At 40.0% G+C, this 117,974-nt stretch overlaps 2 protein-coding genes across 3 annotated transcripts; both read left to right on the top strand.

Annotated features, from left to right (window-relative positions):
- Positions 1-19,837: 19,837 nt before the first annotated feature.
- Positions 19,838-60,282, top strand: VPS4B (vacuolar protein sorting 4 homolog B). 2 transcript variants are annotated; one of them, XM_003121699.6, is made up of 11 exons: positions 19,838-20,065; positions 36,682-36,793; positions 37,975-38,131; positions 41,573-41,640; positions 44,883-45,002; positions 48,591-48,747; positions 49,080-49,228; positions 49,737-49,818; positions 51,054-51,273; positions 54,135-54,275; positions 55,937-60,282. In XM_003121699.6, exons 1-11 carry the CDS (start codon positions 20,039-20,041, stop codon positions 56,036-56,038), a joined length of 1,335 nt encoding a protein of 444 aa, XP_003121747.3. In that variant the 5' UTR covers positions 19,838-20,038; the 3' UTR covers positions 56,039-60,282. The 2 variants fall into 2 exon arrangements, with proteins under 2 accessions (XP_003121747.3, XP_084874570.1); XM_085018444.1 differs by lacking the exon at positions 54,135-54,275.
- A 15,084-nt stretch (positions 60,283-75,366) lies between these two features.
- On the top strand, positions 75,367-116,645 carry KDSR (3-ketodihydrosphingosine reductase). Its single transcript, XM_001925913.7, has 10 exons — positions 75,367-75,638; positions 80,846-80,935; positions 83,401-83,457; positions 88,821-88,886; positions 89,077-89,172; positions 96,347-96,538; positions 102,760-102,843; positions 106,596-106,679; positions 109,762-109,863; positions 112,241-116,645. Exons 1-10 carry the CDS (start codon positions 75,531-75,533, stop codon positions 112,358-112,360), a joined length of 999 nt encoding a protein of 332 aa, XP_001925948.1. The 5' UTR covers positions 75,367-75,530; the 3' UTR covers positions 112,361-116,645.
- Positions 116,646-117,974: the final 1,329 nt, after the last annotated feature.

Raw genomic sequence — 117,974 nt, forward strand, 5'->3', positions numbered from 1 at the left:
AATATATACATTTATATATACATATGTGTGTGTGTGTTCATTGAATTAGTCAAGAAAATCCCTTTACTGGAATTTCCTGTTTTGTGCAGTGGGTTAAGGATCTGGCATTGCCACAACTGTGGCTCAGGTCACAACTGCAACTCAGGATCCATCCTGGCTAGGGAACTTCCACATGTCATGGGTGCAGCCAAAAAAAAAAAAAAAAAAAAAAAAAAGATGACTGACTGTCTCTTTAGCCAATTGATCATGCAGCAAATTGGCTTTCATCAAGTTGACCTGAAGCCCCTATTCTGGTCAAGGGGAATGCCTTGTTCCCTGAATTAACCATTTATTTTCCTCCTTTTATCCCATTTCTTTCCATACCCCAGTAATATTTCATTTCCTCTCCTTCCATCAGTGATCACCTACTCATCTTTAAGGGCTGGCTCAGGTGAAAGACCTTCTTTCTGCAGTTCCTGGGCCAACAGTCCTCCCCTCTCTCTCCCCACCAGAAACAGAAGTTATTATCCCTCCACACATCTTCAGCCAGCATTCTGCATAAGACGATACAAGGAGTAGTTGTCCTCCTGTAGTCCACAGTTGATGTATCATTACCTTCAGGAAATGCTGGTTCAGTTTTTACAAGCTACCCCTGGGGGTGAACTAGGTATTTTTAAGGTACTCTTTCAGTTCACGAAATATTGTCTGATACATCTCCCAAAACACTGGGAGTAGACCTAAGGCATTCCTAGAACCACAGAGCAAAAGCCAGAAAGAATAATCTCCAATACAGGATGCACAGAGCCCAAATGGGTTCACTGATTAATTCTACCACATATCTCAGAAAGAAATTATACCAGTTTTCTACAGTCTCTTCCAGGAGATAGAAGCAGGAGTACTTTCTAACTCATTCTAGAAGGGGAGTGTTACCCTAACACTAAATCCGTAGAAAGACATAACAAGAAAAGAAAACTACAAACCAATTTCTCACAAAGCTAAAGATAGTCTTACCATACAATATAGCAATCATGCTCTTTGGTATTTATCCAAAAGAGTTGAAAACTTATGTCCACACAAAAACCTACATGTGGAGGTTTATAGCGACTTTATTCACGATAGCCAAAACTTGGAAGCCACCAGGATGTTCTTTAGTAGATAAGTGGGTAAATAAACTGTGGTATATCTGGATAATGGAATAGTATTCAATGCTAAAAAGAAACAAGCTATCAAGCCATTCGAAGACAAAAAGAACACTTAACAGCATATTAATATGTGAAAGAAGCCAATCTGAAACAGAAAGGGGAACATCCCTCAAATGTCTTTTCTAAGACCTTAGAAAAGTTCTCACTTTAATAATTAAGCATTAATTACTTTAATATTAGTAATAAGCCAAATAATTCCATTGTTTTTTTTTTTATTGAATGGAAGATTCTTTAAATTCTATATAGTGCTTTACAATTTTTTTTTTTTTTTAGGGCTTATGGAAGTTCCCAGGCTAGGGGTCGAATCAGAGCTGCAGATGACAGCCTACACCACAGCCACAGCAATGCCAGATCCGAGCAGTGTTTGTAACCCATACCACAGTTTACAGCAATGCTGGATCCTCAACCAACTGAGCAAGGCCAGGGATCGAACCCGTATCCTCATGGATACCAGTTGGATTCGTTTCCACTGAGCCACAACAGGAACTCCAGTGCTTTATAATTTTCAGAATTTTCACACACATGGTTTCATATAATCCCATAATAACCCCTTTTTTTCATCCCCTACCCTGATGTAACCCCCTCCTCCTTTTCGTCTCTCCACTGGTAACACCTAGTTTGTTCTCTATGTCTGTGAGTCTGCTTCTTTTTTGTTATATTCACTACTGTTGCATTTTTTCCTTGATTTTATTTTTTATTTTTTGTCTTTTAGGGCTGCACCCAAAGCATGTGGAAGTTCCCAGCCAGGGAGTCAAATCAGAGCTACAGCTGCCGGCCTATGCCACAGGCACAGCAACACAGGATCCGAGACACGCCTGTGACCTACACCACCGTTCAGGGCTGGATCCTTAACCCACTGAACAAGGCCAGGGATCGAACCTGCATCCTCATAGGTGCCGTGTTGCTGTGGCTTGATGTGTAGTCACTATTCACACGAGTGAATACTATAAAGTTTTTTTTTTTTAAGTTTTTTTTGAGAAGTCTCTATAATGTTTTCCACAGTAGCTGCACCAATTCACATTCTCACTAAAGAGTTCCCTTGTTTCCACATCCTCACCAACAATTGTTATTTGTGGTCTTTTCAATAATAGCCATTCTGACAAGTGTGTTAGCAGCTCCACTGATTTTGACTTCACCACTTTGAAACTTATTCTCACGTATATATGGTACTGTGATTTGTATTTGCTTAAAAGTTAAAAATAATTTTTTGTATTTACAATATATTAATATATGAGGGAAGACTACAAAAAGTCTACCTTTTCATTTAGTTGACTAGTAACTATAGGTATTTTAGTGCATTATATATAATATTTTAAATATCAAATTGTTTCAAGTATTCTATAACTCAGAATTTTCCCTATCCAAACTCAGCTTTTTCTGAATAATTCTAAACCAGTGAGGATTTGGTCCTCTCTTTCTCCAAATCTTCCTTCCTCTCTCTCACCCAGGTCAAAGCTACCTCCTCTGCTGCTCCCATAAAACATCTAAGGGAACTCATTTATTTCCTCATAAGACAAGATATTTGGCTTTAGAATACAAATGTGATTGAGCAGGTTCTCTGCCCAGGGACTGGGCACCATTCCCAGTGGGGTTTTTTCCAGTAAAGTATTGCCCCATCAAGCCCCTACAAGAGAATTCCAGATTCCAATTTCTAGGAATGAATGTATTTCTGTTACACATTAAAAAAACATTTCATCGAGGCATGAGGCAGACCCTGTCTTCATTGAATCTTGGCTCAACACAATTAATTCACACTGTGAAGAATCTTCAAAAGTGAGTTAATTGTGTTGAGGGCAGAGAAAGAATTCAGGGGTACATTTTGAAAAAGGATCATATTTCAGGTCCCCAGCATCCCCAGGAAAGAGAATCCTGAACTATACCCTTGAGAAAGGAATGCTGAGTACACAGATCCATCATGACATTCACTCTACCTTAGCGATAAATTTTTACATGGTGATAAGAAATAATGCATGTATGTGTTCATTTCCAGAGACATATTTACATCTCAAGGAACTAGAAGCAGAGCAATGTGTTTCCCTGAGGACTCTAACTTTCCATCAGCCTCAGTCATGGCCCCATGAGTTCACTGCCAATGAGTGACATCATTGCTGCCCCATTCAGACAGCACATTTTGAAGAGACATTCACTCAACATGACCCACCCAGACATATTGTGTGTGTGAGAGAGAGAGAGAGTGAAAAAGAGATAATATCTCTATAAGCTTTTAATTTATTGCATTTTAAAATGTCTAGGCATTTACTGGGGATTAAAAAGAAATTAACCTTTAATGCCCAAGAAAATATAAGCAATCTGTTTCCAACCACAACACTTTTTAAATTGAATAAAGGGGAAAAAAAGAGAAAAAGAAGAAACAAACTTTTAGAACCATGGTATAAGTGGCTCATAAACATAGGTTAAAATTCTGTCCACTCTGAATTCCTCCATCCCTGCTTACCATGACACTTCTGATTCAGTTCCTCTCAACTCCAATACCTGCCATCATTGATGGCGCAAGCCTCTGCCCCTATTCCTTCCCAGGCTCACTTCTTTGTCCTGACTGGCTCTAGTGCTCTTCAAGACCCATTTCACTCTTTCCATCACCCTAAAGAATCTCTGTTCTGTTAAGAACATAGCCCACTATGAGCTGCACAAGAGGTAAACTGAGAGCAGCAATGCAGCCTGAGGAAGAACAGAAACTCTTAGAGAAGGACTAGGAAATGGGAAAAGTAAGCATTCATGGTAGGGTGGATGGGAAGAAGCTAAATCTTCACCTTCCTGGGTGAAAAATCAAAACTTAATGACTAAAGCTGGAAAATCCAAAAAGTAGAAAGTAGAAATACACTCATGCTCTGCAGAGAACTGTAAGTAAATCCTAAAATGACCAGTTAAAGATGTGAAAGAGGGGGCCTCTCAAAATAAGGAAAATGGAGGGAAGGCAGGGGGTGTGTGAAGCATTCCATAACAAACCATACAAAACCTGGGTATCACTGGCAAATCCAAAACCTAACAAAAAGAGGCAAAACATTCATTGAGATCTTACTTTGAAAGCTACATACCATCCATCAAATGGAGATATATTGTTAAGTAATCACCTATTGTTGGAGTTCCCATTGTGGCTCAGCAGTTAACAAACCCGACTAGTATTCATGAGGACCTGGGTTAGATCCTTGGCCTTGCTCAGTGGGTTAAGGATCTGGCGTTGCTGTGGCTGTGGTGTAGGACCTCTAGCCTGGGAACTTCCATATGTCAGTGGGTGCGTCCTTAAAAAGACAATCAATCAATCAATCAACTAAAAAAAAAGTCACCTATTGTTGAATAACTTGTTTCCGTTTTTCCGTAATAGCATAAAGCATGGTGAACAGCTTCATCTGGGCATCTGGATCTGCATCTCTGACCACCTTCGTAGAATGGATTCCCATTCTGGGGCAGAAGGAAGTGGACTCTGCTGGAAAAGCCAGGCCCTTCCACCATAACCCACAGCTCCCACCAAAAATGCCCTTGAGGACAAAGACCTTCAGAATCAATAGTAAACTTAATTAGTTTAATTATATACTTACTTTATTTTATTTATTTTCTCTTTAGAGCCACACCTGCAGCATATGGAAGTTCCCAGGCTAAGGGTCAAATCAGAACTGTGGCTGCTGGCCTACGCCACAGTCACAGCAATGTGGGATCTGAGCCATGTCTGCAACCTACACCACAGCTCGCAGCAACTCAGGATCCTTAACCCACTGAGCAAGGGATCGAATCTGTGTCTTCGTGGATACTAGTTGGGTTCGTTACCATTGAGCCATGAGGGGAACTCCTATATACTTATTTTAATTAGTTAAATTAATACTTTAATTCATTAGTTTACTTTTATGTATGTAGCTTATGTTTAACAAGCCCATCCAACCTCTGACCCCATAAGAAGGGGAAAGGAAAGCCTGCCAAGAATGAGCTAGACAGTCTCAAGGCTAATCCTCTGGGCTGTAGATGCAGCTCAACCTCTGAGGGCCACAGCCATCCTGAGAGCCCACAGAGAGGGGAAGAGGAAAAGCCATTAACGACTGTCCAACAGGAGCTCAAATGTTCACCTTATGCTTAGGTTATTCTCCTGCTACTATTCCCATAGGTATAACCCCTGATTCAGTTCTGAATGTTTGAAATCTCTGGGAACATAATGTCAGACCACTATCCAGAACCCTTGCACAAACTATCACCAATAATGATGCAAAGGAAACTTGAAGCATTAGGCTCTTTGGGGCCAATTTATTAAGGTTTGATTGTCCTTTCCTAAACAGGTTTTGGACATACTGTGAAATGCTACCCTGAGATGTGGACTGTAAATTATGAAACAGCTAATATCATATATCTTGTGTTCCATTCTTTGCTGTTGGAGTTTCCCTGGTCCTATGCTAATTAACAACCACCAGCGCTGTGGGGCTACCGAGCACCAGAAATGTGGCTAGTCCCAACTGGGGTGTACTTACAAGTGGAAAGTACATCCCAATTTCTAAGACCTTAGTGCAAAAAAAATATAAGACATCTCATTAACTTTCTATATGGATTACATGCTGAAGTGATAATATTTTGGATATATCACTTCTTTTTTAATGTGGCCACTAGAAAGTTTAAAATTAAAGTATATATACTTTAATTAAAAATGTGTGTGTGTATATACACATACATATATATATAACTGGGTCACTACACTGTAAATCAACTATACCCTAGTAAAAAATATAAAATTTAAAAAAATAAAATGAATACATGGCTCACACTTGTAGCTTTTGCAATATTTTCTACTCAACAGTGTATTCTCCAGGCACGCATTTTTCATTTTAATCCAGAGATGAAGGCCTTCATTTCCTTCACAGCTGGTTTCCTAATTTGTGCCTTTTCTTATTCCTGCCCTGCGGCTACTGCCTCTGACAATTTTCAAGGGGGTTACAACAAAAAATAAACTACTTTCTTTTGAATCCCTGTTACAGCAGCGTGGGTGGGGAGCTAGTTTCTATGAAGAGCCAGTAGAGGGACCTCTTACCACACTTAGGACTGGAAAACTAGGAAACCGAACTGTTGAGAATACCATTATATTAACAGATTGTTAATTGAGTAACAGACTGGTTGAACTAAGAAAATTAATGCATTCATATTGAGTGGAAAATTTTCTTTAAAATTTTCAGATGGATCTGCCATTGGGGAACTGCTTCAATAGCCAAAAAATAATTTTAAAGAATAATAATATTTGAACTCCTTTTATTCTTTTCCTAAAACTCTTTGAATTGCAATCTTAAAAATAATTTGAATTCCTTTGGACCTCTAGATACGAATGAGTAAAATTCTTAAATTTCTTGATGTAACTATTTTATCTATAAAGGAGCTTTATCTATGTCATTTGTATAAAATATTTACAACAAAAGTGTGACTTGGTGTCAATATTTAATGTCCTGCCATAATTAATGTCCTTAATGGCAGTTACTCTTCTGAAGCTAATTGTCCCTGGATTCTGCGTCCCCTTGAAACCCTTTGGTAATGTTTGGATAATAAATTACTTTAATTTGATACTGCCACTACTCAGAGTTCCTGCTGGCAAACAAGAAAAACTGACTTTGTCTAATTTAAACTAAGGAGAGAGAACTGGTGAAAGGATATTGTTCAAGAATTCAGCAGGAACCAAAGGAGGCCAGAAAGGCCTCCCCTCCCCCACAGTGGAGTGGGGTAGGGGGGACCACTCATTCTACTTCTACTGCCAGTTATGGAGTCTCACCTCCTCCAATTTGCGTCACTTGCTCAGGATTCAAAAAGTCACACAGGAACCCCCAAGCTGAGGTTGTAAGTTATGTGCTCTGTCCACCAAGGCCACTGTCCTCCTCCACCTCCCTCCCTCCCTCCCCCGGCCACAATGAAGAGCAGGGCCCTGCCTCCCTCTTCTCCCTGGGCAATCTGGGTGTTGTGTATTAAATGGTACCCTCCAAAAATAGATATTTTCAAGTCCCAACCTCCAGTAGCCATAAATGTGATCTTATTTGGAACTGAGGTCTTTACAAATGTAATCAAATTAAGATGAGGTACACAAGGAAAAAAAAATAACTATGTGTGGTGATGGATGTTAACCATACTTATCGTGATGATCCTTTGCAATATACAAACATAAAATCATTATGTTCTACACCTGGAACTAATATAATGTTATGCATCAACTATATCTCCATTTTTAAAAATTAAGATAAAGTCATCCAGGATTACAGTGGCCCCTAATTTACACCTTCAGTGATCACTATTGCTCCAAACAAGATGAAGGGAAGTGGTGAGGGTGGCAGAAACCTAAGTGCTGTTCTCTGTTTCGCTATGAGGAAGAGGAAGCTTGGGACAGCACCCAGATGTGGCCAAAATGTAGAAGCACAGAGCAGTGGACGTGTGACATACCAGGGATGGTGGAGAGAAAGAGGATCCTGAAAAGAATGATGACAAAAAATGCCAAGGTGAGAAGCAGTTTTATCAGGTCCATTTTGCAGCCCTTTAAGTTAATTTAGAGCCTACCAGAGTGAGTCTAAATCTTTGTGGAAACCATGGGCATTAAGTGCTAGAATTAACTGTAAAATCCTAGTAAAAGGTATTACAGAAGTAACATCCAATACCTTTGTAAAGTAGGAGTCCATTAGTAAGTTTTCCTAAAACTTCATACCTGATCACCATCTCCATTACAAAAGGTAGCATTATGCCACGTCTGCCACCAAGCTGCCTGAGAAACTGTAGATTGTTATGAAATCTGTTTATTTTCCCAAAGGAATAATGCTACACTTTGGCATCAAGTGGTTCATGGAGATGAAAATAAAAAGCACCACCATTTATTGAATGTCCACAATGGGCTAGACATTGTAGTTCATTATCTCTTGCCTCTAGAGAAACCTTGTAAAGTAGGAATTATTAGTCCAGCTTTAAAGATAAGAAAAATAGGTTTCAGGGTGGTTAAGTGCCTGTCCTGGGGTCTTTGATTTAATGTTATACCACAATGTCTCAGCAATCTGGCATAAAAGCAAAGAAGCATCACTCAAGCACCCACAGTAATTTCAAGTAATATAATAATCATGCTACCCTTTGAGGAATTGGTTTAAAGCAACAAGATATTTTAGAGAAGATTTGTCACATTCTCTTCACGCATAATAAGCAAACTAAAAACAACAGAAGTTACTAACGACTTTCCTAAGACCTAAAAGCAATGGAGTGACAAAGCTGAGTACAGACCTGGGGTCTTCTGATTAAATCATGCTGAGGTTCATCCAAACCCCTCTCTTAACCAAGAAAGACCACAAATCTGTTGAGTGAGTCAGGATTAGATCCTAGGACGTCAGGACCTCAGGTCCAGAGAGAGAGCTCTTTCTACTGCCCTCCAGTGTGCAGACGCTACACAGTAAAATCACATCTCTGTTGGCATTTCTCAAACATATTTGTGCCGTTATACCCATTACTTAGACAATCAAAATGCTGGCCTTTTTCATTCAGAAAATCTAGAAGGAGCTTGGAGGGCTAGATGCCTTTCATATAATAGTCAACCCAGTTTAGATTTGTTGATTGACACACTGTCCACTTGGATCAATTACATGATACTTTATACTCTGGTATCTTTGAAGAGAGCCAATTTTTAAATAAGTTAATGTCTCTATCTCTCTCCAAGGTATATATTTCCCCTGAATTTACCATTTAGGGGCTCTTATAATATCCCTTTTCTGGAATTTCTCACTGGCACAATAAAACCACTTTATTGGGGGGTATTCCTTGCCTTGATAGGGGTATATTTTTCCTCTTTTAAGAGGAAACCTGAGTCTATTGCTTCTATAAAGTCCCACCATTTTAAAAACATTTCCTAAAACATGAAGAATGAAAGCTAAACGTTTCAGTCTTTTCACATCTTTATTTGTAATTTCCCCTAGTTTGTCATCTCTTTTGATAGTCTTTTAACAACCTGTAAATACCGGATCTTAACAATATATGAAAGACACTTGTCATTAATACTACAATTTGCTGCTTTCTCCTACGATTTTATGGACCTAAGCTGTCCCACTGTAAATCTATTATAAAATTGCTTTTCAGACAGCTACTAGTTGTCATTCACATGTTAGGATGTTTTTTACAGGATAACCATTTGACCCTATGCTTTGTTTCGTTAGATTGGGTAGGAGGAAGAACCCTCCAGGGGTACCAGGGATGGAGGATGGAATTTTCCAAAGAAGAACACAGCCATTTTGCGACTTAAAAAATATTGGCCAGGAGTTGCTCTTGGGAGTAGTTTATCTGGCATAGAATAGCTTATTTTCCTAGCATGACCTTAGGATATAATTTGGTAATGAAAGCATTAAGCAACCTTGAGCTTTAATACAGTGAAATTAAATAATTGAATTGGCTGTGGTTTTTAACCTATGCTGACTCTTCCAAGGTGGAATTTGGCCAAGATTATGAATAAACACTTAGTTTTCAAGACTTCCATTTTGTAATTAGAATTTGAATAATGTGAAAGGACAATTCCTTCAGTAGCACAGAGTGTTTTTATATGAAAAAATGTAAATTCCTTGTTGCATCTGAAATTCCCTCTCTAGGGGCAATTCAGAGCCACCCTTTTCTATGAGCATTGCAATCAGCATTTCTTACCATATGTTTTGTTTGTGTTTGTTTTGTTTTTTCTTTTTAGGATTCCACCTGCTGCATATGGAAATTCCCAGGCTAGGGGTCAAATTGGAACTGCAGCTAAGGCCTATACCGCAGCCACTGCAACACCAGATCTGAGCCACATTTGCAAACTATACCTCAGCTTTTGGCCATGCTGGATCCTAAACCCACTGATCAAGGCCAGGGATCAAACCCAAATCCTCACAGAGACAATGTTGGGCCCTTAACTTGCTGAGCCACAGTGGGAACTCCATCTCACCACTTGTTTTTAACTCATAAGGTGTACATTGCATTTATCATTCATTTCGCCCCACGAAGACTGCTTTCTGTTTGTAACTGCTCTTTTCCCACTGTATTAGAAGTTTTGGGGAGAAAGAGCCATGCTTGACTTCTCATTTGGATTCATTTAAACATCAGATTCAGGTCTGCCTACCTAATAGGAGCTCAGTCAGTACCAGTTGGTTGAGTGATTGAAAAGTAGTATTGGTTGACTTGACCCAATTAGATATGTCATCAATTCTATTGTCTCAAAGTCGCAGGGTTTACATCTATTTACACATATAAATAGAAATTCCATCCCACGTGCTCTGATTTCAAAGACAAACATAATCACAAATAGAGTAGAAAGAGGGAGTAATAAATGTCTCATCTAGTTAAGATATTGACCTCGAAGCACACTGAAAGTGCAGCTTCCAATAAGACATTTTTTAGCTTTGGCAATCCTTGACTTTTCATCTCACCACTGAAATGCATCCTTTTAAAATCTGTTTTTAAATACTGATAAATCACAAGGAGGGAGGTTGTCAGCTGATTTTCAGTCTTCAAGTGGTCAGACTGGCCTTTTACTCAGGGGTCCCCAATACTGCATCCATACCCCTCTCTACCCAGAGTATTACCATCATCCATTTCTCAGAAAGTTACCCTTATGTCAATTACTAAATGTTAGCTGGTAATTAAATCATGACACTTCTGCATGAAAACGCAACCAACTTTTTTTTCTGATACAATGATATCTCTTTGAAAACGTCTGCAGATGTTAAGTATATGCACTTTGAAAAGAAAGCTGAAAACAAAGCTTAAGGTCTCAACAGATTTGCTTAAAATTAATAATAATGAGCTTCTAAAAGAGTGAAGAAAGCATGACACTGTTTTCAGAAGGAAAAAAAAAAAAAAAACACTGCTAAACAGACATCATATTCAAGCCCTCTCCTGTAAAACACATAATTGTTACTCTTATAGTGAATTCAGTTTACCTCTGCTTAATCTTGCTGTAGAATTGACTTAATTTGGCAATCAAATGGGACAATGAATTCTTGGGAAAATGTTGGTTTAGATAACAAAGAGCAAGATTCCTTTGCTAATCAAGACAGTCATTAGCTTGATGATGGCATTGTTGCTGTTTGGGAGATTGTGCTGTCCAGTGCTGGGTGTTCTTCTGAAATGGAACCTAAATTCTCCTAAACCCTTCTCCTGAAACTAGTCCATGAGAATAAATGGTGGTTGGGAGTTCCTGTTATGGCTCAGCAGACTAAGAACCAGACTTGTATCCATGAGGATGTGGGTTCGATCCCTGGACTCACTCAGTGGGTTAAGGAGCTGTGGTGTAGGTCTCAGATGCAGCTCAGATCCCATGCTGCTGTGGCTGTGGCATAGGCTGGCAGCTGCAGCTCCAATATGATCCCTAACCTGCGAACTTCCATATGCCACAGGTGTGACACTAAAAAAAAAAAATTGAAATAAAATAACCTACCATAGGTTAATTAAAACAAAACAAAGTAAATGGTGGTTAACTTTTGAATAAAAAAAATGATTGCACCCCAGCAATCTCACCCAGGTCTGCATTTATTTGGTGGTAGCAATCTTGGGAGATTTTGCCTGCTCAAAAGACAACAGGAACAGGGAGTTCCCACTGTGGCACAGCAGAAACAAATCCAACTAGTATCCATGAGGTTGCGGGTTTGATCCCTGGTCCAGCTCAGTGGATTGAGGATCTGGCGTTGCTGTGAGCTGTGATGTAGGTCGAAGATACAGCTCAGATCCTGTATTGCCATGGCTTTGGCATAGGCCTAAAGCTGCAGCTCTGATTTGACCCTAGCCTGGGAACTTCCATATGCCCTGGGTGGGGCCCTTAAAAAACAAACAAACAAAAAAAAGTCATTCTGGAGAAGGAGCTTTCAGTGGACAACAGGAGCTTGCATGCCTAAACCAATTTTGCTGCTAGAAAATGTATTGGGTCAGCATATTTCTAAAGGTCCAGAGAAATGGTTCCTCTTTCTAAACCAAATGCTTCCATCCCATATAGTTCTCCAAGGCAGCAATATTTCATGACTTTTTTTTATAAGCATCTGACATTAGTCACTCCCTTTTTTTTTTTAAATGAGGTATAGTTGATTTACAATATTATGTTAAAGTGTACAACATAGTGATTCAAAATTTTTATAGGTTATACTCCACTTAAAGTTATTATAAAACATTGGCTATATTCCCTGTGCTATACAATATATCCTTGTAGTTTATTTTACACATGGTAATCTGTACCTTTTAATCCCTTTCCCCTATCCTCTACCTTCCCTTTCCCCACAAATAACCTCTAGTTTGTTCTCTATATTCCTGAGTCTGTTTCTGTTTTATTATATTAACTTGTTTGTTTTATTTTTTAGATTACATATATAAATGATAAAATACATCATTTTTCTTTGTCAGTCACTCCATTTTTCTAATTATCTGGGTTTTTTTGCTATCTTAATGAATGTAATACTTGCTAGAGTCCTGTAAAACATAGAGAACCAACAGAAATTTTATGTAACATTTATAATACAAAATCTTACATATTTCTCGTATGTTAAAACAGAATATTAAGTTTTCCTATCTCCTTTATAGAGATACCTTGTAAAACATTACTGTGGTCAACATACTCCAAGGAATCCCTAGTGAGTCCTACGCTTGTATAATCCCCTCCCTTGAGTACAGACAGAACCTGTGATGTACTTTAAACCAACAGCATATGGCAAAGGTGAAGGGATTTTCATATGTAAAAAAATTATTATTAGAAGGTCTCTAATAAGCTGACTTGAAGTTAAGCAAAGAGAAAATTATCCTGGGTGAGTCTGATCTAACCAGGAAAGCCCTTTAAAAGCGGGTCTGAGCCTTCCCTGAAGTCAGAGACTTGAAGCAGAAGGCGCTCTGGTGTGTGTGTTCCTGGCTTTGATGAAGTGAGCTATCATGAATTCCATAGACACAAGGAAATGAATTTTGCCAGCAACTTCAGAGGCTTGAAAGTGTAGATCCTTCCCTAGCTGAGCTTCCGGATGAGAACACAACCCAGTTTTTACCTTAATTTCAGCCTTATGAGACCCGGAGCAGAAAAACCAGCTAGGACATGCCTGGATTTCTGACCTACAGAGAATATGAGATAATAAAAATGTTGTTTCAAGCTGCTGAGTTTGTGATAATTTATAACACAACAATAAAAAACTTATATAATAACATTTGAAATGGTTATTTACAAAACACTAATAACCTTTCCTTTAAAGTCAGGAAAAAGACAAGGACGGCTACTCCTGACATGTTCATCATATGGGAAAGAGGAAAAGATATCACTGCTTGCAGACATTTTCGTTGTTTACCTAGAAACTCCAAGAGAATATATTGATAATCTATTGAAAACACTTGTCTGGCAAATTAACCTACATATATACTCCCATAATTTCCTACATATAAACTGTAACCAGTTAAAAAATATGAGAAGAAACCATACTACTTATGATAGCAACAATAGCACTATAAAATACTAGAAATAAGCCCCAAAGAAATGGTCAGGAACTATATGAAGTGAAAAACGAAACTTTCCTAAGAAGCATACAGGAAAGACTCAAAAAAGACATCGCATATTTTTGAAACCTCAAGGAAATTCAATGTTTTAAAGATATCCATCTGTCTTAAACTAATCTATCAATTTAATTACAAAATCAAAAAGCTTTTGCATGATAATGTGAGAAAAAAGAATCTATACGTGTATGTGTAACTGGGTCACCATGCTGTACAGTAGAAAATTGACAGAACACTGTAAACCAGCCATAATGGAAAAAAATAAAAATCTTTATACAAAACAAACAAAAATCAATAAGATTTTTAGGTGGACCTTGACAAAATAACAATAAAGTTAACATGGAAAAGTAAATATGAGAAAATCTTAACTAACGATCAAATTATTGATAGCTAACATTTTGTAGGGGTTAAACACATTCTAAGCACAGTTCTGCCATATGACTATCTCATTTAATTTCCCCATTAGGCAGAGAGTATTATTATCCCCATTGTACAAATGCAGAAATATCATCTTAGATTAAGTAATTGCCTGATGCAGGTTGGAGTCAAGATTTGAACCAAGTCTTCTGGCATCAGAGTCTGAGCCCTTAGCTAATTTTCCATTCTGCTTAGAGTGACTCAAGCAGGCAGGCAGTTCCACAAAATACTGAATTATAAAGCTACTGTCATAAAAGTTTTGCTGGCATAAGAATAGGAATTTTTTTAAATCAAGATTTCAGACAAAAACTCCTTGTGAGAAAATGGTATAGAATAAAGGTGGTCATTCAAATGAGCGTAGAAAAAATGGATATTAAATAAATAACACTGGAACAATTGACCACCCGTTTGGAATAAATAAAAGTAAAACAAAATTAGATCGTGAGCTTAGTTATTACACCAAAATAAATTCCAGAGAGATCAAAGATCCAAATGAAACACTGAAACCTCGAAGGTATGCAAAGAACACACAGGCGTACCGTGGTTTCAGATAACCTAGTAGTGGGTAAGGTTTTCCTAAACATAATAAAAAGAAAAGAATGATAAATGTGACTATGTTGAAATTTATGTCCTCCTACAAAAAAAAAAAAAAAGTAACTTAAAAAACAAAATGGGAAAATAGTTGTAGCACAACACAAGATGAAATTCCTTAATATACAAGATTTTGATCTTTAATGAATCAATGAGAAAGATGAAAAGATGAACACTACAATAGAAAATTAAATGAAGAGTTTGAATAGAAGTTCAACACAAACATGAAATTTAATTTTGTCTTGCTTTGTTTTTTAGAGCTGCACCCACAGCCTATGGAAGTTCCCAGGCTAGGGGTCAAATCAGAGCTGCAGCTGCTGGACTCACCACAGCCACAGAAACACAGGATCCCATCCGCATCTGTGACCTACACCACAGCTCATAGCAGTGCTCAATTCTTAATCCACTGAGCAAGGCCAAGAATCAAACCTGCATCCTCATGAATACTAGTAGGGTTCGTTTCCTTTGAGCCATGATGGGAACTCCATGAAATAAAAATTTTTAAAGATACCTTATTGAGGAGAATTTTAAACATACAGAAAAGCAGAGAGATTGGTTCAATAAGCACCACGAACTCATTCCTAGCTACAATAGTCAACAAGCTATCTCTTGCTTCATTCATAACACACATACACACACACACACATGCACACACACTCTTAACCTACCCACTCCTACACTGCATTGTTATGAGGCAAGTCATTTTATCTGTAAATATATCAGAGATATCTAAGGCTATAAAGTGCTATATTTCCTAGTCTATTGGCAAAGATCCATTAAGTGGAATTCGAAGGAGGAAGAAAACTGAAAAAATAACTCATACTTGATACTCTCTGAAAGAGAAAAGGGGTTCTGTGAAAAGATCAAATATTTTCCACCTTCTTTCAACAAATAGAACACTATCTGCCAAAAGTCGCTTGAATACTGAATCCAGAACAAGAGCCAACGAGATATTCTTGGAGAAAATGTTCAGGAAAAGACTTGGGTTGAGCAGGAACAGAGAAAGGTGTTTTAAATCCACTCTATAATATGTACATTATTTGTGTTATAAGTACCTGCAGATGATGGCTTTAGCTTGCAAACTGGTTTGTTTTTTTTTTTTTTTTTTTGGCAGTAGGCGGGGGTGGGGTGTCCTGTGCCAGCAGTGTGAGGAAGTTCCCAGGCCAGGAATTGAACCACAGCCACAGCAGTGACAATGCCAGATCCTTAGCAGTTAGACTACCAGGGAATTCCAGCTTGCAAACTTCTTGAGGGCAGGCACCTCCTGGCTGCCTCAATCCACACACCCACCCTCATGAGGCTGACTGACATTGATGAGTTAGTTCCCAAACCCAGTCATCTGTCCGGAACTTTCTGTAGTTTCATATGAATAAAATGAACAGCAATAAATGGAGAAGGGCTGGGCCTCCAGGGTGACCAGCACCCTCAGAAAGATATGCTGTCTGATATGGAGAACAGGTTTCTTACCAGAGAACCCTGGTGAGTCACTTCCTGCACATGATCAGCCCTTGTCAGTGTTCTGCCTTCCTTACAGCTGTGTCCCAGGTCAGGGAGGGAGCTGGTGACTTAACAAGACCTGGCTCCTGGGTGGACACAGTGCCTGTCTCACTCATGCTGCCAGGCCTTCAATATTATATGTTTCCTTGAAAATGGCCTGAGGGAGATGGATGATCCTAGAGGGGCTGAATGTGAGACCCTGTGGAAAGATGAAACCACTGATGCCACCTACTGGCCAACTGATCTCCCCAAACTCCAAAGATCATTTACAAGGTTTGTTCAACAAACCTTGGCTATTTAAACCTGTACTGTGTGTACATGCGGTGAGTGAGGGTGTGGGGCAGGGGGAGGAGGTTTAGAAAAAGGAAAATGCCATAAAAACACAAATTGAGTGTTTTTTTATTTTTATTTTTTTAAAAAAAACTTCCACAAAACGCCTAACCAGAGTTTTTCAAAAATGTCAGAGTTCCTGTGTGGCTCATCATGTAAAGGATCCAGCATTGTCACTGCAGTAGCTGAGTCTCTTGCAGTTGGTGAAAGTTTTTCAGTCTTTTCTTGTTTTTCATGACTTTGACTTTTTTTGGTTTGGGGGTTTTGTTTTGTTTTGTTTTTTGGCTGCACCTGGAGCAGGTGTGTATATATACACACACACACACATATATATATCCTATTTATTTTATGCATGTATAAGGTAAAAAGTTTCTGTTCTACTAGAAGGTAAGCTCCCAAAGAACAGGAATTTTTTTATACTTAAAGTTTTTATTTTAAATTTTAAACCTATTGCTCACATTCCATTGAAGAGAAAAGATTTCTGCCATTACTAGGGACACTGGCTATAAAGACACAAACATTCTGTTCATTAGCCAAGAATGTTGTGTTAGAACCCTATGCATTAGAAGAGAGGAAATAAGAACAACAAAAGGCTATGATTTTTAAAGAAATGTTTTATTTTAAAATAATATTTACAAGAGTTGCAAAGACATAAAGAATTCTTGTATACTCTTTTTTTCTTGTTTGGCTGCCCCACCACAAATGGAGTTCCTCTGCCAGGGAGCAGATTTGAGCTGCAATTGTGACCTATGCTGCAGCTGTAGCAATGCCAGATCCTTAACCTGCTGTGCCAGCTGGGGATCGAACCAGTGTCCCAGCACTCTGAAGATGCTGCCGATCCTGTTGGGCCACAGGGAGAATGTCAAGAATTCCTATATACTTCCCACTGAACATCCCCTACTGCCAAAATCTTAAATAACCATGGCATATTTATCAAAACTAAGAAATCGGCATCAGTATAATACTATTAGCTAAAATACAGACTTTATTCAGATTTCATCAATTTTCCACTCTTTTTCTGTTCCCGGATGCTGTCCAAGATCCCATATTGCATTTAGTTGTCAGCCTCTTGAGTATCTTGCAGTTGGTGATAAGATTTTCAGTCTTTTCTTGTTTTTCATGAGTTTGAAATTTTTTGGTTTGAGGGTTTTGTTTTGTTTTGTTTTTTGGCTGCACCTGGAGTAGGTGTAAGTTCCCGGGCCAGGGACTGAACCTGTGCCACAACAGTGACCTCAGCCACTGCAGTGACAATGCTGGATCCTTTACATGATGAGCCGCACAGGAACTCTTTGACATTTTTTAAAAATTCTGGTTAGGCATTTTGTAGAAGTTTTATTTATTTATTTATTTTTTAAAAAAACACTCAATTTGTGTTTTTATGGCATTTTCTCATGATGAAATGTAGGTTAAGAACTTTCTAAAATACCACAGATGATACTCTTCTCATTGCATATTTGAGGGCAGGGTACATGATATCAACATGATTTATTTCTGTATTGGTGATAAAAGAGGAATGTTTGATTATTTGGTTCATATCCAGCATCTAAAGTACCCTGGCATATGGTATTACTCAATAAATAACTCAATGAATTCTCTTTTCATCATTACATGTCTATTTCTCCCACTAAATTGTAAACTCCTAAATGGCAAGGACCATATCTTATTCATCTTCAAAGTTTCCTAATACCTAGTGGACTTTTGTTTAGTGGGTGTTCAGTAAAACTTTAGAGATTGAATTGAAAGGTAAATTGGAGTCTGGTTGTACCTTCAGGCAAAAGCAAGTCTAAAAGTCACTAAGGAACCAGAGAGTTATTTTAAGCAGCTCAGTTTAATAGTTTAACTTTCATTTAGTGTCTACAATGTGCTCACATTCTAAGGGCTGGAGTCCTTACATTATTTTACCAGTAACTGAAAGGGGACAGAGGAGTGAGAAGAAGCATTGGTAGATGCAGGCAGAGGGCTTTATCTTTGAACCTGGATGACAGAGATTTGGTGATATCCTTCTGAGAAGGCAAGACAGAGAAGGAAGTATGAGGTATAATTAATTTGGCTTTCAATGTGTTGAATTTGTCTTGTGGGGAAACTATACAGTTTTTGGAGATCTCTGGGAGTGAACTGTTAAATACTGGGCAGAACACACCCTGGCCTGGAGATTGACATTGGAAGCCATTTCTATCCTGTTGTTATCTGGAGCCCAGGAAACGGTAAGAGGAGCAGAGATTGAGTAGTATGAAAGAGGATGCCGCACTCTTGAGGAAATTCTACCCTTAGGAATTAAGAATGGTAGAAAGTGAAGAGGATAGAGAAAGGACACTAGGACACTATGCAGAAGAGATTTCAATAACCGGGTAGTGACAATACCAATAAAAAGCAGGAGGGGGGTTCCCTGGTGGCCTAGCAGTGAGGATTCAGCCTAGTCACTGCTGCAGCTCAGGTTCCTGCCACCAGGGAGGTCAAAAAAGGGGGTGGGGGAGGGAAGTACTTCATTTAGGAGACGCCAGGTGATTAGAAAGGATTAGGAAGCTAAACTAAGAAAGGATGAAGAAAAACAGGACTGTGGCTGCAAACAACAGAAAAAAGGGTCTTTAGTTCTGCCAATAATCCCCGACTTCTGTGATCACATATAAAGCACTTAACCTCTCAGGCCATTAACTTTCCTTGTAACAATAACTGGAATAAGTAATATCTGATAAGAGTTGGGTGCAGCAGCCTGCATCCCCATTGGACTACCATAATGCCTTTGAAGACAGCAGCCATACATAACTTTTACTAAAGTTCTCCGGGCCTCCTAGAGCCTTGACAATGACCGTTGGGGAAATGTTCGTTGGATAAACTGTAAAGCGTGAGCAGTAACAAGTTCCAACGCATACTCAGACCTTCCCGCTCGCTTATCCCTGTGCAATGCGCCTAACCATGCAGCGCCAGCATTCTTCACAACCCGGAGTTAGGCACTGTAATTCCCCCCATTTTACATAAGAGTAAGTGTTAAGGGGCCCAAAGTCCCCAACCAAGACTGGATCACTTTTTTCATACAGCATCCACAGCCCGACAGAGCGCGCTCCATGACCTGGAGTGAAAGGAGCCAGAGCTAATAACAGCATTAGACATCAGGAAAAGGAAGAACACCGAAGGATTCTCAGCCCCCAGAGAGCCCCTCAGCCCCAGGCCGGAGTCTCAGTGCGTCTGCGCGCTGGCTGACTTCCGCCAGGCCTCGGGTAGGCTTCAGGGACCTCTCTCCCGGTCTCGCGAGGCCTGGGACTGAGGCAAGACCCGGATGGCTCGGGACAGGGTGGTGCGCATGTTGATGACGAAAGCGGAAGTTCTAAGGCCGGAGGTGGGAGTTCAGGATTGCGGAAGTTTTGTAAGGAGGGTCGGGCGGCTTTGAGATCGCGGTGCTGTTTTCAAATAAGTTGCGGAAAGGAGGCCGCTGTTGGGGGTTTGAGAGCAGCCAGCCTACGCACGTTTAGGGGTAACTCCGGGCCTGACTCGGCGTTGCTGCTGTTGTCTTCTGCCTCCCTTCCTCTTCGGGGAATCGCCTTTCCGCCATGGCATCCACCTCGCCCAACCTCCAGGTATCACTTTTCTCCCTCCCCCTGGAGAGCCAAAGCCGAGGGGGGCGCGGGGCGTAGGGTGTGGGGTGAAGTTAGGGGGCAAGGAGGAGAGAGGAAGCGGCCGCGCCCCTCTGGCCTGACGGAGGAGGGCTGTGCCGGCGTCGGGCGGCAGGTGGGCAGGTCAGGCCCTTTCTGCCAGCTTCCGGGGTCTCCCAAGCCCAGTGATTTTGTGGGAGTCTTGATTTTCATTAAGTTTTTTTTTTTGTTTGGGGGGGGGGCGAAGTGGCTTTTTTTTTTTTCCTTTGAAAGCCAGCCGAGTTTAAACTGAACTGGGCACAGATTTGAACGAGAGGCGCAGAAGCTCCAATCAGTGTAAGGGAGAAAGGAAAGATTGTAATGTATCCAAAGCACCGACTGCTCTGGATTAGTTGAAAGTAGGGTGGTCCGACTTCTCTCCTAGTTTCTCAAGTTTGTATAGGAAAACCTTTCTTTTCGAGAGCTGTCAGGTGAATAGAAACGTGCAAACAGGCTCGAATTTAGAGGAATCGGTGAATTCATTGAGTTCCGCATTCATGTGCACTCACAGCTCCCAAAATGTAGTATATAAGATCAGAGAATATTCTTAAACTCTTTTGTGACTTCACCTTCCCATCCCTACCATAGTGAGCTCCGTGTTTGGTAAATAAATCCTGTAATTTTAAGATTTTAGACTTGTTAGATCTCTGTGGAATGGGGTTCACTGAGATGAGAATTTTGTTGTTGTCGTTGTTGCTTTTTAGGGCCGCACGCGCGACATATAGACGTTCCCAGGCTAGGGGTGGAATCGGAGCTACAGCTGCGCGCCTATGCCACAGCAACACCGGATCCAAGCCGTGTTTGCGACCTACACCACAGCTCACCACAGCGCCGGATGCCCTACCCACTGAGCGAGGCAGGCATCGAACCCTGATTTTTGTGGATACTAGCTGGATTCGTTTCCGCTGAGCCAGCAGGAGAACTCCCAGATGAGAAATTTTTGAGACAGTCACCAAAAAGAGGGTTGGGGTGCTTGTTTGGGACTTTTATCTTGAAAATCGACCAAAAATATTATAAAAATGTTTTATGTCTTTTGAAGTGCCCATCTTGCCTTTATCCTTACTGGTTTGTGAACAGTTAACTGCATAGTTTCATTCCATCATCTTTTTAAAAAAAAAAAAAAACTTTTTCTTTTGAAGTATAGTTTATTTACAATGTCATATTAGTTTCAGGTGTTCGGCATAGTAATTCAGTATTTTTACAGATTACACTCCATTAAAAGTTATTATAAGATAATGGCTGTAATTTCCTGTGCTATATACAATATATCCTTGTTGCTCATCTATTTTATACATAATCCACCATCTTTTCATTTGTCAAGACTGCGTGTGATTTGGGCATTCTGCAATGCAATTTTCATCTCTTTACTCATTTTTTTTTTTTGCTAGATTTGCAGTTTCGTTCTATAATCAGTTGTATCATATTTGAATTGGACTGTAGATGTTCTTCAGCGAATCAGCTCAAGATAGACCCATGTTAAAGGCATAGTTGCTAGTGTTAAACAGGGAGCTATAATGAGTTATAATTTTATCAGTTGTTGGGTCACAAGTGGGCTTTCTCATTCAACCTTTTCAGCCTTCTAATGTAGGAAATTTGGATGAAGAATATTCAGATAATAACTTTCTCACCGACCAAGGCTTGTGTAACTCTTCAGGGATAAGTGAGAAATGTTCCACAGAGGAGGTGATGTGAGCTTAAAGTGAAAGGTACTGACACTAATTGTCTGCCCAGTGTTTGATGTGATCTCATTTAGTCCTCAAAACAACTCTTCATTGTGATTATTATTCCACTTTCACAATATAATACACCAAGGCTTATTAAGGTTATGATTTACATGAAGACATACAGTTAATTGGTGTTGAAGATAATTTCGAATCCAGGTCCGTCTGCTTATAAGTGTGTGGTTTTTTCACTATAAAGTCACACCTTCTTAGACAAGAAAGTAGAATGCATTCCAGGCAGAGAAAAACAGCAAATGCCTCAGTCTAGAAGTGTAATAAACCTTGAAAGGGTTGAGAGAAATTGCAATGAATGCAGTATGCCTACAATTCAAAGTTTACTCAGTCCTGAATATGTTTTGAGTGTCTACTATGCCATGCATTTTGCTAAGTGGAAATTTGGAGGAAGCAAAGGTTAGGCTGCCAGGGATGGGGGGAGGGCTTTGCAGCTGGAGAACCATGACTGTGCTAAGTCTTGGAGAAGCTGGAGTTTTACAGGGAGACGGGGATAGGGTATTTCAGGTGGAGAGCCCTCGATAGACAAAGGCATGAAGTCTGAGCTATCCAAATTGTCCCAGTAGTTTGGTGTGACAGAAACAGTGTGTGTCAGGTACGAGGTTCAGCATAGGTAGGTCACATCATGAGGAGTGGTGCGTGCCATACAAAGATGATTGGTCCCCGTTCTGCTGTAGATGGGGCGTCAGAAGGCAGTGAGCTCAGGTTTTTGTTTGAGACCAAAACCATCATGTGTGTACAGGGGACAGGTTGACAGGTAAAGCAAGCGTGGAAGCAGGGAAACCAGCAAGGAGGCAGGATTCTGTGTGATGGGAGATGGTGAGGGCCAAAGTAGCACAGTACCTATTAGAATAAAGAATTGATCAGGAGTTCCCCGGTGGCTCAGCACTTTAAAGATCTGGTGTTGTCACTGCGATAGCTCTCATTACTGCTGTGATGTGGGTTCCATCCCTGGCCAGGGAACTTCTGTATGCTGTGAGTGCTGCAAAAGGGAAAAAAAGGATCAATCAGAGACAAATTGAAGAGGAAGAATAGTTAGGCCTGGATCTGTGTTTAGAAAGTGAGAGAGGAGCAGGAGGAGTTTTCTCCCAGCTTCCTTGATTGAGTTAGTGGGTGAGAATTGATTCTGGGATTACAAGAAGAGGGGGCATATTTGGGGCCAGGGTGATCCTGAACTTTTTGGGTTTGATATGCTTGTGGGGACAATCAAGCAGAAATGTCCTTTTTGCAGTTGAGTAGGTATATGTAGGACTCAGGCTGGACTGGAGATGATGATATCGGAGTTATTAGCACACAGACTGTAACAGAAGTGTGGGCATCGTGGAGAGTTTATAAAATGAGGAAAAACAAAGAGCAAGGTAAAAACCCAGTGGAATGTCAGCCTATAAGGAGAGAGAAAAGGGAGCCTGAAAAAGAATCATGACAGAGCCAAAAGTAAAACCTGGATAGGATGGTGCCTTGACAGCCAAAGGGAGAGGCTGTGTCAGGTGTGTCTTACAGAACTAAATGCTTACCTAGTTAGCCATAACTAAGGGAGAGGTTTAGCAGTCAGGAAGCAGGAAGCGTGGCCATGGGAAGAATCAGGAAACCAAGATGAACTTGGGGTTCTCTTTGGGCCTTTGCTGTGGAGATAAAGAGGTAAGTGAGATGTTAGCTACAGGGGGAACCTTGGAACTGGGGAGAGCTGATGTGCTTGTGTTGGTGTTTTGTAGCTATGAGTCTAAGGTAGAATTTACATACATTTTTATGCTGAGGAATGCCCCCGCTCCCAAGTCAGAAAGGTTAGGTTGGGGAGAACAGTTGAGTTGATAAAATTGAGGGGAGTCAATGTCAGCAGGAAGGTAGCGATATGAGCTCCAGAGCACATGCTGTGGGAGGAGAAAGAGGGGGAATTAGCCTTGAAAGACAGAGGCTAGGACATCTTTCCCCCTGTGGTAGGTAGTTCTGGAATTTTGCCCACTTTCCCAGCGTTTTCTAGCATGGACATGTCATGATCTCCTAATCTGGAAAGGACAGTCCCAGATGTTCCCCAACCTTTGTGCTTCCATCCTGGCTGATCCTGGGGTAGTAGATTCAGTCTTGTGCTAGCCTCTGTGCTAGACACTGGACTATAGAACAGCCACTTCAACAGACATGACTGCTATCCTCATGGAACTTACATTCTAGTGGGAGAGGACAGGCCAAAACAAAACTCACTTGCACAGAAACAAGCCACTGGAAGGATTTTTAAACAGAAGAATGATGTGTTTTAAAATTTAATAAACTTGGGGGAGTCATCAGCCTAAATATAATCATCTTCAATCGTTGAAAGCAGCTCACACAGGGATGGAGCCAACAGAAGCCCCCACCCAAACCCTGAGGAACCCTAATATTTCAGTGTCAGGCACAGAGGAAGAATCAGCAAAGGAGACTGAGCAGGAATTAGCAGAGAGGTAGGAGGAAAATGGGAAAAGTGGTGCTTGGGAGCTCCGAAGAGGGCCGTGTTCCAGAAGAGAGTGATGCTTTTGTGGATTATTGTTGAGAGGTCAAGATGGAGATGGAGCTGGCCTTTGGATTCATCACGGAGAACCTTGATATGAGCATTTTAATTGATAAGATAAGGGTCAGAAGCACAGATTGGCAGCTGAAGGGTAAGTAGGAAAAAAAGGAACTGGAAAGAGAAGAGGCTGCTCTGGTGAAATTTGGGTTCTAAAGTTAGCCGAGAACAGAACCAAGCTAAAGGGTCTTTTGTGTCAGGAATTTCTAAAGGAGGGCTACTTGCGTGCTGGCAGAAATGCCTAGTGGAGAGGAGTTGTTAGAGATGGCAGAGGTGGATGTCCCTGTTCTTGGAGTGCCCCTGCATATTTAAAGAGTTAGCCAGTAAATGAGCACATAGGGGACTAAGGATAAACATGTGATGGGATAAGGTGAGGTGCAGGGGTGAGAGGAGAGCTGAAAGCAGGGAAGGGGTGCAGCCTTTGAAATAGGGGTTAGGGAGGGGCTCTCTGAGGACTTGGCATTTGAACTGTGACTGAAAAGGAGATGCATCCCTATGGGGAAGAGGAGGGATCCTGGTGCACAGGCTGCCTGAGTGAAGGACAAGTAAAAGGTTTCAGGTGAGATGCAGAGCCAGGGCACAGCTGCATCATGATCTGGCATTGGTGATATATTGTCTGCAATGGGAGGCCTTCACTGCCGCTGTGTGGATTTGAGCACCAAGTGTGGAAGCAGACTAACCATTTAGAGGAGGCTAGGCAGTAGGTTTGACAGTGTCACAGTGGACTGAGCTAAAATGGTAGCAATGAAGATGGTCAGGATTATATTCTGAAAGGATAATTGGCACTCTCAAACCAGGCAGCACACAGTTAATTTGTTTCAGATGAAAAGCACTAACAGAAATGAGGGTGAAGGGGGCATTCAGCAGGGGAGAAAACATGCAGATCCTCAAATCATCATCTTTGATTAAAGGTATAACATGTGCTGTCCAGTATGGTAGCTACTTGTGCCAATTTAAATATTACTTAGATAAAATTTAAAAGTCACTCTTCAGTCACGGTAGCCCAGAGTTTCAAAGCCCTGTGTGGCTGGTGGCTCCCATATTGGACAATGCAAATAAAGACATCTCTCTTCAGAGAAAGGCTGCTTTAAAGTCCTGGTGCATATGTGGAGCTAGATTATTAAATACTGAATATAAGGTTTTTCTTTTGATGAATATCATTCTGGTTCCTAAAAGAGGCTGGCTGCCAATGAGAGGAATATATAGCTGAAGGGTGAGTAGGACAGCAATTCAAAATAGTATGAGAAGAAAATTATAGCCAGAAAAAGAACTTAACTTCTGCAACTTCTGCTGTGTGGCTTAGCCACTGATGCATTTTTATGTGACCAGGTGCTGTAACTCTGCCCTTTGTATCCTGCTGAGTTTACCAAACTTGCAGATTTGGCTTTAAGTTCAGGCTTTTTAAACTGTGAAACATTTTATCAATTCTAAAACACCATTTTTCTTCCCTCCTGCTACAGCAGATGGAAGGCAAATTCTTTACTTTTTTCCCATCTCTATGCAATCTAGGAGTAACTGCTTCAAAATATGATAATTCTTAACATTTGATTAGTTTGGGGGTTATTTGAATAATTCCTTATATGTAGCTTATTTTTAATATAGTGTTAATGATCATTTTTTTCTCCTGGCTCTTATTTCTGTTGTACTGAGTAAAGTTTTACTGCCTAAATTAATCCAAGTGGAATGTTTTAATAAACCATTCTTTTTCTTTATTAATATTAAAGATAGTTTTTTAAATGAAAAGTTTATTTTGAGATAAACATAGATTCACATGCAGTTGTGAGAAATAATACCAAGAGAGCCTGTATACTTTTCATCCAGTTGCCTCCAATGGCAACTTCTTGTAAAACTATAGTACAATGTCACAACCTGGATGGTGACATTGATACATTCTACAGTCTTACTCACATTTTCCCAGTTACTCAAGTCTTCTTTGCATGCGGGCGCGCACACACACACGAGTGAATTGTTGTGTCAGATGAATTAATTCTTATGTCCCCCACCACAGTTATAACACAGGAGAGTTATCCACATGCGCGCGCACACACACACGAGTGAATTGTTGTGTCAGATGAATTAATTCCTATGACCCCCACCACAGGAGAGTTACCCAGAAGGATTCCCCCTTGTTGCCCTTTTATAGTCACAGTCACCTCTTTCTCTTCCCCCACATCCCTGTCTTCTGACAGTGCTAAACTGTTCTTCATGTCTGGTTTTGTCATTTTGAGAAGGTTGTATGAATAGAATAATACAACATGTGACCTTTCGGCATTGGTTCTTTTTACTTAGCATTATTCCCTCAAGATTTATCCAAGTCGTGTGTATCAATAGCATGTTCCTTTTTCTTACTCCCAGTAAGTAGTAGTACTCCCTGCTGTAGGGTGTACTGCAGTTTAACCATGCAGCATTTGAAGGACATCTGGAATGTTCAAGTACATGTTTTGTCTGAACATAGTCTTCACTTCTCTGGGATAAATGCCCAAGAGTGCAGTGCTGACTCAAGGTAGTTGCAGGTTTAGATTTGTAAAAAAGCAAACTGATTTCCCGGAGTGGCTGTACCATTTTACCTCCTACCAACAACATGTAAGTGGTCCATTTCTCTGTATCCTCACCAGCATTTGGCACTGTCACTATTTTTAATTTTAGCCATCTGATACACGTTTAGTGATAGCTCACTGTGGTTTTAATTTACATTTCCCTAATGGCTAGTGATGTTGAACATCTTTTCATATGCTTATTTGCCATCTGTATTTCCTCTTTGGTGAAATGTGTGTGTCTTTAGCTTAATTTTCTACAATTTTTTAAACTTGAGTTTTGAGAATTCTTTTCTGTCTTTTTTTTTTTTTTTTTGAGAATCCTTTCTGTATTCTAAACATTAGTCCTTTCTTAAATATGTGGTTTGCAAACATTTTTCCTAGTCTGTATCTTGTCTTTTCATCCTTAAATTTGATGAGGTCCAACTTATCATTTTTTTTCTTTTTTTTTCCTTTGAGGTATAATTGATATATAACATTATGTTCATTTCAGATGTCGGACGTGATTAGCCATTTGTATAAATTGTGAGGTGATAACAATAAATCTAGTTAACATCTGTCACTGTACATATTTACAATTTTTTTTCTTGAATGAGAACTTTTAAGATTTACTTAACAATCTTAGTTTGACTTAATTTACTTTAGAAACTTTCAAAAATACACAGTACAGTATTATTAATTGTAGTTACCATGCTCTATGTTACATTTCATGACATAGTTTATAAATGGACGTTTGTACCTTTGGACCCATTTACCCATTTTGTTCATCTCCTGCCTCTGGCAGCCACTAGTCTGTTCTCTGTGTATGAGCTCGTTTTTTTGTTTTTTGAGTCCACGTATAAGTGGGGTCATATGCTATTTGTCTTTCTCAGCCTGACTTATTTCTTTTAGCATAATGCCCTCAAGTTCCGAGCATGTTTTTGCCAGTGGCACAATTTCCATATGTGTGTGTGTGTGTGTGTGTGTGTGTATTTTTTGGCTTTTTTTGGACTGCACCCATGGCATATGGAAGTTCCAGGCTGGGGGTCGAAACAAAGCTACAGATGCCTGCCTACACTACAGCCACAGCAATGCAGGAGCTGAGCTCTGTCTGCTACCTATACCACAGCTGACGACCTATACCACAGATCATGGCCATGCCAGATCCTGACACACTGAGAGAGGCCAGGGATCAAACCCACATTCTCATGGATTCTAGTTGGATTCGTTTCCACTGTGTCACAGTGGGAATTCCCTCCACATATATATTCTTTATCCATTCATTCTTGGTGGACACTTAGGTTGTTTCCATATCTTGGCTATTGTAAATAATGCTGCAGTGAACATGGGGTTGCATGTATCTTTTCAAGTTAATATTTTCATTTGTTTTAGATAAAAACCCATGAGTGGAATTGCAGAATCATATGATAGTTCTATTTTTAATTTTTTGAGGAACCTTCATACTATTTTTATAGTAGCTGCACCAATTTATACCTCCACCGACAGTGTACAAGGTTTCCTGTTCTCCACATCCTGACCAAAACTTGTTATTTCTTTTCTTTTTTTTCTTTCCTTTTTTATTTTTTATTTTTTAAATCTCATCTGTAGTTGTATAATGATCATCACAATCCAATTTCACAGGATTTCCATCCCACAGCCCAAGCACTTCCCCCCACCCCCCAAACTGTCTCCTCCAGAGACCATAAGTTTCTCAATGTCTGTGAGTCAGCATCTGTTCTGCAAAGAAGTTCAGTCTGTCCTTTTTTCAGATTCCACATGTCAGTGAAAGCATTTGATGTTGGTGTCTCATTGTATCGCTGACTTCACTTAGCATGATCATTTCTAGGTCCATCCATGTTGCTAAAAATGCTAGTATTTCATTCTTTTTAATGGCTGAGTATATTCCATTGTGTATATGTACCACATCTTTTTGATCCACTCCTCTGTTGATGAACATTTAAGTTGTTTCCATGTCTTAACTATTGAAAATAGTGCAATGAACGTCAGAGTACATGTGTCTTTGCGAGTCGTTTTCTCTGGGTAGATGCCCAGGAGTGGGATTGCTGGATCAAATGGTAGTTCTATTTTTAGTTTTCTGAGGCATCTCCATCCTGTTTTCCACAGTGGTTGCACCAATTTACAATCCCACCAACAGTGTGATAGGGTTCCTTTTTCTCCACACCCTCTCCAGCACTTATTGTTTGTAGACTTTTGGATGATGGCCATTCTGGCTGGTGTAAGGTGGTACCTCATAGTGGTTTTGATGTGCATTTCTCTAATAATGAGTGATGTTGAATATCTTTTCATGTGTTTTTTGGCCATCTGTATGTCTTCTTTGGAGAACTGTCTGTTTAGATCTTCTGCCCATTTTTTGATTGGGGTTGGTTGTTATTTTGGTATGAAGCTGCAGAAGGTGTTTATAAATTTTGGAGATTAATCCCTTGTCAGTTGATTCATTTGCAAAGATTTTCTCCCATTCTGTGGGTTGTATTTTTGTTTTGTTTAGGGTTTCCTTTGCTGTGCAGAAACTTTTAAGTGTGATTAGGTCCCATTTGTTTATTTTTGTTTTTATTGTCATTAAGAGGTAGATCTGAGAAGATGTTGCTGTTGTTTATGTCAGAGAGTGTTTGGCCTATGTTTTCCTCTAAGAGTTTTGTAGTGTCTGATCTTATATCTAGGTCTTTCATCCATTTTGAGTTTATTTTTGTGTATGGTGTTAGGGAGTGTTCTAATTTCATTCTTTTACATGTGGCTATCCAGTTTTCCCAGCACCACTTATTGAACAAGCTGTCTTTTCTCCATTGTATATTCTTGCCTCCTTTGTCATAGTCATAGATTAGTTGGCTGTAGGTGCATGGGTTTAATTCTGGGCTTTCTATCCTGTTCCACTGATCTATATTTCTGTCTTTGTGCCAATACCATATAGTTTTGATGATTATTGCTTTGTAGCATAGTCTGAAGTCTGGGAGCCTGATTCCTCCAGCTCCATTTTTCTTTTTCAGGATGTCTTTGGCTATTCTGGGTCTTTTGTGCTTCCAAACAAACTTTAAAATATTTTGTTAGAGTTCTGTGAAAAATGTCCTTGGTAATTTGATAGGGATTGCATTGAATCTGTGTATTGCCTTAGGTAGTATAGTCATTTTGATAATGTTAACTTTTCCAATCCACAAGCATGGTATATCTTTCCATCTATTTGTGTAATCTTTGATTTCTTTCATCAGTGTCTTATAGTTTTCAGAGTACAGGTCTTTTGTCTCTTTAGGTAGGTTTACTCCTAGGTATGTTATTCTTTTGGATGTGATGGTAAACGGGATTGCTTCCCTAATTTCTCTTTCTGATCTTTCATTATTAGTGTATAGAAATGCCGTCGATTTCTGTGTATTAATTTTGTATCCTGTGACTTTGCCAAATTCATGGATGAGCTCTAACAGTTTTCTGGTAGAGTCTTTTAGGAGTCTCTAGGTATAGTATCATGTCATCCACAAATAGTGATAGTTTTACTTCCTCCTTTCCAATTTGGATGCCTTTTATCTCTTTTACTTCTCTGATTGCTGTGGCTAGGACTTCCAAAACTATGTTGAAGAGTAGTGGTGAGAGCAGACATCCTTGTCTTATTCCTGACCTCAGCGGGAATTCTTTCAGCTTTTCACCATTGAGAATGATGTTTGCTGTGGGTTTGTCATATATGGCCTTTATGATGTTGAGGTAGGTTCCCTCTATGCCCACTTTCTGAAGGGTTTTTTCATCAGAAATGGGTGTTGGGTTTTGTCAGAGGTTTTTTCTGCATCTATTGAGAGGATCATATGGTTTTTATTCTTCAGTTTGTTAATGTGGTGTATCACACTGTTGGATTTGCGGATATTCCAGAACCCTTGCAACCCTGGGATAAATCCCACTTGATCATGATGTACAATCCTTTTAATGTATTGTTGGATACAGTTTGCTAGTATTTTGTTGAGGATTTTTGCATCGATGTTCATCAGTGAAATTGACCTGTAATTTTCTTTTTTTTGTGTGTGATATCTTTGTCTGGTTTTGGTATCAGGGTGATGGTGGCCTCATAGAATGAGTTTGGGAGTATCCCTTCCTCTGCAATTTTTTGAAATAGTTTCAGAAGTAGCGGTGTTAGCTCTTCTCTAAATGTTTGATAGAATTCACCTGTGAAGCCATCTGGTCCTGGACTTTTGTTTGTTGGAAGTTTTTTAATCAGTTTCAATTTCAGTTCTTGTGATGGGTCCATTCATCTTTTCTATTTCATCTTGGTTTAGTCTTAGAAGATTGTACTTTTCTAAGAATTTGTCCATTTCTTCTAGGTTTTCCGTTTTCTTGGCTTATAGTTGCATCTAGTAGTCTCTTATGATCCTTTGTATTTCTGTGATGTCTGTTGTTACTTCTTTTTCATTTCTAATTTTATTGATTTGAGTCCTCTCTCTTTTTTGCTTGATAAGTCTGGCTAAGGGTTTATCAATTTTGTTGATCTTTTCAAAGAACCAGCTTTTCATTTCATTAATCTTTTCTATGGTTTTCTTTGTTTCTATTTCATTGATTTCTGCTCTGATCTTTATGATTTCTTTCCTTCTACTAACTTTAGGTCTTGTCTTTTCTCTCTCGAGCTGCTTTAGATGTAAAGTTAGCTTGTTTATTTGAGCTTTTTCTTGTTTCCTGAGGTGAGCTCGTATTGCTATAAACTTTCCTCTTAGAACGGCTTTTGCTGTATCCCATAGGTTTTGGAGTGTCATATCTTTGTTGTCATTTGCTTCTAGGTATTTTTTAATTTCCTCTTTGATTTCTTCAGTGATCCATTTGATGTTGAGTAGCATGTTGTTTAGTCTCCATGTGTTTGTGTTTTTTACAGTTTTTTTTTTCTTGTTGTTGATTTCCAGTCATATAGCATTGTGGTCGGAAAAGATGCTTGATATGATTTCAGTTTTCTTAAAGTTACCAAGGTTGGATTTGTAGCCCAGGATGTGATCAATCTTAGAGAATGTTCCATGTGCACTTGAGATTATGTATTCTGTTGCTTTTGGTTGGAATGTCTTATAAATATCTATTAAGTCCACTGGTTTAATGCATCATTCAGGGCCTCCTGTTTTTCCTTATTGATTTTCTGTCTGCATGATCTGTCCATTGCTGCAAGTGGGGTGTTCAAGGCCCCTACTATGATTGTGTTATTGTCGATTTGTCCTTTTAAGGTTGTTAGCAGTTGCCTTATATATTGTAGTGAACCTATGTTGGGTGCGTAGATATTTAAAATTGTTATATCTTCTTCTTGGATTGATCCTTTGATCATTATGTAATGACCTTTTTTGTCCCTTAAAATATTCTTCATTTTAAAGTCTATTTTGTCTGAGATGAGTATTGCTGCTCCAGCTTTCTTTTGATTCCCATTTGTATGAAATATTTTCTTTCATCCTCTCACTTTCAATTTGTATGTGTCCCTAGAAGTGAAGTGGGTCTTTTGAAGACAGCATATGTATGAATCTTGTTTTTGTATCCCTTCAGCCAGTCTGTGTCTTATGGTTGGGGCATTTAGTACATTAACATTTAAGGTAATTATTGATATGTATGTTCTTATTGCCGTTTTATTAATTGCTTTGGATTTGTTTTTGTTGCTCTTTTTTCTTCCCTTCTTTTCTTGTTCTCTCCTCTTCTGGTGTGATGACTATCTTTAGTGTTGTATTTGAGTTGATTTTTCTTTGTGTATCAATTGCAGATTTTTGGTTTGCAGTTATTCTGAAGTTTTGATAATAAGAGTCTATATATATATGAGATTGTTTGAAGTTGTTGTTCTCTTAATTGCAAGTTCATCTCCAGTGTTCTGCATTTGTACCCACCTCTTCTCATGATTCGGATTTTGGTGGTATAATTGTGCATGGATGATTTCATGTCTTTATATATACCTCTACTGGTGAGCCTTATCATTTGCGGTATTTTTGTTTCCTGTTGCTGTCTTTTCTTTCCTGACTAGAGTTTCCTTTGGTATTTGATGTAAGGCTGGTTTAGTGTTGCTGAATTCTCTTAGCTTTTGCTTATCTGTGAAGGTTTTGATTTCTCCTTCAAATCTGAATGAGAGCCTTGCTGGGTAGAGTAATCTTGGTTGGAGGTTTTTTCCTTTCATCACGTTAAGTGTATCATGCCACTCCCTTCCAGCCTGCAGAGTTTCTGCTGAAAAATCTGCTGATAACCTTATTGGGGTTCCCTTGTATGCTATTTGTTTCTTTTCCCTAGCTGCTTTCAGTGTTTTCTCTTTGTCTTTAATTTTGGTCAGTTTGATTAATATGTGTCTCAATGTATTCCTCCTTGGGTTTATTTTATATGGTACTTGTTGTGCTTCCTGGATTTGAGTGATTGATTCCTTTCCCATGTTAGGGAAATTTTCGGCTATTATCTCTTGGAATATCTTTTTCTGTCCCCTTCTCTCTCTCTTCTCCTTCTGGCACGCCTATAATACGGATGTTGATGTGTTTAATGTTGCCCCAGAGTTCCCTGAGACTCTCTTCATTTGTTTTCAATCTTTTTTCTCTTTTCTGTTTTGCTTTCAAAATTTCTACTAATCTGTCCTCCACCTTGCTTATTCATTTTTCTGCCTCCTGTATTCTGCTGTTAGCTGCTTCTAGTGCATTTCTTATTTCTGTTATTGTATTTTGCATCTCTTCTTGTTTAAGTTTTATATCTTGTATCTCTTTGGTCAGTGTTTCCTGTAAATTATTCATCTTTGCCTCCAGTTTGTGTCCAATGTCTTGCATCATCTTCAGCATCAACAGTCTAAAGTCTTTTTCCTGGAGGCTGAGAATCTCATCACTTAGCTGATTTTCTGGGGTTTTTTCTTTCTCCCTCATCTGAGTTACAGTTCTCTGTCTTTTCATTTTTATAGGTTTTTGGTGTGGTGACCTTTTTACAGATAATAGAGTTGTAGCTTCTCTCACTTCTGGTGTCTGCCCCCCTTGTGGCTGAAGTTGGTATGGGGGCTTGCTGTAGGCTTCCTGATGGGAGGGGCTGATGCCTGCCCACTGGTAGGTGGAGCTGATTCTAATCCCTCTGATGGGTGGGGCTTAGAGGCGGCTGTGTGCCTGAGGGGTCTTTAGGTAGCCTATTTACTGAGGGGTGGGGCTGTGATCCCACCTGGATTGCTGTTTGCCCTGGGGCGTCTCAGTGCTGATTTTTGAGGAGGCAGCTGCTGAATATTCCTGAGAGCTTTGCTTCCAATGGCCTTCCCCACAACAAGCCACATTCACCCCTATTTTCCCAGGATGTCCTCCAAGAACTGCAGTCAGGTTTGACCCAGATTCCTATGGAGACTTTGCTTTGCCCTGGGACCCAGTGCACGTGAAAGTTTGTGTGCACCTTTTAAGAATGTGGTCTCCATTTCCCCCAGTCCCGTGGAGCTCTTGCACACAAGCTCCACTGGCCTTCAATGCCAGATGCTCCAGGGGCTCTTTCTCCCAGTGCCAGATCCCCACACGTGGGAGTTTGATGTGGGGCTCAGATCTCTCGCTCCTGTAGATGAGTCTCTGTGAACCAGTTAGTTTTCAGTCTGTGGAGCTTCCCACCCGGGAAGTATGGGGTTGTTTATATCACATAATCGCCCCTCCTACCTCTTGATGTGGCCTCCTCTTTGTCTTCTGGAGTAGGATATCTTTTTGAAGGTTTCTGGTCCATTTGGGTGGAGATTGTTCAGTCTTTAGTTGTGAATTTTGTTGTTTTTAGGAGAGAAGTTGAGCTCCAGTCCTTCTATTCCACCATCTTCTCTTTTCTTAATAATAGCCATTCTGACAGGTGCAAGATGATGTTGCTAGGTGGTATGTTATTGTTGGTTTGATCTGCATGGCCCTGATGATTAGTAATGTTGAACAACTTTTCATGTACCATTGGCCTTCTGTATGTCTTCTTGGGAAATATGTTTATTCATATCCTCTGTCCATTTTTTGATTAGATTGTTTGGGGTTGTTTTTGTTTGTTTGTTTTTTGTTTTGTTTTTGCTATTGAGGTGTATGAGTTTTTAAATGTTTTTTGGATATTAACGTTATCAAATACATATGATTTGCAAGTATTTTCTCCCATTAAGTTGCCTTTGCATTCTGCTGATTATTTTCTTAGCTGTGCAGAAGCTTTCTTGTTTGATGTAGCACACTTGTTTACTTTTGCATTTGTTGCCTTTGCTTTTGGTTTCAAATCTAAAAAATACCACCTAGACCATTGTTAAGGAACTTACCACCTATATTTTCTTCTAGGAGTTCTGTGGTTTCAGGTCTTATGCTCAAAATTAGTCTATTTTGAGTTAATTTTTGTGTATAGTATGAGATGGTGATCCATTTTCATTTGACTGTCCAGTTTTCCCAGCACCATTTATTGAAGAGACTGTCCTTTTCCCATTGTGTATTCTTTGCTCCTTTGTAGTAAATTAGTTGACCACGTATGTGTGGATTTATTTTGGGACTCTCTCTTATATTGTGCTTTTGGTGTCTACCCCTAGATGGTAAAGTTACTCTTTGTTTTTTCTGACGATTTTATAGTTTTACATTTTATATTTAAGTTCATGTTCCATTTCGAGTTAATTTTTATATAAATTACAAGGTTTGGTTTGATATGTTTTCCTTCTCTTTTTTTGCTTACTGGTGTCCAGTTGTTCTAGAACCATTTCTTTGTGCCATTTACTTGCTTTTCTATCTTTGTCAAAATTTATTTGGATGTATTTGCATGGATCTATTTCTGGGAGTTGGGTTTTTTAAAATACTGTAAAAGTTGCCCATATTCGTTATGAACATTTTTAGAAGATATGAAAAATAGAAAATGAAAAAAATTAAGTCTTATCAAAGATAAGCTCTTTTGAATTTCCTTCCCATCATTTTTTTTTTTCCTTTTTATGGCTGCACCTGCAGCATATGGAAGTTCCCAGGCTAGGGGTTGAATCAGAGCTGCAGCTGCAGGCTTACGCCACATCCATAGCAACACTAGATTCAAGCCGCGGGATCCTTAACTCACCGAACGAGGCCAGGGATTGGGAACATGCATTCTCACGAATACTACCTCAGGTTCTTAACCCACTGAGCTTCAATGGAAACTCCTTCCCATCTTTTTTCTATGCTTTTTAATTTATTTGCCATTGTTTCAAATACTTGATTTCATGCTACATATAAAAATTATATTGTGCTTTTTACAACTTCCATTGTAATACTTTTTCCCATGTTATTACAAATATTTCATAATATTACTCTAACAGTTCTATAATATTGTGTTTCAGGCTGTGTTTTTTGTTTTTTGTTTTTTTTAAGACCTCTCTGGTTACTATAGTTGCTCAATAAACCTTTTAATAATTACCAGGTTAAAAGATTTGGGTGTTTTTCAAATTCTTGATATTTTATTGCACCATTGTTTCTGAAGGGATTTTACCATACTTACATTTTACTATTGTTATATGCTTTAGACATAACAACATTTGATTTTTGAGAATTTCCATAAATGCTTTAACTCGATTTTGCATATTATTTGATTATTCCTTACTAGCTCTAAGCCTGACTTTTATTGAGTGAAAAATTATGAGAATCTTAGTAATTGGTACTAGATACAGTCATGTTCAGATGGCATTTACCCATATAACAAATGTAATTTGCATATATATATAAATAGTTATGCTTTATAATAAAATGCAATTGTGATTAGAAAGAAAAAATTGTTTTAAGGCTGCTTTTATTTTTAAGGAAAACTTTCAGTGTGATTATTTTTTTTGAGCTTATGCTCTGCTTTGATTTTGATGGTGTGGTTTTGCCTGTCTTCAAACAGAAAGCGATAGATCTTGCTAGCAAAGCAGCCCAAGAAGACAAAGCTGGGAACTATGAGGAAGCCCTTCAATTCTACCAACATGCTGTGCAGTATTTTCTCCATATAATTAAATGTAAGGTCATAGTTTTTATTATTATTTAAGTATATGAAAAGAATGGATTGTTCTATTTCATTTATAAAAATTGAAATACAGTGCCAGAAAATTCTAAGTCATCAATTTGCAAAAAATTCCCACTAGCTCGTTCGTTAGTAGTTTTTAAGTACTCAGCTAACAAATGTGCACTGCTATCATAATTATTACTGGGTACACCAAAACATATTAAAATGCCATATAGTCAATGGAAATATGTTTTCATTTTACTGATAATGTACCCAGATTATGTAATCTGGACCTATTCATTTTCTGAAAATCGCTTTGAAAATAATCTGTTTTTAAAATAGGTTGGGAGACATTGGTGTATTTTCCAAATCTGTATTGAATGTTTCCCACCTGCCAAGCACTGTTCTAGGCACTGGCAGCAGCAGTAAGGAAGAAATGGATGAAGCCCCCTGCCTTCCTGGATCTTAAACTTAGCGCTGAACATTTGTGAAAAAAGACATTAACAAAGTATCTTTCTGTCAAACTAGTTATTTTGAAATAAAAACTTTAGCAGTTGGATAATTTAGGATTTTATTTTGAGCTTCCTCATTTATTTTTGTTTTGAGGTTTTTCTGTCAAATGAAAGTGAAGTTAAGAATGACTCGTGACTTATGAGATAGGTGGGGGCAAGTCACATGCATGGCATATATTGCTGAATTCTCCAGTTGAAACAGGCCCCTCAGGGGCCTTTATCTAGCAAAATTACTGTATCAGTGGTACTCATAATATGTGGGATTTCTGTCACTTTTCCTACTCTTAAGTAAAGCTTGTTAATGGAAATGGTTACTATTGCTTTATTTCCATTTGTCTTACACTTGGTTTTGTATGAGACAGGCAGCTTTCAGCTGTGCACAGAATGTAAAGGAAGAGTATGAAACCCACAGAATATTAAATAATTTCTTCTTATTTAACATTAACCGAAAATATCATAGTGTCTTGCTCAGAACTCTTTCTAACTCTCACTCAACGCTGGCCTCCAACCCTGCTGGAGGAAGGGATAGAAAAAAATGATAATTGTTGGTTATGATGAGCCAGACATGATCTTTTTTCTCGCCCCTAAGATAGATTTTCCTTGTTTCAAAAGTATTTCTAGGAGTTTAAACCTATCTATAAAGAATACTAACAGAAAAATGTCTCTCATTTCACTTCAATAGATGAAGCACAGGGTGATAAAGCCAAGCAAAATATCAGGGCAAAGTGTACAGAATATCTCGACAGAGCAGAAAAACTAAAAGAGTACCTGAAAAAGAAAGAAAGCAAACCACAGAAGCCAGTGAAAGAGGGACAACCAAGTCCAGCTGATGAGAAGGGGTATGTATTTGAGTGGGTGGGATTGTGTTGTATTGAATTATAAGATAAAATGAAATTTAATTTGTGAAGTAAATATCTTTTGTTTAAACGAGATGTTGACAAATGGTGCCTCACAGCCAAATCTGACTTGCTGTCTGTTTTTGTAACTAAAGTTTTCTGGAACACAGCCTCCCTTCCTTTACCTGTTGTCTGTGGCTGTTTTTGTGTAGTACTAGCAAAGCTGAGTAGTTGTGATAAGAGACCGTATGGCTCACAAAGCCTAAAATATTTACTGTCTGGTTCTTTACAGAAAAAGTTTTCGGGCCCCTAGTTTCCCAGGCTTAAGGGATTATATACCTCACATCACATTGCTCTCCTTGACTGCCTGGTAATAGGAGGAAAAAACCCTTGGTAGATTGGTACTCAGTTCTTTACTCTCTGGCCATCATGTGATATGAAGTTTAAAATTATAAAATGATCTGTGAATTGAATCTTTGACTAGTAGTATTGACTCTTCGTCAGTAGTAAGCACATGGACAAAATGAAAAATAACTAGTAAATGTAAAAAAATTTTGGATATCTTATGTAAAGTTTTTGATGTGGATTTCCATCAGATTTATTTTATCATTGTAAAGAAAGTAATACATAATTTATAAACATCAAAACGCATTTCTTTTTTTACTTTTTTTTTTTTTTAGGCCCGCACCTGCAGCATAGGGAAGTCCCCAGGCTAGGGGTCAAATCGGAGCTGTAGCTGCTGGCCATAGCCACAGCAACATCGGATCTGAGCCGTGTCCTTGACCTACACCACAGCTCATGGCAACGCTGGATCCTTAATCCACTGAGCAAGTGGATACTAGTCAGATTTGTTTCCATCCTTATGGATACTAGTCAGATTTGTTTCCACTTTGCCACAACAGGAACTCCCTCAAAACTCATTTTTGAAATGTCTTCCTAGATGGGGAGAATATCACTTATAAGTGCTGAATTAATGTATTCAACACCTAATGTATGCACGCTAGATTCTGTGCTGAGCAGTGGGAACACATTCTACCCAGAACCTCTGATCTTTCTGTTAATTGGTGCCGAAAGTGGTTCTAGGTGACAACATACTCTTAAGAAAACAAGACTCTGGTGGAATTATTTGGTCTTGTTGGATATGAAGGCAGGAAGTTCTGGTTAGCTTGAGAGCATGTGATACTCATAGTTCATGGTAAGCAGTGATACTTAGATAATTCATTACGGTCAGCAGGCATAGAGTGTCTTGAAGACAGTGCTTCAGGGCTTTTGGCTACTGCCACAGGCCATTTTAAGAATGAGAGTTTACAGTCTACTTCAAACTGCATGGGAAAGTTTGAAGAAACTTAAAAAGTTCAAGGTTTTATATTCTCTGTTGAAGACATGGCCAGGGAACCGAGGAGATCCTGTGACACCCTAAAAAAATTCCATCTTCTTAGAACTCTAGCATTGGCATGACAAAAATTAGACCCCAGCTGATCTCACAGCTTATTGAATTTCAAAATAGGTTGAACTTCACTGGGTTTCTTTTGTGAAGGTTGTGGCCTCTGTTGTAAGACTGGGACTCCAAAGTTGAAATGAAACATTGGGAAGGATCTGTTGACCTCGATTGCCTGGACCCCCAGATCTCCCTGAGATCCTTGCAGCAGAAACGTCCTCTCCCCTGAGATCTCCCTGAGATCCTTGCAGCAGAAACGTCCTCTCCCCTGTAAGACCCTGTAGTGAACCCCTGAGATGTCTTCCTGATAGAGGAGTACCAGTTCTTCTGTACTGGATGTCAGGACCCCGTTTAAGCTGAAATGCTGTAAAGCAGAGAAGTAATTACCTCCTGCTATCGGATGAACAAAATAAAGATACTCAGAGACACAATTCATAGCACTGGTGGCTTGATGCCGAGATGCTGAGCGTGATTCCCTGGAAGGAGCCTGGTGGTGCCACTCTCACTGCTCATGATGAGCACTGCCCCTATAGGGATTGCGGTAAAACGAACGCTAAGTGCTATTTTCATTTTTTTGCCTTTCTTTGTAAAAGCAATAATTGTCTTCAGATATCTTTCAGTTAGTGAAAACAAGTACTAATGCAAGTTTTTTTGTAAAAGCGAAGTAGCATAAAACAGACGTTGGGAAAGCAGGGGATGCCCATAATGCCATCCCCTGCAGAATTCGAGAGCCAGGGAGTCAAGGTTGGATTCTGTTTGGCTGGGAGAGATTCCCCCTTCACCAGGGTAGTTCCAGCAGGGACCCCACTGCTGCCAGCTCCCTGGGCCAGCTTCCCATGTCAGGGAGGGGGCAGTAGGAGCTGCCACAGTGCCCTTAGCAAAGCCAGCACTTTTACCTATAGGTGCATCTCCTCTCTTGCAACCCTCATTTCAGTTGATTGTTTCTACCTTCTGGGAGGACTTTGGTCTTATGTGGAGCCCTAGCTGCAGAGGAGCCTAGGAAGAGCACCTTTTTAATAAATACAGTCTTTATTGTACAAGAAAGCATGTGGTAGAAGGAGGCTGGAGTCAGTCTTTAAGGTGAATCGGTTTGCAGTCTCCACCTCACCCGTAAATAACCCCACCATCCTGTGATAATCCCATTTTGAGATAAAGCCTGTGAAGCTTTTTATTCCCCTTTATGTCTTATGTGTGAAAAATAATGTGCCATATTTTTTGCTTGATTACCTTTTAACTCAATGTCTTATCGTTAACATCTTTCCAATAAACTATTTCTACAACATCATTTTTAAAAGATTGCAGTGTATTCTATCATATGCTAATCCTCATAAGTGAACATTCGTTATTTCTAATTTTTCTGCTATTGCAATATGGGGGACACATATGGGCATGATTATCCTTGAAGTCTAATCCTTGAATTCATTTTAAAGTATTTCCTCAGAGTAAATCCCTAGATATGAAATGTCTGGGTTGATCTACTTGTTCTTTGGGTTTCGGTTCATTTTCCATCAGAAGTTTTATCCATCCTTTGGAACCCCCAAGCTGAGAGTTATGGACCTTTGTTCCTCAAATAGTTAATATTCTAGGTTTTTTCCTCCTAGTTATGGCTTCTTGTTCTAATATATAGTTTACCTTCCTGATGTTTTTTTAATTGTTTACAATTACACTTCTGTCATTCATCTTATCTTTTGTGGGATGAGGTATGGGTCGTGCATTTATGAATTAATACATACATAGGTATGTCATGGGAATTTGGAGCTAGTTCCTGACTTCATTCTGGTCTTTTTATCCTTTTCCTGTTCATGATTCCATATTGATGGATAATATGCCTGCTTACTATTTTGTTTAACATATTCTTTAAAGTAATAAAATAAACTTAAATTTTAATGTGAATGTCTTACATTGCCACTTAAATTACAGATATTTCAGGTTAATCTTTCCTTCATTTTTGCCGTATTTTGATAGCAATGAGTGATCATTTGAATATATTAAATTCTTTTTATTAGGAATGACAGTGATGGGGAAGGAGAATCTGATGATCCTGAAAAAAAGAAACTACAGAATCAACTTCAAGGTTGCTTTAGATTTCATTTTTAAATTTACTATCTTATTTTTAAAACTCATGGTGAATTGTCTATTTGAATTGGTTCTTTTTCCCCCCTGTATTTAAACGAGGTTCAAGAACTGGCTTTGGTTCCCAGTGGTCTCATAGTGGCTTTGTTGAGACCATTTTTATAAAATTTGCTCTGTAGAATCTCTAATGGATGGGGTTTTTTCCATGAAGTAAAAATATTGTTTCATTTTATATCTGCCTTTCATATTATTTGTCCCCTTTAGAGAGGGTAACACTTATACTATTGGCACACTATAAAATCTGATGGTATCAAAATTTCCTGTCAGAGGAACAGAATGAATTAGGACTCACACTCGGCTTTTCTTGCTATTGCTGCAGCTTATTCATTAATGGTTTATTTCATGTTTCCTCCTTGCTCTTCCTCATCTGCTTGTCCTTTTTCAGCACTCCCATTTACATTTGATCTCTTTCTGCTTCCAGTTTTTTACCTACGAAAGCCCTTTGTTTCTCTTCTACTGTAGTAAAGTGGCATGATGGAGAGGGCTTAGACTGTAGCTCAGTTAAGATCTGGATTTCACTCCAGGGTCTGCTGCTTAAACCTGTATAATCTGGGCAAGTTCTCTAACCTCTCAGAGTCTGAAATCCTCAACTCTAAAATGGAAATGAAGAGTACTTTCCTTTCTGGGCTACTAAAAGATTAATAACAGTGTAAAAACTGCCTAATATTGTATCTGACAAATTCTAGGGACTCAGTAAATAGTAGTTTTGTGTATTTAAAAAGGCATCCAGTTAATGATGCCTTCTTTAGTTACTGAGATTTGATTGTTCTTTGATATGTTAGCTAATGAATTTTCAAGTTTATTTTATGCTCAACTATTGGTAATACACATTTTTTTTCATATGAATCTTGCTGAATAGAATGCATAACTGGGAAGGATATCCATTATATAGGCTGAGCTTTATTTAGTGAATGGTGGACATACCTAGCATGGCCAGACTTTAACCTTGCTATTCTAGTCTCTTGGTTTTGGTAATATTTCTGTCTTACCAACCCCACTGGTATGTATAGAGGAATACTATAAGGAAAGTATTTTGAAAACACTACAGTGAATGAGGGTGTTTTTATATGCCAAGAACTTCAGTGGTAGCTCTGGCCCGAGGGCAATAACTGAGTTTCCACTGCCTCAAGCTGTATGGGCATGCTTTGTCCTCACTAGGGTGACCTAGTGATCTGTGCTAAGGGGCTTTATTTTACTGGTAAGACAAAAAGCTTTTTTCTGTCTGTTCTTTTGGTTTCGTTCTCTCTGTCTCGTTCTGCCCAACTGAAGTAAAAATTGGGTTGTATCTTTAATTTTGAAAAAGCTACAACCCAGTCTTTAATAAGGAATTTTTTTTACAATTTCCTATTGGTGTTGATAAAGCTCAGAGATATATAAAAATACATGCTTAAAACATTTAAGTGAGGAAATTTATTTGGAATTACAGGATGAAATGCAATATGGAAGGACCCCTAGTTTTTTATAGATCTGAGTTCTTTTTTCTCATCTTTTAGTTTCATGGTTTGCTGATGGATTTTAATTGTATAATATCCTTTTTTGAATCTTTCCTCCTTTTTTCCCTAAATAGTTTCCTAAATCTTCTACTTCTGTTTAAGGTTACAACATTAAGTATAAAATATTTGGTTATTAAAATTAAAGTTTATAATTTGAATTTTCTGTTAACTTTGATATTCAGTGACTCTGAGGTAAAATTACATATTAGAATAATAAATAGTATAATCTAAGACTGGCTAGATTTATATAATTGGGCACAATCAGATTGTTTGGCTTTTATTTTCTTATAATCCCTCTCTTTTAATTTTATAAATCATTAATGTCTAATAGTATTACTTCAGTCTAAATAGTCTTTTATCACTGAACATTACAAAGTCACCTAGTTTAAACTTTATAGAGAAAAGTATTAGTTAAACTGTGAAAATAAATTATGACATACTTAGAAAATTTGTAATAAATGTTTTAGTTGACCAGATATTGCTTAAATGTTAAATTACTTTCATTTAACTGACACAAAATTCTATCAGATGATGTAATATTTTTCTCATATAGCATTACTAATCTGAATGGAACAGAGAAAAGAAAAAGTGAGTTGGCTTTTTTTCTTAATTTATACTTAGTCTGAACTTTGCAAAAAGTGTTCATGGTTTCATTTCATTTTAACGTCTAGCTAAAGATTTATCTAAGTTGCAGAGTATAAGCATTCTTAGAATAATGGATAGATGATCTTTCAAGACAAGAAATACCCATAAAACTAACGTCATAGGTAATCAATTGTTGGTGTAAGTGGAAGCGTTATACTTAAAACAGTTACACATCACCTTAGAGTAGGCTATTTAGTAGTTTGTAGTAGAGCAGTTTCTATATACTGAAAAACTGGAAAAGCTTTTGATAAAAGATAGCTAAAAAGTTTTGCCAGTAAGCTATAGTAAAAGAAAAAAGAGTCTTTGAGGAACTCTTACTGCAGCAGTTCGCCATGGCTTTTTAATATGTTGTGTTCAAAAACTAAGTCACTTAAATGACTTGATTAATGTACAAAAACTGTAAAGTGGTCTGTTTAGAAGCCAAATAGAAAATCTGGCAAATCTCAGGAAAGTATTGCAAGTCTATGAGAGTATACTTTCTCCTCTCCATCATCCCCTCCTTTCCTCACCCATCCCTTCCCTTGTCCCTTCTTTTGCCCATCCATCTCTCTGCCTATCTTCGGTTATTTAAAGTTGTTAAGTATGTTTTCTTTTATGGCTCCCTTCTATCTGTCCATCCATTTATCTTCCTGTCTATCTTCAGTTAAAAGTTGTTAAGTATATTTTCTTTTGTGGTTATGGAGAACATTAGATCACTGTTTCTTTTGATTAAAAGGAGAAATAAGAGATATTCCAGAATAGTGTAGTCAAACATTATAACTATTTTATGTAATGTTTGGTGCTTTTCCAAACACTCTAATATTCATCACATCATTTGATCTTTACACTAACCTGTCTTAGTTTGGACAGGTGGTATAATTTTATTTCACAATGAGGAAGTGAAATAGAAAAGTTAAGTGCCTTTACCCTAGACTATTTAGCTACCCACCTCAGCTCCTGGCTGCTCCTCACTACTCCCTAACAACTCCTTCCTCATCACACTCTTTCAGATGTATGTTTTTAATACATAGAACTTTTAATTTAAAGATGATTTAATTTTTTGTAGGTGCCATTGTTATAGAACGACCAAATGTGAAATGGAGTGATGTTGCTGGTCTTGAAGGAGCCAAAGAAGCACTGAAAGAGGCTATTATATTGCCTATTAAGTTTCCTCATCTCTTTACGGGTGAGATGAGTTTTAAATGACTTTTTTATGGTTTTTAAAAAATGCATTTATGACTGAGGTAAAGTACTGTGAATTTTTGTCATTACATAATGAGTTACTTTCTCAGATTCTGTTAAAAGGCCATGATAAATCTTTACACAAAGAGATTTATTTCATATACGTATACATATTTTTTCCCCAAATTCCCAATCCATCCCCCTCCCCTTTGGCAACCACAAGTCTGTTCTCCATGTCCATGATTTTCTTTTCTATGGAAAGGTCCATTTGTGCTGTATATTAGATTCCAGACGTAAGTGGTGTCATATGGTATTTGTTTTTCTCTTTCTGACTTACTTCCCTTAGTATGAGAGTCTCTAGTTCCAACCATGTTGCTGCAAATGGCATTGTTTTGTTCTTTTTATGGCTGAGTAGTATTCCATTGTGTGTATATACCACATCTTCATAACCCATTCATCTGTTGATGGACGTTTAGGTTGTTTCCATGTCTTGGCTATTGTGAATAGTGCTGCATTGAACATGCAGGTGCATGTATCTTTTTCAAGGAAAGTTTGTCCAGATATATGCCCAAGAGTGGAATTTCTGGGTTACATGGTAGTTCTATGTATAGTTTTCTAAGGTACCCCCATACTATATATATAGCAAAAACAACCTAAATGTCAAGCAGTAGGGCCCACATGCAGCAGAATATTATGCACTCATTAGAATATAGTGTACCATCTCCATTAAGAAATTTAGATCTAGGAGTTCCTGTTGTTGTGCATCGGAAACAAATCTGACTAGGAACGATGAGGTTGTGGGTTCATTCTCTGGCCTCGCTCAGCTCAGTGGGTTAAGGATCTGGTGTTGCCACAAGCTGTGGTATAGGTCGCAGATGCAGCTTGGAGCCTGCGTTGCTACAGCTGTGGTGTAGGCCAGTAGTAGCTGTAGCTCCAGTTTGACCCCTGGCCTGGGAACCTGCATATGCCATGGGTGTGCCCTAAAAAGCAAAAAAAAAAAAAAAAAAGAAATTTAGATCTGCATTCTAATTGACATGGAAGACTGTCCACCTACCTGTATGGTAAAGATCAAAAATCAGGTTACACAATATATATTGTATGACTCCACGTTGTTAAATAAACATGTGTGCTGAGAAATAGGTGTAGACGGATTGACATAAAAAACTTGAAATGTCGAAGAGATGAGATTATCGGTGATTTTTTACTTTCATCTGAATTTTTTTACAGTGGACGTGAGCTAGTTTTATAAGAGTATTTCCATTTCTTAAGTTTCATATGAAGTGTATGTCCTGTAGTAGCTCAGTATCACTGCAAGGAGAATGTTGCCAATCCACCATCTGGATATAGTTGAAGTTACAGTACCAATAGTAGGTGATTTGTCTGTGCTAAGCCATTCCTTCACATTCTCCTTGTGTTATATAGCCTTGAGGTATGGCTATACCCACAGTCTAACAGTGAAACAGAGGTTTTTCCTTTTAAAAACAAGCTGGTTTATATGGAGAGCAAATCTGTGATATTGGCCTCAAACTGAACAGGTCCAGACAGTGATGTCGTATAGAGCAGTGATGAAAAGCAAGAACTCGTGGGCCACCTGTTGTCCACCTAGATTCAAGGTATGGCTTACAACCTTACTTCAGGAATATTAAACTAACATTGTAGAATTTGGTATCATAATCCTGTAAAGGTATAAAAATATGGTTGAATTCATTTTATGTTATGTTACTTATACTAGCGTTTCTCAAACATGAGTCTTACCTGTATCATCTTAATGAATTTTTCTATATATGTATACCATTGTTTTTTAAATATTTTTCCTTTAAGTTTCTCCCCCCCCCCCTTTTTTTTCCTTGCCTGCACCTGTGGTGCGTGAAAGTTCCTGGGTCAGGGATTGACTCCAAGCCACAGATGTGACCTATATCACAGCTACAGCAACACCAGGTCCTTAATCTACTGCGCATGAAACCCACCCCGCTGCAATGCCAGATCTTTAACCCACTGCACCACAGTGGGTACCTCTCCAAGTCACTTTTAGAGCAGGCTTTTTGTTAAAGTGTAACCTAAATATACAGAGACATGCAGGAATCCATAAGGGTTCAGCTTTATAAATTATCAAAGTACATCTGTGTAATCATCAGCTGTATAAAAAAGATATTGCTAGTAACCTAGAAACCCTCTCTACCTTTTTCCTCCCCAGAGATAATCACTCTTTTGACTTCTAATGCTGTAGATTGTTTTGCCCATATTTGAATTTCTTTCTTTTTTTTTTTTTTTTTTTTTGTCTTTTTAGGGCCACACCTACAGTATATGGACGTTCCCAGGCTAGGGGTCAAATGGGAGCTGTAGCTGTCAGCCTACGCCAGAGCCACAGCAATGTGGGATCCAAACTTTGTCTACAACCTACAACACAGCTCACTTATACCACAGCTTATGGCAACGCCAGATCCTTAACCCACTGAGTAAGGCCAGGGATTGAACCTGCATCCTCGGGGATACTAGTCGGGTTCGTTAACCACTAAGGCATGATGAGAACTCCCCCATATTTGAATTTTTAAATCATCTCAGTTGTTAACTTCTTTCTATCTCTATAAATAGAAAGTATTTGTATTACCAACTAAAAGCACTTCATCTGCCACCAGTGCTAATTGTGGCACACTTGGGGGAACACTGATTTATAATTACAAACATTTAAAATAGGCAAATAGAATTCAAGTAAAATTAGATGCTTTCATAACAATAAACATACCAGTATTTAGTTTTGCCGTCAGTCATCTGCATAATCATTCTCTTGCAAATACCATATGTCCATCCACAATTTACACCTAATAGTTTTTTTCATATGTATTTGATATTTTATTGCCAGTTGTACCCCAGCCTGGTTTATAATTTATTAGCAAAACTGAGATAAAAAGGGTTGATTTGTTTACTTGTCACATTTTGGTGAAACTACGTTTTAGGGTAGAGTCCCCTTATTGTTACCCAGCCATTGGAATGGGAATATGCCACCTATGATAGAAACCTCTTTCCTTATGGATCAGGAATTGAGTAGAAAGAACTTCATGAGTCATCCAAACTGATAGTTTTCCTCCTCCAAAGGTCATAAATATTTAAAAGAAAGTATTTCTAGCTACCCTTTCTCTGTGGATATAATTTTTCCTACAGTGTTCTGATTGTTTTGTTTTTTTTCCTTTCTCTTACATATTCTTATATTGAGCAGTGCACATAGTAGATTTTAACTGAGTTATTTTCCTCCCAATAGACTGTAAGGCCTTAGAGGGCAGGTATCCTTCTGTATTCTTAGCTCCCTGTCTATATGTTGTGGTTTCAATACATAGTGGTAGAATGAGTGAGCAAGCAAATGAACTTCCTATTAGAAGGATTATAGGTACATAATCATACTTTTGGCAAAGTGGTCTCCAGTAAAAGCAAATAAAATACATTTAAGACATAAGGTCGATGTATTTAAGTTTTGTTTTATTCTACTGATAACTTTAGAGTGGAAACCTCTTCATGGTATTCTTCACTATGGATATATATGGTAACTGAAATTAACAATCTTAAAATTCTCATATTATTTTCCTAATGCACATTTTAGGCAAGAGAACACCTTGGCGAGGAATCTTGTTATTTGGGCCACCTGGTACAGGAAAATCCTATTTAGCCAAAGCTGTAGCAACAGAAGCAAACAACTCAACATTTTTCTCAGTATCTTCCTCTGACCTTGTTTCTAAGTGGCTAGGTGAAAGTGAAAAGTAAGTAGTAAATTGATTTTTTTTTTTTTTTTTTTACTTTCCCTAGTGGTCATTATATCAGTCTATAAAATAATAGTTTTTTAATATAATAAACACTTTAAAAAATGCTGTTATACAGGTGGTATTCATTTCTCTGTCAAATCAGTCCCTAGTTTAAAATTTATTCATATAAATTATCCAGATGTGGTAATCTCATTTTCCAGATCAAAATGTGATGGGGCTTTTTAATCTCTAGAGTTCCTATAATACTGGTATATTGTTTTGTTTTAGTTTTATTCATTGTCATGTGTCATTTCCTTTTTAGAAATTGAAAGCTTTTAATTTATTTTTAGGCTAGTTAAGAACTTATTTCAACTTGCCAGAGAGAATAAACCTTCCATTATCTTCATCGATGAAATTGATTCTCTGTGTGGTTCAAGAAGTGAAAATGAAAGTGAAGCTGCACGTAGAATTAAAACAGAGTTCCTAGTTCAAATGCAAGGTAGTGTTACTGATTTTCTAGTAGTTTCTCTTTATTGTATAACCATTGCTATAACAATAATGGAAAAAAATTCAAACAGAACTCAACCATTCTTAACAGGCCAGGTGTTTCATTATGCTCTGTTTTATTCTGATCCATATGCATACATAATTTTTAACCAGTTGTAATCATCTCACTGGTATAGTGAAGAGATTCCTAAATTCACAAACCAGAAACAATATCAATAAAGGAAATATGTAAACTACAAATTAAATCTTTCAAGAAATATTTTGGAAAGAATATTAACAGTATTTTCCACGGGTGAGAATTTTCTATTCTTAGGAATATTTGTGTCATATTCTAGTAATATTAAATTTGGTTTGTTAAATACAGTTTTTTTTCCAGAAAGAAACACTTTAAGATGAGGTATTTTAATATTGAAGCACCATATTCATGAGAGAACATATTGACAAGGTTTAAAGATAGCTGAAATGACAAATGATTTAAAATGTTACCTTTTTTATTGTAGGGGTTGGTGTGGACAATGATGGAATTTTGGTTCTGGGAGCAACAAATATACCCTGGGTTTTGGATTCTGCCATTAGGCGAAGGTATAATGTCACAGTAAATACCTCTTTCTAATTACAATATAATAAGTGAATATTAATTCCCATTCTGTCTAGTGAGGAGGCATTCTGATGACCTCAGAATGTTTTTTAATATGCCCAAACCCTGTTGACCCTGCCTTGGGGAGAGAGTAAGCATTTGTTTGTTTGCCTGCTGTGTTGAAGATCCAAGATTTATACCAACCAGACTCTTTCACATTGAAAAGTATGTTACCTAATGCTTCCTTAGGTGCTAATTAAGCTTAGTATGTGCACTGATGCTTTAGAAATTTACAAATAATGTTTGATAGATAGTCGGTATTTCATTTAAAATTTTAGCAAAATGACATACAACTTAACATACGCTTAGCAAGATATATTTTTGGTTAAAAAAAATATGTCCATAATTTTTAAACTCAGTGTGAAACTTGAGCTACAGGGAAGGTATACAGGCTCATTACTGCTTCACAGTTCCCTATTCCATTCATTTAATTGTACATGGTAAAAATGAAACACTTCAGATTTTGCTGCTTTTATCCCATTCATGTGATGGTTTGCCAGAATGTTAAATAACCATCCAGTATCAAGCAAGGAAATGTGCCTGTTATTTTTTAAAAATGGCCTAATTCTGAACGTATATCTAGAGACCCTGGAAACTTTAAAAATTCTTCTTACTGCCACAGGGAATAATTACCTAGAAGAGAAAACATCTTCACAGACCCTGTAAATTGTCCCTCATTGCTTCCCCCGATCTCCAAATACTGAAATTCCAAGAAGGCAAGCAAAATTATAAGATTTTGAGTAATTTTACTATTTTGAATTTAGAGAATTATTTTGTCATCTCAATTGTCGTATTTTTAATCATATTAGTCCCTTGGTCAGGAGTTCAGAGTATCATTCTATGGGAAACTATAATCCTGTATGACATGTCATGTCATGAATTCCACACATCTAAACACTCTGGCCAGAATAACCCAGAAATCATGTGGAAAAGACTAAAGCCCTCCAAACTGGTTCCCTGGCTATTTTGGTTATTTGTTTGTTGTGTTCTGGATATTTTCTCTTTATTAACCTAAATATACATGTTTAACTCTAACAGATATGGGCCCACTTAATTTATTCAGCTTAACTTTGTATAAATGAGAATGTCTGTATCCTGTTTTCTTCTTGAAAAAGCATTTTTAATAGAAATTAAATATTACATAGTAAAATTCTTGATGTAATTTTCCTTCCATTTTAAGATTTGAGAAACGAATTTATATCCCTTTGCCTGAGGCCCACACCCGAACAGCAATGTTTAAACTTCACTTAGGGACCACGCAGAACAATCTAACAGAAGCAGACTTCTGGGATCTTGGAAAGAAAACTGAAGGTTATTCAGGGGCTGACATAAGCATCATTGTGCGTGATGCTCTTATGCAGCCGGTTAGGAAAGTACAGTCAGCTACTCATTTTAAAAAGGTAAGAAACTTTTACCAACCTTTTCATATGTTTTTAATATCAAGTTTTGAGACCACCATTGACTTGTCTTTGAAGAATTTTAGGAAGGTTTCAGTTTTGTATAATAAATAAGTGGATTTACATAGTAGATATGTTTCCATTTCATTGAAAATAAGTTCTCCAAAGTGTTTTAAAACATGATTTTTTTGAAGTATATATTATTTTGATAAGTATAGAAACTCAGATATATGGTTATCTCTGATTATACTAGAGTATCCTCAAGCAGAATTTGGTATGTTTACAGCTCATTAACAAAGTGAAAATAAAAAATAAAAAAAGCTAATCTTGTTTAAATAGTCATGTGCCCAGCACTGTGTTTGCTCCACTGTCTTCCTGTTTCATTTGGTCTTTACAGAAGCTCTGCAAGAGGTGTGTATAGCCACCTGTTGATGGTTAGTCTGAGACTGATGTTAACATGATTAAACTGGAACTTGAATGTTTTTAACAGTTTGCCAGGGTACAGCTGGAGAGGAGCAGAGGTGTGATTTTTTTTTTTTTCTATAGGTAAAGTGTACTTTAGAGTCTGAAGACTATAGGTAAAGTGTACTTTAGAGTCTGAAGACTGGATGACTCTGCTCTCCTGCCCCTCCCATGCACTGTTTTGTGTCTGCACGAATGACTTGAGTGTATGTGGGTAGAGAGAGAATTTTGTAAAAAGGCTGTGGTCTTGGGATATCCAATTTAAGTAGCAGTAGACTAGGTAATTTGGACCAACCCTTTTGCTGAGGACAACAGTCTCCAATATACTCAGGAACATAGATGTGAAAATTCTGAAAAGCTATTAGCAAACATAATCCATCAGTATATGACAAATTAATATATCATGACTGATATACATATGCAGGTCTATTACATACCACTGTAAAGTAAGTTGTGTCTTTTTTTTTTTAATGGTGAGCTTGAATTAAAACCTGAATTTGAAGCCTGACTCCATAATTTCTTTGTTTTATCTCCTTGACCAAATTGCATTACCTTTTTAAGTCTCATGTTTTATCAACCCTTAAATAAGGATGATAGCACTAGTTTGAAATGCAGTTATGAGAATGAAATGAAGTAATATTATAAAACACTTGTCATGGTACCTGAATAGCCCAGTAAATGTTCTCATCTCCTCTTCAGCCATTTCATTACTGAGAGAAGTGTGGTTGGCTCAGGATCAAGTTGATACCACAACTGTTGTATTTTCTCTTAAATTATCTTTGCTATTGAGAAACTGTAGATTATTAGGAACTCGGTCCTTTCCTACTCAGAACTTTACATTCACTTCTCTTTATTAGTACTGGGGACAGCTTATATGACCCTAAAGGTAGGCCCTTGTCAGGAGGATAAAGATGAAGCAGCCAAATCACTTTTAACATCAGGCCTTTTGTATCACCAACTAGAGTAGGTCTCTCTGCAGCTCCATCTTCTATTCCATTTTTCAATTAGCAAGAACAAGTTTTGCTGTGTATTTTATTTATTAAATGTCTAAGTACTAATCTGGACTCAGCTGTAAGAAAGTAAAACAGTCAAAAAACACAAAAATCCCTCATCTTGTTTTTGGCTTGTTAAGGATCTGGTGTTGTCACTGCTGTGGCTCAGTTTGATCCCTAATCTGGAAACTGTCACATGCCACGGGCATGGCCAAAAACTAAACAAAACAAACACAAAAATCCCTGCCACTGGAATATTTGTGAGGAAAGAGAGACAATAAAATACACATAATAAGTGAAAATGTTTATTTCTCTACCCCGCTCCAATCCTGAGACAGTATTTAAGATTGATCATTGTAAAACAAATATTAAATATGAAAGTAGCTCCTGATTTGATACAAATCTGTTGTCATTTAAATATTACATGTGACTCTAGTCACAGAATTTCTTTTTCTGGATGTTATTAAAACTTTTTTAGGGGTTGCCATTGTAGCTCAGCAGGTTAAGAACCTGGCTAGTATCCATGAAGATGCAGATTCCATCCCTGGCCTCCCTCAGTGGGATAAAAGATACAGCATTGCCAGAGGCTGCGGTGTAGGTCGCAGATGCAGCTCTGAAGACATTGCTGCAGCTCTGATTCAACCCCTAGCCTGGGAACTTCCATATGCTGCAGGTGTGGCCCTAAAAAAAAAAAAGACAAAAAATAAAAAATTTTAAAAAACGGTTATTTTAAATTAGTTATGAATCATAAAACAGCACTGAAATTACATTTAACATTTAATTTATTTTGTACTTATATTTGAAGAAGGAGTTTTTGTTGGGAAAGACAGAAATAATAAACCTTCCAAAATCTCAAACTTTCAAAATTCCTCAGTTATCAAAAATAGAGTTATTAAGAGAATTTGGGGGTGGTTTATTTTTGGTCTCTACAATTATTACCACTTAGTAAGTATTAGAGGGAAAAAAAAGCTTTAGTTGCGGGTAACTGATTTTAATTTATTTTCTCCCTAGGATCATATAAGTAATTTATTGTAGGGAATTTCAGATATAGAAAAGCATCAAGAAAAAAGCCAAGCAAAATCTATCCCATCACCCAGAGATAATTATATTTTTGTCGTATATCCTTCTGTTTATTTTCAGAAGTAAACATTTGTAACAAAACGTAAAATAATACTACATTGAAAGTTTCTCCGTGACACAATGGGTTAAGGATCTGGTGTTGCCACAGCAAGGTGTAGGTCACAGATGCGGTACAGCTTCATTCCCTGGCCTGGGAATTTTCATATGCTTTGGATGCAGCCCCCCCCCCCCAAAAAAATAGTGCATATCCAGATTTCCTGATCATGGTCTAAATTTTAACATTTACTTAATTTGTTAAAAATAAGTATTTCGTATTGCTGTTTTTTCCAGGTTCGTGGACCTTCACGAGCTGATCCTAACCACATAGTAGATGATCTGCTAACACCCTGTTCTCCAGGTGACCCTGGTGCCATTGAAATGACATGGATGGATATCCCTGGGGATAAACTTTTGGAGCCAGTTGTTTGCATGGTTTGTCATTTTGATTTAAGAAAAATTTTAGGAGTTCCCATCGTGGCGCAGTGGTTAACGAATCCGACTAGGAACCATGAGGTTGCGGGTTCGGTCCCTGCCCTTGCTCAGTGGGTTAAGGACCCGGCGTTGCCGTGAGCTGTGGTGTAGGTTGCAGACGCGGCTCGGATCCCGCGTTGCTGTGGCTCTGGCGTAGGCTGGTGGCTACAGCTCCGATTCAACCCCTAGCCTGGGAACCTCCATATGCCGCGGGAGCGGCCCAAGAAATAGCAGAAAGACAAAAAAAAAAAAAAAAAAAAAAAAAAAAAGAAAAATTTTAAAACGTATTTTATAATTTGTCAGACAGATAAAATTTTCTGTTATGTAAAATCAGCTAGAAGATGTTAATATGATCAGGCATGGAGTTCCCGTCGTGGCAGAGTGGAAACGAACCCGACTAGGAACCATGAGATTGCGGATTCAATCCCTGGCCTTGTTCAGTGGGTTAAGGATCCGGCATTGCCATGAGCTGTGGTGTAGGTCACAGATACGGCGCGGATCCTGAGTTGCTCTTGCTGTGGTGTAGGCCAGAGGCTACAGCTCCAATTGGACCCCTAGCCTGGGAACCTCCATGTGTCAAGAGTGCAGCCCTAAAAAGCAAAAAAAAAAAAAGAAAAGAAAAATGATCAGACATGTTTATTTAATACTAACTGCTTAAAAAGTTGTGAAGATTAATGTGAATGTAAATATGAATTTGAGAAATTAAAATATTCATAAAAATTACATTTATATAATTTCTATTGGAGGAATTAAAATAATTCATGAGACTATTATTTTGTAAGGTGTATCAATTTTAAGGAATGTTTATTATGCTTATGTTTTCTTATTGATGAACACTCAGTTTTTAAAATCTTCTGCTTTATAGATTTTCAAATCTGTATATCAAAATTAATAGTAACTTCCAAAGGGGAAGCTTTCACAGGATATGTAGACCATGTAGATCTAAGTATATAGACATGTATGTGTATATGTATGTATATAAGTTTGTGTGTAGTAATATATCCATAAACATAGATATATTTATGTGTTAATTTACCACAATACTTACCTGAAAAATTATCCAGAAATCCTTTTTTGTTTCAGTCCTTGATTTATTGTTTTAAAGTTTTGTTTTGTTTTGTTTTCCATTTGCCATACTATTTTTTTTATAGGAGAAATGGCCTAGAAGTTAATTTTTAAATGAATCCTTGACATTAGTATGTTTTCTTACCATTTTAATTGTAATTTTAATAGTTAACATTTTTGATTAGTTAGTTTTGATTATGGGATTATTTTGTTTCATATACGTATAAGTGAATGACTATATTCCTTCTGAGTTGTACTTGGACAGCTGCCCTCTTGTTTAAGAAAAAACAGATATGGCCAAAAAAGTGATCAGGGACTTACTGTGGAGGCCTTGATCCTCAGGGTAAGAGGACTGTACTTTCTTTAGGGCACTGAGGAGCCTTTGAAGGTTGTGATGAGAGCAAAGGAATAACATAGTTAAAGATGTTCTTTAGGAGAGCAAGAGTTTATCATCAGTAGCTTATGGCACATCACAGATATCCTTAGGTGAAAGTTAGTGATGCAGTGTTTATTTGATAAATCTATTACTAATCTTCCCCACTTCTTTTTCCTGACAGTCGGATATGCTCCGGTCACTATCAAGCACAAAACCCACAGTCAATGAACACGACTTGTTGAAATTAAAGAAGTTTACGGAAGATTTTGGCCAAGAAGGCTAAACCAAAGACCGCAAGGAAGAAATTTACCATGTGTGTTTCTTTCTTTCATGGGTATTTTTGCCCTTCTTGGATGGCGTTCAGATTTTTTCCTGTAAAACTCTTTTACCACAGGGAAATAGAGATCTTACTTCAGAGTTCCTTTAAGGTTTATATATACTTTTGCTCCATTATCAGTTAAATTCTCCTGTTAACAAAAATTATAAAATAACGGGTTATAAGAAAATGAGTAGTAACTAAAAAAAAGAAGAGTGAGTGATACATAAAAAGCAAAAAGAAAAAGAAAAAGAAATTACCCAGTAAAAAGATTTAAAATTGAGATGCAAATATTTTAAATTGTTATGAATAGTGGTCTTTGCAAAGAGCATTCATTTTTTTTAAACTAAAATGAAATGAGGCTTATTTCATATTTTGAAAAAAATCTTAAGCATCCTTCTCATCAATGTAAAATTAACTTTATTAAAAAGTTAAAAATGATTTACTCTCAGGGATGGTCAGTAAAACAGCAAAGAGCACTGTGATTGGGCTCGAAAGATTTTAAATTGCGTTCTTCCCACGGCTTTTATTGATTTTTGATAGATTGGTGTTTTTCTCCATGTAGATTTAAGTTTCTATAAAAGCAGCAGGCTTTTTTATACTTAACTAAATAATACCTTTCACTGTGCAGTCTCAAGAGAAAGACTCTCTAGACATTGTCTTTATCTTGAAGAAGAAAATTGTCTACTTCAGTGTCTTTTTGTAGCAAGAGTGACCAAAACAGGTGGTTAATAAATACGTACTTTTAAAATAACTCTGTCGTGAAATACTGTAATGGGAACCTTTGCTAAAAGGAACAAGCTCCCTTTGGATTATGGGAAGTTACTTGTGTGTGATTGGGGTGGGGGGGCGGGTGTACATATATATATATAATTTTTTTTTAAATATCGAATAGCTAGCATCTTGTCTTTTACCTTTTAAGGTCAGGGAACATCTTGCCCTGGACACACATACATTATCAATGTAATGTTTCATAAAGCTTTAGAAATGAGCTGATGTCTCCTTAAATAATAAACTACAAACATGACATTGTTATTTTAATATCTTCAAGTAAATAATCTGAGGGTGTGTGTTATACACGTTAGCACCAACACTAAGTTGTGCCTTGTACATTTGCATTGGCTGTACATGCAAAGGATTATTAAGTCAACTAGATAAGGTAGATTCCTTAATTTACCATAAAGTTCTGCCTTGTTGATGCTATAGGATAACTTGCATTTTAAAGTATATTTGCACATTTTACATATGATGCTCTATAGTTGCCTTTGGGTTTTCTGTACAGTTGGTGTTTGTTGATATTAAATGGAAATCATAGACCTGAAATACACTGTTCTACGTGAAGTAAATTGATATAACCTACTGTTGGCTATATTCTGTGTATGCTTCTTTATTTTGGGATCTTCTCTGCAGGAGAAAATATTATCTAAACTGATTAGATACAAATAAATCACTAAAAATCAAGAATATATACATGAAAATTCTGATTTTCAGCAACCTTTATGTGAGAATTGGGAATTAACTTGGCAGATCAACACCAAATCCTTTGTGGATGTCTTAAATTTTATATATTTTTATTTTATCAGCCTCAGAATCATGCAGTATTGCTATTAATCCTATCATTAGGAGAATTAACATAATTACATTATAATTATATAGTGGTTGAAATCCAGAATTTTTCAAGAATCCAAAATTTGTTTTGAGGAAGTATTTTACTTAAATTGACCAAATAGTGTGTAAGTGCTGTGCTGATGATAAGTGTATGCTTTATCACACTAAATTCTTACATGTGCTCTGAGAACTATGCCTCAGTGTCCATATCACTTCTAGCCATAGCTTCATTTTCTACATTTCTGGTTTTAAAACTGTTTCTGGTATCTAGTGATTTTAGACTTATTCTAGAATGGTAAAGCATGGGCCATTTCCATGTGCCCTTTCTGGGCAGAGAAATACTCCAAGGAAAATGAACGTTCAGGCTCTGTCTGTCTGGACCCCGACCATTATGATTTGGGGGTAAATGTTTTCTGAGCCAGCAAGTAAACCCTACTTGAACATCTCTATAAGGTATGCCCTGGAAGTTTCAGAAAATTTTTGGTCCTAGTATGAAAACTATAGAGACCTTAATTATAAAGTATTTTAGTAGAAAATTTTGGCTTTGAGTGTACTGTCATCAACATGCAGAAAGATGGAATGAGTGTATTTGATTATGAATATGAAGTGCCATTTAGCCACTTGCACGTGCATAGGTAGGAAGTGGTGAAACACCTCCCTTACGCATTGTCAGGAGCACTGCAGATGGAGTGCCCAGCTTTGTGAGCTCTCACAGGGGCTGTGGGTTTCCTCTCTCCTTTCTTCTTTCCTCTGCTAGTCGAGATCCCATTATTTGCATTAAGACCTAGCTCATGACCCATATAGTCTCTTCCAGGAAGAATTCCTAAACTGTCCCCATCCTGCCTTTGCATTTCTTTAGCACTAAGTTACTATGACTCTCTTAAGATTCTCCAGGTTTCAAGCATGTTCTGTTAATTTTGTTTAGATTGTTTAGATTGTGAGCTCTTCAAACAGTTACATTTCCCTTTGCATTAGCATAGTGCTAGATGCTGTTTATTAGGTACTTAATAAAGACTTGAAAAATTAAGGGAATTATATCCATATTTTATCCACTTCCTAGATTATCTGTAAAACTTTTTATAAAATAGATAATTTGATTTGTTCTGGTTAGTCTAGCAAAGTTGTGGTAAGTTTCAGTCTTGGTTATTGGGAACTAAAATCAGAGGTGTGCCAGAGCTCACTCATACTGGCTCAAAAGAACCAGTATGAGTGAGTTTTACATATTTGTACCCACCTGTTCAGTCACCTCGTTGGCTTGCAATCTGCCATGTTGGGAGAGATTTACGCCACAGAAACTAGCAAGTTTCTATTTAGTTTACATGGTGCAGTGCAAAGCAAGGGCTGTCTGTAGTTTTAAATTGGAAAAGTAATATTATTTACCACATTTACAGAAGTAAAGGAGAAAAGTTATTGCAGAGTCATAAAAAGCATTTAATAAAATCTAGCACCCATTTGTAATTTTCCTTTTTAACTTGACAAACCAGGAATTGAAGGGAGCTTCTTAATTTAATAAAGAGCATTTTCCCAAAAAACTCTAGCAAATATCATACCAATTGTAAATTATTGAAAACCTGACTTCCCAGAGATGAGGAAAAAGACAAAGGTGCCTGCTGTCACCACCCCTTTTCAAGGTTTTGTGAAGGAAATTCTAGCCAGTGTAAGAAAAATAAAAGTTTAGTGGTTAAAAAGGCACAAACAAAATTGTCATTCTCAGGTGACATTTGTGTATGTAGAAAATCCAAATTAATAAACTTAGAATCTGAATTTAACATTACAGGATACTGGTTAATAAATAAAAATAATTGTATTTCTATATTCTAGCAACAATTAGAAATTGAAATTAAAACAATACCAGTTGCAATAATATCAGAAAGAATCAAATAACCTCAAAATCTTCAAGATGTTTAAGACCTCAGTGTAGGAAACAATGAAACATGATCACTAAAGAAGACCTGAATAAATTAGAGAGGTGGGCCCTGTTCATGAGTTGGAAGATTCTTATCAAAAGTATCATTTCTAACCAAATTGATTCTAGATTTAGTGCAAACCCCAATCCAAATCTGGGTAATATATGTATAGATATGTATATCTCTAGACACAAAAGTATATTCTTAAAGATTATTGATGATTGAAAAGAAGTATAGTGTGAATTAATTTTTATAACAGTATCTTTCTCCCAGCTGTACCTTTCTGTCCATCCATAATTATTCATGCAGATATCAGTTAATATACATAGATATCTGGAACTACTTTTCACTTTATGTTCATTATGTTATTTGTGGATAATAAGATTTGGCTGGATTTTTCTCCTTTCTTTACCTCTTTCACCTCCTCTAAGTGTGAGTTCAGAGTATCCTTTCAGCAATACTTCCCCTGGTCATCCTATTTAAAAATGATGTTTCTTATACCCAACCCCTGCTTTATTTTTCTCTACAGCATTTATCATCATTTATAGTATATAATTTACTATTTTTCTTGTTTGTAATTTCTCCTGCTGATGTATGTCCCATAAAAGCTGGGGTTTTCCTGTTTTTTTTTTTTTCTCTGCTGTACCTTCAGTATCTGGTGCCTGATAGGCACTCAATAAATACTTACTGAATGAATCCATCTTCGTATTTTTTCCGTAAGTCTGAATACAGTGAGCATGTGTGACTTTTAGAGCCTTTAGAGCCTCTCTTCCCACCCCCTTAAATTTTTATTTGTTTAAAATAAGAAAATGAGGATGAAAACAAATACATCAAGAAATTAACAGTGGTGGTGAGTTCCCGTTGTGGCGCAGCGGAAACGAATCCAACTAGGAACCATGAGGTTGCAGGTTCAATCCCTGGCCTCAGTGGGTTAAGGATCTGGCATTGCCATGAGCTGTTGTGTAGGTCGCAGACGTGGCTTGGATCCCATGTTGCTGTGGCTCTGGCGTAGGCCAGTGGCAACAGCTCCGATTGGACCTCTGGGCTGGGAATCTCCATGTGCCTCAGGTGCGGGCCTAAAAAAGCAAAAGACAAAAAAAAAAAAAAAAAAATTAATGGTGGCTGTGGAGTTCCTGTTGTGGCTCAGTGATAATGAACCCGATGAGTATCCATGAGGATGCCAGTTCAATCCCTGGCCCCATTCAGTAGGTTAAGGATCTGGCATTGCTGTGGCTGTGGAGTAGGCCGGCAGCTATAGCTCCAATTCAACCCCTAGCCTGGGAACTCCCATATGCCTTGGGTGCGGCCCCCCCCCCCCAAAAAAAAAAAGATACAAAAAAGTTAACAGTGGCTAAATCTGTGTGATAAAAATATGGGTACTCATTTAATTTTTTTATTTTTATCTTTAAATATTTTAATTTCCCAAAAAAAGTTTTTAAGGAAGAATTACAGTTAGCTTGACAGCTGATCACAAGAATTTATCTCCTCTGGAAACTTATAATAGAAAAGGTTTTAAGAAGAGAGATGGAAAGAAAGGACATGCTGTTCTTCTGGGTTGCACACCTGGTTTGGGGAGTGTCCCTGGTCTCCCAACACAGGAACCAAAGAGGAGAGATCCTACTTTTTTCATTAGGTGGCAGACATCACATGGGCCCTTGACTAGCCTTGGCTTCTCAGGGGTCCTTCAGTCTTTAGCACCACAAAGATGGTAGGACATTGAAAACAGGATTGTAGCAGCATCTAACTGGATGGGAATCTGGTAGCTTATGGTGAGACAGCTAATTATGGTACTTTCTATGGCCTTGTGGAATGAAGTGTCCAGTGAGGATAAGACATTGGGAAACTATTTACAGCTGCTGTAGAGCACAATGAAGACATGAAAACCTCAGGGACTGCTAACTGGTAACCCAGGGATCCTGCAGGTTGCCAGATATATCAGTGGAATTTGCAGATTCACCAAGCTTTCTTATGTGAAGGTAAGGAAATTTAGTAGATAGGATCCACACTATTGAAATGTATGTATTTGTTAGAATTTGGAGGATTCTGTAGGACTATGTGTGGAATGGATTATGTTGGTGATCAGCCAAGAGTCTAATTTCAGAGGTAGTTGAATCTGTCAGTATGGGTTCAGCTTGGTTTGAGTGGCTGAGAGTGGTTTTAATTGTTTGCCTAACTGATCGAAGAAGCTGCACTTGACAGCTGACCACTCTGAACCCCAGTAAGATAATGTAAGAAAACCCAGTATCTAGGAAATGGAAGAGCTGGAGTGGATCTGTCACAGGAGAACCACTCACAAAGCTGCATGTTCCTGGAGAAGACATGGAACCCAGCCCCTTAAGGAAGGTATTGATAGAAGAAAGGAATGCATTTCAGAATGTTTTACTGGGACTTTCATTTCATTGGAGCTAGAATGACATTTTGGTGGCCCAAGCCAAGTAGTGGCAACTAGCCAGCACAAGCCAGTTGGCCCTGGTCACCACATTAAGTAGCAGGGCTGGTATGATAATCAGATGGGTTTTCCTACAGAGAATTTGAGTGGTGGGGTCCTAGTACCATCTCTAAGGTGTTGCTGCATTACTATAACCAAAAGGCTCTAAGCCTCATCATCATGATGGAGCACCTGGCTCAGTTTCTAGACCAGAATCATGTAATAGTACCACTTGAAAAAAGTAGAAACTAAGTACTATTAAGGAAAGCTCCTGCAGTAATGTTGAGGTGTGCTGTGAATCTCCATTCAGCCAGCCTTCCCCAAAGGGTCTGAGGCTGCTCATTAAGGCTGCTGTGCAGTAAAGGGAATATTCTGGGGGATTACTGGACACTGGTTCTGAGCCAGTGTTCTTTACTGGAGAATCAGAAAGTCATTGTGGTCCACTATTCAAGAGAGGTTTTATGGAGGGCAGGTGATAGGGAGGCTGGAGTTTTGAGCAGTCTACGCTATAGCAGGCACCATGGAACACTGAACAAATATTCTCAGTGGTTGGAGTCACCAGAGCAGATTCCTGGCCCAGGGAGTAAAGGTTGGTGGAAAAAGAAGGGCCCTTGGAACTTCTTCCTAAAGAAACAGTAAAGCAGTATTTACAACATTAGGAGAAATCACACAAATTCATGCCACCCACCATTCAGGACACGGAAGATACTGGTGTGGTAGGAATTGCCTGGTAGGCAATACAGGGGCCCATTTAACTCCTCAGGAGGGAAAGTGCAGAAAAACAAGTGAGTTTTAGAGAATATCAGGACTTACAAGTTTATATGTTCTCCTTGCCTAACATTTCATTAAGAATATCTGAGATAATTGAGAGTTGAAAGAGATGTGTTAAAAAGGAAACACATTATATAAGCTTAATTTTACTTGTATAAACTTTTACTTAATGGACTAAGAATTAGAGTTTTTAAGATAGAGTTTCAAATGTAACCAATAAAAGAATTCTAAATGGTGATATTTACTATCAAAACTTAGGAGGGTGATGTGAGGGTTAATGTAAGTGATCTAAGGTCGCATCTGGGAAGCTGGAAACAATAATGTCCAAGGGCAATAAATCAAGATACAGTACAATAAGCAGACGTGGGGATAACGCCAAAAAATTACTCCTGTATTGCTGCCTTGTAAGGCATTCCCAAACCTGATGGCTTAAAACAGTTTTTTCTCTCCGTTTCTGTGGGTCAGGAACTCAGGAGGGCTTGGCTGGGCAGTTCTGGCCAGGAGTCTCTTGCACAGCTGTGGTCAGGTGGGGGCCGGGGCTGGAAGAGCATCTGGGGCAGTGTACATCTCTTTCCATGAAGTCTCAGGTTCTTTCCAGGTGGCCTCTCTGCCTGGGCTAGTTTGGGCTTCCGCACAGCATGGTGGTCTCGAGACAGTCAGACTAAAGGCTTCTAGAACAAGTATTCCAGAGAGCAAAGCAGAAGCTGGGTCACTTTTCATGACAGCCCCAGAAGCACTTTTGCTGCGCTCTATTGATTGAAATAGCCCCCAGAGCACTCCATCTCTTCGTTTTCCTGTGTGTGAGATACTAGCATGGCAACATTGAGTTGAAAGATAGATTTTGAGAACAAAATCTGCCACAAGAACAAAACCTTTATGATGATCACCATACAACTATAAATGTAATAAAATTCATTGTGTAGGGAGTTCCCGTTGTGGCGCAGTGGTTAACGAATCTGACTAGGAACCATGAGGTTGCAGGTTCGATCCTTGGCCTTACTCAGTGGGTTGAGGATCCGGTGTTGCCATGAGCTGTGGTGTAGGTTGCAGACGTGGCTTGGATCCCGCGTTGCTGTGGCTGTGGTGTAGGCCAGCTACAGCTCTGATTCTACCCCTAGCCTGGGAACCTCCAAATGCCACGAGAGCGGCCCAAGAAATGGCAAAAAGACAAAAAAAAAAAAAAAAAAAAAAAATTCATTGTGTAATGCAATAAATACATAAAAAAAAAACCAAATCTAAAAAATGGAAAGTGATTACCTCTGGTGGAGTTGGGAGGGTTTGAGGGTCAGGAACTACTGATACACATTATTGGCCCACTCTATACTGTTTGTTTTTATAACTACATGGTTATTCTTTTGATTTAAAAATGAAAGACCATCAAAATCACCAAAAGACAAAACAATTGCAGAATTTTAAAAAAATTTTAAAGTATTATCTAAACTATGTAAGATAATATGTATGGAAAAATGGTAAGTAGCAGTAAGGTAGAAGTCTAATTTCATCGAGAACTGTGTATATTTGACTCTGAGCCTCCAATGTCTCTGCCTCGGGAAACCTCAGGCCAATTGAAAGGATGGACGCATAAATACAGCACAGCACTCAAAATTCAGTGACAGGGTGCACGTGGCTGTGGAGGAGAGACATCTAAAGAAGACTAAAGGAAGAAAATCAGAGAACCTCATTTGTTATCCTTGGGGGTAAATGTTGTGTCGGCCTTTTATTCTGAAACAAATATCTAATGAAAAAGTTTAAGCATTTACCCTCATTTTTAGGAGGAACTATACAGCAGTTTATACCTACTTGATGAGGGGAAGTTAGGATCTCTTTCTGTCTCTCTCTGTCCTGTTTCTCTCTCTCTCTCTCATATGCCAGGTTACCAGATTACATGTCTAGAGAATGACAGAATTTAAACTATCCTCTGGCAACCCCAATGAAATAATTTATTTAGACAAGGATCATCAATGGATGCTAAAACTATTGAGTAAAAGAATATTTATATAGGATCTGTTTCCTATATGACAAACTGCTCAAAATCATAGTGGCTTAAAACATCTTCTGTTTTATATGACGACTTCAGTGTAGCAGAGTTCTGTGGTTGACTAGACCAGGGCTTGACCAGGGCTGAGGAATACATCTGGTGCCTCCAGCTGGGCTGGCTGGGCCTCTATCCTTCAGAGATGGGCCTGGATTTCTTTATTTGATGGCTTAAACCCAAGAGGGCAAAGGAGAAGCTTCAGGTCCTCTTAAAGCCTAGGCCCAGAAATAAGGAAATACCTCTTTCATCATATTATATTGGTCAAAGTTACAAGGCCAATCCAGCTTCAAGGGATGAGAGAGAGTGTCCGCCTCTTGACGGAAGGAGTGGCATATACAAACAGGAATGGGAAAAATTGTTGGTGACAATCTGTCAGTATTTCCAGGTGCCCTTCCCCAGGAACTTGCTCATGGCAGCGGGGAATATGATCTTTACAAGGAGAGATACAGCTGTCACCACCTTACCCCAGACATCAAATTGAGCATCACTTTCAGTGGGCTACCTGACAGCACTAGCCAGTGGGATGCAATGTAAAATACACTTAAGAAGTGTCTCTACCAAAAATGTGTAGTCTGAATCTAATCAGACCATAGACCTAACTGCTGGTTGCAAGAAATTCAGGGGAGAGAGATGAATAACATCATGAGAAGCCAATCAATCAAAACAGAACATCGGATATCTACTAGAAAACCTGCCTGGTCTCTCCAAAATGTCAACATCATGAAGCGAAAATACATAAAATTAAAAGGTTGAGGGACTTTCCTAGATTAAAAGAAACTGAAGACACATAACCCAATAACTTAAAGCAATAACGTGAACCTTGGTTTCGATCCTGGTTTGAGGAAAATAGCTGTAAAAAGCAATTTGGAGAAAATTGAAGAAATATGAATACAAACTAGATACCAGGTAATATGGAATTTTTATTGTCTTGGGTGTAATAATGGTATTGTCATCATACAGGTGTTTGTTGGACCCTTATTTTCAGGTGATACATCCTGAATTATGCACATGCAGGATGAGAGATAAAGTCCCATGATATCTGCAACTTACACCCTCATATAAAACAAATGTATCTAAGTAAATAAATAGGACTGGAGGATTAAAGATCATTTCTGGAGAATATGAAATTTAAAAGCCAACTTCAAAAACACATAGTGGTAGAATCCATGACTAATAGATCTTGTTACTTCCTGGGTGCTTCCACACCCAGGAATTATCTATAAACCAGGTCATGGAACTGTTCTTGTATACAAGTGAGCACCATTTTGGCTGAAATGGGCAAGGCATTTAAATGTAAGTATTCTTTAATATGGGAATAGTTGTATCTTGGAAAATTGCCAGAACTCTAAGACTTATATCCTATTTTCCCAAAGACTTCTATAAAATTGTCAGTGGATTCTTAAGGGAATGATTTATGGCCTAAGACATCATATGTTGCAACATTAAAAGGCTCTCCTGTACTTAATTGTAATGTATGTCTTAGGCCATAAATAACTCCTTTAAAAATTCACTGGCAATTTTATAGAAGCCTTTAAACATTCCATATTAAAAAATGATTACATCAAAAAGTATCAAAGGAGCTCTAGGTTATTAAATAAAAACTAAAACTGATAAGGAAAGAAATTGGTAGCAACCTCATGAGAGTGGGAAGGGAGATTCTAAAAATGGTTAACAATGGGTATATTGTGGGCACAGCACCAGCCAATCAGAATGATTGTCTTTTCTCTCTCTCTTTTTTTTTTTTTTTTTTTTGTCTTTTGTCTTTTTTTAGGGCCACACCCAAGGTATATGGAGGCTCCCAGGCTAGGGGTCCAGTCAGAGCTACAGCTGCCGGCCTATGCCATAGCAACAGCAACTCGGGATCCGATCTGTGATCTACACCACAGCTCATGGCAACACCAGATTCTTAACCCACTGAGCAAGGCCAGGGATCAAACCCGCATCCTCATGGATGCTATTCGGGTTTGTTAACAGCTAAGCCAAGACAGGAACTCCAGCTGTCTTCTCTTGATAGCTATTAATCTCCAAGGTGCTATGTCTAGAATTTTAATGAAAGTATACACACACACACACACACACACACACCTTTCCTCTAAGAGAAAGAACATTAGTTCTCACGGATTCATTCTGCTATTGGTTTGACTGCAAAGTATAGAAAACCCTTTGAAAAATTTTTCTATTGCTTTAGGGGATGTTGAAATTATGGTAACTTGCTAACGGCAAGTCGAAATTTCAGTTCACAAATTCTGGTAGACAAAAATATCATATTTCTACATTATCATTAAATCGAATCCAAATCTGCTGTGCTGTCAAGAAAATCACTGTTAGCCTTATTAAACGTCTTCCTTCAAGGATTGTACTAAAGTCCAAAAGGCTTACCCAGTGATCAGAAGAGGAGATAAATCTCTAGTTCAAGACTGTTGCTGCCGCTTTTATTATTCAAGTCCATCGATGTCCCTCTGTTCTCCCCTTCCACACCAGTAATGCAGTATGAGAATCTTTTGGCTGAAGCTGGGCACCTCAATGCCGCCCTATTTGACGTTTGGCCACTGGAGGGAGCGGGTGGCTCCAATCCTCAAACCTCATGAGGTGAGAAATCTATTCCCATCGCTGCCCAAAGCCCACACAATCTCCTCTTTACTCATGTAGCTCTCAGAGGTATGTTGCTTTCTGTTTTTAGTGGCAGGAGAGATTAGGGATTGTTCACAGCAGGAGCCAGAAGAAAGGAAAATATTTAACAGGCGATTATATTTTTGCCCATTTATGCAAAGCGAAGGGAGCCTGCTGTCTTCACACAACAGGGGAAGAGAAAATACGGAGGAAAAAAAAATGAGTTTCTTAATAACCCTGCCACATGCTTTGAGGTCCTCCCAAAAAGACGTCTTGAGGAAAATCTAGAGCTGAAAACAGTTCTCTCTTAGTTGTAGAGTTATTACTAATTAAATATTTTCTGTTTTCTTAATTTTATAAAGTGAGAATTTTTTATTGTGGTAAAATACACATAACATAAAATTTACCATTTAAAAAAATTTTAAGTGTACAATTCAGTGGTGTTAAGTACATTCACAATGTTGTGGAATGATCAATGCTATATTTCCTGAACTTTCAACCCAAACAGAAACTCTCTCTACACATTAAATGATAACTCCTCATGCTCCCCTCCCTCCAGACCCTGATAACCACTATTCTCCTTTTTTCTCTGTGAATTTGCTTACTCTAGGTACCTCATATAAATGGAATCTACAGTATTTGTCCATCTAGCTTACTAATGCAGCATGTATTAACATGAAACATTCAAATAGCTTTGGTAAACATTATCCCTTGTGAATTGCATTTTTAAAATTTTTTTAAAGTTTTATTGAAGCACAGATGATTTACAATGTTGTGATAATATCTGCTGTACAACAAACTCATTCAGTCACCAGATCCTTAACCTGCTGAGCCACAAGGGAACTCCCAATAATATATTTCTTAAAACAAAAAAACAGAAATGCGAATTTACTATAAGTCCAAAACTTCAAAATGTTAAGCAAAGGCATAAAAAATATTTTACCAACTGGAAGCATGGCATGGTGCATGGGTGTAGCAAACATTACTGAGATATTAATTTTCCCCAATTCTCTTAAAGTTTAATACAACTACAATATATATTTTATTTATTTTAGTTAATATATGCATTTATTTTAGTTAATATATACATTTATTTTAGTCTTAGTTCTACTGTTAATATATTCATTTTTCAAATTCTCAAAAGACAGTCCTTTTACTATAGTTTTCTCTGTCATCTTTTTTCAAGTTTTTTTATTTTTTTTATTATTATTTTTTTTTGTCTTTTTTTTTTTTTTTTTTTTTTTTTTTGCTATTTCTTGGGCCGCTTCCACGGCATATGGAGGTTCCCAGGCTAGGGGTCCAATCGGAGCTGTAGCCACCGGCCTACACCAGGGCCACAGCAACGCGGGATCCGAGCCGCGTCTGCAACCTACACCACAGCTCACGGCAACGCCAGATCCTTAACCCACTGAGCAAGGCCAGGGACTGAACCCGCAACCTCATGGTTCCTAGTCGGATTCGTTAACCACTGCGCCACGACGGGAACTCCAAGTTTTTTTAAATTAAATAATTTATTTACTTATTTATTAATTTATTGTCTTTTTAGGGCCACACCTGTGGCATATGGAAGTGGAGTTTCCCAGGCTAGGAGTCAAATTGGAGCTGTAGCTGCCCCCCTACACCACGGCAACTCGGGATCGGAGCTGCATCTGCGACCTACACCACAAGTGCATGGCAATGCCAGATCCTTAACCCATTGAGTGAGGCCAGGGATTGAACCTGTGTCCTCACAGATACTAGTCAGATTCATTTCCACTGAGCCACGATGGGAACTCCATCTCTGTCAACTTTTGACTGGCTGCAGTTGTTGCTGCAGTTGCTAGAAAATGAATGTTTATGTCCCCCCCAAACTCCTGTGTTAAATTCTAACACTCAACATGATAGTGAGGTCTTTGAGAGGTAATTTCGATTTCAGGAATGGGATTTTGCCCTCATAAAAGAAACCCTAGAGCACTCCCTTCCCCTTCTGCCATGTAAGGACACCGTGAAAAGATGGCCTCTATGAACCAGGAAAGCAGCTGTTACCAAACACTGAATCTTACCAGTACCTTGATCTTGAACTTTCCAGCCTCTAGAACTATGAGAAATATATTTCTGTTTACAAGCCCCAGTCTATGGTATTCTGCTATAGTGGCCCAAACAAACAAAGACAATAGCATTGATACTTTCTTCAAGAAGCACTCATGGGAAAAATCTTTTCTTAATTATTACATGTTCAGTGGGTGAAATACAGAAAGCTCCATATAAAACCTTAGCTCATTGTTCTCACACGTTGAGTGTTACCTTGGAGAAACCTGAAACCAGCCTGATTTCTTTTTTAAACAAGTGACCTAATTTTTTTGTTTTTTTTTTGTTTTTTTTGCCTGTCTGACTAGTCTTTATTCTTTTGAAATCCAATGTTTTTTTTCTAAAGTCTTTATAGTTTTACATTTAAGTCCATGGATTAGTCATGGCTCTCCAGAGAAACAGAACCAATAGAAAATGCGTATATATATATGTGTATATAAATGTGTATATATACATATATATATACATCTTCTATTGTATATAAAATATAAGAAAAGGTACATAAAATATACCTATATATTAAATATGAGAAATTGGCTCCCATGATTAGGGAGGCTGGCAAGTCCCAAGAATTGCAGGGTGGGTTAGCAACCTAGAGACCAAAGAAGAGCTGATGTTTCAACACAAGTCCAAAGGCAGGAAAAATAGTGTTCTAGTTCAAAGGCCATCCAGCAGGAATAATTATCTCTTCCTTGGGGGAGGGTCAGCCTTTTGGTTCTATCTAGGCCTTCAACTGATTGGATGAGACCCACTCTCAATGGGGAGGGAGATCTGCTTTACTCTGTCTACTGATTTAAATGTGTATCTCATTAAATATATTCTCACAGAAATACCCAGAATAATGTTTGACCAACTATCTGGGAACCTTGTGTTCTAGGCAAGAAGACACAAAATGTTGACTATCGCATCATCTGAGTTAACTTTTGCAGATGGTATAAAGCTGAGGTCGAGTTTCCTTTTTTTTTTTTTTTTCTTTTTTGTCTGTGGATGTCCAATTTTTGGAGAGTATCATTTTTTTTTAAGTTTTTTTTTTCTCTTTAGGGTTGCACCTGCGGCATATGGAGGTCCCCAGGCTAGGGGTCTAATTGGGGCTGTAGCCACCGGTCTACACTACAGCCACAGCAACACCACATCTGAACCATGTCTGCAACCTACACCACAACTCACTGAAACGTTGGATCTTTAACCCACTGAGTGAGGCCAGGGATTGAACATGCATCCTCATGATAGTAACAGATTAATTTCCACTGAGCCACGATGGGAACTCCCTCTCTTTTTTTTAAAGTTTTATTGAAGTATAGTTTATCTACAATGTTGTGATAATTTCTGCTGTACAACAAGTGATTCACTTGTTATACATGTAAACACACCCATTCTTTTTCAGATTCTTTCCCATATAGATGATCACAGAATATTGGTAGAGTTTCCTGTGCTATACAGTAGGCCCCCATTGACCAATCATTCCATATACCACAGTGTGCATATGGCATCCCCAAACCCCAAATCCATCCCTCCCCCACTTCTCCTCTTTGATAACCATAAGTTTGTTTTTAAAGTCTATGAATCTGTTTCTGTTCTGCAAATATGTTCATTTATATCTCCCTTTTAGATTCCAAATATGTGATATCATATGACATTTGTCTTTCTTGGACTTATTTCACTTAGTGTAATAATCTCTAGGTCAGTCCAGGTAGACTGATTCCTCCCACTTTTTTTTTATTATTATTATCTTACAGCTATTCTAGTCTCTTTGCCTTTACTTATACATTTTGGAATTATCTTGTCTATAGCTACAAAAAAATCCTGCTGGGATTTTGATAGGAAGCGCATTGAAGCAGTATATCAATTTGGGGGAGAATTGATTTTTCCTAATTTTTTTCTTTTCTTTTTCTTTTTAGCGCCACACCTGCAACATATGGAAGTTCCCAGGCAAGGGGTCGAATCAAAGCTGCAGGTGCCAGTCTATGCTACAGTCAGGGCAACAGTGGATCTGAGCTGCATCTGTGACCTACAGCACAGCTTGTAGTTACACCAGATCCTTAACCCACTTAGCAAGGCTGGAGATGGAACCCGCATCCTCATCAATACTAGTCGGGTTCTTAACCCACTGAGCCACAACAGGAAGTCCACTTCAACTTTGTTATTTTTCCACCTGAAGCGTTAGTCCCAAGGACAAGGGCTTCAACTGTGGTGCCAGAATCAGGGATGATCCCTAAGCAAGAAATTATAACCTGTCTTTAAACGTTTGCACCCAAATCCCTAAGAGGCTGAAGGGTGGATTACGCCTTCGCTCTATCTGACAAAATTGGGATTGATAGTGAATGTAGTTGTATTGCTTAGTGGCTGGCGAAACCCACTAGCTGTATACCTGGATCACCCTACCCTATATGAATAGGAGTGCACCAAGAGGAGGATTTCACTAGACTAGTGTTTGTGCCTGCAATCTGGAAGAGCAGAGTCCTAAGCTGAGCCTAACGTCCCTTCCAACGGGAAAAGTTTGAGTAAAAATAAATCACCAAGAGAAGGAGAAATGGTAGAACGTGGAAAAGAATGAATACATGGACTATATGACAAGGAAAATTCATTGTTATATAAATGCCTCAAGGGAGGCTCGGAGCAAGGGATGGCAGCCTCTGAAGAGAGCTCATTTACAAGAGGTCTGGAAGGGGGAAGACCATTCCTGTTTTGGGAAATGGATAGAGTTAAATGGAAACCTGCAAATTTGAGCCTCATTGCTTTAGGAGATATTTTGGTGGAATGAGATGATGGGCAAATTGTTGATGACTGAGCGCCACTATCTAGCAATGTGTCACTATCTTTTGACTCTCTTTTTTCAGGTTACATCTGCTACTCACACCTCGATACAGTGTCACACGGGGATCATCTTAGTAGCAAGATTGCAGTATTGATATTGATGGGCAAAACTGTCGGAATATTGAATCAAGAGGCCGCTACTCCACTGCCTCCTTCGAATACGTCTGTTTTGCTGTGGGAGAGCTTTGGATGGTCTGTCCCCAAGAGACATTCTGGCCTTTGCCACTGGCTTCTTGGAGGTCATCTATATCATACCTGATAGAAGTATTCTTGTCTAGATGAGGCCAGCCAAATTGGATGTTAGGGTGGAGCCTGGCCATGCCCGGAAGGCCAATCATGCTATGTTATCATGTTATAGTGTTTTCATGATGGCTTTCAGCCACATAGGCAAGCAATCAGTCCTGCCTACATAATGAAGCCCCCTAAAAACTCCAGATGCCAGAGGAACTTCCCTGGGGAGCTTCCCTGCTTGGCAACACTCCTTGGATACTGTGTGCCAGAATTCGACCTCTGTCTGCTGGTGCCAAATGGAAACGCAGAGACAGAGTTGTGGGTAAAGGATAAGAAAATAGCTTTATTGCTTTGCCAGGCAAAGGAGGGTCACAGCAGGGTAATGCCCTAAAGACTGTTTCTCCCCCCCCCCCCAAAAAAGAATCACAAGGAGTTTTATAGTAAAAAGGAGAAAAACAGGTTTTCAGATAGGAATCAGGATTGGGACAAACATGCATTCTTTTTTCTTTGGGGGAATCTTAGTCATCAGAGCTGGAGTCAAGGGATCTGGCTATGATCATGATGGTGGTCTTCTGGGTTACTGCCTAGAATAGCAGTTCTTACGGAAAGGGCATAGTGAACAGAGATTAGAAAAAACCAGGAAAGTTCCTGAAAAATATTATGCACTAAAAATAACCTTTAACCCACAGGCAATTATGCTCAGGATGCCTAATCTTTAGCTTAGGGGTGATTGTGTTTAGGGTGCAATTAAGTCAGGGAGAAGGACAAGGAAGGACTCTAAGCTGTTCAATTTTAAAATATACATTTCAAAAGGAAGCATAAGGACTATAACTTTTCTTTCAGGGGTATGAGACGCCTGCATCACTGTCATACCCCAGTGCTGGGAGAGTCACATCTGGAACTCTTCAGACTTTGCCCTATGCACTTCGTCCCTTGGCTGACACTCCTAAACCATAACCGTGGGTATAACCACCCTCAGTAAGCTGGGTGAGTCCTTCCAGCAATGATCAAATCTGAGGTTGGCTTGGGAGCCCCTCCCCCAACTTGCAATTGATGTCAAAAGACCTGGGGACAGCGCCCTTGAATCTTGCAATTTGGCTAATTCTGGGCAATATGTTAAGAAGAAAAACTCAGATCAGATTCAATTCTTTTGTTCCAAAGCTCCTTAGTATTTCTAAAAATAACTTCAAAAAGCAAAAACAGGAGTTTCTGCCATGGCTCAGTGGTTTCGAATCCGACTAGGAACCATGAGGTTTCGGGTTCGATCCCTGGCCTCGCTCAGTGGGTTAAGGATCAGGTGTTGCTGTGAGCTGTGGTGTAGGTCACCGATGCGGTTCAGACTCCACTTTGCTGTGGCTGTGGTGTAGGCTGGCAGCTACAGCTCTGATTCAACTCCTAGCCTGGGAACCTCCACATGCCACAGGTGCGGCCCTAAAAAGACAAAAGACAAAAAAATAAAAATAAATTAAAAATTAAAAATTAAAAAAAAGCAAAAACAAAGCAAGCAAGCAAAAGCCTACACAAATCAAAACAATAGTGAAATGTCACTTCACACCCTCTTGGGGGGAGGCTATAATTTAAAAAGACACATGATAACAAGTATTGGTGAAGACTTGGAGACACTGGAAACCTTATACATCATTGGTGGAAATTGTAAAATCGTGTAGTGGCTTTGAAAAAACAGTCTGACAGTTCTGATTAAACAGTTACTAGAAGATCCAGCAATTCCACCCCCAAGAGAAATGAAAAACTTGTACATGACTGTTCACAGCAGCATTATTCATAATAGCCAAAAAGTGGAAACAACTTAAATGTCCATCATTTAGGATAAATGAAATGTGTTATGTCCACACATGGAATGTAATTTAGTCATAAAAAACATGAAGTACTGATACATTGTACCGCATGAATGAACCTTCAAAATATTATGCTAAGTGAAAACAGCCAGACACAAAAGTCTACACATGCTATATTTGCACTTATAAGAAATATTCAGAAGAGGCAAATCTATAGAGAGAGAAGTATTAGTGATTACCTAGGGCTCGGTGTGGGTTAGAAGGAAATGCGGGAAACTGTTAAAGGGTACAGAATTTGTGGGGAGGGGGTAACTTAATGTTCTAAAATTGATGGTGGGGACAGTTGCACAACTCTGACGATACCAAAACCCATTTACTATGCACTTCAAAAAGGTGAATTGTATGGTATGCAAATTAGATCTCAATAAAGCTTTTTTTTTTTTTTTTTAACCTTGTCTTGGTAAAGAAGATGAACTCTGAGCACAACGAAACTGAATCCTCTAAGCGATTTTTAATGCTTTCTTGGTCCTCTGCTGTGACCATTTTCTAAATGCGCCAAGAAAATATGAAATGGAGCCGGAGGTTTCAGAGCTTGATCCCGGGCCGCCCTTGAGGCAACGAGATTTGGGGATCCCACGGCCGGTGTTTAGGAAACTCTGAGACACTCCCTCCGGCCCGGGGAGGGCGGCTCCCAGAGCGGCGGCGGAAGCCCAGGAGCCAAGCGGCCCGAACTCGTCGCCGGGTTTGGGAAGGTCTGGCGCTGGCTCTCCACGGTCCTAAGGAGCAACCTCGCTACCATACGAGAGCGTCACCAATAGGCGCCCCAGGTGCGCCACCCAGGGCCTGTCCAGAGCGCGCTGGGGGTAGGCCCATCTACCCCGGGGAGGGTGCGGGTGCCTGTACAGACACCGAGGAGGCTCGGGGCCCCCACACCCTCGGCGCGATAGGACAGCAGCCACAGCCTCTTTGCGAGTGGAAGCACCGCCCCGCGCGGTGGCGCCCTCCGCTAGCTCCGCCTCTTCCCCTCCGGCCGCCGCCCCGCCCCACGCCGCGGACCCAAACACCGGCTCCGGCTGCGCGCCGCCGCGCGTGATCGCCGGCGCGGCCGAGCCCCGCGCTCTTGCTAGTGCCGCCCGCCCCCGGCCCCGGCCCTGGCCCCGGCCCCGGCCCCGGTCCGGGCCCCGGCAGAGCGATGCTGCTGCTGGCTGCCGCCTTCCTCGTGGCGTTCGTGCTGCTGCTCTACATGGTGTCTCCGCTCATCAGCCCCAAGCCCCTCGCCCTGCCCGGAGCTCATGTGGTGGTGAGTGGCCTCCTGTTGCTGCGCCGCCGCCTCCCGGCCCGCTCGGCCACCCGGAACGCGCCGGACCGTGATTCAGGCCGGGGGCGGGGGGTGGGGGTGGGGAGAAGGCGACGTCCCTTTCTCCAAATGGAGGGACACCTGCCTCCGTCTGCCCCAGCACTGCCCCCTCGGAGGGCCTTGGGGACCCGCCCTCCGTCGCATCTGGCTCCTCCCGGGGCGGGAGAGCAGGTTAGCAGGGATAGAGCCGGCGAGCCGGGTCCCGGCGCTTCAGGGGCTCGGGAGACGCTCGTTAATCCCCGGAGCATCCCTGGGATCTGGATATTTTTGTCCTCGGGTTTCCCGATGAGTCAACTGAAGAACAGAGAGGTTGAGAAACTTTGCCAAGGACACCGCAGTCGGTGGCGGCTTCGGGCGAGGCGCGCTGTCTGGGCCGGGTTGCGAGGAGGCGGGCGGCAGGGAAGGGGGCCCCATCATCCAGGACTCACCGAGGCAGCTCGCACCTGGAAGATGGCCTGCGCGAGTGACAGTTGCCAAAGGAATCCAGGAAATGACTCACTTAGGGGGGAAATTGTTCCAAACCCGGTGGGCTGGCAGTGTTGGCTACCTGTGTTGGACGCTTTCTGTCCCTTCTACACTGCTTGTCTCTTTTGAGCTCAGCCCGGCCGTCGTTTCAGAGTCAGTGGGATGAACTGAAGTACTTGACTGATGCTTTAGAAATGAAGGGGATGTGGGTAGGTTTGGTTTGTTGCTTAACGGACGCTCGTGTCTTCAAAGATTCCTTTTCTGCCGCTGGGGTCCCTTCAACAGGAAGAATCCTTCTTACCTGAGCCCAGCATGTCACCATTAGTAGTGGGTTTATTGTCCGTTTTCTCATTTGTTTTTCACAAGCCCGAGGCACAGTGAAGCGGGAGGTTATGAATAAGGAAAGTTAGCTACTAAGCTGGTAGCGCAAATCCTTCTGGTGTCTCACTGAGATCTGAGCCTCCCCACTCAGTGAGATGTGACGGGGTGGGTTGGTCACTGCTTTTAGTGTGGTCTGAATCAGGCCAAGATTTTGTGAATGGCAGCATGTATTTTCTTTAACTTCTCTCTTGTAAAACTATTAGTGTATTTCCAACTCCTGCCATTGCTGATGTGGAAGATGAGGCAGTGGGTGTAAATTCATTAGAGATGCAGAGAGGAACACATTTTTACAATCATGCTACCTTCTGAAAGTGTTACATCTGCAAGAGAACTTCTGCCTCAAAAGCATGGCTTTCAAAGTTGGATTCTTTCCAAAGTTATGTTTGTAGAGCATCACTTGGAAATGGTCAAGTCGAAGCAGTAATGAAAATTTTCATTCAGTGTTTGTAAGGGACTTTCACTTCATGTTGACTATGGTCCTCCCCACCTGATCATGCAGAAGCATGATAGGTAAGATAATAAACATGTCTCTTGGGATATATCCAGGAGAATTTCTTATTTTCACCATCCCGTTTTAATATGCCAATATAAATGAGGATGACATGAATAGTTCACATGATGGCACCATCTTTTTTAATGTCATAAAAGGAGCGAAAGTGTAATTATTTTTCTTGAGATTTGTTATGACTAGACACCGTAGTGTTAGGAGAGGGAACTCATGTTTAAACTGTCTTGCTGATGTGGAAGCATGAATGTGCTTAGGTCATAACTAGTTATTGTTTTGTTTTTAGAACAATTCTGATATTCTAGCGTTATCTCTCTAATTACAGTGGTAAAACTCTTTGACAAGTCTTACACACTCTATACTTAAATCATCTGGTTTTTTAAAAAGCTGTTTACTTGACTTGGTGAGAACTAGAAAATCAAGTCCTCCCTTTTGGGGAGTTGGGTGGAAGTAGCTGTCCAGCAAACCACCTCAGTAAGAGGTGCATGGTGGGATTAGAGGTAGGAACATTTAAAACAGTGTTTGCAATGAGTAGTAACAGGCAGTGATAAGGAAAGGGATTGAAATGTTATCTTTAATGTTCTGCATCTCTTCTCATTTTACCAGTGGTCAGTTTAATGCATACTTAACCCCTTTTCTCAGCCATTAGGAAAATCTCTTCTATTTTCTTATAACATTCAAGAATAACAAGATTGACTTAGGTATATGCTTCTATGAATTAGCTGGCTTGGACTAGAAGGTTTGTTTCCTATGAACTATGACCCAGAAGTTGAAAAGTCTTATTCTTGTTTTTAATGGACAAATCTCATAAGGTTAAACCCTTTTCTTTGCCGTGCAGTCAATTTACACCGCTAACTAGCTTACCCATTACAGTCTAGAAAAGAAGATAGCAATAATTACAATAGCTAATATATAGCAATTTAGAGCATATACATTTTCTCAATAACCTCATCACTTCAGCTTCCATTAATTCATTGGATAACAAATAGGGAAATTTTACTCACAAGTTTCTTTGGCATTGTATTTTTTTTCAGGGAGATGGCACTGTAGACCATTTTGCAAATTAATGTAGGCAGGTATTTATTTAGCAATGGCTTATGCAAAGGGCTGTGCTACGAATAAGGGAGATAACTTGGTACTTGGTCTCAGGGGACTTTGAGTCTAGCCAGGGGGCTAAGACTGGTACAGAAGTAACTGCACAAGGTAGAAAGTGACAAGTAAAGGACAGGACAGAGGGATGGAGTCCAGAAAAGCTTCTTGGAGGAGGAGACAGTGGAACTGGCCTCTGCAGATTAGATGGGATTTGGAAATGCACGTGTGGAGGAGAGCTTGGGTAGAGGGACGTCTGGGCAGCAGGAACATCATAAAACAGCCAGGGTTATTTTTAAGAATCTTGCTAATTGCTGTGGAATTGGAATGCCTGGTGAAAGTAATAAACCAAAACCAGCCGTGAAGTATTTCAGTAGCATAGAGCTCCTCAGAGGCGACTTTTAGCCTGGGCAACAGGTATATTTTTTACAGTAACCAGTAGATAATTAGTTAATTATCTGCCAAAGAAATCCCTTTAGTGGTGAGAAGTTGAGGCTCAAGAGAAATGGGGCAGTCCCGTGGAGATAGGTACATTGTATAGGAAGGATGACGATTTTATTTTATTTTATTTTTTACTTTTTAGGGCTGTACCTGTGGCATAGGGAAGTTTCAGGCTAGGGGTCCAGTCAGAGCTACAGCTGCTGGCCTATACCACAGCCACAGCAACATGGGATCCAAGCCATCAGATCCTACACCTCAGCTCACAGCAACACTGGATCATTAACCCTCTGAGCAAGGCCAGGGATTGAACCTGTATCCTCATGGATACCAGTCAGGTTTGTTATCACTGAGCCACAGCAGGAACTCCGGAAGATGGTTTTAAACTCATAAGATATGATCAGAGGTGTTCTTTATAATATGGTTTATATCTAACAGTAAAATATTCCAAATTATCTCAGTGTCTGACTACCGGGAAATGATTAACTAAGTTTTGATACAGCTATTTAATTCAATATTGTAAAAAGAGCCTTTTAGTTTTTTGACCTTAGACATTATGAAATAATGTTTCTAAAAATAGAAGCAGGAATTCCCTCTGTGGTTCAGCAGGATCAGTGGCATCTTGGGAGCATTGGGACTCGAGTTCCATCCCCTGCCTGGCCCAGTGGGTTGGGGATCTGGCGTTGCCGCAGTTGTGGCTTAAGTCAAGACTGTGGCTCGAATCTGATCCCTGGCCCAGGAGTTCCATGTGCCTCAGGGTAGCCAAAATGAAAAAAAAAAAAAGGTAGATACAAAAGCATGTAAGGACAGACAGACAGATCTCTGACACCTGCCTTCCCCCATCATCTGACAACTCCATGCCCCCCACTCCCAGGGCCTATGTTATGTAATGTGCATAGGGAAAATGACTAGGAAGATAATGTTATATTTGTCTTATTAGGTTAAATATATATTGAGTCCTTGCTATATGCCGGGTGCTATACTAGGCGCTAGGAATACAAGGGGAAGCCAAAATAGAGTTGATATTTATATGGAGTTTATGGGGCAGTGATGGGAGAGATGGTTGTGAGTCAATCACAGGAGTAAATGCGTGGCTGTCTGATTATGTGAGTGACAAGAAGCAAGAAAAAAAGGATGCAATGAAAAGTAGGTCTAGGTGGGGGTGGGGGAAGTCTGAACGCTTTTCTCAGGAAGTGATATTTGAGAAGTGGTATTTGAGCCTAGATTTAATGGGTGATTAGGTGCCAGCCGTATGTAAAGAGGGGTGGAGCGCATTCTTGGCAGGGAAAATAGAATGTACAAAGGTCCTGTGGTAGGAGAGAGCCTGGAACTGAAAGATAGCCAGTATAGCTGAGCTTCTACAGTTCCCATTTGATCTCTAGCCTGGGAACCTCCATATGCCACGGGTGCAGACCTCAAATAAATAAATAAATAAATAATAAATGTTTTATTTGTATTTGGACTCAAAGGCAGATTAAGGTATTTAAGGTATTATTTATTAGTTAAATGTGTAGGGATCCTTGAACTTGGAAAAAAAAATTATAGGTGCGCAGTTGAGAGTTCAGTACTAGAAACAATCAAAGCCATAGGCCCTGCTGACATGTTTGCACTTACTCCACTCACCAGGTCTGGGATGAAGATGCTCCAAGAGCCAAAAATTGAGTTCCTGTAGGCTGGGTTTTATAGCCCATCATAGTTATTTATTTTATTTTATTTTTTTACAGCTGCACCCAGGCATATGGCAGTTCCTGGGCCAGGGATTGAATTCGAATCACAGCTGTGGCCTATAACGCAGCTGCAGCAATGCCTGATTCTCGATGTACTGCACAGGGCTGGGGGTTGAACCCATGCCTCTGCAGCCACCTGAGTCCTTGCAATCAGATTATTAACCCACTGTGCCACAGCTAGAACTCTATCATGGTTCTTTTTTTTTTTTTTTTTTTTTTTTTTGTCTTCTTAGGGCCGAATGCACAGCATATGGAGGTTCCCAGACTAGGGGTCTGGTTGGAGCTGTAGCTGCTAGCCTACACCACAGCCACTATAATGCCAGATTCCAGATCCAAGCCACGTCTGTGACCTACACCATAGCTCATGGCAAGGCTGGATCCTTAACCCACTGAGCGAGGCAAGGGATTGAACCTGCATCCTCATGGATGCTAGTCAGATTCGTTTCTGCTGAGCCAGGATGGGAACTCCTAGCATAGTTCTTTTGAATCACCTTCCCACAGAAGGGAAATTTCAAGTGCTAAGATTTCTTAATTTTTGCTTTTAGGTTACTGGAGGCTCCAGCGGCATCGGAAAGTGCATTGCCATTGAGTGCTATAAACAAGGAGCGTTTATAACTCTGGTTGCACGAAATGAGGTGAGTCTTCTAGTTACGCCATTCCTCATGTATCTGTTCAAAATTACATTAGTCATAGAGGCTGTGTGAACATCATAGTGTTCACAGCTCTGCGGAAATTTGGTTGGAGGAGATTCCTAAACCACTGGTTATTTCTTGAATTCAGGGCGAAGACTTTTTGGTTGAAGTCAGGTGAGCTCCACAAATATTTATTTAGTGGTAGCAACTCTGAGGCAACATCAGGAACACTGCAGATCTTGAGATAGGAGAGGCTGAGACCGTGTTAAGTGACACACCTGGCCATAGGAAGCTGGCAGGTGCCCACAGCAGTGGCTGTGGGGCTAGCATCTGAGTCCTAAAGGATGTGTAGATGTTTCTCTATAATTTGCTTATGGCGTCATCTCCATCTCTAGTGAAATCCAGGCCCCATACTCCTCCCTAGCAGTTTAGCAAAACATCTTTTTCTGTGACAACACAAGGTCTATTTTTCTTTTTTTTTCTTCAGTGCCTGTTATTCTTACCAGAATTGTTTCCGTAGCCCTTAGCAGTGACCGTATAGTCACACCAACAGCCATGGCATCCTCTTGCTCTGTGGGGCGGGAGAAGGACCGTGGCTGTCCTGGCCACTGCTGTCGTTCTGTGCTTGGCACAGTGCTTGGGTCATAGTGGTGCTAAAACACATTTGCTGAATGAAGAGATGAGGGGAGAGAGGATGGAGAGAGTGGGAGCTCCAGTGCAGCATCATTGATGGGGGATTTTGGATTCTCCTGTGAACAAGGAGGGCAGTAAGGTGAGGGTACCCAGGCAGGGGGTGCACGGGGGTGCATGGAGGGCTCTGGGGGAATTGTTTAAATAATGACAAAGAATTGGGCTTGGGCACCCAACATTTTTTTTTTTTATGAAGGAAGACAGAATTTGCTACCTTTTACTTACCCCCAACTCCTCTTAACAATGAATCTGCTTCTGGCATTGAAACCACTTTCTGTGGCTGAAAATACAACTGTGAGAAAATGGCATTTTGTGCGACTTGAACACTGATATTTGACACAAGACAAATAGGTCAAAAAGGTGAAAAAGGAGGCAGAGGACACCGGGGTTTCAGGTGCTCAGAAGCTCACTCTGGGGTCCTTGCAACATGGAGATGAATGAGCCTTCTGGTGTTGAGAAATTCTTTATTTTCTAATGTAATGTTTTATTCCAATTTGGCAAAGTCAGGAGGTGTATATCCTTATTAATATAATAATCTAATGTTATCATAGATACATTCTTTTTTTTTTTTTTTTTTAAGGGCCACCGCACTAGCAGCATGTGGAGGTTCCCAGGCTAGGGGTCCAATCAGAGCTCCTGGCCTACACCACAACCACAGCAACACCAGATCCGAGCCATGCCTGTGACCTACACCATAGCTCACGGCAATGCTGAATCCTAACCCATTGAGTGAGGCCAGGGATTGAACCCGCAACCTCATGGTTCCTAGTTGGATTCGTTTTTGCTGCGCCATGATGGGAACTCCCATAGATATGTTTTTATTTAGAAAACCTATATGTCTTTTGGAAGGATTACCCACCTCTTTTGCTCTTTGCTGTCCTGATGTATTTAAATTACAGTTTTTATAACATATTAAGTCACTGTAAACCAATCTCTGTCCTCTTGAAAATGACTAAAACAAGCAGACTTGAGACCTTGGAAGAATTACCCTAGGTTTACCTAATCCATCTAAAAAGTGATTTTTACTATGTTTGCTTTAATAGAGGAGGAGAGCATTGGATGATCTCTTAGGAAAGCATTCTTGATGTGGAATCACATGTACTCTTAAGTTTGGGAAGTGTCCGTATCAATATAGTTGTTATTGTTTCTTGTCTAAGTAATGTCAAATGAAAACATTTATTAGAATTGATGAGGGAGGAGTTCCTGTTGTGGTGCAGCAGAAACGAATCCGCCTAGGAACCATGAGGTTGCGGGTTTGATCCCTGGCCTTGCTCAGTGGGTTAAAGGATCCAGCATTGCCGTGAGCTATGGTGTAGGTCACAGGCATGGCTCGGATCTGGTGTTGCTGTGGCTGTGGTGTGGGCCAGCAGCTGTAGCTCCAATTGGACCCCTAGCCTGGGTACTTCCATATGTTGCAAGTGCAGCCCTAAAAGCAAAAAAAAAAAAAAAAAAAAAAAAAAAAAAAAAAAAAAGAATTGATGAGGGACCCTTAGCAATTAATATTGATAATTGGGATCTTGCACCTCATTAACTTTTTCTATTATCTTTCTCTGTAATGCATTTAAAAACTTGCTATTACTTAGTTTAGCTTAACATACTTTACTGCTGCTTTTTAAAAATAGAATGTAGCCCTCGGCTCTGCAATATGGATGCAGTCCTGTATGTTTTCTGTCATTTAATAAATACTTGTACAGATAATTGTTTTTTCTCCCTTCTATCCAATAAACAAATGGACAAATGGATAATCACCAGAACTAATTGTTCTCTGTTGCTTTCAGGACAAGCTGTTGCAGGCAAAGAAAGAAATTGAAAAACACTCTATTAATGATAAACAGGTAAAATCACTGTCCTCGATGTATTTTCTGTACTAATCAACACAGAGTATGAAGGAAAAGAGTGACTTCAACTATGAATGGTTCATTGAAAGCATGTAAGATTTTCCTAATTAAAGTACATATTAGACTTTTTTAAAAAATGTGAAATTGTGTGAATTGTCTAGTAGGACTTCAAATTATTACCAAGACAATATATAGATTCTAATACATGTACACACACAAATGATCAAATAATAGAATGCTTTATTAGAAAATGATTTTTTTGTTTTTTGTTTTTTGTCTTTTTGCCATTTCTTGGGCTGCTTCCTCGGCGTATGGAGGTTCCCAGGCTAGGGGTCTAATCGGAGCTGTAGCTGCCAGTCTATGCCAGAGCCACAGCAACGCAGGATCCAAGCCACGTCTGCGACCTACACCACAGCTCACGGCAACGCCGGATCGTTAACCCACTGAGCAAGGCCAGGGATCGAACCCGCAACCTCATGGTTCCTAGTCAGATTCATTAACCACTGCGCCAAGATGGGAACTCCTAGAAAATGATTTCATTTCAATTATTCATTTGAATTAACTTAAGGGGAAGGGGATATTAAACATTTTTTTTTGGTTATGGAATTTTTTGATGAATAAAATGGTATGTGTATATATGTAATATATATTTCAGTGTAAAACCTGATTACAAATTGGAGTTCACATTGTAGCTTAATGGGATTGGGGGCGTTCTGGAGTGCTGGGATGCAGGTTTGATCCCTGGCCTGGCATAATTGGTTGAATGATCCAGTGTGGCCAAAACTGTGGCATAAGTCATAGCTGCATCTCAGATATGACCCCTGGCTGGGTAACTCTGTATGTCGTGGGGCAGCCAAAAAATAAAATTAAAAATAAAAATTAAATCTAATGAAAAATTAATAGCCACACACTCATCACCTACCTTAGGAAGTGGCATTTACCAGGGCCCCTGAAGCCTCCTCTGAGCCCACATCAACCTCATCCTCCTGCTTCATTCCTAGAGGGCCCCCAACTTGATTTGTGTGTTTCTTCTTACATTGCTTTTTTTTTTTTTTTTGGTCTTTTAGGGCCACACCGGTGGCATATGGAGGTTCCCAGGCTAGGGGTTGAATCGGAGCTGTAGTTGCCAGCCTACGCCAGAGCCACAGCACCTCAGGATCTGTAGTTTGTGACCTACAGCACAGCTCACAGCAACGCCAGATCCTTTATCCACTGAGCAAGGCTAGGGATTAAACCTGAGTCCTCATGGATGCTAGTTAGGTTGGTTAACCACTGAGCCAGGACCGGAACTCCTTCTATTGCTTTTTAAAAACAATTTGACCATAAAGACATGAGTAAAGTATGGTTTACTACTGCTTCTTTTTGAAATTTATGGCATCATTCTTATTTTAATAGCTTTACTGAGATAATTTCCACATACCGTATAATTCACTGATTTAAGCTATACAGTCCAGTGATTTTTTAGCATATCCACAAAGTTGCACAGCCATCACCAGAGTCAATTTTAGACTACTTTTATCATCCCAGAAAGAAGATCTGTATCCATTAACCATCACTCTGCATTCTCTCCCAACCCCCTCCTAACCTCAGGCGATTGCTGACCTACTTTCTCTTGCTGGATTTATGTGCTGTCATTCTTTGGGTATCCTTGTGCAACTTGGATACACCTTGTGCAACTTTCTTCACCTGATACTGATGTTAAAATTTCCCCCTGTTATTGCGTAAAGTAATAGTTCATATATTTTTTTCTTTTTTTATAGCTGTCTAGTATCTTCTTGTACGTATAGACCACCTTCCATTCGTCAGTCCTACTGTTGGTGGATATTTTGGTTGATTCCAGTAGTTTTGTTAGTTTGCTTTGTGTCTGGCTATTGCTAAAGCTTCTCTCTTTGTGCATCTGTGCAAGAGTGGAATATACCTAGAAATGGAATTGCTGAGTTGAGTGTCTGCATCTCCAAAGTAGTTATACTCCCACTAGTAGTGGCCGGTGACTCCTATGGCCCCACATCCTTGCCAACACTTGGTATTGGCAGACTTTCTAATTTTTGCCTTTCTGGGGGTCGTTTTACTCCAGTTTTAATTGCCTCTTTTTTTCTCCAGAATATATCAGAGAATTTTGCATGGCAATAAAAAAATCTGCCTCATCTTTTAAAACTGCTGTGGCAGAATACTGAATACTCCAGTTTATTTAATCAGTTCCTTCTTATTGGCTTTTTTTTTCTTTTGCATTTTATGCTGCAGGTAGAAATCCCCATCCACCTTCTTTGGGCACATATGTGAGTTTTTCTCTAGTACCCTGTTGCCTGCACCCTTTTCTCTGAAGCCATGAACATTGGAGAGCTGCCAGCTCAGGAGATCTCCCCAAGCTGTTGTTGTATTTTTAATATTCCTGTAATTTCTGATAGAGAAAGAAGCATTATCGAGAACCACAGATCTGGAACGCCCCTGGCTGAAGGCCAGTCTTGCCCGCTGCTGGTACATCTCTGCTCCTTCCTCACTATTCCCACTCTTCTTCATCTATCAGAAGGCTTCAGGTCATGTGGAAAGTTCTTGACCTGCACATCCAGGAAGGGAAAGATCATCAGGGCTGGGGTGGACAAGAGGGAGCCTCATCCTACCCTTGGGCCCAGAGATGGCTTCTTATTGCACTTTGTGTCAGCAGTGGCTTGTGAGCTTTTCTTTTTCTTTTTTTTTTTTTTCCTGGTAACTTGTTAACATTTTTTTGGAAGAATTTCACTTACCAGAGTTATAGGTTTTATAGGTTTTATTCACAGTAAGTGATCTAACACTGTATAAAAAGCATGTATAAAATTAATCATAAGATTCTTACTCTTTTTAAATACTCTCTTAAAAAATGTTTTCTATGTAATGATGGGATAAAATTCAAGTACAGCCCTTCTAGTCTGGAATAGTCTAGGTTATGTTTGTGAAGAGGGCTGTTTCCTTTCCTTAGGAATTTAGACCATTAGGATGGGGTTCCTTCTTGCATTGAACATAACTTCCTGCCTGATGTAGCAAATTCTAAAGTAACTGGTCTCTTTTTAATCCAACCTTTTGGCCTTATTTCTCACATTACATGGCTTTTTAGAGCTGGAAGGGATTCTGGTTGTCACCAGTTTGTGACACTGTTATTGTACAGGTGAGGCCACTGCAGACTTGTTGTGTTCTGCTCAGCTAGTTAATGAAGGGACAGAATTGGAGCCCGGACTTCCCAAGTGCTGTGCCTGTTCTTTCTACTGCATCACATGGCTTTGGACTTGCAGCTACACCTGGGTGCACATAGCTGACATGTGTGTGCCCTTCTGTGTGCTCTGCCTGTACCTTAGCTTGGTGGCCATCTCAACAGGGAGGAATTCATGAAAAGGCTGAGAAAACCTTTCTGCTTCTCTCCGTGACCTCCCTTGGAACATAGAACATTCTCATCATCATAGGCCTAAGCTCTGCTTTGAAAATATTACCAGAAAAGGAAAGTTAAAACAGTCACTTGTTGTTTGTCCCTGTCAGTTGAAATTTCAATTTTATAAATGTCTATCAAAGTAAGCACCAAAATATGTGCTTCCCCCTCTCTCCTTCTGCCTTCCCTCCCTCCCTTTTTAAAAACTAAATGGCTGAGCTCTTCCCACCAACCCCCTGTGCCGTGTACACCAAAATGTGGCCAGGTTTGCATTGGGTGGGCTCAGCTTGGCCTGGCGACCTCTCATCTAGAAAATCTGTGAGTAGCCAGTCAATCCAGGGTCAGCGACCTGAAGCATACCTCAGTGCGTACCAGGTGTGGCTTGGCTCCCCTCCAGCTCCCACAGGCCACAGATCTGCCCTTGGCCCAGTGAGGTGATGCATCAGGTTTAGCCTCCCAGCCCTGCTGAACTAAGGTGGCTTTTGAGCAGGTCCTGTTGGCTTATCTCTTTATTCCACCTACTGATACTGAATCACAGGAATGTAGTCATAGCTCTGAGATTGCTCCAAGGGGAATTTTTTTTTTTAATGTATTTATTAAGTTTATTATTGTTTTTGACAATTTTATTGAGCTAGAATCCACACCTTTTTTTTTTTTTTTTTTTTTTTAGGGCTGCACCCATGGCATATGGAAATTCCCAGGCTAGGGGTGTAATAGGAGCTGCTGCTGCCAGCCTACTCCACAGCCACAGTAATGCCAGATCCAAGTCCCAGTTTGTGGCAACACTGAATCCTTAACCCACTGAATGAGGTCAGGAATCGAAGTTGCATCCTCATGGATACCAATTGGGTTTGTTACCCCTAAGCCGCAATGGGAATTCCCCCCGAAGCCACACCAATTTAAAGAGTTCAATTTGATGACTTTTGACTGGTGTTTATTCTTGTGAAACCACCACTGAAATCCAGATACCAAACGTTTCCGTCACCCCCGGAGTTCGCCCTGGCCCTGTGCACCCTGTTCCCTTTCACCCCTGGACACAGGGGTCCTCTGATCTGCTTTCTGTCCCTGCAGGCTGACGGCATTGTAAGAGGAGCGTTCTTACATTTCTTTTCTGTTTCTAGCTTTATTGAGGCGTAAATAGACAAATAGAAATTGGCTATATTTAAGGTCTACCACATGATGATTTAATATATGTTTACATTGTGAAGTAATGACTACGATCAAATGGATTAACCATCTATCACGTCATATAGTTGTTGTTGTTGTTGTTGTGTTTGTGTGTGTGAATGTGGTGAAGACACTTCAGATCTGCTCTCTCAGCAAATTCCCAGTATACAGCTCGGTATTGGTAACGATAATCACCCTGCTGGACATTCGATCCCCAGAACACTTTCATCTTCTACCTGAAAGTCTGTACTCTTTGACCAACATTTCTTAAAACATTCTTTTGAGTTTGCTCAAAAGTTTTCTGATAAAGAAACCTTCCCCTCCACCCCAAATTTGCCTGTATTAATTGCATTGTCAGCAGATTTATTTATTTATTTTATTATTATTATTGTTATTGTTGTTTTTGTCTTTTTGCCTTTTCTAGGGCTGCTCCTGTGGCACATGGAGGTTCCTAGGCTAGGGGTCTAATTGGAACTGTAGCCCCGGCCTATGCCACAGCCACAGCAACATGGGATCCGAGCCGTGTCTGCAACCCACACCACAGCTCACGGCAACGCCAGATCCTTAACCCACTGAGCAAGGCCAGGGATCGAACCTGCAACCTCATGGTTCCTAGTTGGATTCGTTAAGCACTGAGCCATGACGGGAACTCCTGTCAGCAGATTTAAAACCCTGCAATCTGTACATCCAAAATTGAACTCCTATCTACTGGAGAGAATTGCCTTCAACTAAAAATAATTCTTTAAAGATGGTTTCAGACACCTGCATAGCTTTGATCATTTTTTTTTTCCTCTCACAGGTGGTGCTTTGTATATCAGTTGATGTGTCTCAAGACTATAGCCAAGTAGAGAATGTCATAAAACAAGTAAGACATTGGGTTAATGGGAATTCATTCACTGGCCTCTCAATTGGTCTTTGTCATTTTTGTGTATGGCTGGGAGTTGGCAAATCTTCCCTATAGGCTTAATAGTTTCATAGATTTTATTTATTGGCATTGATTTGCTATCAAGTGACCCTTTCTCTTTTTTGATGCCTGCTCTGATATATTTTTCCAGGCACAGGAGAAACTGGGCCCAGTGGACATGCTTGTAAACTGTGCAGGAATGTCACTTTCAGGAAAATTTGAAGATCTTGAAGTTAGTACTTTTGAGGTAAGTAAAACCTGTTTTTTTCTTCATTGAGGTAGCCATACACTAAAAAGGAGAACCAGTTCCTGAGTAAAGGCTTTAGGATGAAATGGGTGAAATGCATTCAGTTGTAATAGAACTAGAGACTGGAGGAAGGCTGGTCAAGTCTTAGTCCCAGTGACCATCCAGCTTTAATAATTTTGACAAGTTTCTGGACCTTGGTTTCCTCAGCTGTGAAATGGGAATGAAACCTCTACTCCCACACAGCTTACTGTGTTGATTCACCAAGGTCATATCATCAAGAGAGCTTTGTAGTCTGAGATATGCTAGATTTCCTTGTCATTATCAGTGTTTTTAATAATGAAAACCCCCCCAAAGTTGAAGAGCAGACTCTAGAGTCCTCAAACCAAGAGAAAAAGGTCATGTGTCCTGTTTGTTTGTATTTCTTAAAAGGTCGGCCAAAGAAAGGCCAGTTCTTAAATGTGGCGCATTTTTTCCTTCAGCTGGCACTGCGTCTGCTATCTCTTTCTTACTGGTCTGTAGAGTCTTCATGGGAGTGCTGGGTGTTAAGTGTCTTGCTCTGTGGGGTGAAGTTGTATTCCCCTTTTATAGAAGAGATGGCTGGACAGAAGTTTAAGTGTCTTGCTTCTGGTGGACTGTGATAAAGCCCTGTCCACTGTGATGTAAAATTAAGTTATGCGAGTCCAGATGTAAATGGAAGCAGAGTCATGCCTTAGCTGGAACTCTAGTGTCTTATGGCTCCTTTATCATAAGAGATAGTTGTCTTGACCTATTTGCCTTTAGCTCTAGGTAATGACTGGAAGATTTTGACAGTATCTCAGCAGCTCTGTAAAGAATCAGTTGCAAGGAAAGAGTTGTAGTCTGGGCATGAAAGGATGAGCAGAAAGACTTCACAGGTGGCTAGCAAGAGGGCTGTGTATGTATGAGAAAGATATGGAGGGAGAATCAGCAGACCCACCTTGATTCCTTGACTGACCGTGGAGGGCAAAGAAGATGGAGGTGTAAGTAGTGCATGGTTGTAATAAATAAATGCACAGTTATAAAGCTAGGACCTCAGCAAGTGAGGTGTGTTCAGGGGCGAGGAGCAGGGTCGTTTACATCTGTGTGTCTGATGGATGTGCGAAGGTAACTGAGTGAATGTTTGTGGAATGTATAACTGAGCAAGAATAGAAGGAATGGGGAGTTCCCTGGTGGTCTAGTTAAGGATCCATTGTTATCGCTGATGTGTCTTGGGTTCCATTCCTGTCCTGGGAACTTCTGCATGCTGCAGGTGTGGCAAAAAAAAAAAAAAAAAAAAAAAAAAAAAAAAAATTACGAAAATAAGGAAAGGTTGGTGATGTTGGAAAGTGGGTGGAGGTGTAGTCCTGTCACTGTGGAGTGAGGTTGGTGAGATCAGCTCAGGGCAGGGCCATAAGCAGCTCGTAGGGGATGTTGGAAAGGTCCCACCCCCAGAGGACTGGCCTTTTAAAAGAAAGGATGGTTAACCCAAAACCTGTGCTCTATTCCAGTGACAGGGCCTTGTTCCAAAAATTATTTGTTGTGGGCCCTGCCCTATGGAAGGTCCCCTCTGCCCCTGGCTGCCCTGAGTGCAGGCAGGAGGCCACTGAGGAGTGTCACCCTCCTAGGCCACCACGTGCCCCCCTGCTCTGTCCCCTCTCGGTCTCGTCACTGCCTTATTCTAGGCACGACCAGGTATGGGCTTATCACTGACGTGCCCTGTTAGAACACACACTACCACAATTGATACAGTTTCAGAAGGTAAGAGTTCCTTTTTATTTAAAATGAATTCCATCTCAGTTACTTTCTTTGGTTTGTTTGGAGCTTTTTTAATTTTAGTTTTGCTGAGGTTCACATGCACAGAAATTGTGGGTAAACAATAGTTTGTGTTGTCCCAACTCTCTGCTGGGGGATTTAAACATATCCCAAGTGGCTCTGCCAGGAGGGGACTCGTGGAAACTTGCACTGACTTCCTCTGGACTTTGGCCAGGCTGCCTTTTGCCCCGGCTGCTTACACTCTGTGTCCCTTCAGTGTGATAACTCTCAGTCATGGGCACGGCTGTGTGCAGAGTCCATCCAGCCAGTTGCCAAAACAGAGGTGGCCTTGAGAAATGCCAACACACTTCTTTTAATTTCCATTTCATTGGTTTTCTTTACAATTTTGTGGAGCTGTGTCTAGTTTTATCTACCTGTGGATATCAGTGAGAGGTTTTTTTTTTTTCTTTTTTTCTTGTTCTTTTTACTGCCACACCTGCATCACATGGAAGTTCCTGGGCTAGGGGTTGAATTAGAGCAGCGGCTGCAACCTACGCCAGAGCTTGTGGCAGGGTTGATTCCTTAACCTGCTGAGCAGGGCCAGGTATCAACCCTGCATTCTCACAGAGATCATGACAGATCCTTAACCTGCTGAGCCACAGTGGGAATTCCAATGAGTTATTTTAAATTTTTGATTGGGAGTTCCCACTATGTCTAAATAGGAATGGTGGTGTCTTGAGAGCACTGGGTTGCAGGTTTGATCCCTCACCGTGCACAGTGGGTTAAGGATCTGGCATTGCTGCAGCTTCAGCTTAGTTCGTGACTGCAGCTCAGATCTGATCTCTCGTCTGGGAATTCCATATGCCTCAGGGCGGCCAAAAATGAAAAAAAATTTTTTTGGCTTAGGATTACATTGACACTACAGATTCACTTGGAAGGAACTGATATCTTAACGATGTTGAGTCTTCAAACCCATGTAACATAATATATATCTCCATTTATTTATGTTTTCTTTATTTTCTCTCAGCAGTGTTTTATTTTAACTTTCAGTGTATGGGTCTTGCATGTTGTTTTTCCATATTTCATATTTTTCGATGCTAGTATAAGTGGTTTTTTTTTTAATTTCAGTTTCTGAGTGTTCAACGGCTAATATAGAAAAATACAATAGATTTACGTGTATTAATCATGCAGTGTTGCTAAACTCATCTATTAATTCTAGTGCTCACTGGACTTTCTGCATTTAAGATCATGTCATCTGCAAGTATTTCTTCTTCTATTCCAGCATAGTGTTGAGTGGAGGTGGCAAAAGCAGATGTTCTTGTTCTGCTTCTGACTTCAGGGAGCAAACACTCAGTGTTTTATTATTAAGTTTGATGTTAGCTGTAGTTTTTGTTTGTTTCTTTTTTCTTTTTAGGGCTGCAGCTATGGCATATGGAGGTTCCTAAGCTAGGGGCCCAATCAGAGCTGTAGCTGCCCACCTATACCACAGCCACAGCAACGTGGAATCCAAGCCATGTCTTCAACCTACACCACAGATCATGGCAACACCAGATCCTTAACCCACTAAGCAAGGCCAGGGATTGAACCTGTGTCTTCAAGGAAGCTAGTCAAATTAGTTTCCGCAGAGCCATGACGGAAACTCCATGTTAGCTTAGTTTTTGTTTGTTTGTTTGTTTTGTTTTTTTGTAATTTTATCAAGTTGAGAAAGTTCCCTTCTATTCCTCATTTGCTAAGAATTTATGTAAGGAATCGATTTTGCATTTTGTCGGGTGTTCTTTTTGCATCTGTTGGGATAATCAGAGAGTTCTTCTTTTCTAGTTTGTTAATTCAGTGAATTACAGTAACTGATTTCCAAACTTTCTAACCCTGCATTCCTGGGATAAATCCTGCTTAAAGACGATGAATTATCCTTCCTATGTTCTGGAGGGATATTAGCTGTGGTATTTTGTAGTATTATGAAAATAACACTGGTTTTGTACAAGGGTAATGGGAACCTCATAGCATAGGTAGGGGAATAGTCCCTCCTTTTCAGTTTTCTGGAAGAATTTGTGTAGAACTGATTAACTTTTCCTTAAACATTTGGTAGAATTCACCAGTGAAGCCGGAGATTTTCTTTGTGGGAAGGTTTCTGACTTTAATTTCCTTAATAGATGTAGGGTTACATCTGTATCTTCAAATCTGTTTCTTTTGGGGTGACTTTTGGTATCTTTTGTCTTTTAAGGAATTTGTCCATTTCATCTACATTGTTGAATTTATTGACAAAAGTCATTCACCATATTCCCTTATTGTTATTTTAATATCCATAGAGATTGTAGTGATGTCACCTCTCAGATTCTTGCTATTGTGTCCTTTCTCATTTCTAACCAGTTAAGATTATCAATTTTATTGGTCTTCTTAACAACCAGCTTTTAGTTCTATTGATTTTTCTATTTTTTTCCTGTTTTCTATTTCATTTATTTCCTTTTATTTTTATTATTTCCTTTTTTTTCCTGCTTACTTTTGTTTTAATTTGCTCTTTTGCTTATAGTTTCTTTAGGTGGAAGCTGAGCTCATTGATTTGAGGCCTTTTCCCTTTTCTAATACAGATATGTAGTGCTGCAGATTTCCACCAAGTCCTGTGTTAGCAGCAGTCCCTCAGATTTTGATAAGTTGTGTTTTCACTTTTATTCAGTTAAAAACTTTTTATAGTTTTGCTTTTCTTTTTTGCCTTGACCCTTGGGTTATTTAGTTTTTGTTTTTTTGGGTTTTTTTTTTTTTTAATATTTGGGGGATTTTCCAGAAATCTTTCTCTTTTTGACTTCCAGTCGAATTCTGTTGTGGTCAGCAAACATGTTTTGTATGAGCTGAATCCTTTTAAAGTTATCGAGACTTGTTTTCTAGCCCAGAATCTAGTTTATCTGATAGCCATTCCATATGCACTTGACAAGAATATAGGGGGTGGGGCGTTCCCATCGTGGCACAGTGGAAACGAATCCAACTAGGAACCATGAGACTATAGGTTCGATCCCTGGCGTCACTCAGTGGGTTAAGGATCTGACATTGCCATGAGCTGTGGTGTAGGTCGCAGACACGGCTCGGATCCCATGTTGCTGTTGCTGTGGCGTAGGCCGGTGGCAACAGCTCCGTTCAGATCCCTAGCCTGGGAACCTGCATATGCCGTGGGTGCAGTCCTCAAAAGACAAAAAAAAAAAATAAAAGAAAAGAATATAGGGGGTGACCCCCCCCGCTCCTGCGTGCGCATATTCACAGATGCAGACAACTGACTGCACTGCACTATTTTATAGAAGCAACTTGAACATTTGCAGATTTTGGTATCCGAGGGGGTCCTGGAACCAAATGTCCACAGATACCGAGGGATGACAGTATTCCGCTATTTTGGGTGGAGTGCTCTTTCACTGTCGATGAGGTCCAGATGGCCAGTAGCATTGTTGAAGTCTTCCGTGTCCTTACTGATTCTGTTTCCAAAACCAGGGCATTGAAATCTCTGATTATGATGGTGGGTTTGTCTATCTGACGTTTTAAAAGATTCTTAGTTGACATTTGTGTCATCCAGTCCCAGGCCTGCCCTCCTGCCCCCAGAAGTACTTGGTACTGCTTGAGCCTTTTGGGGGTTCTGTGGTTTAATCCTGCTTTTTAGTTTCTCTGCTCCTCACCTCGCATTCAGCTCTCCACCAAATTAGTTCTTATTCATTATTCTGTTCTTCAACTTCCAAAATGTCATTACTGTTATTTTCTTTGCTGACACGACTTCTTGCCTTGAAAAAAAAAAACAAAACCTTTTTTACTGAGATTTTAGTGAAATCTCCAAAAGGAGCGTGGTTAACACATGGATTCAGTGTGTCATCTTTTTTTTCCAATCACTCTTTTAGAGCATTTTTATTATCAAACCAGTATAATGATATTAAAAAACATTTTGGAGAAAAGATGGGAATCCCAGAATTCTAGCATAGTCACTTACAGTTTTCTATATTTCCTTGGTTTTGATCTGTGCTTCTGGACTGTTATTTAATATTTGAAATCATTGCAGTTACAGTGTAAATATCTTCTGCCGTCTGGTTTTTTAAACTTGAAAACATTTCCCCATGGTGTTTCTGATCATTGTTTCTAAATATTACTTAACATTTTATTGAGTTAAGATTTCATTTTTTCAGAAATTCTGGACTCAGAACTTATTAAGGAAGCATTTGGTTTCACATGGTGATAGATCTAGTAGTTTTACAAGACTTTTCATATGAAAACATTGGACTGCAGTATTCTGAGATTTTCAGGATGGAAATGTAAGGTTTTTAAGAGTTATCAGAATGAGGGGAAAATAGACTCTTGGTGCCTGTGTGAGTTCTTATTTACCAGAACATAAGAGCCGACATGTATTGAGTACTTACGGTGGGTCAGGAACTGCGCAAGAGCTTACTTTGTGTTTCCTCTTTTTTAAAATTTAGTTTAATTTTTACTTTTTGGACTATGCCCATGGCATGTGGAAGTTACTGGGCCACAGATAAAACCTGTGCCACAGCAAGTGACCCAAGTTGCTGCAGTGACAATGCCAGATCCTTAACCCACTGTGCCACAAGCAAACTCTGTTTCCTCTTTTTTTCTTTTCTTTTCTTTTTTTTTTTTTTTTAAGCTGTACCTGCAGCATGCAGAAATTCCCCAGCTAGATATTGAAGCTATGCTGCCCCAGTGACCCAAGCCTTGTGGCAGTGACATTTCCAGATCCCTAACCCATTGAGCCACCAGGGAACTCCCTTGTGTTTCTTCTTTCGATCCTTTCCACAGGCCTGTGAGATTGCCCCAGTATTAACCCTCTTTTCACTGAGGAAATGAGTAGAGTGTCCAGCTTTCCTGTTCATCATCAAATAGGGAGTAAATGGTAGAGCCCAAGCTTCACACCACAGTTCTTGCTGTTAACCACTGTCCTAGTCTTCTTGTGGTCTCTTTCTGTCACTTAGAACTAGTAGAACTGGAATGCTTTAGAAGTTCTCTCCTCAAACTGAACTTGCAGTGTACTTTTTTTTTTTTTTTTTTTTTGTCTTTTTAGAGCTGCATGTGCATGTGCAGCATATGGCAGGGCCAGGGATCGAACCTGCATCCTCATGGATACTCGTCAGGTTCGTTACCCCTGAGTCACAACAGGAACTCCCTGTAGTATACTTTCTATAAGGAAAAAACTTCTGACCAGTCTTGAGCAAAGGTGTAAGTGCTGTTGTTGCAAGAATGTAAGACTAGATTGAAATAGGCTCCCAGTGGTGGGTCCTGTGAGTCAGTAACAGGCTCATTTAATCCTTCACTCATCAGCACATCCATGGAGTGCCCAGTCACTCGGGCTCCAGTGAAGAACTTGCACTTGGCCAGCAGACAGCATGCCCTTGGGGTGCACCTCAGGGTGTTGACCTTGCTCACTCTTGGATACCTTTGTTCCCTGCAGAGGCTCATGAGTGTCAACTACCTGGGCAGCGTGTACCCGAGCCGAGCGGTGATCACCACCATGAAGGAGCGCCGCGTGGGCAGGATCGTCTTCGTGTCCTCTCAGGCCGGGCAGCTGGGCCTGTTCGGCTTCACAGCCTACTCTTCCTCAAAGTTTGCCATCAGGGGATTGGCAGAAGCTCTGCAGATGGAGGTAAACGCTGTCTTCACTTTTATACTGACTGCTTTCAGCACAGGAATGTATGTTCCCCATTGGTTTGTAGCCTCCTTACCTGTCACTGTTAAATTAGATGGGTGGATTGTAAAGAGAATTGGCTCAAGCCCTAATTTTGCAGTTAACTCATTTTCACTGCATCAAGATTATGGGTCTGACAGAAACCAAATGATTGTGAGATTTTTGCTTGTTTAATTTAATACACAGTTAGTACTACTAATATCTTCATAGTAATACAGGCAGACCTCAGAGATAGTTCGGGTTCAGTTGCAAGTCCCTGAGATAAAGTGAATGTTGCAATAAAGCAAGTCATGTGAATTTTTTGGTTTCCCAGTACATATAAAAGTTATGTTTATACTATACTGTGGTTTGTTAAGTAGACAACATGTTTAAAGAAACAATGTGCATACCTTAATTAAAACATACATTATTGCTGGAGTTACCATTGTAGCTCAGCAGGTTAGGAAGCCAACTAATATCCATGAGGATGCAGGTTTGATCCCTGACCTCATCAGTGGGTTAAGGATCTGGTGTTCTGCAAGCTGCAGTGTAGATTGCAGATGTGACTCACATTTGGCATTGCCGTGGCTATGGTGTAGGCCGGCGGCTACAGCTCCCATTAGACCCATAGCCTGGGAACCTCCATATGCCTCGGGTGCAGCCCTAGGAAAAAAGACAAAAAAGAAAGATTAAAAAAAAAAAAAATAGACTTTCCCAATCCAGGGTTGCCACGGACTTTCAATTTGTGAAAAATGAAGTATCTGTAAAGCCCAGTAAAGCAAAGTGCAATGAAAGAGGTGTGCTTATATTGGCCTGATACTGTGTGAGTGTGCATACAGGTAACCAGGTATTTTATTCTTTAACATGCTTTAAAGATGGTCCTTTAACAAAGAGATCTGTCCTTTATGTCTAATAAAACTAGCATGTATTTGGGGGAAGAGCCACTGTGTACCTCTCAGTGTTTAGACAAAGGGTTTAACTTGATCTTGATTTCCTTATCTATAAAACGAGAGGGTAAAACTAAAACTATCATTTGGCTCTCCTGATCCTTATGTTTTAATATCTTAAAAGAAAATACTAGGAAATACGAGTGCTTTTTATTTTCACAGTTACCAGACATTTTGTGGAAGGAGGGTGTGGTTAGAATTAGCATAAAATAAGCACTTGTCAGATATATATGAGCTTCCTCCTCAGCTGTGTGAAGACTTCTGAGTTGTTGTCACATGGGGTTTCCTAGAAAGCATCACATGTGTCTTCCCAAAGTTACCGTATTTGAAGGTAAAATTCTATTTCTATATACAGTTGATCTTGAACAACACAGGTTTGAAGTAAGGAGTCCACTTATACATGGACTTCTTTCAACAAATTCTCTAATACTACATCAGCTGAGGTTGATTGAATCTGAAGATGCTGAACTGCAGGTCTGGAGAGCCATCTGTAAAGTTATACGCAGACTTGATTGCCCAGGGAGTTGGTGCCTGTGACCCCAACGTTGTTCAGAGGTCAACTGTATACTGAAATACAGTACTAGATCATGAAGTTAAAAGCCCAGAAGAAAGTTCACTCTGGCCCATCCTCTTAAAGTAAGAGTGTGATTTGAGAATCCCATTTAATGATTTAGATCAAGGATGGATAAAATTTTTGTGTGTGTGAAGGGCCAGAGAATAAATGTCTTAGCCTTGGAGGGCAAGATGGTGCCTATTGCAGTGACTCAAACCTTTTATGGTAGCAGGAAAGCAGTATGTATAAGATTTAAATGAATGGGTGTGGCTAAGTGCCAGTAAAACTGTACTTATAAAAACGGGTAAAGGGGAGATCCCATTGTGGCTCAACCCAAGCCTGACTAGGATCCGTGAGGACTCAGGTTTGATCCATGGTCTAGCCCTGTGGGTTAAGGATCCAGCATTGCCCCAAGCTGCGGTGTAGGTCACAGACACGGCTCGGGTCTGGCATTGCTATGGCTGTGGCATACCTATGCCATGTGAGTGGCCCTAAAACAAAACAAAACAAAACAGGTAAAGGGCCACATGTGATTCTTAGACCACAGCTTGCTGATTAGTGATTTAGGACGTCCCTGGAAGAGTCCTTGAAGGGGTGTGGCAGAGTGCAATGCTTCCTGGGTATTAGATGAGCAGTACAGACATATTCTTGGGTCAGTGACAGAATCCTGAGGTGCCACTTTGGAACGAGTAGACTGTGCTGCCGTCATCCCAGAAGAACCAGTCACAAATTTCATTGTCATCAACTTCCTTGATACTCTTATTCAACAACAGGCCGTTGTCATCTATGCTTAGCCAGTGGGGCACATGGGTGAAATTTCCAACCAGATAACCAGTGTTTCTTTTGTAGCTTTTACTTTGAAAAGTCCCTTTATGATTAACCATCTTATTTTTATGACAGTTTTGTGAAACATGTAAGGCAGATGTTGTCATGCCGCCTTCTAGATCATGAAACTGAGTTTTCAGTAAATCCATTAGGTTGTTCAAAGGCACAGCATTACTTTGTGACAGAAATAGTGACAAAGCCTGTGCCTTTCGACTCCCTGTTTGCCCCTATAATGTGTCTAGAATTCGGGTCAGAAGTTGCCTCAGACCTTCATTTTGGTTTTAGGCACCCAGTAGGTGAAGGGATGTTTTGGAATTGAAAGATCTGTGCAGAAGGGCTTTTTGTCCCCATATCTTGTCTTGCGGAACATCTTCAGGATTCGCTCATTTAGAGCAAAGTGTGTAATATTGGGGTGGCCTGGTTTCACTTCAGGTAGGACAGAGATGTTAATAAAGAAGAGGGAAAAGACAGGGAGCTGCTAGTACAGACAGAGTCCCTCAAGCCTCCTAGTGACATGTGTGATTCACATGCTGCAAGTAGCCGATCTGGGCTTGTCTGACTGCTTGACTTGGCTCCATGCTTGGACTCCATTAAAAATGTCCTCACCTAAACAAAAAGTAAACAAGTACGATGGAAAATAGGTGGGGGAGATATCAGTTCAGTGATCAGAATCTAGTTTGTTTACAGCAGAAACAATTGTTTCCTTACAAACTTATACTGTTGTGCTTTTGAAACCTGGATAATTCCATCTGTTCGACCAAAGGTGGTTGTGTTATTGTGAATTAAACCTTCTAGTCTTACTTAGACTCTAAATCCTTTAGATCATTCTTTTTGGTTTAATGAACTCTTAAATCTTCCTCTCCACCTCAGCCCTTACCCCTTAAACAAAAGTAGGACCCACTCATGTTTTATGTAAAATGACTACATTTGAAAGAATGTTTTGTTGGCTCTTTTTGTCTTCCTTTTTCCTTTTTTTTTTTTTTCCCGACTTTTAAAGGCCACATCCGTGGCATATGGAGGTTCCCAGGCTAGGAACTGGAGCTGCAGCTGCTGGCCTACACCACAACCACAGCAGTGAAGGATCTGAGCCACATCTTCAACCCACACCACAGCTTACGGCAACACCGGATCCTTAACCCACTGAGCGAGGTCAGGGATCAAACCTGCGTCTTTATGGATGCTAGTCAGATTCATTTCCACTGAGCTGTGACAGGAACTCCTGTCTTCCTTTTTCGTACTCAGTCTTTTGGGTACAAATACATCATCTAAAGATTTTAAAAGTTGATCTTTGTGGAAAGCAGCACCCTGCAAAGCAGGGTATAGCCAAAAATGTGGTAGCAGAGACCAAGTCACAGAAAGCTAGGTGTCTGCCCTTTCTGCTTCTCTTGTCCTGGTCATGCCGTCCTCCATCTTTTTCCCACCATGGACCAGAGTAAGTTGAAGTTTAAATTCTGGAGCCTCATCAACAGCTCTAATCCTTTCTCCAGCCCTCACGCATTTGCTTTAGTGGAAGGAGGAGCAACACGCCTTAGGTGAGATTATTTCGGTAATAAATCAGTTCTTGAGCAAGTAGGTGTCTTTCTAATTGAGAATGAGGCCAGGTTGAAGGGAGAAAATGATAACAGGGTTGGGACTAGGGTGGAGGAGGGGGAGAGAGAATGGTCAGTCAACAGGGACAAGGAGACGCAGACGGTGGCTGAGTAAACGGGGGGGAATCAGTGAAGTCCTGGCTTATAAATTCTCAGCAGAAGTGGTCTCTGGGAGTCAGCACTGTCTTATCAGGAACAAGGGACGCTAGACTAGCCTTATTTCTGTTTCTACTGGGATTATGAGATTAGTTGATTAAAGGGAAAGTATAGATGTAGTTTAGTGTATTTTGATTTTAGCAAATTATTTGACCAGGGGTTTCTGGAAGCTATAAGCTCATGAGGGCATCGCAATAATTCAGTAAGTGTTTGTTTCATAAATAAATAGTGCTTAGGTTACCAGCCACTGGAGATGTCCAACCATAGGTGGAGAGAGTCATTTGGCTCCGTGATTGTAGAGAGGATACCAGCGCCCAGAAAGGGGGTGAACTGGTTTCTTCCAAGCCGGACAGTCTGTACCCACACTGGGAAAAAGCTGTTCTGAAAAGCCGTTTTAACCATTGGGAAGCTCAGCCACAGCCTTGCATTTGAGAAACACTGCTTTGACATCCTGTCTTACCTTAGCTCATGTAACATGATCCTGGCTTATTTCAAGGCAGGGGGCAGCACAGCAGTGACCCCGCCTGAGCAGTCAGCGTCAGGCTTTGGGTGTGCTGTCTAACGACTTCTTATTGGCTTCATTTTGGTGGTGTTTTTCTCTGGCTTGTGCACAGTAAAGGGCAAGGCCGTGGGAGACAGTTTCTGAAGTCATTATCTCAAAAACAAGTGGAAGAGAAATTGCTTGCTCATCAGCCTCACTGCCTGGCCCCAATCCAGAGCTATTTATGAGCACGGCTGGACCTTGATGCTGCCTGCCCTGGCGATGCTGAGTGAATGAGCTCTCACGCCCTGGGTGCACTGGAACTGAACCAGCAAGGCCATCATCCTCCGCTATTGCACTTTCCAGACTGACTGGCCTGGAGCTTCTGCCTGCAGCTCCTCCCACAGCCTTCAGACTGCTTCACAGAAGGAAATAGGAAGAAAAAAAAAATGCTAAATTTAAGACAGTACTCTGGGGTACTCTCAGAGGTTGTTGCAAGAGGAAGCATGACAACATTGTCACTTGTGAGCCACCTTAAGTCATGCAGTAGCCTCCCTTACTACCAGCTGCCTGTCCACTGCCAACTCCCTAAGTTGCTTTCATGGCTAAACAATGAGCCGGTAGCAAAAAAAACATCATGGCAGAGATTTTGGTAGTTTCAATCACCACCTTTAGCGTCTCTAAGCATTAGGGCAAGATGGTAGCATGGAGCAGGGTGGGGGGCAGTAGGAGAGGTGTGTCCTGGCTAACCAGCAGGAGGATCTTCTGGAATTGTTGGTGTCTGTGTATCGGTGGCAAAGTGAGGAGGCCTAGCAGTGAAGTAAACAAGACTCAGCACCTGTTCCAGGTAGAGCTGGGGGGCTGTGAAAGGGAACCAGGAAGAGGTTTCCACATATAAACATGGACTGAGGTTGTCTGCAGGGGAGGTTGTCCTGGTCTGACTTGGGAGGGCAGGGGTGTCCACCCAGGGGAGCGTCCCGTTTGCGGGTGCTGGGGTGGAGGAGGTGACCCCTGACCCACTCCTGGGCAGGGGCTGGTGGCATTGGGAGTTCCTGGCCAAGCGGGCTTCTCGCGGGATAGATATGATTCCAGACTTGGGTCTCAGATGGCACAGGAAGGACACAGGGAGGGGACCTGGGTGATCTCAACAGATTTTTTAGAGGAACTTACCATACCAAGAGCTTGAGAAGCAGCTGTGAAGGAAAACAGGCTTGCAGTCAGCTGGTGGAGGAGCAGACCTGTCCCATGGCTGTGACCGCAGCTCCCGAATGGCGTGCAGTGGGGGGGGGACAGGTGCATTTCCTTTTAGCACCATCTGCTCTCCGCATGGCAGCTCCCGAGCCCCTGGTTGTCAGGAGGGGTAGAAACTTAAAAGGAGGTGAGTCCATAGCTCAGGGCCAGCTGTTTCCTGGAGTAGAGGGTAGGGGAGCGGTTCGCCTTTATTTCTAAACCGTCTTCAGGGACAGGAGTTTCCTGACTCCGTTGGTGGTAGTTCTTCTCTTACAGACTCACCCTGTTGGTCTCGCCACCCTCTGAGAAAATCAGGTCTGTATTTCAAATGTCTGCCTAGAGCCCGTGCAGGCTGGCAAGGGAGGACGTGAAATTGTATCTCGTTGACTGAGGGGGCAACTGTTGTCTCTCCAATGCAGGTGAAGCCATATAATGTTTATGTCACAGTGGCCTACCCTCCAGACACAGACACCCCTGGGTTTGCCGAAGAAAACAAAACCAAGGCGAGTATACCTCTCTGTGCCCTGTTTCCAGTCTGTATCAATAGGAAATCCCCTTTCCTCTTTTCTGTCATCCCACCCTTCAGTCAGAAAATTGAGTTCCTTTCAGTTTACATGCTTGCAGAGGCCTTCGAACTTTCTGGAGCTTTCGTTTGGAATCTTGGAGGATGTGGCCCTATTTTCAAAGACTACAATTCTTGCTGATAATCTTCAAGCTTTATTTAATTAATAAGGTGTTTTCTTTTTCATGGAGAGTATAGCTTTTCTTTCTTTTCTTTTTCAGCCACCACTGCGGCATATGGAAGTTCCCCATCCTGGGATCAAATCCCAGATGGAGCTGAGACCTTTGCCACAGCTGCAGCAACTCAAATCCTTAACCCACTTCACCACAGCAGGAAATCCTATAGCCTGTTTTTTTGTTTTGTTTTGTTTTGTTTCTATGATTATACCCATGGCATATAAAAGAAGTTCCCAGGCCAGGGACTGAATCCCAGCCACAGCTGTGGCAACACCAGATCCTTTAACCCACCAACAGGGCCAAGGATTGACCCTGCACCTCCAAAGCGACTGGTGCTGTTGCAGTTGGATTCTTAACCCACTGTGCCACAGGGGGATCGCCTATTATTTTATCTAATGAGATAATCTTCTTTAAAAAATAATGTTCTCTCCCCTGAACTTAAAAATACATTTAAAAACTTAAAATGGCTGCAGTCTGTTGTCTCCATGTGTCTAAAGGGCAGCTCAGAATTAACATTTCCGAAGTGGCCTTTTTGATCCCTTTTCATCCCCCCTTATTATTTCCCATCTCGTTACCTGGTGCCCACTGTTCCCCCAGCTGCTCAGGCTGGAAACTGCAGAGCCAGCCCTGATTCTTCCCCTGACACCACTCATCCAGCTGACCTACAGATCCTCTTTGTTTTCAGAACTTATCTCAAACCAGACCTTTTTTTTTTTTTTTTTTTTTTTTTTTTTTTAAACTACAAATATCACTATCAGCCTAGCAGGGAGAGCTACTGATACTTTTGCCTGAACTGCTGTAATGGTCTTCAGGCTTGTCTGCTTGCTTCTGGTCTAACCCCACTGGGGTCTGTTCTTCATACAGTTGCTGGTGATCCTTTTAAAGCACAAGTCAGACCTTGTCACTCCTCTTGTGTAAAAACAGCCGAAAAGTAAAACTGAAAGGAAAAAAAAAAAAAACCCAAAGAGCAAAAACCTCTTGTGCAGTGCAGTCCAATGGAATGTGCTAGAATGGTGGGAATGTTCTCTGTCTGCATACTCCTACATGGTGGTCACATTGTGGCTGTTGAACACTTACAATACCACTCACTAGTGGGACCGAGACACTGAATTTACTATTTCATTTCATTTAAAATCAAGTTAGAATTAAATAGCCCATGTTGGTATTGGCTGTATGTTAGAGAGTGAGGCTCTCCTGGACCCCAGCATGCCTGGAATAGAACCGAGCCTTGAGCACTGTTCTGAACCTCTGCCACCTGCCTATAGCATTTTCTCCTCTTCTTGGCCTCAGCCCCACTGGAGCCCCGCCTGTTCCTTGAGCTCGCCTGGCCTGTTCGTACCTGCGGCCTGGGCGCACCTGCAGGCTTTGCTCTTGCCGTCCTCTCTCTGGATGTTCAAATGGATCTTCCTCCTGTGTTTCTTTTCATCTTTGTACAGACATCAGCTCAGAGAGGACTTCCCTGACCCTCTGTATCTCAAGTATCCTTCCCATGGGACATTCACCATCCTCTTCCCTGGCTTTATTTGTCTCTGTAGTGTTTATCACCTCTGGATGTTAACAGTGACTGTCAGTCATCCTGAGCTGAATGCAAGCTCTGTACTTCATTCAAATGAACCTTCTCTTTGCCTTGACCCATAGTGGGCACTCTGAGCAAACAAATAAAGTGGGGAAGAAGGGAATCAATCAGAACTCATCCCCTTGAACTTCTTTTATAGTGATGCTAAGTGTGAATATCCACAGCATAAATATAGACACTTATGCTCCATGGGCTTGTATATGTGCAAAAAGATGTCTATGAGTTATAAACCTTTTACCGTCTTTATTTCTCTTTGGCTCTGCCTCTTAAAATTAGTGCTATTTCAAAGGTGTAAATTTAAGTCCAGTGCCCTGTTTTAGAAGAAGTGGGATCTGCTAAGCAGGTTTGCAGTGTTTGGTGAGCAGTCTGTTAGAAGCCAAAGTTGACAAAGGGTGGTAATTTCCCTGTGAAGATTTGATGTTAAATTGGGGTTTTTTGCTTTGTTTTTCCTCCACTAAAACGTTGGGCTGACCTCTTTGAGTAAATAAAGTTCTATCTGGATCTGTGAGCCCTGTAGAGGGCACCATGGTGCTTCTAAATCTCCGTGTATCTGGCCACGCATGGTGGTGCCAGCCTGAGGGTCTGGGAGAATGATTGGTGGCACCTTCCAAAGGCCGTTTCTTTTAATTCAAGTTCATCAGGAAACCCTTGACTTTTGTGAGCAACTGTGTTTTTTTCTATTTTCAGAAAATATATTCTAGTTTTTATTTTATTTTTTTCAAGTCTACATGGCAAATAAAATTTACCATTTCATGCCATTTAAGGCTTAAATTTTGAAACTTCTGACTGAAACATCTAAAGAATTTTCGAGCGTGTGTGTTGCATGTCGCTCCAAAGAAGGTTTTTAAAAAATGAGAAAAAAAAAGACCCCGTCCTCTGAGAACTTGGAAGATAAATGCAAAAGCACAGGTAACTAATATATATTAATGCAGAAACGTTCAAAGGCAAGAGAGGGAAATTACTGGCAGTTAAGAACTCAGGAAAGGCTTTTTGAGCTGGGTGACAATTGAGATGGGCCTTTAACCATCTTTGGGAGGATCAAGGCTAAGTAAGATCTGGGGCTCTGACGCAACAGCTCGGGAGGGAGCCCCCAGCCACGCCTGGAACTACCCTGTCTTCTCTTCATCTCCTCTGGCCTCCTCTGCAAGTCCTTTAAGAAACAGCTGCAGCTTTTGAATGAGCTGGGGCTGTCCCTGGTCAGACCTCAGCTCTGTCCAGGTGTCAGGCCTCTGCTGGCCTGAGAGTCAGCACCAACAGAGATGCTGGTCCTGAGAACCGGTGTGCTCAGGGTACTCAGTCTAGGTTCTGCTTGAACACCTGTGTCAGGTGTGTGGCCAGGATTCACATGGGGCTTTCCCTAGCCTTCTGCTGGTACCATGTTCTCATTCTAGCTCTGATGATTCTCGTTGGCTCCAAGGCACACGTCCCACAGAGTAGCTGGAGCCTCCTTGTTTTGCTTCAGCTGCTGAGCTGAATTTTCCACAGTAACCAGATAGAAACTGATTTGGAACCTAGATGGACCTAGTTCTAAAAATAGGAATCAGTTCAAAAGTAGAAAACTGGGGAGTTCCCATTGTGGCGCAGTGGAAATGAATCTGACTAGGAACCATTCAATCCCTGGCCTCACTCAGTGGGTTAAGGATTTGTTGTTGTCATGAGCTATGGTGTAGGTTGCAGACGTGGCTCAGATCTGGCATTGCTGGGGCTGTGGCGGAGGCTGGCAGCTGTAGCCCTGATTAGACCCCTAGCCTGGGAACCTCCACATGCCTCGGGAGCTGCCCTAAAAAAAAACACCAAAAACCAAACCAAACAAACAAACAAAAAACAAAAGTAGAAAATTGGAGTTAGGTGTTAAATGGGGTTGGGGGGAGGGCTGTATAAACTTATTTCTAAATTACTGGGCAGTCATGGTATTGATATGTCTGTTTTTTCCACCTTTAGCCTTTGGAGACTCGTCTTATTTCAGAGACCACATCTGTTTGCAAACCAGAGCAAGTGGCCAAACAAATTGTTAAAGATGCCATAGTAAGTGAAATCCTTCTTTCCTTTAGTAGTTACAGTGCTGTATTTCCAAAAAGATATTTGTCCCAGGGGTTTTTTCAAAAAATAAATTAATTGGTTTTTTTGGTGAGTTAGATTCATCATATCTAATATTAGCCTGTACTTTTTTTCCCTTATTGATTCCATGTTAATTAGTAGGTCCCAGAAACTAGATGTATATTTTGTCTTAGGAACAGATTGATCAGTCTGAGAACTTTGGTTCTTTGAAAGGAAAATGAGATTTACCTATGATATGCAAACAATATGTACCATATAGTGTATGCAGCATGTTGTTCCCTTTCTTCTTTGCTGTAGGAGTTTCAGTTTTAGGTTATTTTAGGTGTCTTACTGCCAGACTTGTTGATTAAGAATTTTTCTGGAGTTCCTGTTGTGGCTCAGAAGAAACAAATCTGACTAGTATCCATGACAATGCGGGTTCTACCCCTGGCCTCACTCAGTGGGTTAAGGATCCGGCGTTGCCTTGAGCTGTGGTGTAAGTTGCAGACACGGCTCAGATCTGGGGTTGCTGTGGCTGTGGCGTAGGCCAGTGGCTACAGTTCCGATTGGATCCCTAGCCTGGGAACTTCCATATGCTATGGGTGTGGCCCTAAAAAAAGACCAAAAAAAAAAAAAAAAAAAAAAGATGTTTTTCTTTCACCTTCCTGCTTCCCAGTATCATTTTCCCAAATGTCCACTAATAAGAAAGTGCCACCAGCCCTCTGGGCCATCATCCTGTCAACTCAGCTAATGTGCTTCCAGCCTGCTAAGTTGATTCAGAGTCAAAAATGGTCTTTTTATTAATTTATTTTTCTTTTTTTCTTTGTTTTGTTTTTCTTTTTTTCAAACCCTTGTGTTGAGGGCTGACTTTCAATAGGTTGCAGTGAGGGAGCTGCTGTCCTACCTATATAAACCCCAACCCAGAAGCAGGTCATTTATGAATAAAACAAATGGTATTTTTAGAAACCAGGTGCTGTTCTCTAGGACAACGTATATGCCGCAAGCTTTCTGTTAACTCACCTGCAGAAAAATAGACATGTATAGGGGATGTCTGTAAACCTTAGGCCCACATTGAATTAGGACATCTGGGGACACTTGGCATGAGAAACATCAGCAGGCATGCAGGAACAGCCTGAAGGAACAGCCCTGCCATTGCACGTTCAGGCTGAACTGAGCAAAATGCAGGAAGCATTGAAAGCTATTAGAATATCTTCAGACATTGGAAGAACTTTGCCCTGATTGTGTTCAAAGGCATAGAAAGATGGCACCAGTGGATTGGGCGGACTTCGTTTTTCCTGCTTATCTCAAGTCAGAGCAAACACACACTGTGTTTTTAAAGATCTGAAACAGCTCTTTGTGTTTTGGCAGGATTCATTTAATCCAGTGGTTCTCACGCTTTTTCATTGCTTGACCACTTTCCACTCTGAAGTTGTTGACAACTCCTGAGAGTCTTTGCTTTCATGTGTTATACTTATCAATATTTTCCATATCAGAAATTGAAACTCTGTCATTTAAAAATATTTCTTCATCCATTTAAAATAACAGTGATAAATCCATTGCATTTTAATGTAACGTTTCTATGATGAAAATTATTTTTCAAAACCAAACTTAGTGAGAAGGGTGGCATTGTTTTACGTTTCACCAGCCTCTTGAATGTCTGTTACTGGAAGACAGCCTCTGCGTTCAGTCAGTTGTAATATGTTATTTTAAATGACGGATATAAAGTATGCCTTACAGAGACATAGAGTTGGAAAAAAGGGAGGAATATTTTATTAGGCTTTTTAGATAATTGTGGACATTTCTCTTTTTCTTGATATAAAGTGTAAACTTGGATGAATGCTAGTTTCTTAAAGGTTAGTTGCAATGTGAAATTGGAAACTCCATCAATGAACTTTTTGTTCTCTGTTGCTTAAAAACCCATTGGTCTGTCTTGCCCTTTGAATGTTTTGTAACCATTCCTGATTTTTTAACATTAGTCATTAGTCGTTTGGAAAATATGGGTTTCCTGAGTTATCCAGAAAATCCCATTCATGGGAATTCTCTTGTGGTGCAGCAAGTTAATAAGGATCCAGCGGTGTCACTGTAGTAGCTCTGGTCGCTGCTATGATGTAGGTTCAGTCCCCGGCCTGGGAACTTCTGCATGCTGTGGGTGGGGCCAAAACAAAGACCAACCAAACAAAAAAAATGCCATTCATTACTATCACTGCTGATTTTATCATAAAAGTCTTTCTGTTTTGGAAGGCTGACAATCTCAAAATGGCAGGTATACATTTTCCCAATTCCTAATTTTTTCTTGAAAGCTCAGCTTTGAACATCGACACAAAAACTGTCAGTTTCCATTGAAGCGCATTCATTTTCTGGGGAGAATCCTCCAAACACCCACGTCTGAATAACCACACACTGTCAGTCCATGTTTTTGTAAAAATGGTGTTCCATGAGTAAAGCAGGACCTTCGCTAACTTAAACAGTTGGAGGAGGGCTCTTCCTTGAGGCATCCTTCCCTTCCATGCAGCACATGGCAGGAGGGAGCACCTGGTATGTGCTTTTGTTTTTATCGCACAGAATATTAAGACACGTCCTCAAGGGTTGAGATAGAACAAAGTGATTAATTTTGCTGCTTTATCAGGAACTTTTTAAAGCAAAACTGATGTTTAAAAGATATTTGAAGATTTAAAATTTTTATGTTTTCTTTATGACTTTATCTCTGCAAGCATGCATGGCAGTGGAGAGGCACCAGGTCTGTGGTCTGTGCTAACGAGACAGCAGTTTCCCCCATCACTGCAAGTGTCACTGGGTGAAGAAGGCAGTTAATGTCATTGTGTTATCATGACAATCATTCTGTCTTTGTAAAGTCCCTAAAAGGGTCTCAGGGTCCATGGACTCACGTTTTGAGCAGTGCCTGTCCAGCCATCCTAACCCATTTGCTGAGGCCAGTTCATCTCTGAGCTCCTACATGTGGTCCATGACCCTCTTCTCCCACCTGAAGTGAAAGGACACACGCTTTGTTTCCGATGGGTTGAGTTTATTTTTTTCCATGTTACCTCTTTCTTTTCTCTTCATTCAATTTTAGCAAGGAAATTTCAATAGTTCCATCGGCTCAGATGGGTACATGCTGTCCTCCCTGACCTGTGGAATGGCTCCAGTAACTTCCATCACTGAAGGGCTCCAGCAGGTGAGTTACCTCTGGGCTGTCCATCAGACAGATGGACACATGGTCACACAGACCGCAAGTGCCTCTCATTCAGCCTTGATGAGAAAAGGCTAAAGGAAGACGTAGTAACTCTCCCTGAAGATGTGGAGAATTTTTATTGAAGTATTAACTTTTCCTTGCCAGGGTGAAGTAAATAGGAAATAGGTTAAAGGTATACCTCATGGCATTTAGGCTGGAAGGGAATCTTTTGGCCAGCCGCCACAGAGGTAGAGATAAAACCCCATCTTTGCTATTGGGGTGTTAACCTGGTTCTCCTCTCAGAACCATTCATCTTCTGTGTTTGAAAAATGGAAATCTCTGTTTCTAGGGGGTTAGGCGTGGTCTAGCCTAAAAGTCTTGAGATATTAGATGAGACCACCTTTCAATGAGTCAGGCCACAGATAACAAAGCTTAGGGAGATAGAAATCCAGAAGTTAATACAATCCCTGCCCCCAGGGAAATTAGAGCTCACCCAGAACACACACACACACACACACACACACACACACACAGACACGTACGTTCACTGCTCCTTGATGTGCTAGGTGCTGTCTTTGCTACTGGAGAGTCAGAGCTTAGGCAACCCCTCCAACCTCAGGGGCTGGCCGTCTAGCAGGAGAGGCTGACCAGGACAGTGAGACTAGTACAGTGCAGTGTCATGAGGGTTATCATAGAGGGGTGGCTCTGGAAAGACCGAGTCGTGAGTGATGGAGGGTTGATGGAGAGCACAGAGCAGTGGGGAGGCTGCTGGGCAGTATACGGCAAAGTGCTGAATGAGGTGCCAGAGACCACGTCTAGGCGGAAGGTCCCCAAGACCCAGGTGTTGGTTTTCCTCATGGCACAGCCCTCACCCTCTGGCCCCGTCACCCCCTCTTCCTTCTTCCCTTGCCCTGCCTCTTCTTTCTACAGCTTTGTCTTTGTCCCTCTGTCTCCACCTTTCCTCTGTCTGACCAACTTCCGGCCTTCCTTCTGGTCTCAACCTTAAATGTTGCTTTTTCTAGAAATCTCCAACCCTGGGGTAAATGCCTCAGACTTTATTTTATAGAACAGTTTTAGATTTGTAGAAAATGTGGGCAGAAATTAGTGAGTTCCCACAGACTGTCTCTCCTACCTCCCCCCAATATCCCCCATCTTGTGTTAATATGGCACATTGTTCAATTGCTGAGCTAGTATTGATACATTAATACCAGCTGGAGCCCATGGTTTGCATTAGGGTTTATTCCTAGAGGAATACCTTGGAGGAAACTCCAGAATAACTTGGAGGGAACTCCTAGTTATTTGTGTTTTTGATTAGATCTGTATTTGAGATAACCATCATATGTTATCTCAAATACATCTTAAATACTGTTCATAGCTGAGCTATGTCATGTACATAACTAATTTTCCTTTCTTCCTTGAAACTATCATAGGCCTATTTCTATTATTTCTGTGACAGTCTTCATCTCCTCTCAGAAATATCAGACATGCTATCAGTTTCTCCTTCTGGAAAGACTCCCCCCCGCCCCCCGGGGTCTTCTGATCTACCCTGATCAGGACTGGCTGCCCCGAGTCTGGTGTTTGGCTAACCCTAGTCTCCAACTCACGGTCACCCTGGGGGACCCCTCTGCTTCACTTGGGTATCGAGTCCACCTGCCTCCTGTATCACAGGACACTGTCTTCTTTGCTGATACCTCTCTCTCTTTGGCTGTCTACCTCTTCCAGGAGCTTCCTGAAAAAAGGGTGCCTGGGAAGCAAATTTTTTGAGGTCTTATATATTTGAAAAGACCTCTCTTTGTAATTTTATGCCTTTTCAAAGTGCCATTTGTCAGGCATTGTAGTGAGAGTCCTTTAGTGGGGAGAGTGAAAATGAATGGATATGGTTAAATGCTGTCCTAACCCTGAAACAGTAATTGCCTTTATTCAGTTGGTTGTCATCCCATTTATGGAATGAGCTGGTGGAGGCAGCCACTTTGTCTTTCTTACCGCATTATTTTCAGCACCTTGCACAGGGTCTGCCTTTTAGGATCAGAACATAAACCTTAAAGCAAGATGTAGTAGTTCAGATATTTGATATGCTGCACTGGATCTTTCCTAGTTCTCAGGACCCCAAGAATCCCTATTTTGTTCTCTGTATAATTTATATATATTAACTGGACAAATATTTTGTCACTACGTGTCTGGCAGCTCTGTGCTGTCCAGGGGTGCAGAGGAGACAGCTTCTGTTTTCCATGTTCTGCTGGCACTTAGAAAGTTTGCATTATATTTCCTTCTCTTTGGAGAAGATTGGAGCATGTGTCTTAGAAACTGAGACATATCCCCAAATCCCTTGAGATGAATGACTGTACTGTTGGATGAGCTCAAAGGTATCTTTATCTTGCAGGTGGTCACCATGGGCCTTTTCCGCACTATCGCTTTGTTTTACCTGGGAAGTTTCGACAGCATAGTTCGTCGCTGCATGATGCAGAGAGCTAGATCGGAAATTGCAGACAAAACTGCCTAATTCTTACCCCTTGGAAAAAGACTTCCGAAGTCACTTGACCAGCTTGCTGCTAAAGGGGGTGCAGTTTTTGCCTTGCAGACCCATGTCTTGCTTTTGAATCTGCAGGATTGGACCAATGCTCTTCAGAAACTTGGCTGCAAGCAAGGGGATAGACGTTCAACTCCAGACAATATTCTTAATACTATGCAAATACGGAGCAGGAGACAGCTTGATTCTTGGAGGTGGAGAGGTGATGGCAAGGGAACTAATAGCGTGTGAGCAGGGCAAAGAACAGGATTCAGGAGTGATCGTGAAAATTTTTTCTATTTATTCTATTTTTCCCAGAAGAGATCGAGTCCAGAAATGTCCTTTCTGAGGACTTTTTGACCCTGCCGTGAAAGACAGTTTAGGGATTTCTGGGGCCATTTTTTTTCTCTTTTCCTTTTTTAACTCCATGTATTTTATTCCAGATGCGATTCACACATTGCCACTGTGTCTGAGTGCATGATAACGTCCCTAACTCACTCTGTTGCTGGTGGATCCTCGTGGCTTCTCTCTCTTTGATCCCATAAAACTACAAGGGGGATGGGAGAGGGCAGTGCAGTGGAGCAAGGGAGATAAATATTTTCCAGTAGGAAAACATAATGCTTTCTTGTCTTTTTTAGACTCAAATGCTTAGGGCACTTTTCATTTTTCATTAACGAAGAAAGGCAGCCTCCTAAAATGTTTTCTGAAGAGAAATAAAATTCTTAGAAGCTTAAGGATTACAGTTCCTTCAGCAGCCATGATGACCTGATGCTAGCCATTCCATTGTAGTGTCTTACTCTTCCCGAGTCTTCCTTTCCAATTTTGCTTATACTGCTATAATATTTTTGTAAAAAAACAAAAAAAAGTAAAGAGAAGACCATTTTTTTGACTTGACTTTGTAAATTAATTAATGAATTTATTAAAGCAAACGAAAAAAATTGGAAAGTGTGACATTTTTCTCCTCGTAGCATATATGTAGCTTTTACAAAAGGCTGATGATGGAATTCCCATTGTGGCTCAGCAGTTCATAAACCTGACTAGTGTCCATGAGGATGCAGATTCGATCCTTGGCCTTGCTCAGTGGATTAAGGAGCCAGCGTTGTAGTGAGCCATGGTGTAGGTCACAGGTGCAGCTTGGATCTGGCATTATGGCTGTTGCGAAAGCTGGCAGCTGCAGCTCTGATTCGACCCCTAGCCCAGGAATTTACATACGCTGTGGATGCGACCCTCAAAAGAAAAAGAAAAAAAAGAAAGACTGATGATAGCACATTTCAGTTGCATTTCTTAAGAAAAAAAATGTAGGATGACAAGGCCAAGGTTGAAGATACTCGTTTTTGAAATAAAATGATCACCCCGTTCTTTCTGACTCTCCCACCGACCTTGAGAACGTTGTCTTTGTGCCACGTGTTAAGAGAGCCCAGCAGTCATCAGTCTTACAGTACAGCCCTGGAAATGCTGTTGGCCCCCTGACTGTTGTTTCCAGAGACCAGGCTCATTGTTCATTGGTGGATTTTCACAGCAAGTGCCTCTGATGAGTTTTAGCCACCGTTACCTGCTACACTCTGTGTCACTGTGTGTGTTCTTCAGACTTGAGGACAGACACCTTCATTGTAACGCTGTATCTCCTCCCTTTTTTGTACACAGTAAGTTTTCGTACACATTCCAGTTCCTTTTGATGAGAAAAGATCACTGCTTTTGAAGAAGCTTTTTTTATTGTTTTAAAAAAAAAACTGCAGGAGATTAAAGACCTAACAATTATTGCAGACTTTTTTTTTTTTTTGCACTTGAGTTTTTGAACCTATTGACCTTAAAATGAATTACTTTTTATAAAGTCAGATGCTTAATGGCTTTAATCCATGGTGTCTTTTTAAAAGACATGAGTATGGCACATTTTCAAATACTGACAAAGACATTATTATTTAGTATATAAGTTGCTTGGGATGACTTCATTGACGTTTATGGGGGTGGGTTGAACCCATAATTGTTTAATGAATCTTTCAGTCTCAGCCTCCGTCCACAAAGTCTGTTGAGTCATACTGGGCAGCCTCTAAAAGAGAGTAATGGCTGTATTTTCCTAATGTACAGAAAACAGATACAAATTCATAGCTGGATCTTTCTCAATTTTATTCTTTTCCCATAAATCCTTTTTTTTTTTTGTATTTTGGTCTTTCTAGGGCCACACCCACGGCATATGGAGATTCCCAGGCTAGGGGTTCAATCGGAGCTGTAACCATCAGCCTATGCCACAGCCACAACAACACCAGATCCGAGCCTCGTCTGCTACCTACACCACAGTTCACGGCAGCACCGGATCCTTAACCCACTGAGCAAGGCCAGGGATTGAACCTGTAACCTCATGGTTCCTAGTCAGATTTGTTTCCGCCACGCCACGATGGGAACTCCTCATAAATGCTTTTGAATGTCAGCACCTTCTACTGATGGTATATATATATAGAGAGAGAGTCCAAGATGGTGCCTCATTTAAGAAAATTATCTCCCAGTAGGTATTTCAATATGCCTTTCTCAAGGTGTCCTTAGAGTACTGTCACTCCAGGTCACCTACTGCCTGGACAAATTTCAGAGCCCCTGTTCTGAAGAGGGGGAGATATTATCCCCAACTCACCTGAAGCTCAGGCATGAGAGCAGATTTGTAGAGGTTATCATGTCAGGGAATGGGCTTCCTTGTCAGAGATGGCAAAGGTCTCTAGTCCTGGAACCAAAAGGCTTTGAACATTGAGCTATTTCTTTTTTTTTCTTTCTCAGTTTAATGCTATAATTCTTGTGATAGCAAAACCTGACTTGAACCTACATGAGACTATTATAACTATTTATGCCACTCCGTAGGCTGTTCATTGATTTTGTCTGAAGAAATACCGATGGGCTTGATTACAGGGATTTTCCCAGACTCTGTGGAGATGTCTCGTAATATCTAGTATATGCCCCATATTACCTTTTCAAAATGCAAAAAAAAACAAACAAAACAAAAAGATGAATTCTGAAACACATCTGGCCTGCAGAATTTTGGATGTGGGAATCGTAGATGCTTAGGCAGCATCACACAACCATCTGACTTCAAAAGAGGAAAATATTACAAGGCAAATTCTATTTTTTTATCTTTTTTGGTTCAATTCTGGTACAGCTTTTTTATGCTGACTTGCTTTTTTGCTCAGGGGGAGAAGAGAAAGCCCCAAGTCAGACTGTTAGGAAAACTGTTAGTTTTATTTGTTTTTTTTTAAGAATCGCATTGATTCAACACTTTCTATTGTACTCAGAAGTGAGTAGATCTTACCAGTGGCAGAAGAAGTTTAATCATAATTCTGTTGAAATGTGGGTTCTCTGTAGGTAACTAACAATAGCTTATGTGAGTTTCAGTTCTGAAGTGCCTGACTCTGCCAGGTTGGGTTGAACTGTTTTATTATAATATTTGTGAGTATATTTATTTTAAAATGTTTAATGTTTTAAAATAAATAGCAACTTCAAAATATGTTCAAGGACCCTTCATTGTTGAAAAAGATACAAAAACAATTCTTATTACTTTTTATAAAAACAAAGTCAAGAGAGTTGTTTCTTTCTATATGTTTTAAAGTATTTTCACAGCTGAAAAGAGAAGAAATTAAAAATGCTGTTAATGATGACCCCTTTACATGAATACTTATGTATGTTTAGTTTTGTCTCTATTTAGATCTGTTAAATATATGTTGTTGTTTCTTGAAAGTGAAACTTTGAGAGACTATTTCTAATATTTAGATGACAAAAGCATTTTGATAGTTGCTTCTATTCAAAGACATAGAAGAAGGCAATACCATAATAATTTTTTTAACTGAGTTGTATCATCAACAATTTAATTTTATTACATCATGTTCTAATTTAAACATGTATTACTCACTTGAGGACACTTAAATTCATAATTTTTGACATAAAATGTTTTATAGCTTTCTCATTTCCTTAAGTTCTTAGTAACTCAGCTTTGAAAAATACCTACTAACCATAACCTTCCATATTCTGGACTAGATCTTGTTTAGTTCAAAGCAGTGAAGGCAGATTTGGTATTTTGAAGAGGAGATAATAGCTATTATATTTTACACTTGCTTGACGTGACAACTCTAAAGACATTTTTAAACTGATAAGAGTGCATATGGCTATTTTGATATCTATTAGAACCTGTGTTTGCTACTTTAGAAGCTTTTGTGGCAGAATTGTAACCTAATTTTCATATCTTGTATTTCTGAATCACCACAAGAAATAAATGGGGAACATGCTTTACAGATTTGAAAACTTATTTTTTAGAAATGTGCTTTTTTTTTCTTTTTTAAAGAGATGTTTAAGTAAGACACAAACCTCTTTCATAATGTTGTCCTAACCTTCGGTTTTAAACACTTGAAAGCCTTGATTTTTATTATTTTTTAGAAAGTGATATTTTCAGAGTAAATATTTGGTATTTGGGGGCGTTGTTTCAGATATATTCCAGGGGTGACTCTGATGTGGGATATATGAGCAAGAGTAAGAGATGAGGACTTTAAGAACATTTCTTAAGTAATTATGTTTCATACACAAATAAATGGATTTCCCATACTTTAAACCTTCATATTCCAACAATGAAATAGCTCCTAGACTCTGAAGACCATTGAAGATGGATATGGGAAAGAACACGCCTTAATATTTCTCAGTCCTTAAGTAGAAAAATCTTGGTGACGTTGAGGAGAGATTCCTTGGATATTTTGCCGAGCAAACTTAACCTTTCTTTAAATTTGAGCAATTTATATGCATAAATGGCAGAGGATATCACCTCCAAAATATTTGTGTTTGCATGTTTAAAAAGAAAAATATTTCTTGACTTCTCATCCACTCCTGACTTTATACCCCCTATTTTTGATCACTCGGCATACATTTATTAAGTGCCTCTGATGAGCTGGGTATCCAGGCTCCAAGGATACAACTTTGCATAAACAATTTGTCCCTCCCTCATGGTGATTACATTTCTGGCTTATTTCCCTCCCTCCTTCTCTATCCCCCTGAAGGCTCTTCCATGTCCTTCTGAAGAAGGAGGAACCACTCCTCATTCCTTTCTTCAGGCCCCTGAATTTTATGCCACAATTATTTGAATGCCAGACACTATTCTAGGCTGGGAATGCACGAGGGAAAAATATGGTCCCTGCCCTCAAATAGTTTATAATCTAGAGAGAAACACATGTCAGAAATCACACTGTTATCCAACAATAGCTATCTATGATTAAGATATCCTAACTAACATTGAAAACATAACCCATGCCAGTCACTGTTCTGAGTGCTTTGCATTTAACTCGTTTAAATCATACACTAACCTCACCAGCCATACCCTTCTATCCCCATGTTATAAATGAGGGCACAGGTACAGAGAGGTTAAGTAACTAGGCCAAGGTTGCAGCTGCAAAGCAATGAAGCCATAATCCAAACCAGATTTCTGACTTTGAAGCTCCTAGCCTCTGTATGAAACCTCTTCTAGCAGCGCAAGTGGAATCCTAGGACTGCTGAGGACAGTCGGGCTTGGTCTCAGAGAGGACTAAGTTGTTGAGATAAAACTTGAGGAATGAGTATGACTTCAAAGGTCCTTTCAGGGAGATGAGAAGAT

Source organism: Sus scrofa, chromosome 1 (assembly GCF_054392235.1).
Source record: "Sus scrofa isolate SSC_HxYL_T2T_F1_AM1 chromosome 1, Sscrofa_HxYL_maternal_Yorkshire_Landrace_v2.0, whole genome shotgun sequence".
NCBI classification, from domain to species: domain Eukaryota; kingdom Metazoa; phylum Chordata; class Mammalia; order Artiodactyla; family Suidae; genus Sus; species Sus scrofa.

What these genes read in the sequence shown, in the direction of transcription:
- KDSR (XM_001925913.7), top strand. Translation starts at nt 75,531, where the DNA reads ATGCTGCTGCTGGCTGCCGCCTTCCTCGTGGCGTTCGTGCTGCTGCTC. An exon ending in TAGAGAATGTCATAAAACAA is followed by an intron (nt 88,887 to 89,076) that starts GTAAGACATTGG and finishes ATATTTTTCCAG; the next exon opens with GCACAGGAGAAACTGGGCCC. An exon ending in AAATTGTTAAAGATGCCATA is followed by an intron (nt 106,680 to 109,761) that starts GTAAGTGAAATC and finishes ATTCAATTTTAG; the next exon opens with CAAGGAAATTTCAATAGTTC.
- VPS4B (XM_003121699.6), top strand. Translation starts at nt 20,039, where the DNA reads ATGGCATCCACCTCGCCCAACCTCCAG. An exon ending in ACTACAGAATCAACTTCAAG is followed by an intron (nt 41,641 to 44,882) that starts GTTGCTTTAGAT and finishes AATTTTTTGTAG; the next exon opens with GTGCCATTGTTATAGAACGA. An exon ending in CAGCTACTCATTTTAAAAAG is followed by an intron (nt 51,274 to 54,134) that starts GTAAGAAACTTT and finishes TGTTTTTTCCAG; the next exon opens with GTTCGTGGACCTTCACGAGC.